The following is a 141,552-nucleotide window of genomic DNA, read 5'->3' on the forward strand; positions in this document are numbered from 1 at the left end:
TATGTCCTCAAAACCTTGAGGAGCGCCTGGGTGGCTCAGTCAGTTAAGCATCTGACTCTTGATTTCAGCTCAGGTCATAATCTCAGGGTCATGATCTCAGGGCCATGAGACTGAGCCCTGCCTCAGGTTCCTTGCTGGGCCTGGAACCTGCTTAAGATTCTCTCTTTCCCTCTCCCTCTGCCTCTCCCTCCCACCTCGAGCTCTCTCTCTCTCTTAAAACAAAAAAAGAACAACAACAAAAAAAAAAACACAAAAAAATACCTTGACTCCTCCATCCAGGTAATGCCCTTGAGCTTTATCAGACCTATTCTCCTAACCTGAAGTAGAATCACTCCTTTACTCCTCCCCTAGTGTTTCCTGAGTACCAACTAGGTGCAAGGCTCTGTGTTAAGTTTGGTGAATCAGAGATGCCTGAGGTCCTTGGAGTATTCAGCCAACCAGGAATGATACGGATGATTAATAATCATGATGCAATGGGAAGAGCTCCCCCACCCTCAAACTAGACCTGCTCTTCTAGGGTGAGATCTTGCCAGACCAGATCTCAGGGGAGAAGCAAGAGGAGGCCAGGTTTCTCTGGGGGCCGCCACCCCACCACCAGGAGCATTCTTGCCAGGAAGACATCACCTGCCCTTTCTACCTCCAGCAGCAGGCAGCTAGTAGATATTCATTCCCACTTGGTGGCAGGAGTGGCATGCTTAGGAATGGCATGACAAGTGTTTATCATCAAGCATCTACCATGCATGAAATGTAGAGGTACCAAAGAAAGGGGGATCAAAAAAAAATTCAACTGCCAGTTTCTGCCATCCCAAAGCTAAAAATCTGGTTATAAGCCATAAGAATGGGAGGAATGTGAAAAGAGCATGGGTTTCAGAGTTCAGACCCTTGGGTCTTGGTCCCTCCTGTGTAACCTTGAGCATGACATCACCCCTCTGTGGTTCAGTTTGTTCATCTGTAAATGGGGGACAGGGCCAAAGCATGCCCAGGGATTGCAGGATTGGTGCTGACTGATGAGTGTGTGTTTGATTTGTTTGTCCCTTCAAGTTTGGGCTTTCTTTTCTTCTAGGTTTGATTTAAGGTCTGAGTTAGGCTTGTGGGAAGGAGGAGAAATAAAGAGAGGATCAGGCGGGAAGCTGGGCAATCAGAGAGGCCAGAGGGAAATGATGCCTTTCAGGAGGAAATGGGATGGGACCGAGATGAAGAGGGCATGCAGAAGAGGAGGCTGTCAGAAGGGCCACCCTCTGTGGGGGTTAGAAACACGGACTCTTCCTGGTGCCACTGAACAGACCTAGAGAGGGGAAGGAATGGGCGCTAAGTTCTAAGGCCACCTAGCCATTCAAGCCACCAACATGATGGTTATTCAGAGCTGCTCAAAGTGGGTCACCTCCTAGCAGGTCATAGGGGGCTGGCCCCCAGCAGCCGGTGGCCTCGGATGAGCCAGCAGGAGCAGGAAAGGCCCCAGCTGACAATAAAGCCAGATTTAGATGTGGCCATGTGCAGGAAAACCTGGTGCCCGGGGTCCAGAGTGCCCTGACCCCACGGCCTCCTGGCCCTCCAGGGAGCCCGGAGTCGTTTCCCACGTGTCAGACGTGGCTCCCAGGTGCCCGGGGTGTACACACTTCTCACTCTGTCGTGCATCACTTGCCAGCAGATGCGAGGACCACTGATGCGTACCACTTGGAGGAAAGGGTTCTGCTTATTATATTATTAAATCCTGCTAGAAATGAGGGCAACTTGCTCCTAATAGAACTTTTATGTTTCTCGTGATCCTTGGTGGACTCCCATGAGGTTTTTCCATCTCCAGTGTGGTGCCAGGGGTGGGTCCTACCAGCCGGTTCTCTCTCCTTTCAAGAGCAGGGCCCTTAAAAGCAGCTCTGTCGGGCGCCTGGGTGGCTCAGTTGGTTAAGCGACTGCCTTCGGCTCAGGTCATGATCCTGGAGTCCCGGGATCGAGTCCTGCATCGGGCTCCCTGCTTGGCAGGGAGTCTGCTTCTCCCCCTGACCCTCCTCCTTCTCATGCTCTCTGTCTCTCATTCTCTCTGTCTCAAATAAATAAATAAAATCTTAAAAAAAAAAAAAAAGCAGCTCTGTCTCTGGGAGGGAATTGTGCTTTCTCAGTCTAACAGAAGCTTTCTAATTTGTCTAAAATCTGTTCTGCTGACTCTGGGGGCAGTGAGTGGGAGGTTTGCTTTAGGGAGGAGCATGCAAGTGCGTGGAGCGGGTGTTCTCTGCAACTGTTAAGTGTTGAGAATGTCTGTAATACTACTGTTTATTTTATACTGTCCTACCTTTCCCTCGCTCCCCATCAACACACACCACAAATGGTACAAGCGAACGTGGGAGGATGTTTTTGCGGTTGATGAAACGCCCCCTCCGTGGACTCGCGCTGCCACTGGCAAGACCTCTCTTGCCGCCGGAAGTCACTTCATTTTTCACGCAGTCAATGGTGCATTGTTGGACCCAGAGTATTACTTAGGCTGGGGAAGAATGTGGAAAGTGTCTCACTGCATTTAAAGTACCATCAGGTTACGCAAAGGAGAAACATGAACCTCACCTCGCAAGAAGGAAAAACTAGACGTGATGAGTAAACCAGACCTCAGGTGCTCCCTGGAAGGTGTGTTTCATCTAAGTACTTAGTTTTGCTTTGGGCACACCACTCTTATCCCTCCGAATGTCAGGAGCAAATTAGTGTTCAGTATTTGTTTTTTTCTCATTCAAACTTCTCTTTTTACACTAGTGATATCATCCCTGGAAGACTGAGATGTAAGAAGAGGTGAATCATGTATCACCTTCGCATCTCTTCTAGAATTACATCAGCCGGAGGGCTATGGGGTGCAGTGGGGATAAAAGCCAAAAAGTAGAGGGGAGGAAGGAGGAAAGGGGAGGGCACCAGGAGTGAGGGAGGGAACTGGTCCTTTTGCAGTCTGCTTATTTTCTTCTTCCTCCCTCCTCAACCCCTAAGCCCCCCTTCCCTATTTATAAATCAGATAACTGGAAAAATCAGACTTTAAAGAGACAGTTGCCTTACATTTATTGATGGTGTTGGTTTAAATGTCATTTGTCTGAACTTTCTGACCAATCATCACACCCCCATCAGTCACAGAGAAAAGCCAACTTTGGCATTGTCACTAGACCATTAACTGGTTAAGAATGAAGACACATAGGGGCAACTAGGTGGTTCAGTCGGTTAAGTGCCCAGCTCTTGATTTCAGCTCACATCATGATCTCAGGGCCGTGAGATCGAGTCCTGCATCAGGCTCCGCGCTCAGTGGGGAGTCTGCTTGAGATTCTCTCTCCCTCTCCGTCTGCCCCTCCCCCACACACACACACTCTCTCTCTCTCTCAAATAAACCTTTAAAAAAAAAAAAAGAATGAAGACACAGGGACCCTGCCCCACCACCAAGTATTAACCATGTAATTTTCACCCTCTTCAATGCTCTTATCAGGGGCGCCTGGGTGGCTCAGTCATTAAGCGTCTGCCTTCAGCTTGGGTCATGATCCCAGGGTCCTGGGATGGAGCCCCGCATCGGGCTCCCTGCTCGGCAGGAAGCCTGCTTCTCCCTCTCCCACTCCTCCTGCTTGTGTTCCCTCTCTCGCTGTGTCTCTCTCTGTCAAATAAATAAATAAAATCCTTAAAAAAATAATAATGTTCTTATCAGTTTCAAAGAGCAGAGGAACTTGGCAATGTGTGAAAATAATTTCAAGTGTGAAATCCAGTCACGTAAGATAGTGATGGGCCACACAGCCGGCTGCCAGTCCAGTGAGAGCTCTATGGAAGGCATGTAGTGTGAGTATCTGGGGAGGGGAGGATCTGACTCTCCTGACCTCTCTCTACCTAGGGGTTTTAAATTTCATGCAATGATGTGTATCTGAGGTATTTGGAGAGAGGGGTAGGGACTCTCAACCAAACCAAAACAGATATATATAACAGATTCAAAGGCCTGGACCTTGTGCTAATGCCCTTAAGAAGCGATCCTGAGGGGCGCTTGGGTGGCTCAGTCATTAAGCGTCTGCCTTCGGCTCAGGTCATGATCTCAGGGTCCTGGGATCGAGCCCCACATCGGGCTCCCTGCTCGGCGGGAAGCCTGCTTCTCCTTCTCCCACTCCCCCTGCTTGTGTTCCCTCTCTCGCTGTGTCTCTCTCTGGCAAATAAATAAATAAAATCTTAAAAAAAAAAAGTGGTTCTGAGTATTTTTTAGTTATTTCCCATCCACCCTTTGCTTTTTGTTTCTAAAGCTAATCTTATGCCCAAACCACTCCTGTTGATTAGGAAAAAAATCTTTCACCCTCCCTCTATGGTTCCAACAAATTCCAGACTCCTCAGGATCTGTGGGTCTAGCTGCCCAAAACATAATTATGATGAAAACAAAGCAGAGTGGCCTCAGGACAGCAGGGAAGGCCAGAAGTGGGATCATTTCTGCAACACAGGAAATGGAGCCCAAAGGGGCAAAGGGAAAAAAATAATTTGAGGAAGGCACAGTTTTGGCAACGTCTTATTACAACTTCCAGCTGATCGGGTGTAGCCAAACCAGAGACATCTGTTTGGAGTTTACAACAGAAACAAGCTCACAGAAAGCCTGAAAACCCTGAGACAAACACACACACACACACACACACACACACACAGACCAAGCTCTAACAATTCTCATCTGCCTTGACCTCCAAACCATTCCCCCACTGGGTCACTCTGGGTTGTAGAAGGGAAGGAAATAGGTTCTTCCGCTGGCCTCCCCACCCGCCCCACCTGCGCCATGACTCATTCAGGCCATGATCAGAACTTACCAACCTTCCTCTCTCCTTGATTTTCCTCCAGGAAAAACAGAGATGGCCCCACTACTCACAGAGCCCCAGGTACACTTTCTTTAGGTCTCTGGTTGATCTTTAAAGCCCTTTGAGCTGTTTGTAAGGGAAAAGGTGAACCCCACAGAAGAAGGTGGTAAAACCCCAGAAGACCTTGAAAGTCATTCCTCCCTAAATCACCTCACAAGTCTGGGAGTGAGGAACAAACCTCAGCCTGTATCTCCAAGAATTAACTCTGAGAGACCAGAAAAAGTCCACACCCCCACAGTTTACTGCAGGAAGAATATGGGAGGATACACTCAAAGAGAAGCTGAGCGCTGGCCCCAGCCATGGCGACAAAAGCCCCAGACTATGCAGAGCGGGTTCTCCTGGAATCACCTGCGAGCACTGCAAAGGCCGAACCCTGTCCTACCGCACCCTCACACCGATGGCCAGGCCCTCTTCCAGCCCCATGGCCCCCAGCATTTTCAGCAGCACTTCCAGACGCTCACCTGTTCCGTGAATTGTCCTCTTTATTCTCTCCCCACTGGCGTACAAACAGAACCAGAGCAGTGCTACTCTTAGAAAATAACAAAATGTTTTATACACATTTCTGTATGTACAACTGAACAACATTTTACATGTCCCTTTTGCACAGCAAAAGATAAAAACATTTAACTCCGAGAACACAGTTATGTACAAAAAAAAATGTCAAAAATACTTCACAACAGTGCAAATACGTTACACAGTATCATGGAGGGAGATCGTTTGAGCAGGAGGGAGGTGTGTGTGTTTTTAAAGGAAAACTCCTTTTTTAAAGATACTAGATGTCTTTAACTGTAAACAAAATGCAACTTTTTTTCATTTCCCCCCCACCACCACCACCACCCCCAAACAGTTATTTGAGGAATTTGGCAGAATTTCAAGGGTCTGAGTCTGAGGTAAACAACCCAAGCTCTCGCACCAAAAAGACTGGGGGCAAGGAGGTGGCATTTCAGCCTCGAACGTTGTGAGAGCAGGAAAAAAAAAATGTTTTTTAATGACAAGTCAGTGACAGCGCTAGGCGGCTCCCTGTTATTGGGTCTGTCAGGGGAGGAAATTAACCCCTCCTCCTCAGGCCCCAGCTGCCCCACAAACAGGAAACTGGCCGGCAGACAGGCATCCCTGGCCGGTAGGACTTGGCTAACCAGCGGGCCCTTCCCTCACCACCCCCACCCCCGGCCCCCAGGGCCCTGCCTCTCTCTCCCTCCGTGCACTTTGCCCCCTCGCACATCTCCACGCGCAACCTGAGCCCCGCTTCTAACAGAGCCAAATGTGCTGCAGGAGAGGGCCAGGGTAACTCTGGGCCTCAAGTGTCCCGTTTCCCCTTTCCTGGGGGCGGGCGGGGAAGGCAGGAGAAGGGGGCTGTCCAAAAGACGGGTGGGGAGTCACGGCGGGGCGCCAGGGGCGCGCGCAGGGGGCTGCTGAGGTCTCAACCCGAGTGGGGCTCCTCTGGGTTGGCGCCGTCAGTAGGGCCCGACCGGTCCCCGGCGGTGGCAGAGGTGGCGTCCGGGCCCCCGCCTTCGATGGAGCTCTCGCTGCCGGTGCTCTCGCCGGACAGCAGGCGCGTCACCCGCAGGTCGGCCTGCAGGCTGCGCACGTCGTTGCCGAAGCTGAGCTCTCCCAGGTCGTTAATAAGCTGGGACAGCTCGGCCTTCATGTCGGAGGCGCTGCCCAGCAGCAGAGGCGACGGCCCAGCCCCAGGGCCCAGGGAGACCCCGCCGCCCCCTAGCGCCTCCTCGCGGCCACTCTCCAGCGTGTCCAGCAAGTCCCCGCATTCCAAGTGCATAGCCACCACCAGCGCCCGCTGCGCCTTGGCCTCTTCCACTGCCGGGTGTCCGTCCTCAGCACCGTCCTCGTCCTCCTCCTCCTCCTCCTCCTCGTCCTCCTCCTCCTCCTCCTCCTCCAGGCAGCCCTCCGTGTGCTCCTCTTCCTCTTCCTCCTGCAGCTCCTGCTCCTGCTGTTCGCCGAGCAAGTCCTCGGTGATGGAGCCCAGCTTGGGCGCGCTGCGGCTGCGTTCCACCGGTGGCTTGTAGCAGCAGGGTCCGTGCAGGAGCAGCTTGCGCAGCGGCACTAGCGGGATGGTGTGCGCGCCCACCAGCTCCTGCTGCTGGTGACGCGCATCGTCCCTCCGCTTGAGCCGTTTAAATTCCGCCAGTGCGTTGGCCGACGTCTGGTACAACAGCAGGGCCATGGCCTGCGCTTTCTCGGGCTTGGACACCAGCACCGCGTGGCAGCGCAGCATTACCGCCTTGTGCTTGAGCTCGTGCCGGTATACCCAGGCGAAGACCTTGGGCAGCCGCGCGTCTGCCACGCAATAGGTAACGCGGTGCAGCAGGTAGAGGTGGCCCGGGCGGCGCAGCGCGCGCTCCTCGGCGTGCACCATGCGGATACCCTGCGCACTCACAGTCAGCTTCATCTTGGTGCCCTGACGACCCGCCTCGCTCTTGCTCCAGATCTTGCCCACCGCTAGGTCAGTGCAGCCGTCGCCGCGCGCCTGGATGGTGGTGGCATTGCCCAAGTAGAGCACGGTGTAAGTGGGGTCCTCGCTGGTGATGTGCAGCTTCTTGCGCTTGGAGCGGAACATGCTGCCCACCCGGCTGAGCGCGCCTTCGGGGCACGCCCGCGCCAGCGAGCTGAGCGCCGAGTAGTGCAGGCTCACCGCGTAGCCCTTGGGCTTGGACGCCTGCCGTGGCGGCGCCTCGGCCAGCAGCTCGAACTTGTGCTTCTTCCACGGCAGCATCTCCGGAGGGCGCCCCCGCGCAGCTGGGCGGCGGCGGCGGAGCGCGGGGTACAAGACCCGCTGAGCCACCCGCCCCGGCCGGGCTCGGCCCGGGCAAGGCAGAAAAATAAAACTCTGCTGGGAGTGGCCCAGTGGTAGAGAGGGGGTTAGGGAGTATCGTGCTCAGGGACCCCGCCGAAGGGGGTACGGGTACAAATTTTAAAAGAGACGAAAATATTCAGCTGCGAGGGGGCGGAGGGAGGAGGAAAGCGCGCACAGATTTACCCCAGCCAGGACAAGGACGAGGGCAAAGAGTCTTAGGCAAACAAAATGAGAGAAAGACGAAATCAGAGTGGAACGTTAAAAAGAGATGCGCGCGCGCAAACAGAGGGTGCCCCAGCCAAAGCAGCCGGGACGGGGCGAGAATATGCAGGAACTCCTCGGTGAACCTGGAAAGGCCCACCGCCCTCGCTCTCTCTCTCTCACACACACACACAAACACACACTCCCCAGGACTGGGACCAGAAACCGCGGAAACTCGATAGCGAGTGTGCCCAGCGGCCAGTACTCCCCGCCCCCAAGGGGTGTTGGAGCCCGAGAGCCCCTCGGCTGGGCTGGTCCCAGAATGCGCGGCTTGCCGGGAGTGCAGTCAGATGCTGCCCCGGCTGGCCGCGGCGGGCCCGGCGCAGCACTCCGCCTGTGGCTCACTGCATCTTCGCCCCGGCCCGACGCGGGGACTCAGGCTCGGCGGGCTCACTGTCCCGGCTGGCTCGGCCGGGGCAGCGCGGGGCGCCGAGGGTGGGGCGCGCGCATGGTTGGCTCCGGGACGGTCGCTACCTCATTTCTTCCCTCCGGGGGTGTCCGACTCCGCTCCCGAGGTCCCCGAGGTCTGCTGCGGGCCCTGGCGGCGCGCCCGTCCCGTGCTGCGAGCGGTAACTGGCTCGCCAGCCTCACATCCTTGCGGTCCGGGAGCAAGATCTCGGGTAAATATAGGCCGGCGCGAACCATTCGCTGCTCGGGGACAGGGGAGGAGCCGAGAAGAGGATGCGTTTCGGGCTCGGACGCCCGGCGGGTCCCTGGTCTCTTAAAGGGACCTAGTTGCAGCCATTTGTCGAGGGAAAGGGGAAACTAGTCCAATCCCGCAATTACATCTCAAATTTACCAGCATCTCATTTATCTACAGGTATCGCCAAGACCCGGGGTTACCCCTTGGGAAAAGCAACTTGAATTCTGACACTCCACCCTCGGGCTGAATTGCAACTCACTAAATAAATGTACGTCTACATCGGAACTTCTGGGGAAGTGGTAGAACGTGGGATTTAGACTAATTTACTGTGTAAAAAGGTTGGGGAAATAGTGGTTCTTTCCATGTGTGACAGATCTCTGAGAATGACTGGGTGCTGTTTAAATTTTTTTTTTCACAGTTGTTTTTTTTTTTTTTTTTTTTTTTTTTTCATTAAAGGTAATAGAAGCAAGGAAAACAGCGAGACTTCTCTTTTAGGATCTGGGAGCCCTTTCTCCACAGACAAGCAGATAGTGAGAAGTGAGATGAACATAATGCGGTGATTGGAGTGAACAATATGGTATATAGCCCATAAATAAAGTGCTTCCTGCGCCTAATCCCTAGCAGTAGCCCCTCCTGCTCTCAGGCCTCAGAGAAGAGTTTTCTGAGACCCATACAATTTCTAAGTAACGCTTATGTGTGGTTAGAACTCATTTTATTTTGGCAGGTCAGTCATTCAGTTTTATTACATCATTGACACATTTTGGATAAGAATTCCTAGTAAAAATCCAAATGACCTTTTTTTATTTCACTGTCTAATAATGCTCAGCCACCATCCACTAGGAATGACAATCACATTATTATGCTTTTCGCCTATGCTGACTGACTGAACAGTGTAGCTTCAGTCATCTGACCAGCTTGACCCTTGGCTGATAACTCATTTCTGGACCCTCAAAACAACCTGCTTGCCTCTATGGTCTGCTCAGTCAAAGCAAAAAAAAACCTTCAAGCTGGAATGTGTGATAAATGTCCAGATGATCCTGCATCAAACTCCCAAGTTCATCCTGGAGGAGGAGAGTGGACCCCTTTACTCCACAGGCCCCATCCACTGGGGATCTTGGGTATCTTTGGCTTCCATGCCAAAACCACTGATTTCAGAACCACCACCGTAGCCCCTCCTGGAAATTCTCTGGAGAACTACCTTTGCTAACTTTTAACCTTTCTCTGAAATTTAAATAACCTTTTCTGAATTCTAACCCAATTTTCTCAGACTCGTTGGTGCTGAGTTTCAATGTAACTTTTCTGAGTACTTTTTGGTGCCAGGCCCTGAGCCAGGAGCAGACCCAGTTCCTATCTCCAAGGAGCTCCCAGTCCAATGAAGGATGTAAATTGCACCCAGCTCTGGGCTTCCACTGAAACTAGGAGAGCACCCTGTGTCCCCCAGTGCCTGGTACACAAATAGACACCACTTGATTGTTGAATTAATGAATGAGACATGCATGTGAATGGGAAGACAGAGCTACGTGCCCTGAGAAAGACCCAAAGTACTATGAGAAGCTGGAAGAAGAGAAGGTTCGTTTTGAGTAGGAAAATCAGAAAAGGCTCCACAGAAGGTGATGTCTGAAGAATGAGCAGGCTTTCTCCAAGCAGGGAAGAACTAAAGGGCTTTCAGGACATAGAGGACAGCAGAATTATAGGACACGAAAATGCATGCACACGTGCAGATTGGGATGGAGTTTAATGATTATAACAATGAGAGTAGAAAGTTTCCCGATGGTGCTTTTTGGGCCCCCCTAGTATCTGAGAGAAGGAATGGCCTTTTTACGGCTGACTCTTGCCCCAGGGTTTCATTAGACCAGAGCTGTGATGCCTTACCCCCCAGCTGCACTAATGGGCTAAAGGAGGGATATCAGGCCTTGTGCTGGAATGAACTAGTCAGGACTATAATAAGCCATTTAAGCCAAAGTGAACTCCTCTTCTGCTCAACTTTCTGGAAAATCTTGTGGTGGCAATCAGGTAGACTGTATTGCTCCAAACCGAAAAGTCTGGTAAAAAAACATACCAGATTAACCTGTGTTAAGTGACCATTAGCTGGTCCATAATCTCGAAGTCTAAACTCTACAATAGTAGATGTCATGTTCAAGCAGGTACCATTTCCAAGTTGCTTGGAGGTCCAAGGCTCAGAAGGGTTTGGGGAAGACAAGGAAGGACCAGTGGTGGGAGCCAAGGCTGGTCTCAGCTTCTGCAAGGGCACCGCCTCGGGCATCACACGGTAGGTAGCAGGGAGAGCCGTAGACCACAATGGCAGGGAGGAGTCCACTGGCAGGCCCAGCTTCTCCGAGGCAGCGAGGGCATCAGTTCTGGGTGCGGAGGCCCATAGAGCTGCTCCTGTGGAATGGTCTCCGCCACGCCTGGACTACCTTCTCCATAATTTGTTTTCAACCTCGGGAGGACAGAAAGGTTCTAGGCAAATGTGAGCACTCTGACGTGTGAGTCAGTATCTGCGCTGGTGCTCACAGACCCAGGAGGAGGAGGACCAGGCTGTCTCTTGCCAGCCTGGACCTGGGGCCTGGAGCTGGGCCTGGGCCTGGGCTGGCCTCTGGGGCCGGCCTCACCTCGTCACAGCTGAGGCTGAGTTTCTTCAGCCGGGAAAACTGGTGGCACCATTTATGAGCCCACACCACGGACCTGAGACACAGGGCAGTTCCGGAACAACATGAGCCAAGGCAGTTGGGGACCAGGTCAGAAACTGCATCAGACCGTAGGCTTTTTCGTGTGATGCTGCCCCATCTACTGGTGGCATGCAGAAGTGCCATTCGGTGGGCTGGTTTCCCAGAACAGCGTAAGGCAGTGGTTGAATCCACACACAGCCAGGACACAGCGGGCAAGAAACCCGGCCTCTGACTTCACATCTGAGAGTCAGCCTCTGAGCTCACAGAAAGCGTCCAGGCCGGCTTTCCCCCACCTTATTTCTTGCATCATGATCCTCCCTCTCGGGCCTCCTCCCCCAACACTCCACGGAATGCGTGTTAGCTTCAGAGACAACCAATGACTAATCTGGGATCCTCAAAGTCATTCGATAAACATTTGCTGTGAGTCTATGGTGGATGTGATGTAGTTGCTGGGGATACGATATTAAAGCAGACAGACAGGTCTTTGCCCTCATGGGATTTATATCCTACAGGGAGGCAGAGAATAAGCAAACAAATAATAAAATCTCAAATAGTGGGAAGTCTCAACACACACACAAAAGCAGGGCTAAGAGCAGAAGGTGGGTGGTCAGGGAAGGTGTCTCTGAGCAGAGATCTCAAGGAGGTGGAGTCAGGCATGCAGGAACATTCTAGCCTGTGCTGACCAGTAAGGAAGTCACAAGCCACGTGTCACTGTTGAGCACTTGAAATCTAGTTGGTCCAAACCAAGGTGTGATGCAGGTGTGAAATACACACTGGATTTCCAGGACTTTGAAAAAGAAGAATGAAAATATCTCAATCGGGGCGCCTGGGTGGCTCAGTTGGTTAAGCAACTGCCTTCCGCTCAGGTCATGATCCTGGAGTCCCTGGATCGAGTCCCGCATCGGGCTCCCTGCTCGGCAGGGAGTCTGCTTCTCCCTCTGACCCTCCCCCCTCTCATGTGCTCTCTCTCATTCTCTCTCTCTCTCAAATAAATAAATAAAATCTTTAAAAAAAAAAAAAGAAAATATCTCAATCATCTTATAATAATTATATATGGAATGATAATATTTTGGCTATGTTGAGTTAAGTAGACTATATTATTAAAATTAATTTGGCCACATTTCTTAAATGTGGGTACTAGAACACTCACAATTATAGGTCTGGATAGCACTGTGCGAGGCTAACATGCAGGCCTGAAGGTGGGAATGAGCTCAGGGGGTTCAAGGACTCTCCAGCTTAAAAAATCCTACTGTGGGGCGCCTGGGTGGCTCAGTTGGTTGGGCGACTGCCTTCGGCTCAGGTCATGATCCTGGAGTCCCGGGATCGAGTCCCACATCGGGCTCCCTGCTCAGCAGGGAGTCTGCTTCTCCTTCTGACCCTCCTTTCTCTCATGCTCTCTGTCTCTCATTCTCTCTCTCTCAAATAAATAAAAAGAAAAAAAATCCTACTGTGTGATGACAGCCTCTGGCTCTTTAGCCCTCCTCATTTCTAACTCCTATTATATCAACTCTTTCACCTCCTCAAGACCTCCAGGATTGACATCAACATCCGTCACAGAGTGAACTCACCCACTGGCTGCAGCAGGAGCCCCTGGGCCAATTTCTGGATCCCTTAAATCAGGATCTCCGCTGAAACTCCTCCGTGGTTGAATACATCCTGAAGTTCGGGGAGCCCTGCCCTGGCCCACTTCATTCCTCCCACTATCAATTCCTTCCTAGCCTCTTATCCTTCCCCTCTACCCCTCCCAAGGCTCCTTCAAAGTGGGGGTGGGGGCCTCAAAAACAGTATGCTAAGTGAGAGAAGCCAAACATAAAAGGTCACATGTCATTGGCGTCCATTCATATGAACTATAAGGAATAGGTGAATATGAAGTTACAGAGCACAGATGGGTGGTTATCAGGGGTTGGAGAGAGAGAAGAATGGGGACCAACTGCTTAATGGATATGGGGCTTCCTTTTTTTTTTTTTTAAGATTTTTATTTATTTATTTGAGACAGAGAGAATGAGAGACAGAGAGCATGAGAGGGAGGAGGGTCAGAGGGAGAAGCAGACTCCCCGCCGAGCAGGGAGCCCGACGCGGGACTCGATCCAGGGACTCCAGGATCATGACCTGAGCCGAAGGCAGTCGCTTAACCAACTGAGCCACCCAGGCGCCCCCATATGGGGCTTCCTTTTGGGGTGATGAAAATGCTTTGGAACTACATAGAAGTGGTTGTTGCACAACATTGTGAACACACTAAATATCGCTTCATTGTTGACCTCAAAATGGTTAATTTTATGGTATATGCATCTCAACTCGACTTTTTTTTTTTAAGTGGAAGAAGGAGGCAGAGAGAGGGTCAGAGTGATGTGATGTGAGAGGGACCCAACCCTCCCCTGATGGCTTTGGAGATGGAGGGAGGGGCTACACACCAAAGAATGCAGGCAGCCTCTAGAAACTGGAAAAAGCCAGGACAAATTCTCCCACAGAGTGTCCACGAAGGAGATCCCGTGACACCTCAATTCTGGCCCGGTGAGACCTGTGTTGGACTTCTAGCCTGCAGAACTGTAAGTTTCTGTTGACTTATGACCAAGTTTATGGTAATTTCTTACAGCAGCAGAACACCTTCCAGCCAGCCATCTCCTCTCTTCTGATTCCATTTCCTCACCCACTCGCCTCAGTGAGAACCCGCAGTCCTCACCACTCTTCCAAAGCTGCCCATTCCCCAGCAGAGCCAAGCACAGGACCTAGAGCTTCCTCAAGAAAACCAAGGCAGTCAGAGCAATGTTAACTGTGTGCAAACCCCCAACGAACCCACTCACTCAGTCACATCTATACCTTCTCCCACTCCTTTCCTCCAGGTACCCTGGGGCACATGGGTGGCTCATTCGGTTGAGCGACCAGTTCTTGGTTTGAGCTCAGGTTTTGATCTCAGGGTCGTGAGATGGAGCCCCATGTGGGGCTCCATGCTCAGCACCAGGTCTGCTGAAGATTCTTGCCCCCTCCCTCTCCCTCCCCCTCTGCTCTTCACCCCCTTCTCAAGTAAGTATATAAAATCTTTTTTAAAAAGAAGTCTCTTTTCCTTTGAACCTGTTCCCCTCAAACCCACCCCCCACACTGATACCAAACCACAGATGTGACCTTGTAACCCTCCCCATTATAACCACTCAGTGGGTTCCTACCAATCACGGGCTGCAGCCTCAGCTTCTGAGCATAACACATGGGGATTTACAGGTCTGGCACCTGCCTACCCCTCCAGCCTCATTCGCCACTTCTCCTGGCCTCCTAAGTCCTGTTCCAGCTATGGAGAATATGCTTCTCACCATGCGCCTGAGACTGTTTTTTGTCTTCATGTCATTGCTTAAGTGATTCTGTCTAACTGGAATGACCTCCTCCTGCCACTTCCCCTGGCTGATCCCTACTCATTTTTAAAAAGCCAGCTCAGGGACCATCTCGTCCAGAAAAGGGGCCCAGGCCTCCCTAACTCCTTCTCCATGCTCCTTGCATCTCTACCTCTGAACTTCCTTATTGTAATGTTATTGTCTTTAACTCTGCCTCCCTCACTGGACTGTGAGGTCTTGGAGAGCAGCAACTATATTGAATTCATCTTTTTGTCCTCAGCTCCTAGCATAATGCCTGCCACCAAGTCAGTATACAATAAACATTGGATAATGAACAAATATTAACCCCGTGTTTATTTTCACAGCAGTTGGACTATCATAAGCACAGGCAGTCAGAACTGGAAGGGCCCTTCAGGACAATCTTTTTTTTTTTTTTTAAGATTTTATTTATCTATTTATTTGAGAGAGTCAGGGGAGGGAGAGGGACAAGCAGACTCCGTGCTGAGCATGGAGCCCGACACAGGGCTCGACCTTGCTACCCTGAGATCAGAACCTGAGCCAAAATCAAGGTTCGGATGCTCAACCGACTGAGCCACCCAAGTGACCCCCTTCAGGACAAGCTAGTCACCCCCCCCTTTCCTGATTCCACAGATGAGGAAACTGAGGTCCCAAGAGTGCACATGCATGGGTATATCGTTATTTAACAGTCAAGGCCAGATTAGGACCCAGGTGGCCTGAATCTCATTTCAAGGCTCTCTTCCTTCAGCTAAACATAAAGCCAGAGACTTTTTTTTTTTAATTTTTTTAAAATTTATTTATTTGACAGAGAGAGACAGCTAGAGAGAGAACACAAGCAGGGGGAGTGGGAGAGGGAGAAACAGGCTCCTGGCCAAGCAGGGAGCCCAATGCGGGACTCAATCCCAGGAACCTGGGATCATGACCTGAGCCGAAGGCAGACACTTAAGGACTGAGCCACCCAGGCGCCCCAAGCCAGAGACTTCAAATACACAAATATGCAGGCGCATGTCACGCTCCCTCTTCCCTCTATGAAGGGCTATGTTTGGGGGGTTCATGGCTTCATTTGGTAGACTGGGCGGGCTCAGCCCTCATCAACCAAACACTTCCCCTCACAATCTGAGCTGCCACTCACTGGGCCCCTTAATGGAAAGTCCCCTTATTACTGGCTGTCACTGCCACCAAAGAGGTCAGAGTCAAGCATGACTGTCATGAGATTTACGCAGTGAGACTTCGGTCTCTTAGCGGTCAAGATCACGCCCAGGTCCATGAGAGTCTGGTGGCCCACTGGGCTCCTCCGCTCTGCCCCGTGACCTTTAATCTCTCTGGGGCTTTCACTTCAAAAACAATGAGAGTTGTAGCAGTTCTTATTTTACAGGAAATAGCATAAAGAAGTAGCAATGAAAGTAAATGTGCCTGGTAAATGCTTGGAGGTTTTCACATTGAGAAAGGATATTATGCAACTCGTGTTTTTGTTTGTCTCTTGTTTTGGAACTTCTCTCTGGGCATGTGGGCCTGGCACATCTTCAGTGAGCCTATGCAAATCACAAATGTTAAGGGCAGTGGCCTCTCCCCACTAGGTGCTGGGGAGATGCACATGGTCTCGCCTTTAAGGAGGTTATAATCCAGAATCCGTTGATTCAGAAAGAACTCGAGGAGGTACTTCTGGTGTGCCGTAGGGGGTAATATAGGTGCAAATAAGTGTGATCTGAGCTAACACAGGCTGAGCTTTACACAAAGCACTGGGGGCTCACAGGGAAAAATAACTTCTGGTCAAACAGTGAAGATACCAGGGCACTCATCAGGGAGGGGGTAGGCTTCATGCTCCACTGAACGACAAGCAGGTTGCTATGGACAGAGACAGGAGAGAGAAGTCCAGAGGGAGAAAATGGCCCATGTACATAGTGCTTAGTGTTGAACACTAAACAACTGGGCCAAAAGCAGGGAATTCAAGCATACTGAGCACCTACTAGGTGTCAGCCACTGTGTTAAATGCTTTGGATCCTTCCAGATGTTTCATCCTCAGAAGAGTGTGGTGAGGTCCGTGATGTTCTCTTCACTAGAGGGAGAAGACTGAGGCTTGGAGGAGTTAAGAAACTGGCCTAACACTGCCATAGCCTAGCTCTTTGTGTGTGAGTCAGGTTGGGGACTGACTTTCGGGGGCCTTAAATGCCAGGTAGAGGCATTTCCCAAGCTGTGGTGAGTCATTGGGCATTTGAGCAGGGTCTTGCCGTGATCAGAGCCAGAGCTCAGACACCCACATCCCTATCCTGACTCACTGAGGGTCCCAGATGTTGCCCCTCTCTGGGCCCTGGCCTCCCAGTTTGTGAGCTGAGCAAATTCCCTGCCAGTCCTGAGATTGCAGGAGGCTGTATTGGTTTCCTAGGGCGACCACAACAAATTACCATAAACAGGTGGCTTACAACAACAGAAATTTTTCTCTCACAATTCTGGAGGCCAAAATAAAGCATCCTTCCTTGCCTCTTAGCCTCGGGCACTAGCCAGCAATCCCTGCATTCCTTAACTTATAGAATCTCTGCCTCTGTCCTCACATGATGCTCCCCACCCCCCCGCCCCGTGTTTTTTCTGTTTGTGTCCAAATTTGTATCTTATAAAAACACATGTTATTGCATTAGGACCCACCCGAATTCAGTATGACTTCATCTTCACTTGATTACACCTGTAAAGACCCTCTTCCCAAATAAGGCCACACCCACAAGAACCTAGGGTTAGGACTATATCTTTTTGAGATACACCATTCAACTCAAACAGGTCATAACAGGAAATTGCAGGAATGAGAGAGGAACAATAAACAAGTCAGACACCTACAAACTCCCGAGGTCACCCTTTGGCCCATGCTGGCCCTGACGCCCCTCCTTTCACAGACTGCTTGTCTACAGTGTCTATCACCCACACAGCACCCAGGCAGAAAAGCAAAGGCATGAGAAAGAAGTCAAAAGAAGCGAAACCTTGAGCCTTACAAGGGAGCCTTTCTCATCGGTGCTCCCAGAGGCAGGAACCAGACTGGTTTGTCCCCTCTGAAGTTGGATGGAGGAGAAATCACCAGCCCCTGCATGGTCAGCTTTAAAACAAAAACCTAGCCCCTTAACATTTTCGCTTGTGATATTATCATTTGTAACTAATGATGACTGAATTTGCTAGAGGGTGGTTCACGTGCCCTCAGCCTTCACATGACAAGCAGGGCAGGATGTCATCTCCTCCCCAAGCTACATGGTGAAGGCACTGCCCTGTGACTGCCAACCTGAGCACCCTTTCTGAGGCCATCGCTGTTGCCCTGTTATGTCAAATACTGGGGTGATGTAGAGTAGTGCGAAGAGGACGGGAACCTCTCAGGGTAAGAAATCCATTAAGCACCTTAGTGATCATCCATTCCAACCCCCACTTTGGAGAATGAACCTGCTTTAGAACATCCTGACACTTGGTTATGGAGCCTTTGCTTGAACACCCCTGGTGGCAGGGAGCTCACTCTCTTATAAAGCTGTCCACTCCATCTTTGAACCACTCTGATTGTAAGAAGGTTCAAACAAATTAAAACTAAAATTGTGACTGTAGCTTCAACCCATGTGTTCTAGTTCTGCTTGCCTTGTGTCTACTCAGAGCAATCTTCTCTCCCTTCCCTATAACAGTCCTTCACATAATTAGAAATAGCCCCCATATACCCTTGGAGTCCCTACTCCCGAAGCTAGTCACACTTCCTTCACCTTTTTCTCATTCCCTCACCATCTAAGTTGATATGCTAACACTTGTTAGTGTATTTATTAGAGTGATTTAAGGGGAGTGGTTAGAAGGCCATTCTGGGAAAGTAGGGTCTAACTGGCGGTGTGGTTCATGGCTCCACCGCTGACCTGAGCTATTTAACCTTGGATGAGTCCCTCTGCAGGCTGACAACCACTAAAATTTAAGCTCATAGGGGCGGGGTGTTTGTCCAATGCTGAATCCCTGGAGCCTGGCGATGAACGAGTGAATGAATGAACGAATGAATGGGAAAAACCTGGCACTTTCTAGCTGCAGATTTTAGAGTTGGTCATTATTAATTCTATGTCTACTCTCCTTTACTTTGCTTCACTTTGTTGCAATTTTTTTCTGCAAGTAATTTCTGCACTAAATTTCTGCAACTAAATGTTCAGAAAAATAAGGGCACCTGGGTGGCTCAGTTGGTTAAGTGTCTGATTCTTGATTTTGGCTCAGATCCTGATCTCAGGATTGTGAGATGGAGCCCCGAGTTGGGCTCTTCCCTAAGCGTGGAGCCTGCTTAGGATCTTCCCTCTCTCTGCCCCCCCGCAAAAAAGAAAAACAAATGCATAAGGTGGGGATGGGGAGTTACTGTTTAATGGGTTCAGAAAAATAAAAGTTCCCTTTCTCATTTGACTACCATGAGGAAAAAAATAATTACAAAGTCATCTGTAGGTAAAAGACCCTGGATATTCCATATAAAACTACAAGAGTTGCGGGGAGCGCCTGGGTGACTCAGTCAGTTGAGTGTCTGACTCTTGATTTTGGCTCAGGTCATGATCTCAGGGTCGTGGGATCAAGCCCCGTGTTGGGCTCCATGCTTAGCAGAGTCTGCTTGTTCCTCTCCCTCTGCTCCTCCCCCTGCTCCCCTGCTCTCTCTCTCTCAAATAAATAAATAAAATCTTAAAAAAGAAAACTATAAGAGTTTGGGGGGAAATGCATAGGTTCTAATATAATATATATAAAATCTTGTAGCCTTTATCACCAAAGCAAAAGGTCTTTTACACTTTTCATTGCACACAGAACGACTTGCACCAGCAGGCAATCAATGTTTGATTGAAGTGATTTAAGTTAGTCACTTACAATAACCACAAATAAAGGGCTGCTAAATTATTGACACTCACTCATGTGTGAGAATCCACCCATTTTCAACAGGGATAAATTGAGAATGGCAGATAATCGAAGGGAGTTTTCCTTACTGCTTGAGTGACTGCAGAGACTGCCAGACTTCTATTTTCACAACCCTCAACCTCACACAAACTGCTTTACTGTCCTGATGGAACAAGGTGCTGTAGAGAATGGGTGAGAGAGAGGAGCAGGGCTGCAAGCTTGCCTTGGAACAGGGTTTCTGCCACTGACCTGTTTTGGGCCAAGGGGTGAAAAGAAAAAACAGAAATTCACCCACTCTCCCTTCTCTCTCCCCAGGCAGATATGGAGCCCAGGGAGGCACAGCAGTGTGGAGACAGAGAGCAGAAAGCCACTCCAAAATTTGTTCCTGGGTGTGGGTTTCAGGGTTTGCAACTACATTTGTTTAGCCACGGTAAATCAAGTATTATGCAACACCATCAACGAGGAACACTCATTGGATCAAGTATACATGTGGATTTTCACCTGCATCATCCAGTTGTCTGGGAAAGAAACTGCTCAGCTGTGAAAATTGGTACCCCATGAATTACTAGGCAATGATCTTTCAGCATTATCTCATTTGCTACCTCTGCAGGACAGGGATTATTATTATCCCATTAAACAAATAAGAAAACTGAGGCTCGGATAGTTCTTTTTCAGTGATAGATTTGAGAAATGTCTTGAGGGAAATATTAGAATTATTTATGTCTTATTTGTCAGCTAAGAATAGTTGCTGCTATCATAATCTTACAATGTCAGTGTCTGTTTGGCTCTCTACTAGTCTCGATTAAATTATCACTTTATTTGGTTAAGATTTTTTGGAGCCCATGGAAGAATGACAATAGAAACCCGAAGGGCTTGCTCTCTCTAAATCTCTGGAGATGACAAAATCTGGAAAAGGAAACGAGGGTGCAATCCCAAGTTCCTGACTGAGCTCTAGGAATGAGATGGCAGGTTTCTTTATAGCATCTACTGTTGTTTAGTAGAATGTAAAACCCATGTAATCTTAGTTTATGAGTTAGTTTTATTTTTAACCACTCAGCTTCAAGAGAATTCCAGGAACTGTCAACTTACTCTCTTCCATGGATCTTTCCCATATCTTACTATGGAGATTTTGCAGTATTTAAAGATACACCCTTTCTATGTTGGGAAATGGGAGAAACACATTCTGATTCATTCCTTCACTGATCTGCAGTCGCTGACTTCCGGAAGCCTTGCCAACTACAACATGGCTTTTCAGCAATCCCTTGGTTGTTTCCTGAAGTTCACTCCAACTCAATAAGAGTCAGCAGTGAGGTGTAGCCCACCGTGGGCTGGGCAGGGAATCCAGAGATGGGTGGGTGATATAGTCCCAGCTGGTTATGCTCCTAACTCGCTGTGATTGACTTTTTAGCCAGTCGAGTGCCTTCCTCTGCACCAAAGGGAGCGCGCTCCTCTTGCTACTCAAAATGTGGCCCTTGGACCAGACCATTTGCATCGGCGTCACCCGGAAGCTTGTTAGAAGTACAGAGTCCCCGGCCCCATCCCAGACCTTATTAATCAGAATCTGCACGTTGACGCGATTCCATGGAGGATTTACAGGCATGATCAAGTTCGAGAAGCGCTGGGTTCTGAAACGCGTGCTAACAACCCTCATGCTTCTCTTTTCCCAGGAACATGTAAGATAGTTGATGAGATCTGGGGTTTGATACCTGACACCATACATATTCCATCTATGACGTGAGCAAGCTTCTTCCTCTCTGAACACGCTAACACTGAGGTGGTTCTCACGATTAATGAAATGTCAGCAAAACGCCCAGCACCCACACAACTCTCACCCAGCATTCCATCTGCCCGTCGCTGGAAATTAACGATGGAGTGAACACCAAAAGCTAGGCCACAGAGTGGAGCCGGCTCACCGTTTTCACTTTAATTATAGGAAATATTAATGCAATTCTAAGTAGAATTTTTATGTTTTTTAAATAAAGCATTTAAGTCAGATCCTGTTGGCTTTCCTTGCAACCTTGCCAAGCTCTGGAAACATTGCTCACGCTTCCATTCCGAACGCCCATCCAGGCCGGGACTTTTCTCCCCAGTTCGCAGCTAGGAAAGACTAAGTAAACAAAAACTATTTAGATTCCGGGCTTGAAGGCGTTAGGACCACACCTTGAGAAGCACGCCAAAAACCGGCGCCAGGAAGCAACGCCACTTGGCGTGGCAGAAATATCCCTCACCCGTGTCTCCGCCTCTTGGCGACAAAAACAGCTGGGAGGCGGGGCTAGGACCTGGACTACGCACGGCCATGCTTTTCAGGTCTCCCAGTTCCTAACCGGACGTTAAAGATCGACGCACGAATCTGGAAGGTACCATTGTTTTGATTCAATAATTCTGTGCAAATTTGAGATTTTCTTAGAGATAGCCATAGAAATTAAGTTCTCGGGCCATTTTCATATTTGTATTCTGTAATAGTGGCAATGAGAGATATATGAAGGGCAGTTTGGAGCAAGTTATTCCTCCTTGTCTTCAACTCGGGCCTCCGCTACTTGGGCTCGCTTATACGTCACTTCCGGGGATCGAGCTCTTGAATACCGGAACACGCGTGTGCCGTGCCGTGCCGTGCCGTGCCGTGCCGTGCCGGGAGGGTTCGCGCGAGGGCGGTGCTGCGATGGGCCGCCGGAGAGCGCCAGGTCCTGGGGCCCTCGGCCGGGCTCTTATCCGCCAGAATACCCAGCGGAGCCGTAACCACCGTCACAGCGACTCCTGGGTAAGACAGCTTGTCGTGTTTCTCAGCCTTTCTTTCCGGCTATGAGAGAGAGTCTGAATGCTGGAAGCCTGGGGTCAAAAGTCACAGGAAAATTTTGTAGGAGAAGTGACGCCTAAGTAGAGTTTGGAGAGAGCAGCATGTTTAAGTTCCTGTCAGGCCGATACGCAGGCCCTCCTTCTAGCAAGGCACAGAGGTAGAGGTTGGAAAGGAGGGCTAGTGTGACGATGAGGCTATTGGGAGAGCTTGAAGAATCTCGAATGTAGGGAGCGTTTGAAAGTTTCCGAGCAGAAAAAAACATAAAAGCTATTTCTTTTGGTATTGTTCAAAGAATGAATCCTCCAAGAGTGGCTGGTTGCCACCAGAAATACAAAATAACTCGAATGCTTGCTGCATCCTTATTATTCCCTAACGGTTTCGCTGGAAGATGAACAGTGCATCTCCAAACTGTGGTGAGCTGGCCTAATACTTCCCTGGACCTAGGGATGAACATAATTTCAGGATCCTTGAAAAATGACGAAGTAGTTTGACTTTTGTTTGTTATTCTGACATACCTCTAAGTATTTGAGATTTACTGAGTTCTCAATAAGAACCTGTGCTCTCTGTGTGTGCCACTGTAATACCATCTGATTTCCAGCCATTTTATACGCAGAGTAAACGGCATACAGGGCTCTTCTATAGTCAGCAAGTCCAAGTTACTCTAGACATTAGATTACTGATCATTTTAATTGATTTTTGAGGGAACTTGTTAAAATACAGCCTTTGGGAAGTGGTAAGAAGATTGAATATGAATCCTTAAGAATTGTATTCTAATCCTTACTCTGAATTTTTTTTTTCTGACCTGTGGCCTTGGACCAACCACCTACTCTTTTAAGCTTCAATTTTTTTTTTTTATTTATTTGTACTGTAGTGAGCATGTAGCCAGCCTAGTGTTTATCAAACTCTGGATTGTGCCTGGGAATTAGTTAACTAGGTCCCAACCAGTGGTTTTTTTTAACCCAACAGGATAGAATTCAAAATATCAGAGTGTATTAGGTGTGATAAGGTAACTTTGTTTCAGCATTCTTTTCCCCCCCCCATATTATTCTACTGAGTGGCACAGAATTGTATCATTGTGTGTATCACAGCATTTGAGTCATATGTAACGTGTATTTTTTACTGTGGGTCTCCATCAAAAATTTTCAGCTATGTCTGTCAGGATCAGAGAATCTGGATTTAAATTTATCTGTAACGGTCATTAGCAGCAACTATAAGGAAGTTATTTTTATCTATTCAGGACTGTTTCCTCGTCAGCAAAATAGAGATACAGTAAGATTTATTTCAAAAATTTCAAAAAAAATTAAATGAAATAATGAATGGAAGTGCCTATCGTGTTTAAGTGTTCACTAGTTAAATGTTAACTCGTATTAGCATTGACTCTAAAGGGGCTGACACCACCCTCAAGATCACAGAACAGTTCCTGGGGAGGTTAAGAGTTTGTTCAGATGTCAGAACCAGAAGAGAACAGCTGTATTATTACCCTGTGTTTTACTCATAGTTGCACACAAGTGAGCTCAATGATGGCTACGATTGGGGTCGTCTTAATCTTCAGTCAGTGACTGAACAGAGCTCCCTCGATGACTTCCTTGCAACTGCAGAACTTGCAGGAACAGAGTTTGTAGCTGGTAAGTTGTTTATTCCTGAGTACACACGACACTGGTCACCCTTCCATCTTTGCTGACTAGATGTAAATTTCTCTATTTGGAAGTGTTTTGTGGACCCTAATAAACTCATAAATGGGCTGTCTTTAACCCAAAGGCAGATATCCCAGAAGAGTGTGGGAAAGTCTGATCAAGTAGAATCAAGCTGTGAAGTTCAGAATGTGCCACAGTTTTAAAATTAAGCTCTAAAAAACCTTCAGATTATACATTGTATCAAGTTCAAGAAACTCAGTCTCTTGTAGGAAAAAGACCAGTCAGCATTATGTCGGGCAATACCAGAATTTTCCAGAAAATGTTTTCTGATATCATTGTTAGAAGCCAACTCCCTGGGCCTGCTGCTGTTATGTAGGCAATTTGAATTGTATTTTAAAGCACTTGTTGACACAGTATAGTGAATTTTCCATGCATGTAATTTGTTTTAGTCACTGCTCTCCCATGTTTCTTGGTATGTGTCTTCTGAGCACTTAGAAAAGTAGCTGACACAGGTAGCATTATAAACTACTTTTATTGCTCTTTTATTATAAATGTTATTGTGCTGTTTAGCAAATTCATTCATTTATTTAAATGCTTTTATTGGGCCCCAGCTACTCTCAGGGATTATATTGGCTACTGAGAGTACAGTGTTGAGTAAGATAACTTTGTTTCTGCAAAATTTTGTTTTAGGTGCTATGAAAGAAGTCTGTAGCAAGCAATGGAAACATAAGAGATGTAGTTAGTATTCATTCTGTCTGAAGGATGACCAGGGCCAGTCAAGGAAAGCTTTATGCTGGGGCTGAGTCTGAAAGGATGAGTAGCTGTTAGGTGAGGTGACACGGGATGATATACACAGGTGGAGGAGTCAAGCTAACATGTGAGTAGCAGCTTACTTTGTTCAGAAAATGGTTATAAGTTGGCCTCACGGGTGCTTGAAGTACACAGTGACAGAATGTGATGAGCAAACACTAGGGAGGTGGGCAGGGGTTAGAGCCTGGAGAAAATGAGGGCTTTAAAGGAATCTTTCAAGAGGTTTAAGCAGGTGTCAAACGTGATTTTAGATTTCATTGTTTTGAAAGATCACTGATGGATTTTGAGCAGGAATGACCAGTTACATTAGTCCAGCAAGAGAAGCAGGCAAGACTTAAATAGTAGTAATAGAAGAATGGTACAAAGAATCAGAACAAGATTAATAGGGAGATGGAATAAACCAGGCCTTGTGGAAGGGGGTGGAATAAGTGCAGAAGAGTGAGGAGTGTTAGAGCTTGTTCTATTCTTTTGAGAATTGTATTCTTTTAAGATATTTGACTATGGCAGGAAGAGGTGTGTGTGTGCATGTGTGCCTATGTGTGTAATCAAGGTTAATACCAGCCATGTGTGTAGGTTATGGGGTGAAAGCTAGCACAGAGGGAGAGGTTGAAAATAAAACATTTGGTTTCACAGTCTCAAAAATTTAAAGTGCATGTTTTATGACCTGGTGTTTCCACTTTTTAATACCTACACTAGAGCAGTGGTTCTCAAATTTTAGTAAGCATCAGAATTACCTGGAAAACAGATTCCTGGGCCCCTCCTCTGGAGATTCAGTATGTGTGGGTTGAGCCTGAGAATTTGCATTTGTCATATTTTAATAATGAACACTTGGAAACAACCTAAATGTTCAATAGGTGGAAAAATGGCTAAACTGTGGCATAGACATGCTATGAAATACTATATGGCAGTTAAAAAGAATGAGGTAAATTTGTGGATACTAAAGCGAAGGATGTCCATGACCTGTTACCACATGAAAAGGCAAGCTGTGGAATAGTGCATATGTATGGTACCATTTGCATTAAGAAAATAATCCGACCGGCGTGCCTGGGTGGTTCAGTTGGTTAAGCATCTGACTCTTGATTTCAGCCCAGGTCATGATCTCAGGGTCTTGAGATTGAGCCCCACATCAGGTCCTGCGCTTATCAGGGAGTCTGCTCTAGATTCTCTCCCTCTCCCCGGGAGGAAAAAAATAATAATCCAACCAATCCCTATATCTACATGTATATTAGGAAAAAACTTGGAGGCCTACACATTTAATCAATAATCTCCAGGGAGGGAAGTGAGATTGCATAGGTAGGCAGAAGATTGGGAGTTGGTCAAAGAGAAGGTATGCCTTTACTGTTGAATTTTTTTTAAAAGGAGTGTTTACGTATTGTGTAATTAAAATTTTTTTAATTTTTAGAAACATGACGGAAAATAGAGATTAATGAGGAAATGGAACAAAGTTTGAGTCTGGAAGGAGATGAGAATAGAATGGGGTCAGAAGGAAGCTGGGATAACATCAGCCCCTCCAAAAACACGCATTCTCTCTCTCTCTCTCTCTTTCTCTCTCTTTCTCTCTCTCTCACACACACACAAGTAAATTTGGCATGCGATCTGTAGGGTTCACAGAGGTCTCTGTAGTTTGTACATGGACTTGGCTTTTTTTTTTTATTCCTTTGAATTGTTATATAGCATTAATTGTGGGCATTCATCATAAACATCCTACATAAATGATGGCCGTGTAGTAGTTCACCAGTTTTAACTGGAGGGAGTCTCTTTGCTGAATCTTTGCTTCCCCACCCATTCCCATTGGATGATAATTATTCCCCATATGTAAAATGAGATTGGTTGTACTGAATCTTTACAATCCTTCTCACTCTGTTTCTGTTTCCTTGAAATGCATTCAGCATTTTATAAAATTAGTATTTGAAAAAATGATTGGCCTTTTGAAAGCTTTAGTAAAGATTTTTTTTCTTTCATTCCTTTTTTGGTAGATAACTTCACTTGGAAATTATTTATCCAAGGCTGGAGGCATCTACATCAAGAAAGCTCAAATTCTGTTTTAGATGCTGCATTTTTCATTTTCCAAGTAATGACCAATATCCACTCTCTAGATTGCCACATCAGTTACAGTACTTTCTTTTCTCTAAACAGAGAAACTTAATATCAAGTTTGTGCATCCTGAGGCTAGAGCTGGACTACTGTCTTTTGAGGAGAGCCAGAGAATTAAGAAACTCCATGAAGAAAACAAACAGTTCTTGAGTGTACCACGGAGGTGAGTTGAGCAAGAATGTAGGACATTACAAGGCATAACAAGACTCCTGAGTATAAAATTTTTCATTTGGTGTTCTCTCTTTTCCTGTTTCCTTTTATCGCTGCCATTATTAAATCCAAATCTCCTGTTTTATTTTGGTAACTCACATGGAATTTTTTTTCCTCTATGATTGTTTCAGACCAAAGTGGGACAAAAACACTAGTCCAGAAGAACTCAAACAGGCAGAGAAAGATAACTTTCTAGAATGGAGACGTCAGCTTGTCCGGTGAGTGTTAGAATATATGAAGATTTGTCTTGAAATTCTGAGCCTGGCATTTTGGTGTGTTTGCATTGCTATTTGCATTTTGAAGGCTTGATTCTTTTAAAAAGGAAATGGTAGATTTCTTCTTTCAAGTGCAAATTCTGTGTGTAACCGGCATTACTGGGTACATGTGCATCTTTGCACAAAGTAAATTGATTACTACACTCCATTCCTGGCCTTCTCTCCTTCAAACCTTTCTCTAGCCATTAGTCATCCTGGAGTTGATCACTGCTCTCTTGCGCATCCTTCCAGAAGGAGGTGTGTGGGAGAAATGTCATTTTGTGGGATGAATGTCTAGGGCTTAAGTAGATTAAGTATAAAATTTCAAATTTGATTTTCATAATGACTCAGCAGAATGTAATAAAAACAGTTTGATAGTTGATATTTGTGTACTTATTTTTTAATGCCGTGAATTTGAGTGTTTCTACTACTTGAAACCTTTGATTATAATCTGGCAAAGATAAAAACTTTTCATTCTAAAGCCAGGCTAGAAGAGGAACAAAAATTGCTATTGACTCCATTTGAAAGAAATTTGGACTTTTGGCGCCAGCTCTGGAGGGTGATTGAGAGAAGGTAAGTTACCATTTTCCTTTGGTGTAAGGAAGACATTAGTGGTGTTGGATTAGATTCGGATGTTGATGAATGCTCATAGACCCCGGGGGCCGGGGTGCTCAGGGATTAAGCTATGCAAATGGCTATTGAGGATTATTATAAAAACTGAAAGTGTAATGCTATATTTCTTTCAAAGTGTACATTTTTTTGTTGTTGTTATTATTAGGTGAACATGTTGATAAGCATGTAAGAATGGTGAACGTTTTCTGTAAGATGAGTTCTGAAGTACCTACAGTTATTTTAGCAAATGTCTGTTGATTCCTATTGGAAATATGGAAAATACGGGTGCTTCACACATCAAAAATATTCAAAATACGGGGGGTAGATGTCTGCTTGCAAAGAGAAAATACGTTGTAGGGGAGGCATTAGGGGCACAGGAATGAAGCACAGTCTTTGCACTCAGATGATCAGTACTTGGTAAATCCAGAGTGTGATTCCTGCTGCGTGACAGATAGAAAGGCAGTGGGCCAAGTTATAACAGAAAGGAGCAGCTGATGAGGATTGGGGGAATCAAGGAGTGATTTGTTTTAATTGGAATTAGTGGTAATGGTTGCACAACTTTGCAAATATACTAAGAACTACTGAATTGTAAACTTTTAAAAGGGTTAATTTTATGATATGTGGATTATATCTCAATTTTTTTTTTAAGTCACATACCTTCCCCATCCAGCTCTGGCAGGGGCAGAGAAAAGGCTATTGGGCTGGGATATGGGGAGGTCAGGGTAACAAGGCAAATCTCTAAGCCTGAAAAATGTAGAAGCTTGCTGCTGATTCCCAGACTCTGTGCAGGCCCCTTTGATTCAGTTAGGCTTGAATGAGGCTTGGGAAGACCCATTGATTCTCCTGGGGAACTTCTGTGGAGCACAGTGGATCTCTTCTTCAGGGCCTCTTGAGCAGTTGAAGATGTGCACTGCTGCCTCCAAAGAGAAATGGTAACAAGGTTTAACATATTGAAACCTGGCCTTGGAATGCCCCCATCTGCATATTTAACAGTATTGTTTTGTTTTTCTGTTTGTTTTTTTGATTTTAGGTTTTCTCCTTCCTATATGGTCTGTCTGTCCTCTCTGTTCCTTTTTTTTCTATTTATTCTGGTTTCTGACTTTTATTTTTTTTTAAGATTCTTATTTATTTATTGAGAGAGATAGTGATAGAGAGAGAGCATGAGAGGGGGAGAGTCAGAGGGAGAAGCAGACTCCCCGCTGAGCAGGGAACCCGATGCGGGACTCGATCCCGGGACTCCAGGATCATGACCTGAGCTGAAGGCAGTCGCTTAAACAACTGAGCCACCCAGGCGCCCTGGTTTCTGACTTTTATATAAGAGGCCTTCCTCAGATATCAAGTGATGTTTGTTGTCTGTTCATACATTTTTAAAGATTTTTATTTATTTATTTGAGAGAGAGAGCGAGCCCACAAGCAAGGGGGAAGGGCAGAGGAAGAGGGAGAAGCGGGCTCCCCACTGAGCAGGGAGCCCGATGCAGGGCTTGATCCCAGGACTCTGGGATCATGTATGACCTGAGCTGAAGGCAGATGCTTAACTGAGCCATCCAGGCACCCAAGTGTGGTCATATTTAAGAATGAAGCATTATAAAGTTGATTGACAGGACCACCTGTTTCGGTGCAATTTGCCAACTGGTGGACTTCACTGTAGAGGACCAAGTAGGGATCAATTTCATTTTGTTGGAATACCCCAAGATGTTAGGATCTGTAGGGGTTTTCCCTGGAGCCAGTCAGTTTCTTAAAGAGAAGTATGGTCTTCTGCCAAGAACATGGCTAAAGGTGGTGGTATAATGCAAAGGGGTTGTGCATTTTCACCATTTGGTATGTAGACTTGTTTAATCCCCGCTTTTTCACCTTTTCCCCCACCTTCTTTTGTGCTTGAGGTCCTAATTCTTCAGCCTCTCAGGTTCATTTTCTCCATTATAAACCCTAGCCTTCTGCCATTGGGATAGGAGATTGAGGGGGTGTAGTTGCCTGCCTGGATGGAACAGGGGAGCGGAACTAAGAGCTCCTCATTCAGATTGATTTCAGTCCTACACTTCACCCTTGCCTAGAGGCCTTTCATCTGACGCTTCTAATCTGCTCCCTCAGGGCTGTGGAGCATGAACAGGCTTGCTTCTTGACTGGGCTACCATGTCTCAGTTGCTGCTATTCCTTCTCTTTGTCCTAATGAGCTTCAGAGTTACTTTCATTTTTATAGGTTTTGAGAGGGAAGCATATGTGTTCATTCTTTCACATTTGACAGAATGGCCCTTTACATATTTCTGTGTCCCTAAATAAGCAGCTGGTTTCCCCAGAGGAAGCCTGTACTTGGAACTCTTCACTTCAATTAGTTTACAGTATTACTTGCTCTGTTACTTTTATTATGAGGTATTTCTCTGTTTGTAACTTAAGGTATATAGTTTATATCACATGGAAGTGGATCTGAATTACATAGAAATATTATTAATAAAGTGACTACTGCCAAATTTTTTAGCAGGAAATATTTATCGATGTGTTCGGTACAGCAGATGTCTCCTGTTTGGTAACAGGCTAGCTAAGCCATCTGCCTCTTTAATTTCAAGCATAGTTATTGGAAAAGATTTGATGTATACCCTGTCATTTGAAATGCAGGAAGCTGCTGGGGCACTGAGGGCAGAACACCATATTCCAGGAAGATAAGCCTTTCCTGGTACGCGGTCAGCACTGTGCTCTGCTGCCTCGGGCAGCACACGAAGCAAGCGGTCTTAAGTTTGTCTTTTCTTACTGGGGTCTACTTGTTTGCGGGTAGACCTGATGTTTGTGGACCTTGCAATTTTTTCATTGGGCTTTGTCTGCGTTTTGCAGTCATTGTTGCGTTTACTGTTAAATCCTTACAGTTTGAGGGGCGCCTGGGTGGCTCAGTTGTTAAGCATCTGCCTTCAGCTCAGGTCATGATCCCAGGACCCTGGGATCGAGCCCCACATCGGGCTCCCTGCTCCGCGGGAGCCTGCTTCTCCCTCTCCCACTCCCCCTGCTTGTGTTCCCTCTCTCGCTGTGTGTCTCTCTCTCTGTCAAATAAATAAAATCTTTAAAAAAAAAAAATCCTTACAGTTTGAAAGCGGTAGATATTACCTTAAGGCAGAAATACCAGGACCCACTTAATTAGAGAACTTAACAATTTGTCATTAATTAGGAAGTCTGTGAGTTCCTTTGAATCACGATATTATGCTGGAAATTTAACTATTCTGAAAGAAAATGCACTTTGATTGTCAAAGCCCTGCCTTAAATAGTAAGCTTGATTTAATACATTTCCTCTGTCTCCAGCCTAGTTGCATAAGCCTTACTTCAGAACGGGCTAACCAGACGCGGCTTTTTAGGAGACTGCTGTGAGCATGTCTGCAGCTTATTTCCTTCCAGTGGCAGCTGACCCTTAGAGCATCTCTTCTAGCCATGGGGACAGAATGAAAGGAGGATCCTCCCAGAGAAGTGGGAGATTTATTCTTGAAGCGCTCCGCTTCTCTAGTCCCCCCTACATTTGTGAAGCCTCTGAGGAGCTTGTATCGGCTGCAGAAAGTTTTCTTATTGCTGCATCTTCTGTGTGACGAAGGAAGTTAGACTCCTCCTTCCTGCTTCGATGTGGCATCTTAAGTTGATACATTCCTGTTTCATATTTTAGCCATTTAAACGCATTGTTGGAACTGGTGGATGATGATTTGCTAGATGTATGCTTTGTCTCATCAGCCCTGGGTTTAACTAAGATACAGGCTTTGATAGTGGCAACTGTCAGCAAGTGATTCATTCGTTTTCCTTTGAGGCCTGAACACCAGCGTAGATTAGGTCCTGAGTATACAGTAGACCTCACCTTGGATTAAAGTATTTGGAATAGTCTTTTTGCCTCACCAGGAGAGTTTACTAGAAGATACAGCTGAAGTTTTAGCAGTGAAACATCAGGGGCTCTCTAGGACATGCAACAGCAAGATAATGTTACAATTACAAGCATGTCCTCTGGTCCAGACTGACTTCCCATTCCAGCTCCATCACTTAGCAACTGGTGACTTTGGACAAGTGACTTCACTGTCCTAAGCTTCTAAGCTTCAGTTTCCTCATATATAAACTGGGGATAATTGTACCTTAAAACGTTAAGGGGCGGGGCGCCTGGGTGGCTCAGTCTTTGGGCGTCTGCCTTCGGCTCAGGTCATGATCCCAGTGTCCTGGGATCGAGCCCCGCATCGGGCCCCCTGCTCTGCGGGAAGCCTGCTTCTCCCTCTCCCACTCTTCCTGCTTGTGTTCCCTCTCTGGCTGTCTCTCTCTCTCTCTCTGTCAAATAAATAAAAAATCTTAAAAACAAAAAAACATTGAGGGGCGCCTGGGTGGCTCAGTCGTTAAGTGTCTGCCTTCGGCTCAGTCATGATCCCAGGGTCCTGGGATCAAGCCCCGCATCGGGCTCCCTGCTCAGCAGGAGGCCTGCTTCTCCCTCTCCCACTGCCCCTGCTTGTATTCCCTCTCTCTCTGTGTCTCTTTCTGTCAAATAAATAAATAAAATTATTTTTTTAAAAAATTGTACCTTAAAACGTTAAATGTGTCAAATGCTTAATATGTGGAAAGTGTTTGCTGGTGTTATATGGTCATTGTTTCACTTCACAGTGATTGGAGTATCTCACCTTTCTTTTTCAGTGATATCGTGGTCCAGATAGTAGATGCTCGAAACCCACTCCTGTTTAGATGTGAGGATTTGGTAAGTGAAGTGCAACGGAATTCAAATGCGCAGTCCCTGGAGCCGCAGCGGGACGACGGCATCACTGGTAGCCGTCGCTGCGGGCAAGCGTTTGGTCCTCTCCTCTAGCTGTGTTTAAGGAGACCCCCCTCTCCTCCCAGGGGCAGGTGCACGCATACTGCCACTGTTTAGACAGGGGACTTCCTTCGAAAACAAGTATTTCCAGCTGTAGGAAGGGCAAACACATGAATTTTCTAGCTTTTAGTTTAGAAGCCAGTTTGTTAATAGACATTTGCCAGTGTTTCTCATTTTTTAAGAGACATCTCTTGAAACAGTGTTGTGCTTATTAGTCACATCTTACCCATACTGTTAAGTTCTCTCTCCTCACACCTTAGTTATTATCTCCTGTGATACTTTACAAGCGAACTAAGTTTGTAAAACACCAGAGGGACTAACAATTAAGGAGTGAAGACTACATGAAATAATGTAATACAGGTTTAAATTAATAAAACACTGTACACGTGTGAAGTATTCCTATTAGTGTTTGAGTCCATAGTAGTAATAGTACAGAATATTTTTTTAAAGATTTTATTTATTTATTTGATAGTGCACAAGCAGGGGGAAGCGGCAGGCAGAGAGGGAAACAGGCTCCCCACCGAGCAGAGAGCCCAACGTGGGGCTCAATCTCAGGACCTCAAGATTATGACCCGAGCTGAAGGCAGACGCCCAGCCAACTGAGCCACCCAGGCACCCTAGTGCAGAATTTTTTTTTTTTTTTTAAGATTTTATTTATTTATTTGACAGAGACACAGCGAGAGAGGGAACACAAGCAGGAGGAATGGGGGAGGGAGAAGTAGGCTTCCCGCAGAGCAGGGAGCCCGATGCAGGGCTTGATCCCAGGACCCTGAGATCATGACCTGAACCAAAGGCAGATGCCTAACGACTCAGCCACCCAGGTGCCCCTGAGTATTTTTAAATCCACTGGTGAGGAACAGTCTTAGTACTGAAACTCTTACGAAGTCGGCTTTTATACCTCGGGTGTGTTTCCTAATGAAGAGCTGTGGCTGGGAATTAATTTCAATTACTGGGTCTTGTTTTTCTTTTAGACTTCAAAAAGTATTTTTTATGTGAAAAGATGAGATTTTTTTTTTTTTTTTAACACTTACTTATTTACTTATTTGACAGAGAGACACAGTGAGAGAGGGAACACAAGCAGGGGGAGTGGGAGAGGGAGAAGCAGGCTTCCCACGGAGCAGGGAGCCTGATGTGGGGCTCGATCCCAGGACACTGGGATCATGACCCGAGCCGAAGGCAGACACTTAACAACTGAGCCATCCAGGCGCCCCAAAAGATGAGATTATTATTGGCTATCATCACTTGTCTGAAAAATAGTCCCTGCTGGCTGACAAATCTCCTAGTTTTGCAGTTCTTAAACTTTTGTGTAAAACAATTCACTATGAAAGAGAGGAACTACATTATTTAAAATCTATTATACTTCGACAGGGTAGGAGAGCATTTCCTTTTACCCTTTCCAATTCCTTATGTCGAGAGTATTTCTAGGTATATGTGATCTGACTTTTTCAGAGCTTGTTGAGAGGGTCAGTAGAATGTACCAGGATAAAAAATCTTTAAATTAGGATTGACTTAAAACTGAGCGCAGCAAAAACTTTTAGTACTATTTGGGGGCTTTCAATATAATTAGCCCAATTTTTACTTGTTTGAAGGCCTGTCTAAATACCTTTGTCTTGCCTAGGAATGTTACGTGAAAGAAATAGATGATAATAAGGAAAACGTCATTCTGATAAATAAGGCAGATTTGTTGACTGCTGAGCAGCGGAGTTCCTGGGCCACATACTTTGAAAAAGAAAATGTGAAGATTATCTTCTGGTCAGCTTTGGCTGAAGCCATTCAACTGATTGGTGACTCTAAGGTAACCTCTGGGGGACTTTGTCAGGTTGAGTTTTGGGGAGGAGGATTTCAGTTTCTGGTTAGTAAGCTTTGTTTTTTTTTTATTGAAGAGTTATAGGAATCCAGGGGTTTTGTTTGTTCCCTAAATGCTCTGATAGTAGGATGACCCATAGAAAAATGAGTCACAAGGTACTTTCTCTGGTTGTCAAATAATCTGACATCTCTGGGGCTCTGTGGTACATACACACTGATACTAGCTATAATTTTTAATTTTTTTAGATTTTCAGCAGGAAATTGTATAGGAGGTTTCGTAATGACTTTATAATTGTTTTTTTTTTTAAAGATTTTATTTATTTATTTGACAGAGAGAGAGATAGCGAGAGCAGGAACACAAGCAGGGGGAGTGGGAAGGGGAGAAGCAGGCTTCCCACCGAGCAGGGAGCCCGATGTGGGACTCGATCCCAGGACCCTGGGATCATGACCTGAGCCGAAGACAGACGCTTAACGACTGAGCCACCCAGGCGCCCAACTTTATAATTGTTTTTAACAGGAGGCAGGTACAACCGAAGCATTTACCTCTACCTCTCAGACTTGGTTAGAATCTCTTTTGACATTGTTTTCAAAACAAATGAAGTAACCCTAAAGATATATATATATATACCATGTTATCTTGGTTTGGTTTTTTTTTTGTTTTTTTTTTTTAAGATTCTACTTTATTTTTTGAGAGAGAAAGAGTGAGCGAGAGAGCACGAGCATGGGGAGGGGGAGAGGGAGAGAGAGGAGAAGCAGACTCCCCACTGAGCAGGGAGCCCAATGTGGGGCTCCATCCCAGGACCCTGGGATCATGACCTGTGCCAAAGGTAGACACTTACTTGAGCCACCCAGGCGCCCGGTACCGTGTTACTTTTTAGCCTAAATTTTACAGAAACAGTTTGGGGTTCCTTTTTTTTTTTTTTAAAGTAATCTCTGCTTCCAATGTGAGGCTTGAGCTCACAACCCCAAGATCAAGAGTCACATGCACCATCCACTGAGCCAGCCAGGCACCCCTGGGGTTTATTTTCGAATAAAAAGTATAACTGTTAGCTAGTAATAACTATGAAGTGAAATTGCTAGTAGAATCTTAGAGCTGAAAGAGACTTAAAGTAATACCTTTTTTCCTAGCCTTTTCCTTTCCTTTTCTCTTACCTCTGTCAACCATCTATAGAGTATTTTGTATGTTGAGCTGAGTGCCAGTGAATACAATGCCCTCCCCTTGATGAGCTCACAGGTTAGCTCTAACTATGAATTCCTTCCCTCACCTTCAGGGCAGACAGTCATATAATCTCTCTGTTATTTATCCACGTTAAGTGATAGAGACCAGGTAGCTCACTCTTTCTATCTACATTTAGAAAGTTCTTCAGTTCAGTGAAGCTAAGTCTGCCTCCCTAGCCTTTGATCTAAGGACTCTTCCTTTGTCCCCTTAGTTCTCTCTGTGTATATTTTCTGGTGTCCTAGTCATCATGTACAGAATATCTGGGATACTCTTCATCTCAAGTGCTTGTCTGCCTATGTCAGGAAACACAATTGGTGGTACTTAATTTATACGTTATATATTCAGAGGGATGATTATTTCTTGTGATCAGAATACTCCCAGTAATTCAGTTGTTGGTTTGTTTTTTAAGATTTTATTTATTTATTTGACAGAGACACAGCGAGAGAGGGAACACAAGCAGGAGGAGTGGGGGAGGGAGAAGCAGGCTTCCTGCGGAGCAGGGAGTCCGATGCGGGGCTCGATCCCAGGACCCTGGGATCATGACCTGAGCCGAAGGCAGACGCTTAACAACTGAGCCACCCAGGCGCCCCATAATTCAGTTTTTGTTAATTCACCCCATTTCAGAGGAGCTGTGTTACGCTCTTGGCTCATTTAACCTGTGAACAATGAAATCCCTCAAATATTTTTTAAAAAAGAAAAGACTTCTGCAAATCTAATCCCATATTTACAATGGAAAAAGTTTTTCATTTTGTATTTGCCTCAATTTAGGACATACAGTTAGTTACTCTGAAATATTGTTAGCGATTTGGGGCTAAGATAGGGAATTCATTTTGGTTGTACAGTTTGCTTTTCTCTCCTAGCTTTGAATCTGCCAATTTTGTGTGTTTGTCCTTCTCTATATTCTTTCCAGTCATTGATAACATTGTTAAACAGATTAGGACCAAGGGGAGAGCTCGATAACCTTTTGTGAACTTATGAAGCCCTCTGTACCAAGCATTTTGATGTGATGAATACAGATGTGTTCACGAGGATACAACAATAAGAATTGTTCCATTGTTACTACTGTTAATAAAAACTAACCCATAGAAAGCTTATTCTGTGCCAGGCACCACTGTCCTAAGCACTTTATACATTGTATTCATTTAATCATCTCAGCAGTAAGTATAAATGCTTATATTATCCTCAGGTAGTCTGGCTTCATGGCTTGTCTTCTTAACCATTATTTCTGTTGTTTCAACTCTTTCCTGGAAACCAGTGTTTTACTGAAGTTTATTTAATAAATATTTATCACTGTATTACTTAGCCCTGATGTACCAACCCAGTAACTATCAAAATGGGGAAAAGATTAGTTTCTACATCTGTGGTATTCCCTGAACTGTTAACCAAGTAGTACATGGATGACTGTCTTTCTGGGGCTCACCAGCTATCTTGTAGACTTGCTCCCATACCCAAGTCTGAGTTCACAGGGAGTGGTTATGGAAGATACTGTTTCTCCCTTTTTAAGTTAGCCATCATTTACTTCTCCCAAGTCTTCTGAAGTGTCTGCCATTTCTCATGATTTCCCAAGACCAATAACCAGCTACTGTTGTGATATCATAGCTGGAATCACATCTGTCATTTGAGTATCAAACATGAATTTATTAGAAATAGTTTGATAGTTACTGTTTTCTCACCTACCTGAAATTTGGTTTTTCCTTTTACAGTTGTTTGATCCCTTCTTATTTGGGGGGGGGAGGGGAAATGACAGTTTTCAAGCTGAATACTTTGGTTTTCTCTTAGCCATCTGTTACACTGTGTTTCCTCAAGGGATTGATTTTTCCTTTCTTTTTATTTTTAATATAACTGGCACAAAGTCCTTTTGTTGTCTTTAACATTTTTACTGAACCTGAAGTGCTTCTAATTTTATTAGTTTTTTTAATACACATCCACATTCAGTTCACATTATTGTTTTCTATTTCTTTCATATTTTGAAATGATCCAGAAGAGCTCACAGTGAAGACACACCGTCTTCTTTACATTTATTGCTCATTTCTCATAGAAATTGCTTCCAGTTCTGTGGTTCTGTTGTAAGGCATGCTGCCATGTTTCTTTTTGACCTGCCAGGTTTGATCATGAAATCATGTCTATCTTCCCTGACATTTTCTTTATATCTCTACTTTCCTAAAATTTAGGTTACTTGTTTAACTGAGTTCATTGTGTCCTATTCTGTGACGGTTACTCATTCTAACACTAGGTAATTTAGAAATGATACAAGGGGGCGCCTGGGTGGCTCAGTTGGTTAAGCGACTGCCTTCGGCTCAGGTCATGATCCTGGAGTCCCGGGATCGAGTCCCGCATCGGGCTCCCTGCTCGGCAAGGAGTCTGCTTCTCCCTCTGGCCCTCCCCCCTCTCATGTGCTCTCTCTCTCATTCTCTCTGTCTCAAATAAATAAATAAAATCTTTAAAAAAAAAAAAAAAAAAGAAATGATACAAGGTTTGCATCACTTCTAAATCCAAACCCACTCACTCTTGTTAATTCAGATTAGTAATACTGTAAATTGTCTTATTTTTGCTTTATTATCAGTAGGAATTCAGAAGAATTAACACATCCTTGAAGAGTAAATGATCTTTATCTTTTTCTTTGCATATGTGAATAATTTTCACATGTGGAGTTGTTTTGTTGCTTCTGCATTTCATCCAGAGGGAGCTATGCTCCACAGTGCTCTGATTTTATTAAAGGCAATTATAAAGGAATAGCAGTTTCCTTAAACATGCAAATCACGGTCTTTAAAAATGCAAATGTGAAAAGAAACAAATTATAAACCATGCCCTTCTTGCTTTGTGCAAAGAAGAGAATGTTAAATATTTTATCGTTAATGAGAAATGCTTTGTTCTCCAGCCTAGTGCAAAATAATGTACTGCCAAAGAATTCAGCTTGACATGGGCTTTTTTAAATGCTTGCTTTTTTTTAAAGATGTATCTGTTACAAACGTAATGCATATTTTGTACAGGGTCCAAATAATACAGAAACGTCTAAAGTGAGGTCCGCTGTTCCTCTCGTCCCCAGAGGGCACCACTGTTGATAGTTTGTTGTGTCCTTTCACCGAAAGGCTTACCTTCTCTCCCTGTTTTCACTTTTTCTGGTCTTGTCACTTATCTTGTCCTCTGTTCATCTGTGGCAGCCAACTCTGAGTACATTCACTAGAGTGAAAGGTGCCGTTGTTGTACACTTCTGAGCTTTTGTGGTTTCCGTCCTCTCTTCAGGAACAGGCGAACGGGGGTGCTGGAGAAGCCAACACAGCCAAGTCTGAAAAGGCCCGTTGTGAGGAGGCTGCGGTCCCACACAGTGAGCCCGGACATCTCCCAGACTGCGGTTCCCTCGCACTTAGCGACCTTGCCCCTAGCGATGAGGACTCCAGTGAGTACGAGGACTGTCCGGAGGAGGAGGAGGAGGTGTGGCAGACATGCTCGGAAGAGGACAACAACCCTGACGAAGAGGCCTCTGGCCAGGACTGGCAGAGAAGCTGCACTGCGGATTCTGAGGCTCAGGGTAGGAAACCCCTGCAGAAGGAGCGCACACACAACTTTAGCCACCTCGTATCAAGGCAGGAGTTGTTGGAGATCTTTAAGCAGCTGCACAATGGGAAGAAGGTGAAAGACGGACAACTTACGGTTGGACTGGTAAGATGAAATAGGTCCTAAGATTGTTACCACGTGGGTACCTTTTTTTTTTTTTTTTTTTTTTTAAGATGTATTTATTTGAGGGACGCCTGGGTGGCTCAGTCGGTTAAACATCTTCCTTCAGCTCAGGTCATGATCCCAGGGTCTTGGGATCGAGACCCACATCGGGTTCCTTGCTCATCGGGGAGCCTGCTTCTCCCTCTCCCTCTGCCGGCAGCTCCCCTGCTTGTGCTGTCTCTCCCCAACCCCCAACAAATAAATAAATAAAATATTTTTAAAAAGATTTTTTTATTGGAGAGAGAGCACAAGCTAGGGGGTGGGGGGCAGAGGGAGAGAGAATCCCAAGCAGACTGCACTGAGCATGGAGCCCAGTGCAGGGCTCGATCTCAAGACCCTGAAATCATGACCTGAGCCGAAATCAGGAGTCGGACGCCCAACGACTGCACCCCCCCGGCGCCCTACCACATGGGTACTTTTATTTATTTATTTATTTTTTAAGATTTTATTTATTTATCTGACAGAGAGACAGCGAGAGCAGGAACACAAGCAGGGGAGTGGGAGAGGGAGAAGCAGGCTTCCCGCCGAGCAGGGAGCCCGATGTGGGACTCGATCCCAGGACCCTGGGATCATGACCTGAGCTGAAGGCAGACCCTTAACGACTGAGCCACCCAGGCGCCCGGTACCTTTATTTCTAATCCATTGGTAGTTACACTGGCACCCAAGGGACCAGCCAAGCTTCTGGCATCATAGGGAACATTATTGCCCTCTTGTTTCCCACTGGCCTTGTGGGGGTAGGTGAAGCCCAACTCAAAAGAGTGAACTCTCTAAAAGCTTATATTGGTTACACCCGTATTCATATTAATTATCTTCTCCTATCTTCCAATTCAGCCCTACTGGTCCTGTGACTTACCGAGAGGTAGCAGAATGAGAGCGCCTTTAAGGGTGTCTTCACACTTCCAGTTCAATAATCTTACCTTCTTCTATAGGCTTTTGGTGTCATGTGATCCTTGCCAACTTGTACTCTAAATGTTCCAGGTGCATTTTAGGGTGAATCCCAACATCTTCGGGCCAAGCAAAACATGACTGGTGCTTTAGTTGCAGAAAAACAAGGGAAAGGAGATCACATCCCTAGCTACATATATGCTAATTCTAGAGGTGGCTGTGAGAAGTGCTCAGACCTCAGAGACATACAGCACAGCTCCAGAGGCCCCATCTTGAGCTAAGGAAATGTAAGATATTAGAGAAGGTATTTTAAAGGTCTCTCACCCAGGAGAACAAAACTGTGAGGGTAAGTAGATCATGGCAGGTTTAAAATCTTCTAGCTCCTAAGTTACATGCCAAGTATAGCTAATCCTAATTGTTTTGAAGCGCTCCCCCGCCCCAAGCCTACTTACAGTGATTGTAGCAGATCAACATTTCACTTCAGAGTGCTAATTAAAGGAATTGCCCCTGGAGCCAGGCAGACCTAGTATACCCCCCAGTGCTACAGTGGGATGGATTCACTTGCTGTGAACCTTGGAGAACTTATGTCATTTCTCTCAGCTTCACAGCTTTAGCTTCTTTTCTTTATATGATTGCTAAAAATCCATCTCCTGCATGCTGCCAGAAAGTCCAGCTTCCCTAAAAGCTAGTTTCTTTCTTTCTCACATTTATGGAAATGTGAAACAGCCTCTCCACTTCCTGAACGTTTTACTCTAGAAATCCTGAGAATAGGTTAATTTACTCATTCTACGAACATTTATTGATCACGTGCCACAGGCCACACGTCCTGCTGGTCCGTAGCAGTGTATCAGGGGACCAGACAGACATAGTCCCCACCCTCCCAGCGCTTGGTGTCGTGAGTGCAAGAGGACATCCAGCGGCCTGTGGGAGTGTATAGTGAGGGAGCCTGATCTGCAGAAGGTGGGGGAGATGACAGCAACAAAAGTGCCCTCCCCCCAACAAATGACATCTAAACAAATAGTAACATGTCATGTAATCAAGGTATAAATAAACACAAAACACAAAATATTGAGAATAATGAGCAGTTATCTGCAATCTTTATGTAAGAGGTTGCACCTTAAAGTATCATGTGAGTTTTTGACAAAGTGACAGTAGAAGGGCCTTCCAGGCAAACAGAAGGTAAATGTTTAAGCAAAGCCCCAGGAATGGAAATATGTTCACGGAATAGCAGATAACAGTATGGCTAAGTGTGGAGAGGAGTGAGCGAAGACTAAAACAGTGGATGTTGTCTGTTATGAGGCCTGGAATAGAGGTGGAAGGTTTGGGGTTTTATGTTCGATGGAATCGGTATTTATAATCTTCCAGTCACACTGATAGAGGATTCTTAGAAGTAAGAGGGAATTGGATTTAGAGGCAGAGGGGCAAGCCTGAGAAAAAGCCTTGAGCAAGGCTGCCATGATTTGAGCACTTATTTGAGAACCTTTATATGATCCTGCTAAGAGTAATTGAAGAGCTTTAGTGGCTTACTAACCCACATCAAGTAAATGTGCCACTTAAAATTTTTAACCAACAAGACAGAAGCTTCCTAACAGGTTATTAAAAATTAAAGATTAATTGCTTGTGGTGATGATTAAAAATGTCTATCTGATGCTCGACTTCACCCACAGTGTGAAAAATACAGCGGAAACAGTGAAATGCCTGTAAGATGGGACATTGTGGGGAGAGCTGGGAACAGGGGGCTGAGGTTTACTGCAACATCTGCTGTTACAGCAAGACCTATAAAAATAAAATGTACTTAGCTTGACTGTTCATCACTGGAAACAAGTCTGAATAAATACACCCATACCACAGGGGAGAAAATTGTCAACAAACAGCATCTATTTCAAATAATCTTTTGAAGGCACCGAACACTTATGCTCCTGTTGCACTATGTTTGTATTATCTTTGGGTTCGGCAGATAGAGTGTTTGACTCTTCAGTAACTTAGGTGTCTCTCGCAGGTAGGCTACCCGAATGTTGGTAAGAGTTCCACAATCAACACCATCGTGGGCGACAAGAAAGTGTCTGTGTCTGCCACACCTGGCCACACCAAGCATTTCCAGGTATTTCTGCAGCATCAGCTTCTGGATTTCCTTCTCAGCCAGTTCCTCCCTCTGGGTGTTTCTGTGACGTTCTTTGCCACTTGTGTGCTGGTCTTGTCCCTTCCTCTGCTGTGTGCCCAACATAAACTTCTCACTTGTCTTTCAGACCCTCTATGTGGAACCTGGCCTCTGCTTATGTGACTGCCCCGGCTTGGTCATGCCATCCTTCGTCTCTACCAAGGCAGAGATGATTTGCAATGGAATCCTCCCAATTGACCAAATGAGAGACCACGTCCCCCCTGTGTCACTAATATCCTTCCTGCTTTGCAAAAATTGGCTATTGTGTGTATATTAGGGCTTCAGGTTTGTTTGGGACATTGCTTTATTACATTGGATGTATTCACGCCTGCTATTGAACGGAAAAACCTGAAATACTGACTAGTGATCTGCCCAAGTTTGTGCAGGGAGGTAGCATCAGGACTGCGGGAGTAGAAGCTCATGTCCTGATGGTGGCAGTGTCGCCTGGTGTCAGTGGGAGAGCACAGGCTTTGGATCGCGGCCCCCAGTTGAATCCTGACACTGGTGTTTTGACTCCTTGTGTGACCTTGGTAAGCTTGCTTATTAGCCTTCCAGAAACATTCCTTTTCTGAAAAATTCCAAAAAGCTACTTCACAGTTGATGGTGAGAATTTAATCGTTAATGCCAACATTTATTGCATGCTTACTGTGTGCTTCGCACAACACTTACCAAGTAATCTCATTTAATTCTTAAAGCAACCCTTGACATGGGTACTGCTATTATTCCAATTTTTTCAAGCTTGAGGAAAGTCAGGCACAGAGAAGTTAAATAATTTGCCAAGATCTAACAGCTAGTAGGTAGCTAATTAGGAACTCTGCCACCTCCCAGCATAATGAGTTACCTTACGTGAAGCGTCTAGAATAGCGTCTGATGTGAAAAAAGTACTCAAAGATAGATCTGTTAAGAATCAAGTGTCTTTTTTTTTTTTTTTAAGATTTTATTTATTTATTTGAAAAGAGAGAGACACAGCAAGAGAGGGAACACAAGCAGGGGGAGTGGGAGAGGGAGAAGCAGGCTTCCCGCCGAGCAGGGAGCCGGATGCGGGGCTCGATCCTAGGACCCTAGGATCATGACCTGAGCCGAAGGTAGATGCTTAACGACTGAGCCACCCAGGCGCCCCAAGAACCAAGTGTCTTTAAGATTTTACCCTCCTTACAAGCCAATGAATTAGTCTGTTACTGTTCCGTGGGTACTGGTGGAAGACAGGAGACTCCCTGAGACTGGCATACTGATTTTGTTAGTTTGTAAGTACACTAAACTACAGTTCTTGACAAGATCCTTGCCACAGCTTTTCATGCACCCCAATTTAATTTCTCTTTCTGTAAGAAATAATGAAGAATTCATTTACCAGGATAGGTAAAATATAGTGTATCGCTAAAATAGAATAGTATACAGTAGTTAAAAATACTGCAGTAAGGGGTGCCTGGGTGGCTCAGATGGTTAAGCATCTGCCTTCGGCTCAGGTCATGATCCCAGGGTTCTGGGATCGAGCCCCACATTGGGCTCCTGGCTCAGTGGGGAGCCTGCTTCTCCCTCTCCCACTGCCTCTCCCCCTGCTCATGCTCTCTCTCTCTCTTTCTCTACCTCTGTGTCTCGAATACATAAAATCTTAAAAAAAAAAAAAAAAAAAAACTGCACTAAACGTACCTATAGTGACTTGGGTAAATCTCAAAACATTACATATACGGTATGACACCATTTCTGTAAAAAGTGTCATCTCGCAGAACCGTACTTTGTTTTAATAGATACTCAAGAATGTGAAAGTCTGCAAAGTGGCCTGGCGGCTATACCATCAACTCCACTTACCTCCAGGTGGCAGGAGGGGCTGGTATAGTGTTCCAAAGGTTTCCATTTTCAGTGCATTTTTTTAATAGATGACATTGTCACTACCTCCTGATAGTTGGGAACACAGATGTCACGTTACTGAATGCTTCTCTATATATTTTCAACTTCTCTGTGAATTAGTAATCAGGTGTGTACTGAGCATTTATTACAAGCCAGGTTAGGTTGGGTTCTGTGGAGGCTAGAGGCATGAATCAGCCATGGATCCTGCCCTTGTCGGATTCACTCTGGAGGGCAGATGGGGCATGTGCATGAGTAACTGGTACAAGGTAGCATGGTGTTTAAAGAGAAAAAAGAGTATTCAAAAATTAATGAATAACTACCCTTTTTTTCTGGAGAGGTGAAAAAGCTTCTGTCTTAGAAGTGCTGAATTAGGGGCGCCTGAGTGGCTCAGTCGTTAAGCGTCTGTCTTCGGCTCAGGTCATGATCCCAGGGTCCTGGGATCGAGCCCTGCATCGGGCTCCCCGCTCTGCGAGAAGCCTGCTTCTCCCTCTCCCACTCCCTCTGCTTGTGTTCCTGCTCTCGCTATCTCTGTCTCTGTCAAATAAATAAATAAAATCTTTTAAAAAAAAAAAGTGCTGAATTAGGGGCATCTTTGTGGCTCAGTCGTTAAGCGTCTGCCTTCAGCTCAGGTCATAGTCCCAGGGAGCTGGGATCGAGCCCCGCATCGGGCTCCCTGCTCGGCGGGAAGCCTGCTTCTCCCTCTCCCACTCCCTCTGCTTGTGTTTCCTCTCTCGCTATGTCTCTGTCAAATAAAATAAAATCTTTAAAAAAAAAAAAGTGCTGAATTAGGAAGCATGTGTCAGAAGCTGTAGTGGGGTGGGGTTAAGTTCAAGGGAATGGATTCCTTGACAAGCTTATGTTTGCCAGAATATTCCGAGACATGTCTTAGAAGCTACCTATGGCATTAATATCATAAAGCCTAGAGAGGATGAAGATCCCTGTCGACTTCCAACATCAGAAGAACTGTTGACGGCTTATGGATGTGAGTTGTGATTTATTTTAAAACATGAACAAAAAAAGTAACAGCATAGTTAATGAGAGAACTACTCCTGCAAAGATACAAATTCACATTTTTCCTTAGCATTTGTCATGTCATCTTCCAGCGTTGACACTTTTGTTGTCTCTGTGGGCCTTGCCCACAAGCTGTTCTGGTGGTGGGTTCAGAGTGCAACAGTGAGGGAGAGCTGACTGCTGCCTGAGTAGTTAGTGTGTGTTAAGCGCTTTCTAGAGTTAGAGAAGGAGATGATTTGAGTCCCTGGCCTCTTCCGGTCTGCCCTTTGTGGACCTTCACGGTTGCAATCAGTCCCGTTCCCCGGGCACATGTCTTCCCATGCTCTCCTGGTCTCGGGCCCCTCCCTGTCGGAGGCCTACATGCGGACCGGGTTGAAAGCTCCCACAGGGCGCACAGGGCGAGCCAGCTGCTGTCACGTGCTTGGAAGACAAGGCCCTTAGGGCACTCACTGTTTCGTTGGTACTCAGGTGTAGATATGGATTCTGACTGAGGCCGTGTTGGCTTTTTCTGGAGTCTTCTCCCTTCTCTCCGGTTTGTTGGGAAGAAAATGAATATGCTGTCATAGCAGGATAGGAGAGTTGTGAGGGCAGCATGGGAAAGGAAAGCCTTCAGAGATTGGGACAGAGTGGAGCGTGGTCAGGATGGGAACACAAAACAGCCTTCCTCGCCTTCCATCAGTCCCTTGGAAACCTTGTTTGACATTAAAATGAGTCCACTGCTCTCCCACCTCTATGTCTTACCCCAGTTCTATGTGGGAGCTATCTGCCTATCGTTCTTCAACTGATTGTGATTTATTTACCTTAAATACAAACTTTAAAGGTGGTCTGGAGGAACCTACGTCTACCTAAAGAAATAACAATGTTAGAAACATTTCCATACATCTGTGGCATGCCTTTAAAGGAACTGCCACCAACAGGGAAGGAGTTCAGGTTATTGAGTGATTTGATACGAAGAGAAAAAACTTGTATCTTTCTCGCAGAGAAAGGTGATTTGATATGAAACACACTTAAACCAGAACTTGAACCTAGTTTAGTTGGGAGACTTTAAAGAGGATAAATACTAAGCAGTTTGGATGAGACTGGTATAGTCACAAAATCACAGAACTAGAAAAGACCTTAAAAATCATGCCACCTTTCGCCTCCTTTTTTTTTAAGACAATCTGAAATCAGAGCATGAAATGACTTATCCACGGTGGTGTCTGGTCAGTGGTGTAGCCTGGATGAGAACCCATTTCATAATCCAGACATCTCTCTGGTGCCAGCGCCTGAAAGATGGGGAAAGGTGGACTTCCACCAGACTTCCCATTTAGTTTGACTTCCAGATAAGATAAAATGAAAAGTAATTGAGTTTGAGTTTTTTAAGATTTGTCATCTAAATCTGATAAAATCAGAATAAAAATGGATGACCACATATGTACAGTTTCTAGGATCATCTGCAGGTCTGTAAAGCATAGTTTCTGACAGTTCATTTTAAAAGATGTTGCTAACTAACCTAATTTGCATATCTTTAAGTACTAGTGAAATGGGACATCTGTCCATACGTTAGCCATTTCTGTTTCTTCTGGGAATCACCATTTGCTATGCATCTTTTGTTGTCTTAATGATTTGTAGGAGTCCTTTGTGGTTTCTTTAACCCTGTAGACATTACCAATTTTAATAGCCTTTTTTTTTTTTTCCTTTTTGGCTTGATGAGGTTTGGTGTTTTACTTGGGGAGGGCCTTCCCTATCTCAGAAGGACAAAATTGTTTCCCTCTAATATCTTTTTTTTTTTAATCTTTAGATTTTTAATCTGCCTAAATGTGTTTTTGTGTATTATGTGAACTAAGATTCTCACCATTTCCTTCTAAACATGACAGAGCCTACTACACAGCTACTAGGTGAGGAAGCTGAGTTTTGAACCCCACCTGTCTGCCAAAGCCCATATTCTTAACCACTGTGCTCTGCTACTCCCTCTAACTGAGTCAGTATTAGAGGGGTCTGTATAGTATGTTGGAGAAACTGGAAAAAGCATAGATACATCACTAAACAAAAAGAGGCTTACTGTATTGCTTTTGGTTTTGCTAATAATAGTGACAACATAGCATTCTACAGGTAGCCTCCGTGATTAAATGTTTTTAAAATCAAGAGATGAAAGAAATAACTGGAGTAGAGAGAAATTGAACGTTACCGCTTGGTGCTAGGGTATCAGAACAATATCGTCTGTTTACCTGGATTCTCAGATGTCTTTATGGTGCTAACCAGATTATCTTCTACCATGATAGTTGCTTTTTTAAAGCATCTGGGTGGCTCAGATGGTTAAGTGTCTGCCTTCAGCTCAGGTTGTGATCTCCAGGTCCTGGGAGTGAGCCCCATGTTGGACTCCCGACTCAGCAGGGAGTCTGCTTCTCCCTCTGCCTCTCCCCTCTGCTCATGCTCTCCCCCCACCCTCAAAGGAATGAATAAAATCTTTTAAAAAAATTTTTAAAAACTAGCAATTCAGCATGCATAGTTAGACTAAACTTCCGTCACGTCGGTTGTCTTTGTTGTGACGTTCTGGCTTCTCACTTGGGTTTTGCACCACTATTTCTCCTCACAGACATGCGAGGATTCATGACTGCGCATGGGCAGCCAGACCAGCCGCGGTCTGCTCGCTATATCCTGAAGGACTACGTCAGCGTAAGTGAGCCCGGCTCCTTGTTGCTCTGGAGTAAACAGGCCTTCGTCCTCATGGTGTGCTTTTAGATGCCGGCAACCTGTTGAGTTAGAGAGGAGATGCTTCCTCACTGAGGTGGTAGTGTCATCAGTGAGAGGCAGCATTGGCAAGGTTTGAGCGGCTCTTCTGGGGGAGGGGACCCGCCGCCTTGGCCAGGCATTCTTGATCCAGGGGAGCTAGCATCGTCTGAACCCTACATGTAACCAACAGCGTAACACGAGGGAGAGGGCTCTACGCATGTCCTCAGTGAAAGTGAGAAAATGTTTTTCCATCTCCCGAAGCCCTTGCTGGTTCCTGTGACAGCTGTGTCCCCACCCTCCCTGCAGCGTAGCTGGTCATCTGCCCTTCTCCCTGCACTTCCCCTCGTGACAACAGCACTCCCAGCGAGCCCAGCTAAGGGCAGTGCAAAATGTTCTCCGTGTTGTCACCTCGTTAAAAATACACAAGTCCATGAGGTGGTCATTCTCGTATTACAAATGAACACATGCTAAGTTTGGGGTTTTCCTTATCAGTAAAATAGGAATTAATAGTACCTATCTCATGAGATTGTTATGGGAAGTAAATGAGAAAAATCTATGTATGTGGAGACACACACACCACTAAGCTCAGTGCCTGACGCATAATTAACCCCCAATAGTTGTTAAGTATTAAGCTTAATTCTTTTCACAAACAAGCCTTCCGGGTCTCCAGTAATAACTGGTTATGAGGATTTGGCTTTGTTCCCCCTCCTCAGTGCCACATCAGGAGAGCTCTGGGAAGCACAGGAGTCAAATTGGGCAGCACAATCTTGCCTTCAGTTCAGGAAGAAAGAAGTTAATGGAATATTTGTATGGATAAATTATTTATTCATTTACCACTTGTAAAACCATGGAAGATGAGAAGATGAGTTAAAACCAACCACAGTTTATAGAGCGCTTACAGCAGGAAGCAGAAAATTTGCGCCCAGTGAGCAACCACGGCCAGCCCAACATCCCCATAGTATCATCCTGCTGTCTAGTTGTGTCCTGGTTTTTGTTTTGGAAAATATTTATCCTAAGTACAGTCATGTCAGCGTACTGAAGGACACTTTAGTAGAAATGCAAACAAGGTAAAAAGCACAGAGGAGAAAGATTTCTTTCTGGTGTGGGGGCTGTGGGCCGGCGAGGCCTCCCGAACACGTTAAGGAGCACGGTCGGTGTCTTCGTTAGGGCTCTCCAGTTGTAGGTGACAGAACTCCGCTCAGCTCACATCAGAAAGCAGGAAGCTTGTCAGGGCGCCTGGCGGAGAGGTCTTCTCGGAGGACTTTTTCTTCTCGATAACACACATGGCACCTGTGATGTGCTGTTCCGCTTCTTGTTGGCTTCGTAGGGTCAACTTCTGTACTGTCATCCTCCTCCTGGAAGAGACCCTGTGACCTTTCAGCAGCAACACCAGCGACTCCTAGAGAGCCAAACAAACGGTGGCGAACTGAAAGTACATCCAGGCAGAAATAAAAAAGCAACACAGATTGAAAATATAGTTGATAAAACTTTTTTCCATCAAGTAAGTTTTAAAGTTTTCCCTTACCCTCTGATCCAACACATTTTATATAGCAGTTTTGTTGAAATACCCCTTCACATAGCATAAAATTCACCCTTTTAAAGTGCAGTTCAATAATTTGTAGTATATTCAGAGTTGTGCAACTATCACCATAATTTTAGAACATTTTTTCACTCTAGAAAGAAACATTGTAGCCATTAGCAGTGACTCACTATTCCCCTCTTCCCTCCAACCCCCGCCAACCACTCGTCTACTTTGTCCTGGATAGATTGGCCTGTCCCAGACGTTTCCTATAAATAGAATCGCCCACTCTGTGGCCTTTGGTGACTGGCTTCTTTAACTTGGCATCGTGACTTCAAGGTTCATCCATGTATTATCCACACTTTTTTTTATTGCCAAATAGTATTCCATTGAATGGATAGACCACATTTTGTTTATTTATCAGTAGGTGGAATTTAGTTGTTCTTGGAGTTCTCCATAAATAATCCTGTGCTTACACCTCAAATAATGCTGTCTTACTTCCTAGGAAAATGTGAGAGCTTTGACCAAAGGAGTGCAGGCTGTGATGGGCTACAAGCCTGGGAGTGGCATGGTGACCGCAGCTACTGTGAGCGCTGAGAGCAGGGCTGGGAAGGCCTGGAAAAAACATGGCAACAGAAATAAAAAAGAGAAAAGTCGTCGACTGTATAAGCACCTGGATACATGAACTTGGGCTGCAACAGAAATGGCTTCTGCACTGTGCATCTGGAATAGAACAGGAGCTGCTCTGGCCTGTGATTGCACAGAATGGACGCTGCTCTCGTGGCACGCAGCCACACCAAACACCAGTATCCAGACGGGGGGCTCCTTGGAGCAGCGAACAACACAGTCATCTTGGAGCCCCAGAAACCTCGTCCTGTAGAAGGCTGAACCTAAGATGAGGGAACACATGGTTGTGTGTGTGTGTGAACAAATACGCAGATGCATACTAATTTGTAAGTTGGAGTTTGGTTTTTTTTTTTTTAAGATACTAAAATTAAATTGCCACTGACAGATGTTTTCCTGGTTTATGTAGATACATTGCCATTTGGACATTTCACGTTCTTTAAACAGTTTGAGTTTTAGATGGCTTCTTTAGAGAACATTAGTTACGTTAATGACTCTCAACCTCACACAGACCCAGTACACCCCTGGTATGGCAGAAGGCATATCAGATCTTGGAATGGGGGACTGGCGTGTGTAGTTTTCAAAAGCTTCTGGAGAGCACGGCCTTCTTGGAAAATCACCATCAACATGAGCCGCTATTACAGAGGGAAGCATGCGGTCTTCTGTAGCTAACTACAGGGATTTTTGGGTTTTTGTTTTAGGCATAGGGATCCCTGATCTCCTTGGTACTTACAACCATCAAGAATGACAAAGGCAGTTTACCTTTTATAGCGCCATTGTTTGTAATAAATACACAATGGCTGTTTTAGCTTCTCACTTTACTTTTGTCTCCCTTTTTCTGTGAGCCTCATTATTCCCTTAACTCAGTTCCTTACCTTGTTTTGTGTGATAGGTATTTTTGGAAATCTAATGGAAGTTATGGATGCTTTCTCCAGAAAAGTGCCCATTCCCATAAGAAACACAGACCCTCAAAGTTCATCTATGAATTCACAGTTAAGCCTTGCCCTATGTGGCCATGATAAATTTAAGATATATTTGAAAATGTTTTCCACCTGGAGAATAAAAAAAGTACACTTGTTCATTTAACAAACCCCACCTCCTGTGTGGCGGGAAAGGGCACTGGAAAATGGCCACAGCAGGAGTAGGGCCTGAAGCAGGAAGGACGTTAGCAGGAGCCGCCACATGGGGCCTTTGAGCGTGTGGGGAGGATTCTGGATGTTTTCTCTAAAGTACTGGATAAGCCAAGGAAGGGTTTATAAATAGGTAAGGGGCTAGTGTTCTAATTCTTTAAATACTGAGTGAAAGGTTACTCCAGACCAAGGCTGAGGCAAATTGAGAGGAGGCAAAGCTAAGGAGGTTCTAAAATGGTGTTGATCCCATCTGCAACAATCTACTTCTAGTCATTCCCTTTTATCTGAGAAAAATGAGACCGTCTCGGTAAAAAAAAAAGCTCATTGGTAGAGGAACAGCATTGGCATGTTAAAATATACTTTGTTCCATTTACTGAAGAACAGGCACAGTTGTGTGGGAGAAACTTCCATACTGAATGAACAAAGCATGTACTGATTTAGAATAAGTTTTGCTTTAATGATAGTGTAATAGCTAAAACATGAGACTTTACAGAAAAAGTAGGTACATATGTTTCCATGCTCTTGATTATTTTTGTAACAGTTTTATTGAGATTCATATACCGTGCAAAATCACCAATTTAAAGTATACAGTGCAATGGTTCTTAGTATATTCAGAGTTGTGTAACTATCACTGTAATGAATTCTACATTACTGTCACAAAAAGAGGCCCAGGACCCTTTAGCTATTGGCTCCCAATCCTCTCACCCCCCTAGCCCCAAGCAACCACTAATCTGCTTTATATATGGACTTGCCTCTTCTTTACATTCAAATAAATGGAATCATAAGCTGTGTGACCTGTGACTGGCTTTCACTTAGCCTGATGTCTTCAAGGTTCGTGTATTCTAACATCTCTCCATACTTCATTGCTTTTTATTACCAAATAATACATTCCATCGAATGTATATACCACATTTTGTTTATTCCATTTATCAGTTAAAAGACATTTGGGTTTCCAGGGGCACCTGGGTGGCTCAGTCAGTTAAACATCTGACTTCAGCTCAGCTCAGCTCATGATCCTGGGGTCCTGGGGTCCTGGGGTCCTAGGGTCCTGCGATCCAGCTCCACCTCGTGCTCCGCGCTCAGCAGGGAGTCTGCTTCTCCCTCTCCCTCTGCAGCTACCCCCACTTGTGCGCTTTCAAATAAAATCATTTAAAAAGACATTTGGGTTTCCACTTTATATTATAAATAATGCTGCTCTGAACATTTGTGTGCAAGTTTTTGTGTGGACACAGGTTTTTTAATCAGGTATATAGGAGTGGAACTGCAATATATTTAACCTTTTGAGCAGCTACTAGACTTTTTCAGAATGGCTGCACCATTTTACATTTCCCATCAACAGGTTCTAATTTCTCCATATCCTTTTTTTTTTTTTTTTAAGATTTTATTTATTTGAGAGAGAGCACAAGTGGGAGCAGCAGAGGGAGAGGAAGAAGCAGGCTCCCCGCTGAGCAAGGAGCCCGATGCGGGGCTCCATCCCAGGACCCTGGGATCATGACCTGAGCCAAAGGTAGATGCTTAACCGACTGAGCCACCCAGGCGCCCCCCATTTCTCCATATCCTTGTCAACACTTGTTACTACCTGTCTTTTTATGTCTTGGCCATCCCAGTGGGTACAAAGTGGTATCTCATGGTTTTGACTTGCATTCCCTTAACAACGAATGATGTTGATTGAGCATCTTCTCATATGCTTACTGGCCACTTGTATATCATCTTTGGAAGAATGTCAATTAAGAGATCCTTTGCCTATTCTTTAATTGAGTTATCTTGTTACTGAGTTACAAAGGTCCTTTGTACATTGTATGTACAAGTCCCTTATCAGATCTGTCATTTGCCATTCAGTGGGGTGTCTTCATTTTCTTACAGTGTCCCTTGGAGCAGTTTTAATTTTGATGAAGTCCAAATGTATCCATTTTTTCTTTGGTTGCTTGTGTTTTTGGTGTTAAATTTAAGAAACTATTCACAAATCCAAGGTTACTAAGATTTACCCCCTATGTTCTTACTAAGAGTTTTATAGTTTTAGCTCATAGATTTACGTCTGTGGTCCATTTTGGGTTACTGTATATGGTGTGAGGTAGTTGGACCAACTTCATTCTTTACATATGGTATCCAGTAGTCCCAACACCATTTGTTGAAAAAACTAGTGTTTACCCATTGAATTGTTTTGGCACCCTTGCCAAGAATTGAACATAAATGTGTGAGGGCTTATTTCTGGATGTATACCTTTGGTATTTAATTTTTGTGAATGTGGAACAATTGTGAAGAGCATCTAACTCAATTTTCTAGCAAGTATTACTAGTAAGAGATGTCTTTGTGGATGCCCCACACCACTCCATATCCCTTAGCCCACTATGAGTTCACCTGCAGCCCCAGTGGACAGTTCCTGTGCAAGTCTTTCCACCACCAAAGCCCTGTATTCCTTTCTCCTGCCCCACAGGAGCCTGCTCAGCCTGCACACAGGGCAATCTAGAAGGGCTGGGGATGTAACACCCCCAGAGCAACCGCCAACTGGTAAAGAACGGGCTGGTTGGTAAGTGCCCCGGCTTCCCTATCACTCGGTGCGTACATTGTACATGTGCCTCACTGCACCCTCAGAGGGATTGAGCCCCACTTGCCCACAGTGAACAGGGTGCTGGGTGGCTCAGTCAGTTAAGCGTCCAACTCTCGATCTCAGCTCAAGTTGTGAGCTCAAGCCCCATGTTGGGCTCCACTTTAAGTCTGGAGCCTACTTAAGAAAATTAACTAAACCTAAGTCCTCTGCTTAGAGTCTGAAAAACCAAAACTAGGACACCCTGAAAGGGGGCTTTCTAGTTTCACCTTTGCTTCTGCCCAGAATGGGTGTCTTGTGAAGCATCCTTTCAATTTTTGTAGGTATCCTCACCCTTGTAGCAGTTAGTACTTTAGACTAAATAAATTCCAGTCATTAGCATTATCACTTTATGGTTTTGAATTTTTTCCCAGCATTTTATTACAAGAAATATACTGTCCTTTTAAAGTAGAACCTGGTACACATCTGTCATCTGTTTACTTTTTGGGAAACTAGAAGGAAGTTAAGGTTTTGGTCAAGATATCAGTAGCAACATATGCTTTCTTCGTAGGTAAACTGGAAAATATGGCAGCAAGCCAGAAATCTGTTTAATGCCATACCTCTAACGTCTTTGTGGAGAAGTGAGGAAAAATCATTCAAAATATCCACCCTTAACCATTTGTTGTCTGTCGTGTTCATCATACTATTGACCAGTTGAGGGTGAAGAGGGCCCTAGAGAAAGGAAAGATTTTGCTTTCAAAAGACTCTGATATGAAGGGAAACCAATTTTGAGCAATCTCAAAGTGAAAGGCATTATGTAAGTGAAAAGTGCCCAGTACACAGTAGACTCTGAATACATCTTTTAAATGTTATATTGAAGTGTGATATGTATACAGAAAGCACACAATCGTAAGAGTATAGATAGCTGACTTTTCACAAACAACACATTGATGCAACCAGCACCTTGATTAAGACACAGAAGGGTCAGGGCACCTGGGTGGCTCAGTTGGTTAAGTGTCTGCCTTCGGCTCAGGTCTATGGTTCCAGGGTCCTGGGATCGAGCCCCACAAGCCTGCTTCTCCCGCTCCCACTCCCCCTGCTTGTGTTCTCTCTGTCAAATAAATAAAATCTTTAAAAAAAAGACACAGAAGGGTCAACATTCCGTGCTTCCTTTCAGCCACAAACAGATCTTCCCAAGAGTAACCGCTATTCTGACCTTTTCACCAGATTTTGTATGATACATACACAGTCTACATTGTGTACTCATGTATCTGGCTTCTTTAATCCAACATCGTGAGATTCGTCCATAGTCTTACATATGATAAATAATAAATTGTCATTGCTCTAGGGTAGTTTATGGTTCTATTATTGATGGACATGTAGATGTTTTTGCAGGGTTTTTTTTTAATTTTTAATTAACTATTTTCTAGAACAGTGTTTGGCTCGCAGCAATATTAAGCAGTTAAGTACAGAGTTCCCATATTCGCCAGTCCCCACATATGCACAGCCTCCCCCACCCTGAACACCCCGCACCACAGTGGTGCATCTGTTAACAGTGAACCTACACAGATACATCATTATTTTCCAAAGGGTTTTGATTTCTAAAAGTTGTGCTGCTATAGATGTTGTAATATGGGGGTCGTCAAATAGAACTTTCTGGCTACAGTGCAAATAAATGTTCTATAATCTGTGCTATCCTATAGGTAACTACAGCCAGATGTGACTATTAGGCACTTAAACTGTGACTAGTAACAACTTCAGAAGTTAATTGATAACAGTAATGACTTTTAACTCTTGCCTGACCCAACAATCAAAGGTTTCAGAATTTTTTCAGGAGAGTGGGGGAAGAAAGGGGTGGGTTTCATATTTATAATTTGTACATCTTGGCTACTTGTAAAGTAGGTAAGTAACTAAGAGTTGCAAATATTCAAGTACTGAATTCTATTTAGTTGGCTCTTTAAAAGGTGAGTAACCGGGGCGCCTGGGTGGCTCAGTCATTAAGCGTCTGCCTTCGGCTCAGGTCATGATCCCAGGGTCCTGGGATCGAGCCCCGCATCGGACTCCCTGCTCGGCGGGAAGCCTGCTTCTCCCTCTCCCACTCCCCCTGCTTGTGTTCCCTCTCTAGCTAGCTGTCTCTGTCAAATAAATAAGTAAAATCTTTAGAAAAATAAATAAATAAATTGATTAATTAATTAGTTAAATAAAAGGTGAGTAACCTGGGGCCCCTGGCTGGCTCAGTCGGTAGAGCATGCGACTTGATTCTCAGTGCGTGAGTTTGAGCCCTACGCTGGGGGTAGAGATTACTTAAAAAATTTCCTTAATGTAATGTTTCAACATCTATGAGTTCCATTAGCCCTTGCCTAGCTTCTGAGCATTGTGAAGTAAGTGACTTTCAGCAAAAGGGTGTTATTAATGAAGAACTTGAGGGGGAACCAAAAGTAGAATTTTCACAAGACCAAACAGTGAGTTGACGGTGGAGGTTAAAGAACCAAGGACCCTGACAGTCCTACCACCTGCTTCTCTCATGACAGTCCAGCATGTCCACAGTGGGCCTGATTCAGATTTGGAAATGCCATTATTTCAAAAGGCATCCTCTGAGAATTGATTGCTATGTTGCTAGCAGGTAAATCCAACTGGCAGAGAGCCTTTTTTAATGTTGCTGTTTGAGTAGCAGCCACGAGCCCTTCCTCTAAATAAAACATCCTACAGGGACACTGGCAGGGGGCAGCAGGTCCTCAGAAGGGAAGCGACTGAGCTGCCGGCCTGTCCCCCCAAGGAGACTGGCACTTCCAGCTGCGCCGGCCGCCGGCTCCTGCAGGACAGTCCTGGCTGCCACAGCCCTTCCTTGTCCAGGACAAAGCCTGTGGGCTCAGTGCCCCTGCCAACAGGAAATGCCGCAGAGGGAGGACCTGTGTGACGGTCCTCTTGTTAGCTTTTCTTTTCGGCAAACTCTGGACCGTGGCCAAAGGAACATTAGCTTTAGCTTCTGGGTGGGGCAGCTGCCGGGCCTCCAGGAGCCTGGTGAAGGAACTGATTCACTTCCTGAGGGCCGACTGTGTGAAAGGCCCTGTGGAAGGTCCTGGCAGAATTCGGGAGAGGTCCTCACAGCAGGAAGGGCGTAGGTTCACCTATATAACCCTGTGTTCCCGACCGGATGAAGTCCCGCTTCCCTGATGACTGGGTGGCGCGGCCTGCTCTCCTGCCCGTCTCCTCCCTTGCTGCAGGACCTCGCCTGCTGGGCTTCGGCTTTTGCTCGTGCCACCCTAGTGCCAAAAGCAAGCTTACCCGCCCAAGCCCCGCTTGTGGGTTTCTTAAAAGCCCTTCCAACACACCCGCACGCACGATGGTGGGGGCACTGAAGCATCGTAAACATGCTCTTACTACAGTACATATCACGTCGGTCCAGGGCGCCTGCGTGGCTCAGTCGTTGGGCGTCTGCCTTCGGCTCAGGTCATGATCCAGGGGTCCTGGCATCGAGCCCCGCATCGGGCTCCCTGCTCGGCGGGAAGCCTGCTTCTCCCTCTCCTGCTGCGGCTTCCCCTACTTGTGCTCTCTCCCCCTTTCTCTTGCTCTGTCAAATAAATAAAATCTTTAATAATTAAATATCAACTGACTGGGTGGTGCAGTCAGTTGAGCATACAACTCTTGGTTTCAGCTCAGGTCATGATCTTGGGGTCCTGGGATTGAGCCCCAAACTGGGCTATGCACTCACTGGGGAGTCTGCTTGAGACTCTCCCTCTCTTTCTGCCCCTCCCACTCGTGTTTCTCTCTCTTTCTCTATAAAATAGATAAATCTTTTTTTTTAAAATACATTCATGGGGCACCTGAGTGGCTCAGTCAGTTAAGCGCCTGCCTTCGGCTCAGGTCATGATCCCAGGGTCCTGGGGTCGAGCCCCGCATCAGGCTCCCTGCTCAGCAGCGAGTCTGCTTCTCCCTCTGCCTACCGCTCTGCCTATCTGTGCTCTCTCTCTCTCTCTCTGTCAAATAAATAAATAAAATCTTAAAAAAAAAAAATCATTCGTTCAGCAACTATTTTCCTTATTACGTGCTAGGCACTGAGTCAGGTGCTGGGGATACAGATAGGAACTAGACAGCCCTGGCTGAAGATGCTCCCAGCCTGGCAGAAAGACAGCACTCATCCCGCTCGGAAGGGTGTGCTTGTTGAGGAGGAGTATAGGCCCAGTGCCCCTCCAGGACCAGGACACAGAGCAGCCTGGGCAGGGAGGACCGCTTCAGAAGGCTCCAAAGCCCACATTCTTCCCATTGCATTTTCCTATGAGCCAACGTGTCCAGGGGCTGAGCTCCCCACAACCGGTCCGCCCCCATTGAGGGCCATCTCCACAAGCCCGCATTTCTCATAAGAATCGCACAGGAAGCTTGTGGGAAGGCAGTGTTGTAGGCTGACTAATGGCCCCCCAAAATACCAGCTCATAATCCCTGGAACCTTATATGGGAAACGAGTCCACACATGTGATTTGGTTAAGGGTCTTGAGATGGGGGGTGTAACGTGGATGATCTGAGCAGGTCACAAATGCAATCTTTATAGGAAAGAGACAGGGAGATCGGACACAAGACGAGGCCAGCGTGAGCACGGAGGGAGAGACGGAGTTAAGTGATGAGGCCTCAAGCAAGGAGCGCTGGCAGCCCCCAGACAGGGGATGAAGCGAGACAATGAATGGATTCCCCTTCTAGAGTCCCCTTGATTGTGGTCCAGGGAACCTGCTTTCAGAACCGGGAGGGAATATATTTCTGCTATTTTAAGCCACTAAGTTTATGCTCATCTGTTAGAGCAGCCACAGGAAATGATGGATCGGTGCAGATTCCAAGCACACGTGCCCAGAGAGCTGGATTCAGCAGGGACGCTTTCTGACAGGCCGGCTGAGTGATCCCCACACCTCCGTCTATGCGCCGCACTGCCGCCAGTGCTTTGGGAGGGGACTCAGGGCTTAACCCCTTAAATGAGGGTTTTGTGTTTTTTTTAAGATTTTAAGATTTTATTTGTTTATTTGAGACAGAGCGAGAGTGAGAGAGAGAGAGCACAAGCAGGGGGAAGCAGGCTTTCCACTGAGCAGGGAGTGCAATACTTGACCCCAGGACCCTGGGATCATGACCCGAGTGGAAGGCAGACGCTTAACCGAATGAGCCACCCAAGTGCCCCTTACATGAGGGGTTTTTTGTCTGGGTTCTCGACTTCCACAAAATCTATAGTTGCATTTCAGGACTTCCACAAATTCCTTAAGATTATATGAACAACTGCGTGGGTGTGCACACATGTTCCTAATTTTTAGGGTTGAGGTTTTCTCCAAATTCTCAAAGAGTTCACTGGAAAGGCTGAGAACTAGCCACTCTAAGGAAAAACTGCTGAGGTGTGTAAACCTGGTCCAGGGTGGGGTGGGGAGGAATGAAGCAATTTGTTCAACTGGGCCCAGCCTCCAAGGGCTTATACTGAGCCTGAGGGACAGGGAAGTCCTAATAAGAAGCAAATCAAATTAAATTCTGGCGTCTTCAAGCCTCAACAAAGCAGAGCATAAGGTAGCTGTGCCCTGCGGGAACCTTGTGAGAGGACACAGGCAGGGTTTGTCCTCGTTTTAGCAACATAGTTCTTGGAATGGATTCTCTTTTGGGAACAGTAGGTAGGCCATGTCACCAGAGGAACCCAGGATCCAAGGAATCACAGGTCAGTATCCACAGGTGTGCCCGAAGAACCCACAAAGAACCATCAGGCAGGGCCATCAGACTGTGGGTATTTGTTTATGTCTATGAGAAACCTGGCTACTATATTTTTTCCTTTTATTTATTTTTTTAAGATTTTATGTATTTGAGAAAAAGTGAGAGAGATTTTTTCCTTTTAATTTAACCTTTTAATCTTGCCTTAGTTGGTGTTCATTTTATATCACTTTATCTTAATCATTTCCATATTTTAATTTTGGCCCCTTCTTTTGAATAACATATTTTCATTTTGCTTTTGCTTGTTCTATTGCTTGTTTGATGTCTCTCTCTCCTACTGGACCGTAAGCTCCATGAACGTAGAGACTTGTCCGTTTTTCTCAAAAACATGTCCTCAGAGGCGCCTGGGTGGCCAGTTAGTTAAGCACCTGCCTTCGGCACAGGTCATGATCTCAGGGTCCTGGGGTGGAGCCTGGTGTCTGGCTCCCTGCTCAGGGGGAGTCTGCTTCTCCCTCTGCCCCTCCCCACTCCCCCCCAAACCCGCTCATGCCCTCTCTCACACTCTTTCTCTCTCAAATAAATAAAATAAAATCTTTTAAAACAACAACAAAAAAACCCCGTCCTCAGCTCCTAGCCTGAAAATGTCTGACAAATGGTGTTTCATTTCTCCTGTGAGTGGTCATAACTTTAAATATAAAGTAATGTAGCCACTTTGGAAAACAGTCTGGCAGTTCCTCAAAACCTCAAACACAGTTACCAGGAGCCCCAGCAATTCCACTCCTAGGGACATGCCCAAGAGAACTGAAAACCTCTGTCCACACAAAACCTTTTACACAAATGTTCACAGCAGCATTATTCATAAGAACCAAAACGTGCAAACAACCCAAGTGTCCGCCAACTGATGAATGGAGAAATAAAATGTGATATATCCACACAATGGAATATTATTCAGCCATAAAAAGAAAGGAAGTTCTGACACACTCTACAGCATGGATGAACCTTAAAAACACTATGCTGAGTGAAAGAAGTCACAAAAAGCTCACTTATTGGATGGGACTGCCTTTAGATAGAATTTCCAGAAGAGGAATGCCTGGGTGGCTCAGTCGGTTAAGCATCTGTCTTCGGCTCAGGTCACCATCCCAGACTCCTGGGATCGAGCCCCGCATCCGGCTTCTTGCTCAGCCGGGAGCCTGCTTCTCCCTCTGCCTGCCCCTCCCCTGGCTTGTGTGCTCTCTCTGTCACAAATAAATAAATAAAATCTTTAAATAAATAAATAATAGAATTTCCAGAACAGACAAACCCTTAGAGACAGCAGGTAGATTTGGGGTTGCCTAAGGCTGCCAGTGTGGAGGGGAAAGTAATTGCTAATGAGTACTGGCTTCCTGGCAAGTGAGGAAAATGTTGTTAAATTAGATAGTGGTGGTGGTTGCACGACTATGTGGATACACTAACAACCACTGAATTGTACACTTTAGCAGGTGAATTTTATGGTATAGGAATGAGATCTCCATAAAGCTGCTATTTTTGAAAACGAAAAAACCAAAGTGATACGGTCACCTGTTCTTTAAGCAAACTTACTAAAATCAACAAGGAAATTTTAAAATGGTAATAGCTTGTTTTCAAGAGGAGCTCTGTGTACCAGCATTGTGTGGCAATGTGGCAGGATGGGACAGCAGGCTGGCCAAGACCACCCGCCTCCTCGGCTCACTGGGCACCTTCTAGGGTGACTTCTGGAAGTCTGGCTTGGGCGACTCCGTTGGGGGTAGGGGTGGGGAGTCGCTGACGGCTTCTGACAATGGAGACAAGATGCGGGGGTGGCGGGGGGGGGGATGAGGGGGGTTGTGTCCTCCTGCCCGGCCTCCCACCGCAGCCTTTCTTTTGCACCCTCAGAAGGCTCAGACCGCCCGCTCACCCCCAGGATCCCCAGCACCCAAGGGCTGCGCCAGGCACGAAGTAGGTGTATCGCTCGGTTCAGAAAATGGGGTGCTTAATGAGCGAAGTGCCTTGTACCGTACCCCCCGGTTCACGGTATTCGGCTCTGGCCGCCAGGTCGCGGGGTGGGGGACCGCAAGGGGTCCGCGAGCGGCGCCGCCGCGGCTGTCGGGGGGCGGGGGCCGCAGCCTTTGTGCGGAGGCCGCTGCCCGCTCCCGCCGCTGGGGGGCGGCCTCTGGCCCGCCGACCCCCGACAATAGCGCGCCGGGTGGGGAGACGCGCGGTGCCGGAAACTTTTCCCTCGCGCCGCCGCCGCTGCCCGCGCCCATCTCCGGGCCGCGGCCGTGCGCTCTGCCGGGGCCGCCGCCGCCGCGGGGGCACCGGGCCGGGGGAAGGGGGCGCGGGGCGGCAGCGCGGGCGGGCGGCGCCCGGGCCCCGCCACGCGGGAGGCTGGGGCCCGGGCCGGGCGGAGCCGGAGAGCCATGGGGGAGGCTGCCAGCCCCGCGCCCGCGCCCGCGCCCGCGCTCTGGGACTGGGACTACCTGGACCGCTGCTTCGCCCGCCACCGCGTCTGCATCTCCTTCGGCCTGTGGATCTGCGCCTCCTCCTGCTGGATCGCCGCCCACACGCTGTAATGGGGTCGGGACCGGGCGGCGCGGGGTGGGGGCCGGATCGGCCGCGGGGGGCGCGGGGCTAGCGGGGCGCGGGGCGCTAACCCCACACCCCCGCCGCCAACTCCCTCCTGGAAACCTGGGAGGAAGGGGGCAGAGAGGGAGGAGGCAGGAGGCAGCTCAGCTCCGCGATCGAAAGGAGCCTTCGGCTGCGGACTGAAGTCGGGACTTCTTTGCGGATTCCGCGCACGGGAGGCTGGCTGGGGGCCAGCAGGAGGAGGCCGGGTGGTGCAGTGGCGTGGGGCCGGGGACGGCAGCCGCCAGTCCTGCCTGGGTTCTATTGTCAGCCCTTCCCCGCCGACTGGCGGTGTGAGCTGGGCAAGCTGAAAACCTCTGAGCCTCATTTTCCTCACCTAGATGGGGATGGTAACTCATGGGTCGGATGGCAGGATTAACTGAGTTAGTCCCTGTAAAGCTCTTAGTGTGTGCTCATTAAACATCCTTATTATTGTTCCCGCGCCACCACCACCATCTGGCAGAGGGCAAGGACCGAGGACAAGGCTCTCGGTGTTTCTGGCCTCCCTTTACCCAAGGCCCTGTGATCAGCCATGGGGACTGGCGATGATCCGACTCTGGCCACAGTGGTCACCGTCACCTGGGTCCTAAGCTGGCTGAAGCCTGGTTAAAGACGGCCTCCAGGTCTTCGGCCACCCTGTCCCAAGCTGGTGCAACACAAGTATTCCCTGGCAGAGGAGAAAGGATCAGCAACCCCCGGGGGAGGGTGGGGGCTGGCACTGGCTCATCGTAGGCACTCCGTGGACATTGCACTCCCTCGTGTGATATTGCTGCAGACATTTGGCAGCCCCGGTACTCAGTCACTGGAATGCAAATAAAAAGACCCTTAGAACATTTACTGTGGGCCCAGTGTTGCATTTATTAACTCATTTCATCCCTGCCACAGCCCCATGAGGGAGGGACTGTTACTACTCCCATGTACTCATGAGGAAGCTGGAGGTTCTGACAGGTGAACTAACTTGCCTGAGTGAATGGAAAGAACTGAACCCCCAGACCCTGATAGAAAGGGGCAGACTTGTGAGGACTAAACTGTCCAGTGGACACTAAGGAGGCACTCTACGTGCGTTATTAGGCATTTCCTGACCTGGAAACTCGAGTTGGGAGAGGTTGGGTAAGTCCCCCGAGAATGCCCAGCTGGTCAGTCCGAGGGCAGAGGCTCTGCTTTTTCAGCCCACCTCAGGTCTGCACACCCATTGTTTTCAGGACCTTGCCCTCCTTGAGCCCCTCCCCACCTTGTCTTCAGGGAATGTATGTCCTCCAAGCTGTGTGTGGCCTGGGGTAGGGTCAGCCCAGGATCCCCCTCCCCTGAGGGCTGGGGAGCAAAGCCTCCACATGCAAAGCCAGAGGGTCTGCCATGAACTCACCTAGTCACCATAGGCCTCACTTTTCTCGGCTCTCCAGTGTGAGGGTTGAAATCAACTATTTCTAATCTGAGTCCAGAGAGTCTCTAGAGTCTTCGCTCTTAGGCTTTGAATTGGTGTCAGGAGCCCAGGGCCCAAATGAAAGGTTTCTGTTCTCACTGTGAGCTTGGGGCTTCATCTGGCAGATCAGGAAATGTGGGAACCCAGCAGCCTTCCCCCCTCCTCCATTGTGCCCCAGGGTGGGCCCTCAGAACCAGCCAAACAGTCCTAACGACGACATGGAGTGAGTACCACCTTGTGGTTGAAGAAAATGAAACAAGAGCTGCAACGGTGCCTCAGTTTCTCCATAAAATGTAGCACGGAAACATCTAGAACAAAGTGTTTCTAAGAGATCTCTGAGCCCTTCCAGGCTGTTGTGCCTTTCTGTGCTTGTTCCAGGGGAGTGGGGCAGGGCAGGAGAAGGGGAATGAGGGAGGGAAGTCAGGCCCCTCCCCAGGGGCCTGTAGGGAGAGGTCAGCCCAAAGTGCCATGGCATCTTTGAGAAGTCTTGCTCGCTGTGTGTGTGTAAAGAACATGCTTAATCTGGGCAAGGGCTGGTAGAAGCCAGGCCACCCCCCTGCACGTACAGCTTTGAAGGATTTCACGTGAATTTGAAAGAATCAAGTTGCCTTTTTCATTTAGGCAATTATTTTTATAACCCGCACGTTTCATTTCAATAATCAAACCTGACAGCTAGTTTGCCAGCACTGAGTAGTAGGTCATGAACTTGAGTTGGCCTGATTTGTGGGAGGGAAGAAATTCCTCTTCATTAGAGAGGCAGGTCTGGCTCGTGCCGTGGGCTCGTGCTGCGGTCTTTGATCCTTGATTTTCCCATCTGTAAACCAAGTTCAAAAATACCCGCCGAATCCCTGGGGGGAGAGAGTGCTTCACAGGGACACAAAGTCACAATTGCCCTTTTCAGACACCTGCTCTGGGAACCCCCTCATGGCTCTGGTGTTCTGTCCATACCCACCAAGCCCCCTGTCTGTCACCACAGGCTTCTCTACCTGAGATGTGCAAAGAGATGCGGACGGGACCAGTCAGTGCTGTGTGCTGCGTGCTGCCTCCTGACCAGCCTCTGTGACACCATCGGGGCCATTCTGGCCAGACAGCTCACCATCCAGGTGCGTCGGGCCCACGGGTGATGGTGGCTTCTGTCCGGTTCCATCACCATCAAGGTGCGGTTTCGCCTCGTGTCTGTGCTCTTGTTGGTGCTTCTGCCCCCGTCCGGTGCTCCTGCCCTGAGAGCCCCATGGCTCACTTCTCATCTCCTTCGGGGCTTTGCTCACAAGTCAGCTTCTCGGTGAGGCCTCCCCTGAGCACTCACGTGAAGCCGTGCCCCACCTCTACCGCAGGGGCTCCAGACCCCTTCACCCTGCTCTGTTTTTTCCCATAGCTGATGCCCCTGATACACCGTCTGTTTTCCTTACTTATGCTATTGCTTCTGGTCTTTTAACCCCTACTAGAGGCTCAGCTCCCCAGGGGCAAGACTTTGTATTCACTACCTTATCCCCATGACTTCAAACAGCAGCTGGGACAGAGTAGATGCTCAATAAATGGTGATGGTTGTGGTGATTGTTTTTAGAGCCTGGAGGCCAGCCCCAGCTCAACAGGGCTGGCTGAATGCTTTCCCAAGTGGTGATGCAGGCTCTGGGGCAAATGAGAAACAGTGTTAAGCTTTCCCAAGGTCTAGGCCCTCAAACCTGTGGAGAAGGGGCCTATCCCAAGGGCGTATGCACTGCAAAGGCACCTCGTGGGGCAGCCCCACCCAGGTGGGTGTGACACACACTGGGAGAGTTCGAGACCCTTCTTTGAATAACACTGTCTCACAAACAAACCCCCTTTCATTTTGGGTGCCCATTCTCATTAGCTGATGGAATATAGTGACACCCAGCTCCATCCCGGTAATAATAGTTGATGTTTATTAAATACTTCACTGTGGGGGCACTTGGGTGGCTCAGTCGTTAAGCGCCTGCCTTCCACTCAGGTCATGATCTCAGGGTCTTGGGATCGAGCCCTGCATCGGGCTTCCCGCTCAGTGGAGAGTCTGCTTCTCCCTCTGCCCCTCCCCGCAACTCATGTGCACCCTCTCTCTCTCAAATAAATAAATAAAATATTATTTTAAAAATAAATAAATAAATACTTCACTATGTACTTGGCACTGAGGGCTTGTCTCATATGAATTCCTTTAATACTCGAATTATCTTATGACCTAGGCTCTCTCTTTATCCCTGTTTTACACACGTGGACACTCGGGCTTAGAGGTTGAATAACTTTTTTTTTTTAAAGATTTCATTTATTTATTTATTTGACAGAGAGAGAGAGAGAGCACAAGCAGGGGGAGCGTCAGGCAGAGGGAGAGGGAGAATAGGCTCCCTGCTGAGCAGGGAGCCCAATGTGGGGCTCGATGACAGGACCCTGGGATCATGACCTGAACCGAAGGCAGATGCTTTTTTTTTAAAATATTTTATTTATTTATTCGACAGAGAGAGAGACAGCAAGAGGGAACACAAGCAGGGGGAGTGGGAGAGGGAGAAGCAGGCTTCCCGCCGAGCAGGGAGCCCGATGCGGGGCTCGATACCAGGACCCTGGGATCATGACCTGAGCCGAAGGCAGACACTTAACGACTGAGCCACCCAGGGGCCCCCGAAGGCAGATGCTTAACCGACTGAGCCACTGAGGCGCCCTTATAACTTTTATAAGGTCCAGTAAGCAGCAGTGCCAGGAATCAAACTGCTCTTTTTTTTTTTTAATTTTATTTATTTTGAGAGAGAACATGCTCATGAGCTGGCGGGGAGGGGGATTGGAGTGGGGGCATGTGGGCAGGGCAAAGGGAGAGAAAGAGGGAAAAAATCCCAAGCAGACTCCACGCTGAACATGGAGCCCCACTCGGGACTCGATCTCATGACCCTAAGGTCAGGACCTGAGCCGAAATCAAGAGTCGGACCCTTAACTAACTGAGCCACCCAGGCGCCCCTCCAGAGACTGCTGTTGACCAGTGACTCGCCTGGCATAGTAGCTGGTGCTCTGGTAGGTAGGAGCCTTGTCCGTTCCTCCAGGTGCTGGTTTGAGCACTTTCCATGTATCGGTTCATGCAATCGGCTTAGAGGAGGGAGGCGCTGTTACTATCCCTGTTCTACGGAGGAGGAAAGTGAGGCCCAGAAAAGGTCAGTGGTTGGGCCAAAGTCACACAGAAGAGGCTGGCCGTGCACTGGGAAGAGTGCGGAGTGAGAAGTGGAGGGCTGGTTCTGCTGGTGGGCCTCTGCCTAAGGGATCGGTCATTCAGGCGCCCCACCTCCTCGTCAGTCAAACGGAGTTGATAACCAGCCTTTCCTGGGGCCAGCAGGCAGCTTTGCCGGGAGCACAACATCAGTGGGAGAGGAGACCCAGGATGAGAGGTGCTGTGGTCACTGGAGAACGCTCAAACACCAAGACTCTATCTCCTTTGCTCCCAGGTATTCACGGGTGCCTACCTAGCGGCTGTTGACTTGGTGAACTTTGTCTTCATCCTCTTCCCCATCTGTGGCTGCAGACTGAAGTCTCACGTGGGTGAGTGTGTGGCCTTCTGTTCCTGTGTGCATTCACCCACTCTTTCATCAGCGTGCTCAGTGCCTGCTCCTTGTCGCGCCTGAGCCGGGCCCCTGCCGGGTGCAGACAAAGGAATTGGCTCCCTGACCCCAGCCAGAGAAGAGAGGCAGGGCCCTAAAGAGTCATCTGTTCTGCTAGTGAAGCGGTGCACGCACACCATGCGCAACCAGAGGGAAGGATGTGACCGTGGAATGGGGACCGCAGGGAAGGGTACTCCAGGTGAAAAGAACAGTGTGAGCAAAGGCCAGGAGGTGGGGTAGTACGGGCTGTGCGAAGGAACAGTGATATCTCAGTGTGCGAGTCCAGGATGGCCAAACAAAGCCCCGTAACTTCTGGAAATGGATGCCAGAAGTGGGCGTGGGCCACCTCGGGCAGAGAGTCCCTGAGCTGGGATGGGTCACCCTGACTCTGTGGGACCGGGCCTTCCTGAGAAGGGTCAGCAGTGTGCCCAGACCCTTGTCCAGAAAGGAAGTGCTTGCACCAGTGGGGTAAGGTAAGATGCCCCCAGCTGCTCAGCACTGCCCAGAGGAGCCATGTTCTTACTAGAATTTTCAGAGGATTATCTGTCTTATATTTCAAGGAGACTTCCAAGACCGTGCTCCTTTTTTTGCTCACGGTTTCGGGCCCCAGCACAAACACATTGATGCATTCCCCAAGGTCGCGCCGGCTCTGCTCTGTGCCAGGCTCTGCGGAGCTTACAGAAGCTGCCGGGCCGTGCTGCCTGCCCTCGGGGGGCTCCGCTCTCGCAGAGGCTACTCTGTGCACAGATACATGAGAAACACAAAACGCTATCAGAGGGCCGAGGAAGGAGAAGAGCCCCAGTGTGAGGGGGGATGGGATGGGGTGATGGGGAGGAAGGACTTCTCCAAAGACGAGGCACAGCCACGGGGCCTTGAGGGGTGGGGAGGATGTGGCCTGTAGAACAACTTGGGAACTGGTTCTGGCATCAGGGCTGGGTTGACAGCTGGTTTTCACAGGCCGTGGTCCGTCAAGTTCTAGATCCCAGAAGACTGTGGCATTGTGGTGTTTGTTGCAGGTCGGGGCTCCCGGGAGAGGAAGAGGGGGCGGCGGCTCAGGGCCAGTGTATTTGCTCTGGCCCTGCCGCTGAGCCTGGGGCCAGGCTGGGCGCTCTGGGCCGCCGTCCCAAAGGCTTCAGGCCCCATCCGAGGGCCCCAGCGGAGGCTGCTGGAAAGCCTGCTGCAGGTGAGGCTGAGCCCAGGAGGATGTGGGGGGTGTGCATGTCCCTTCCCCCCTCACGGTCCCAGCAAATGCCCTGGGTAGGGGATAGGGTTCGGGCTTGCCATGGTTGGGAGGAAACTACTAAAATTGGGAAAGGATGGGTGTGGGATGCCTGGGCTCTCTCCTCAGGGCCCTGAGCGTGTCACCTACTCCCGCAGGACAATACTGAGATCCTCGGCTACCTGTTGGGTGGCATCGCTGCCTTTGGCTCCTGGGCTTCCCGGATCCCCCCGCTCTCCAGAATCGTGAGGCTGGGTCGGGGCTGGGACTGTGGGTCACCATGGCAGGTCTTAGGGCACCCAGGAGCATCTTCCAAGCTCCGGGTCCTGGGGTGGAGAGTTGTGTCACACGTGTATCACGTTTGTGTGCGCGCGCGCACAGGGCTGGGCAGCCAACGCATGGGAGCTCATGGGGCCTGCTAGAGCCTTTCCCGGGACAGCCCATTGTGTTCTCTCCATAGCAAAGAAAAGCAGGCTCTCAGGAAAAAGGCCCTGGGGTTCAGTAAACGAACATCCCACCAGGAAGTGAGACGGTTTCAGAGGAGAGCATCTCCTCTGACCGCGGCCGGGCTTCTGTGTATTCGGGAGCACCTCCCCACAGAAACTTCCCTGGCATCCAGGCTGAGGGAAGCCCTGTGTTGGCTGGTTCCAGAGGGGACGCAGCCGTGACTTGAGATGCTGTGCTTGCCCTTGGGAAACTCACAGTCTCCTGGAAAGACACGGAAATGCAAAGCAGGATATTTTAATGCTCTGAGAAGGATAGAATCAGATGTCTGGGGTTTCGGAGGAGGGAGAAGAGGGTTCTAAGCTATTCAAATGAGTGAGGGTGAAATCATCACACCGCCAGGCAGGGGGAGGCCGCTCAGCTTGGCTCCGAAGGGATGGTGGGCCTGGAGGAGGCAGAGGTGAGGGGAAGCGGGGAGCCCCCGGGAAAAGCCACCGAGGCCGGAGAGCCGCTGTGGAAGAGCAGGATATCGTGGGCGTGCAAACCCGCTCTGCTGTGCCTGGCGGGCCTCGCTGGCAGGAATAACGGCCAGGCCTAACACCGGAAACGTGACGGGCTCCTCGCTGGGGCTAAAAAAAACATCACTTGCCCCAGAGCATCATTTCATAGCAGTTCCAGGAGAACAGATTCGGGGACGGCAGCTGCTTCATTGGTCATTTGTGGGAAGTGGAAGCCTGTGCCGTGCTGGCCGGGAACCCCCCTGGGCATGCTGCCCCCAGACCGAGCGAGGGGAGCGTGGGGAGCCCCTGGGACGTGGGGCTCGAAGACCTTCAGAGGGACTGGTGCAGTGCCTGGCTCTATTAGTTCCCTGGGGCTGCCATAAGAAAGGTTCACAAACTTGGGACAACAGAAACGGATTGTCTGAAAGTACTAGAGGCCGGCAGACCAGTACCAAGGTGTCAGCCGGGCCATGCTCCCCCTGAAGGCACTAGGGAAGGAGCTCTTTCAGGCCTCTTTCCCAGTTCCTGGAAGTTCCTTGGCCGATGGCTACGTAACTCCAGGGTTCACACGGCGTTCTTTCTCCGTGTGTGTGTCCTCATGCGGCCTTCCTTCTGTACGTGTCCAGGCCTAGCTTTCCCTTTTATAAAGACACGGTCATATTGGGTGAGGGTCCACCCTAATGACCTCATCTTAATGAGGTCATTTGCAAGGACCCTGTTTCCAGAGAAGGCCACATTCACCGGCTCTGGAGGCTGGGACTTCAGCATCTTTTGTGAGAGGGGAAAACAAGTCAGCCCCTAACGCCACGCACCTAACATAGCCCCATGACTGTGTCCTTCCTTCCGCTTCGTTTTATTCACAGCGTTTGTCACAGCCTGAAACTAGCTCCTTCAGTTATTGACCAAGTTGTTGGTCCCCAGTAGAACGTGAGCGCCCTGAGGGCAGTGGTCTCGTCTGTTCTGTTCCCCTCTGTATTGCAGGTGCTTGGAGCCTGCCCATGGCAGGTGCCAGCAGACACTTTTTAAAGACTTAATCTGGTCTGGGACAAAGGAAGCTCATGGATGCAGGAATTAGAAGGGCTTTCTCGGGGCAGAAAGAGCAGCCCTGTTCTCTGTGGTCTAGGGGAAGAGAACCAAAACCAAGACTGGAAAGAGGTTATGGGGGGGGGGGCGCCACCTCCCATTTATAGGTTAGATGTTTTGCATAGTTTCTGGAATGTCGAAAGCGATCAGTATTGTTATTCCTGTCTTAGGAGGTAGTGGGCTCCCCATCACTAAAGGCATTCAAGCCTGATGGCCCCTTGGCAGGCAGATAGAGTTAGATCATGTTAGGGATTACATTGGGCAATCTCTGAGGTGCTGTCTCTGGTCCCATGAAGAAGAGCCCAGAGCTAGGATCCCCTTACTAGGGAGAAACTCAGCAGGGTTTGGGGTGTTCTGGGAAGCCTAGCCAGCACTGCTGTGAAGCCTAGATACCCGCGCAGAAGCTACTTCTAATTTACCCCTGGTGGGGGCGCTGCGGAGCAGAATGGTTGGGTGGCTTTGGTGGAAGAAGTCCCCGTTCTTCCAGGAGGGACGCGCCCGCTGACCAGGAGGGCCTAGGCTGGCAGCACTGGGATGGAGTGCTGTTGCAGAAGCTGAGGCACGGCTTGCTTCCAGCCCCCAGCGCAGATTTGCCAGGCAGCCTCCTGGCTGAACATCCCCCCCTGGGTTCTGTGTGACCAGCCAGACGAAGCCCGCATGTGCTGGACCTGCCTTATCTCGAGTCACTGAGCCAACCCCAGCCTATAGCAGTTGCTCAGCACCTACGGTGTGTCCAGTGTGCAGGCAAATAGAGCCCCATAGGCCCTAGTACTGACCCTGAAGGGAGATTGAGTTTTAAAGTCAGTGCGCATCGGGAATGGGTTGGTACGTGAGTGACAGCACAGAGCTCACCCAGGTTGAGCTGATCCAGAGCAACTGCAGGTGCAAATTCAAGAGGCAGAAGGCAGGTCCCAGCCCTGGCCCTGCAAGTCACCTCCCCTCTCGGGCCATCAGTGTCCACAGTAAATGGGGGTGGGCAGGCTGGGGGATCCCCGAGGATTTCCCATCACAGCAGTGCTGGCTGGGACAGAGCTCCTTCCTGGGCTGAGTCAGGTGCGGCCGGCAGGTCAGGGACCACCCTCCCCAGCCCAGGTGCTGGGTGTCTTTATGAACCATTCTTCAGGGCATGGCCAAGAACAAAACAGGGAGCCCTGGGAACAAAACTTGAAGACATGCAGAGGGAAACAAAACACTCCCAAGGACTCTTTTTAAGAGTTAAAATAAAAATGGGGAAAATCAACCAAACCTTGCTTTTTCCTCTGAATTTTTTTCATTCTCTAGCCAAGGCCTGTATATCTCTAAATATAATTATTTAATAAGTAAAATGAATTACATATAATTTATATTTATATCAATTTAAATATGCCGTGTGATTATATATAATTGAAAATATATAGTATTTGTGTATATACATATAAATATATACATAAAGTGACATCACACCTGTAAAGGGTACTTGACATATAAATATTGAAAGTGGGTTTTTTGGCTTTTGTTTGGTTTTGGTTTTGTTTTTTTTAACCAGTATTGTCATTATTCATTCTCCAAAAATATCCCCTGGCTTCAAAACTTCCAGAATGTTATCTCTAATGTTCTTGACCTTTCCCGGCTGGCCAGATTCAGCATTGGTGGTCCCAGGAAGAGAAGTCCTTGGCTTCTTGGCTGTTCCTGGCTGTTCATAATTTGTCCTAATTCCCTCCCGTTCTCCCAGCTGACATTCATGTGCCCCTACCCAGTGCGCGGTGTCAGGGATGCTGAGATGGGGAGGACGCTCTCAGGAGCACTCTGTCTGCTGGGATGTGTCATGTGTCCTGGGGCCTGGAAGTGGGAGTGACTCGCCCCTGTTTGGGTGGAGATGGTATGGGAGGTTTCTCAGAGCTGAGTTTAAGCCAGGTTCTGAGGCATGAATAGGCAAAAGAAGCAGTTTAAGCAAAAGCCGAAGCAGTACCTTTGGGGACTGGCCATGGGCAAAGAGAGGGCTTGCCCTCCAGCCTGCATGCCACCAAGAGCCTAGGTCTTAGAATCCAGCTCTGAGGAAGCTGGGGGAGGGCAGTGCTCCTCCCTGCCCAGCTCCCTCCTCTCTCTCTGTCCAGTGCCAGGGTAAGGCGTTTCCCTCCATCCACCTGTGGACCCGGCTCCTGTCGGCTCTGGCTGGCCTCCTCTATGCCTCGGCCATTGTGGCCCATGACCGGCGGCCTGAGTACCTGCTTCGGGCCACGCCCTGGTTCCTGACCTCCCTGGGCCGAGCTGCACTGGACCTCTCTGTATCCACCTGGGGCCTAGGGGGCTTGACTGCTTGTGTCTCATGTCCTCCCTGCCCCTGTGGTGCCCTCCCTCCCTCTTGCTAGATGGAGCTGTCTCCCAGGGGCCAGGGCCAAGGTTTGAGGCCTGGGGCCGACAGATGCAATTGAGTTATTTGCAATTTTGTATTTTGTTTCCTTTATGTACATATAAAAGAAAGAATGATCTCTTGGCTGGACCTCTGTGGAGCAGCAGGGGGGAGTGTGCAGGTTCCTGGCCCTGGGAGCAGGAGACCCGGGCACCAGTCTCACTGCTGCTTCTCCCCTGGGCCGGCCCCCACCCTCCCGGGAACCTATTGCCGTCATCTTTGCCCTGTCTTTCTCACAAGGCTAGGAACGGGCTTTGCAAGCCGACCTGCCATGCAGGGCTAAGCATCCCCGTTCTCCTGTCTTTGGCACTGGAGCCTGGGCTGGGGACACAGATAAAAGCTGACAAGGGCTGCCCTTTGTCAGTGACTGCTGAGCGCCTTTCCGGTTCCCCAGTGGGTGTTGCCTGATGCGCGGACACCCCAGTGACCTTGACATGAGAGCCTCAAGGGCAAGCTAAGCTCAGACAGTGGGTAATTTGTGTATGAAAAACCTGTGGATTTATCAAAAATAGTTTAGAAATAGTTAAAAACGGTGGTTTTTCTCATTAGCTGCCATATTAAGTTACCAGAAGTAGGTGGCTTGAGACAAAAGAAATGTATTCTCACAGTTCCACGGGCTACAAGTCCAAAGTCCACGCAGGGCCACACTCTCCTGGAGGCTCTGGGGGAGAACCCTCCCTTGTCTCTTCCAGCTTCTGATGGCCCCTTGTGCTCCTTGGCTCTGGTAGCGTAATTTTATCTCCTGCCTCAGTCTTCACAAAACCTCTTCCCTTCGTGGGGCGCCTGGGTGGCTCAGTCGGTTAAGCGACTGCCTTCGGCTCAGGTCATGATCCTGGAGTCCCGGGATCGAGTCCGGCATCGGGCTCCCTGCTCGGCGGGGAACCTGCTTCTCCCTCTGACCCTCCCCCTCTCATGCTCTCTGTCTCCCATTCTCTCTCTCAGATAAATAAATAAAACCTTAAAAAAAAAAAAAAACACCTCTTCCCTTCGTGTATCTCTGCCCATCCTCTGCTCTTATAAGGACTCCAGTCATGGGATTAAGGGTCCATCCTAATCCACATGACCTCATCTTAACTATATCAGCACAGACCCTTTAAAGAAAAAAAAAGATTTTATTTTTAAGTCATCTCTACACCCAACGTGGGGCTTGAACTCACACTTGATCTTAGCCAAAAGGCCGAGAAGCGATGGGGCTTGAACTCACAATCCCCAGATCAAGAGTTGTTTGCTCCACCGACTGAGCCAGCCACGGGCTCCAAGACCCTGTTTTTAAATAAAGTCACTTTCTGAGCTTCCAGATAGATAGGAATTTGGGTGGGGGTGGAGGGGCACTATTCAACCCACTCCGTGTACTGTCCCTGTGAGCCAAGCGCTTCAAGGAAGATGTTTTTCAAAATGCTTTTGTTTAACAAGTATTTACTAAGTATTTACTAAATTCTTAGAGGCAGGGTCTTGCTGGCTGCTGGGCCCTTGTGGGGGAAATGTCAGACCCGGTTCCGTTCTTAAATGAACATGTCTGTTCTGGGGCCAACCCAGGCAGGATCATCCGCGGGAGGGAGAGAGCCCAGTCGGGGGGCCCTCGGGGTGTAGAGGTGAAGGTAGCCGTGGGTGGCCGAAATGCTCTGCTTCCTTGGACCTTAACTCTCCCTCTCAGATCATATTCCTCTCCTGGGTAATGAAGAGCAAGATGAGACGGGACTTGGGATTTGCCCCTGAAGCCGGAGAGAGCCCTGACACCCAAGCCCTCTTGACCTGCGTGGAGAAAGAGGAAGAAAGCCAGGAGGCAAGGTCTCGCCGGCTGGAAAACTGCTGGTCCCACGGGGGGCTGCGTGCGGAACCCTGGGGCTCCCTTGAACTAGGACAGTTGGTCACTTTAAAAAACTGTTTATGGAAAAAAAGAAAAAAATGAACGTTTTTGCCCAATACCAAGCATACCTGGAATAAATAGGATCCTCTACTTTTCCAATTACAATGTATTTTTTTAAGTTTTTTTGATCTTTTAATAAACTTTAATATATTTTTAGCAACATAGATGGAAGAGTCAAATGTCCATGTATGCTCTTTAGCAATTTACCTCCTCATATATATATGTGTGTGTGTATATATATATATATATGTTCCCGTACTACATAAATTAATAGGTTAATTTAGAAATAATATGATTTTGCCCACATAGTTTAGGAAAACATGTATTCCCACTTTCACGTGCATCTGTGACGTCCGCATCATGGCCATCACTAACACAGCCTTTTTTCAGTTGATACAGCTAAAAGCTGGTCTTTCAAGGTTTGTTTGTGTAGTGTCCACCATTTACAGTTCCGTCCTGCCAGCACGCGTGTTTGTCTCCTTTTACTGACTTGAGGAGGTGACCCCTGTGAGTAAGCAGAGCTTCTCCTAACTGAGGCAGTTTACCTTTGTCAAAAGTCCTCGGTTCCCAGTAATTGAGAAATTACTTCATAATACAACAGTGCTTATCAGGACTAGAACATAAAGCAGGTCCCTCTTTTCTAAGATAATTTCTTGAGGAAAAAAATCTCGCCTATTGCCTGGGCTCCTCACTGTCCTCGTTTTTCTCTCAGAGAGCATGAGTGAGACTCTGTGAGCAAGCTGGTCCACTCCTTCCAACGTTCTCGTTTGATACAGTGGAATCTGACTGAGTCAATGAAACAGAAGATAGTGGTGGACATGGCCAAGGGAGAGGGGTTTACGCAAGTGCTTGGACCAGAGCTCCATGTTCCCATCAAGGCTCTAATGGGAGGTTATTTTCATTCTATTCCAGAAACTTAGGAAATTAGGTCCCCACAGGGAGCTAAAGTATTTAAAGAGAGGCTTGTGTGTCTTGGTGTTCTGAAGAGAGGAAGGGGAGCCTTTGCAATGTCTTCCACAGGGCTTTTTTTTTCTTAAGATTTTATTTATATATTTAAGAACGAGAGAGAGAGAGAGCATGAGCAGGGGGAGGGGCAGAGGGAGAAGCAGACTCCCCACCAAGCAGGGAACACAAGCAGGGGGAGTGGGAGAGGGAGAAGCAGGCTTCCCGCTGAGCAGAGAGCCCAATGTGGGGCTCGATGCCAGGGCCCTGGGATCATGACCTGAACCAAAGGCAGACGCTTCACCGACTGAGCCACCCAGGTGCCCCTCTTCCATAGTTCTTTACAGCGATGGTTCTCAGTGTGTGGTCCCTGGACCAGCATCGGCCGCAAACTTATTGGGGATGCAATTCTGGGGTTCCACCAGCTCTACCAACTCTGAAGCTGAGGGTGTTCTAATAAGTCCATTGGGTGCTTCTGATGCACACTAACATCTGAGAACGATTGCTTTACAAAAGCATTTATTTAGTGCCTACTGCAGTGGTTCCCAGACTTTGCCATGCTTTAGAATCATCTGGGGGGCTTTGAAACTCCAGGTCACATCCCTACCAGTGAATCAGAATGTCTGCTAGGGGGTGGTGGGCAAAGCTAAGCATCAGGGTTTTGTTTTGTTTTGTTTTTAACATGCCGGGTGACTCCACTATGCAGCAAAATTTGGGAACCACTGGCCTACTGTGACCTCAAAGAGATAAGAGGGGCACCTGGGTGGCTCAGTCAGTTAAGCATCTGCTTTCAGCTCAGGTCATGATCCTGGGGTTCTGGGATCGAGCGCCGCATCGGGCTCCCTGCTCAGCAGGGAGTCTGCTTGTCCCTCTGACCCTCTCCCCTGTTGTGCTCTCTCCTCCTTCACTCTCTCAAACAAATAAATCTTAAAAAGAGAGAGAGAGAGAGATAACATAGGAAGCAGAAAGTGAAATGTACCATGAAACAACAGAAAAAAATAATTAGGGATTCTTTTGAAGAAAATGGGACTTTGTTTTTGAAAACTGTCTCCTGACTAAGAATTCTGTTTTTGTCTCCCCATCTCTGCTTGAAAGAATTCAGATTGGGTGCCTCTCACTACACTACCACCCTGCAAATCACTCAGGACAATGGCAGCCATCAGTCACTACTTGGAGCTGACCATCGAGCCGGTGCAGCAGGTAAGTGGTGGTGGGCTACAGCCAAGGGTCCAGAAGGGTGGGAAGTAGTCATGGAAGGCTTCCTGGAGGAGGTGACACTTTAGCTGCAGGATGGGCAAGATGAGGCAAGAAAGCATGTAAAAGGAGGAAGGAGCTGTCCAAGGCCTCAGTGGGGGACGGGTGAAAGGCTGGAGAGGAGGCAAGGGAGAGATCGTCCCGCTGTGGAGCCTATCCTCCTGAGGGGCAGGAGTCCAGGAGGCATCAGGACTAGAGACTCAGGGGCAGATGTGCCTTTTAGAGGCGTCACTCAGGCAGTGTTGGAGGGCAGAGGAGGCAAGAGGAGATAGAAGCAAGGCAGTCAGTGAGGGACAGCTATAAGTCCAGGAGAGAGGTGGTGTGGCCTGAACCAAGGCTGGGGCAGGGGGAGAGGCGGAGACTGAGTGGAGGCTTGGGAGGCTGAGGGAGGCTGAGCGCTCCCCATGACTCCCGAGGTCCTAAGCCTGTGCACAGAGGGTCCCCAGGAGGAAGAGGTTTAGAAAAGAGATGGGAAGAGGTGACAGGAAGTCCACCCCCTCATCCCACACCCACTAAGACTTCCAGCGACCTCCAAGTCCGTAAATCCTGGGTCGGCCCTCTCCTTGTTGGGATTGAACACACTTGGCCACTGGCTGCTTCGGATTTATGGAGCGCCGGCGCTCCCAGCTTCTCTGCACCTTGTGCAGGCCCCTGAGGGCGGGCTGGCCCCCGAGGCTGCAGCACCCCAGCTCTGTCCCTGCAGGGCTCCCTCCTCTTGGCATGCTTGCCCGCCCGGGCCCGCAGTCCCAGAGCGCTCGGGGCCAGCTCCCCTCCCGGCGGGGTCACCACACGGCACCCCACCCTTGCCGTGACGGAACAGAACTTGGGATTGCCATGCCCTCCCCATCCCCCATCCTCAAATTCTTCTCTCCCCCTCACTGCACGTCCACTCCAGCTGTGAGTCTCCTACATACTGCTTTTACAATAGAGCCAGCAGCCTCCTACCTCATTCCCTCATCCCCTTCTCGGGAGTTAACCTTGCCCCCCCCTCCACCTGCAGCCAGCAGCCAGAAGGGGCAACTACATCGTGTTCCTCCTTGGTGTGAAGCCCCCTGGCTTCCCATCTCATACAGAAAAAAATCTAAAGTTCCACAGACTTGCGAGACCCCAGAGCCCAGCACTCGCTCCCTCCCCGCTTCTCTCCCCTATTCTCTTCCCTCTTCACTCCTCCCAGCTGCCTGGGATTTCTCTCTCCATTCCTGTGCCTAGAATGCTCTTCCTCCTAATTGCTTTTATATGGCTGCCTCCTTCCAGTCTTCCGGACTTCAGTTTAAACGTCACCTTCTCTGGGTGGCTCAGTCAGTTAAGCATCTGCCTTCGGCTCAGGTCATGATCCCAGAGTCCCTGGATCAAACCACCCCATGACCTCCCTGCTCAGCGGGGAGTCTGCTTCTCCCTCTACCCCTCCCCCCTGCTCTTGATCTTTTTCTCCCTCTCCCCCCAAAATAAATAAAATCTTAATAAAATAAATGTCACCTTCTCAAAGGCCATCCCTGACTACACACTCAAAAGTAGCCTCTACCTTTCTATCATATTTCTCTATTTTACTGCCTTTTTAAATACTCTACAAAGCACTTCTCACTATCTTTTACTTTGGTTGTCTGTCTCCTGCTGGGATGTAAACTTTGCCTCCTTCTCTCCTGTTTGCCTAGACCCTGGTGTGTGAGGCCCTCGGTAAAGGCTGTTTGGATGTTTGGAGCGTGGCGCGGAGCTCAGTGGTAGCAGCCCTGTTCAGCTGCCCAAGAGACGGGCTGGTGCTCAGAGTTTGGGCCTGAAAGATAGGTTTTACTCTTTGTTGTGGTTCCCTGGAAAGGAGGCACAAGTAACCCCAGGATGTCAGTGGCATTCAGAGAGATTGAGAGCACGCTTTCACAGCTAAGAGCCCACTTGGGCCATGAAACCCTTGTTAGAATGGGAAGTCTGGGGAGAGAGCACAGGGAACCCCAGCAGCATCTGGCAACATTTTGCACTAGAAATTTTTAAATCATAGGACTTCTGAAAAATACTAGTGCAAAACTTGCATTCACTCTAACCCTCCCAGTACCTGAATCTTGAGTGGATTCATGCTGCGGAACTGACTCCGGGAAAGAAAAGTGTGTCCCTCCTTCATTCTCTTCCATGGAGGCCGCCTGCAGCACATTTTTGAGCAAATAGTCCCATTTGGCTTCTTCCTTCTGTGTCCACCAGAGGGCAGTGGTGTCGCTGAGACAGCTCCCAGCAGCCAGCCTGCAGCCCCGGTCCCTGCGGGGCAGGAAGCCGCTTCTCTGGGCTCCAGGGCCACCACTCCCACCACTCCCACAGTAGTGTGTTTGTTGAGGGCTAACTACTTGCCAGTTTTTGAGACAGTAATAACAGCCATCGCTTCCGTGATGCTTCTTACGCTGGTCACAGATGGTGCTTAGAGTACTGGACTAAGTGCTTTGTAACCAACCATAGAAATGCTCCCTCTGGGCTAAGCGCTTTGTGTACATGAACTCATGTAAACCCCACAGCCGACCCCTAATCTCATTTTACAGATAAGGAATTCGGGGCACAGAGAGATTAAGCAACTTGCTCAAGGTCACACAGCTTGTCAGTGGCAGAACCAGGATTCAGACCGGTCTCTACCCGAGTCTGTGCACTTGACCACTAGGCAACACTGCCTCTTACTTGGCATAATGTCTGACACCAAGTAAGCACTTGATAAATGGTTGGCTTTTAAATTATTCTTAATGTAAATTCTCATAAGTATTATTATTTCTATTGTTATTGAATAATTACCCATTGTATTATGATTTTAAATTGAGGCGCAGGGAGGGTTAAGTAGCTTGCCCAAGATCTCATAGTTAGAAAAGCACAGGAATGTGTTTCAAATGAAGCCTGTCTGATCCTGGGACCTGAGCTCTATTTTTTATTTATTTATTTATTTATTTGACAGAGAGAGAGAGACCGTGAGAGAGGGATCATAGCAGGGGGAGTTGGAGAGAGAGAAGCAGGCTCTCCGCTAAGCAGGGAACCCAATTCCGGACTCAATCCCACGACCCTGGGATCATGACCTGAGCCGAAGGCAGATGCTTAACGACTGAGCCACCCAGGCGCCCCCGAGCTTTTTTTAAAGAGAACATGTTCTCTGTGTTCATTTCATGCCTGATCAGTTAGCCAATTTTTTCTGTTTTTCATGGCAATGTCCCAGGGGACAAGGTTGTGGTGAAATAGGTCCCCTGCTGCCATGTGCATCGCTGTGTGTCCTGTCTGCCCAGCCACCTGGAAGTAGACAAGAGGGGCCACAGGGATGCTCACTTGTCTTTCAAGCAGTCCCTCCTGGGCGCTGGTCCTAAGGAGAGGTTTTTCAGGAGACGCACCCGGTTCAGGCTAAACTCAGAGGCTGAGGGCCATGGGGTTATGGGGATCATGGCTTGGAGCATTTGAGGACTCTATTGTTGTTGCCTGGGGACCTGTGTCCCCCACCCCCCAGCCTATCTAGCCAGCTCTCGCGTGAAACCCTGCGCCTGATGCACCCAGGGCTGGAGCCTGCGTGATTTGGGGTCCAGTACGAGTAGCCATTCTCATGTGTCCGGGACATTTACACCTGAGCCCTCTGACCCCCTTCAAAGGAGGCAAGGCAGGGACTACTACCCCCTTTGCTAGATTAGGAAACTGAGACTCAAGGAAGATGCATTTCTTGCCGAGGTGTGCGGTTTGTTGTGGAAGATGCGGCTCTAGAAGGCAGGCTGTTCCCCTGTGGTGTGTCAGTGGAAGGACCAAAATCCTGCCTGGTTCTGAAGCCCTGGCCAGCAGGGCTTCAGGATCTCTGGGGAAGCTCTCTTCTGAGACGGATGGATGGATGGGTGGGTGGATGGATGGATGAATGGATGGATGGATGGGTGGATGGGTGGATGGGTGGGTGGGTGGGTGGATGGATGGATGGATGGATGGATGGATGGATGGATGGATGGATGGGTGGGTGGGTGGATGGGTGGGTGGGTGGGTGGGTGGATGGATGGATGGATGAAAATCTTGCAAGTTTCTTCCTCCCTTTACCCTCCCGAGCTGCTGGTGGGTATGAGGCCATGCAGTACATTTTGGCAGAAGCTCTCCAAATTACAAATTACAAATTTACATACCCTCTGATCCAGCAATTCCGCTTCTAGAAATGTATCCTTTAAGTACCCTGAAACCTTGGATGTACAGTAGAATTTCCTGCAGCCAGTGTTGTAAAAGCAATAGACTGGGAACGCCCTCAACGTCCGTCAGTAGAGGATAGGTTTTGCAGATCGGGAACACCTACACGATGCCACGAAAGGAACAGAAAGAGCAACAAAGCCTCTGCTATAGAACTATCTCCAGAACATATTGTGAAGTGAGAAAAAGCAAGGTGCCTAGGAGAGTGTAGATGTGCTGCCACCGTGTATGGAACTAGGGGAGCTGTATATTTGCATTTGACTGGATATGGATGGACTATCTGGATGGATACACAGGAACCTGAGCCCTGGCTGCCCCTGGGGAGACCTGGGTGGCTGCGGGATTTGGGTGGGGGCTGACTTTGCATTCTACACCCTTTTGTACCTTTAAAAAAAAAATTATTTATTTGAGAGAGAGAGAGCATGAGTGGGGGGAAGGGCAGAGGGAAAAGCAGACTCCCGGCTGATTAGGGAGCCCCATGTGGGGTTCGACCCCAGGACCCTGAGATCATGACCTGAGCTGAAGGCGGATCTTAACCAACTGAGCCACCCAGACGCCCCTTGTACCCTTTCAATACTGGAGTATTTGAATGCTTTGACAATTCAAAAATAAAGCAAGCTAAGTCTCCCTGCCTGCCCTTCCCCACACACCTTGCAGGCAAGTTGCAGCACCACCAGGCTGCCCGGCGATGGACAGATGAGCCCTGGAGACGCCACGCTGCAGGAGCCCCCCTCGTACCCTCCCGTTCAGGTCATCCGGGCCCGCGTGTCTTCCAGCAGCTCCTGCGAGGTCTCCTCCATCAACTCGGACCTCGAGGTACACGCTGCCGCCTGCCAGGTGCATGGCTGTCACTCACTGCCGCTTGCCGGTGCCTCCGCGGCGCTTGCACAGCTGTGCTCCCGGCTGCCCACGCTAAGCTCACGCCCGCCGGGCGGTAAACGAGCATGCATGATGCTCCCGCTCCCGGAGGTGCGCACGCCCGCTGGTCGGTGATGGAGCATGCGTGGGGCTCCCGCCCCGAGAGGCGCGCACGCCCGCTGGACGGTGAACGAGCATGCGTGGTGCTCCCGCCCCCGGAGGCGCGCACGCCAGCCGGGCGGTGAACGACCATGCATGGTACTCCCGCCCCCGGAGGCGCGCACGCCCGCTGGGCGGTGAACGAGCATGCGTGGTGCTCCCGCCCCCGGAGGCGCGCACGCCCGCTGGGCGGTGAACGAGCATGCGTGGTGCTCCCGCCCCCGGAGGCGCGCACGCGGGGTGGGGCTGAGAAGAGCTTCCCATGGTCAAATGAGTCAGGGCCACAGGGCATGGTTCGGTGCCCTCTTAGAGTCACTTGCATGTTCAAGCCTTACAGAATTAAATGCATGCGTGCGTGATTAACTGTCACAGTCGGAGTGTTCCCCGAACCCATTTGACCGTGGAGCATCTCTCCTCCGGGAGGAGCACCAGCTACCGGCCTGGAGCTCTCAGGGTCTCGTACCCAGGAGCCCTGTGCTGGGCACCGTGCACGGCACTTCGGCAGACTCCACCTCAGATCTGTGAAGAAAACACAGGTCGTATTTTGGATGCCACAACGGGCTCTAACTCTCGGGTCGAGCTGTTAGGTCACTGTCACTCCCCCCACTGTGGCTCCCGGCCCGGTTCTAGGAGGAAGTTTCCCTTTGCCTGTGGACAGTGACAACAAGGACAGTGTTGTGGGTGTGTGGTGGCAACAGGAGAGTGTCCGCTGTCTCTGGCAGGGCTTGGGTGGGGAAAGGAGGACTCTCCTTCCCCCTGGGTTTGTTTTCTACACTCTTGGAGTTAAAATGCCCTTTTATAAAATGATAATAGCAAGTGGTAGTTGGTGTTGAGTTTTTGGTTTTGGCTTTTGTAATGGCCTTATCTAGCAAAATAGTCCGTCAGCCATCTTGGATGAGTCGAACTTGTGAACTCCAAAATCCGAAAGACTCAGAGCCACTGATCTGTGGGATACAGTCCAGATTCTTCAGTGTGACGTTCTAGACCTTTCACCGCTACCTTAGCCTCATGGGATCGCCCCCCACCCTTATTACCTCTATGTCCACCTTGGCAATGGACTGTTCCCTGTACCCAGGGCCTCTGGGCCTTTCTCCCTGGGGTTCTCCCTGGCCCGTGTGTCAGAATCCTACCCAGATGCCACCTGCTGGGTGGCGTTACTTTCATGCCGACAACACACACACACACACGAGATTAATGGCTCCTTCCCTTGGGTGCCAGAACATACACCTCGCTTACACAACTTCCATTGTTCGCCGTGTCATCTGATGAGCTGTAGGGGCGTGTCTCCCCACCAGGATGGGCATGAACCTTTTAGGAGTAGGGCCTGAGCCACTTTTACCTTTCTCTGCTCCTTGATTCCAGAACACAGAGGCCATTGAAAGCTGGGTTTTGAGTGAAGGATTCTGCACCAGACCAAGGACCATTTGGGGCCCATGTATCCCCATGTCATTTGGTGTTGTTTATTTCCTGGATCCAGTCTCAGAATTTGTAGGACACCCACAGCACATGGCTTGGCAGCCTGCATCCAGCAGTCTTGGCAGAAATCTAAGGCTCCGGGGGAGGGTACAGAATGAGCCTGATGGCCAAGTGGGTTCAGTGAGGAGGAAAGACAGTTAAGTCAATGAGTCAGGGAGGAGCTGGGGAGACCCAGGAGCAGTATTTGCTCTGTGGAAACAGGGGCAGCCAGAGTTGAGGTAAGGATTGGACAGTGACCTTGAAAAATTGAGACATTTGTTTCCGTGGCAGGTTTGGGCTATTCTGTGATTTGTGGTCCTTGTCCTTCCCCCCATTCTTTACAACCTCTGTCTTTCTAGACATTGATTTTTTAAAACTAAGTACAAAGGGGACAGGGTCACACTTTTAAATTAGGCAAACGGAAGGCATTGCCCATGTTGAAAGGAATACAGTTTTTGAGGCTCACCTGCCCCAGCCCGGCCCATGGCACAGTCCTCCGGCTTCGCTCCCAAAAGCACACACACCACAAATGACAAGCTACTGAGACCTGCAAAGAAATAACTTAGACTTCCGCTAGATATGAACGCTAACGCATCAAACGGAATTGGAAAACTCCCACTACAGATGGCTCAGTGGATGAGCAGGAGACAGCGGAGCTTTTGTCCGCTGGGGGATCCGCTGGGCCTGCTGGTTGTCTGCATGTTCTGCTCTTAAAAGTAATACATGTTTGTTGTGGAACATTTGGAAACATTTGGAAAACGCAAAGAACAAAATTGAAATTACCCCACAAGCCTACCAACCAGCGGCTGCCTCTGGGTGGTGGGACTGTCCAAGCTTGACAGTGTCCCCTGGTGTTTGAAGCAATATTCACTAAAGATCCCAGTTCATTAATGGCAGAATATGAGCAAGAAGGTGTCTCTTGGCAGGTGAGTAACGTAGCACTTCACCTGCCCGTTTGGTCACTTACTTGGCACCCATTTTCTGAGCATGGGAATTGGAAAGAAAAATGCCTGAAGGCTGGCCTGAGCCCACCTCACAGGGTGGCAGGCACCTGGTAACTTGGTAACTTGGTCACAGATGAGAGTGTTACTCCCCCAGACCACACTCCCGAGGGACTGAAGCCTGGGGACCGATGAAGCCTGAGGACCGATGGTCAGAGAGCCTCAGTCCGGCACTGCCTCTGGCTTATGACTTCTTGCTCTGAGGCTTGCACAGTTCAAATCTTTGCTGGCGTTAGGCTGAGACAGCGTGGCATCTGTCCCCACTCTCGGGCTGCGCCACCCTGCCTGTTTCCTCTGGACTCCCCTGAGGTGGCCTTGGCTGTCTGTCTTGACGGCTTCTGCTTGTCCCCTCAGACCCCTAAGTGAATGCATTCCAGCTCCCCCCCCCCCCAGGCCCGTGGAGGCCTGGGATCCCCTCTGCGTCATTGAGGTGATGTGTTTCTCTCTCCTGTGGTCTTTTATGATGTTGTAACTCTCAGATGGTGGCTTTATGTCCGTGTGCTGGGCACACAGCAACTGGGGTGAATACTGCTTCCTGCAGTGCTGGGGAGGAGGGGAGTGGCGGGGAGGGTCCCCGCAGCACCTAGTTCACTCCGTGCCTGCACATCCATCAGTCAGGATGATGGTTGTCATCGCTGACACATGCCAGACACTGCATGCTCTGTACTTTACAAACGGTGCTCCGTGTAATCCTCCCAACAGCCCCGAGGCAGGTACCTTTGTTATTCTTTTTTTTTTTTAAGATTTTATTTCTTTATTTGAGAGAAAAAACACATGAGAGAGAGCTTGTGGAGGAGGGGCAGAGGCAGAGGGAGAAGCAGGCTTCCCGCCAAGCAGGGAGCCCGATGCGGGGCTTGATCCCAGGACCCTGGGATCATGACCTGAGCCGAAGGCAGATGCTTAACCGACTGAGCCACCCAGGCACCCCTACCTTTGTTATTCTTGTTTTCCTGAAGAGGGGACTAGAACTCAGTGAGGTTAAGTAACTTGCCCAAGAAAACGTTAATAATAATAGTAGTAATAATAATAATAATAGGGGGCAGACGTGGGGTTTGACCCCAACTCTGTCTGGCTCTGAAAGCCCTGTTGTTAACCGCTGCACCGCACTGCCTTGGCAGGGACTCCTACCCAGGGAGGTATGCAGGCCCAGGCTTATCCTGCATTCCCATTTTACAGATGAGAAACCCGACTCTCTGTCCAGGACTCTTGCCGCCCCCCTGTACTCCCCTGGGTGGTCAGGGCATGCCCTAATAGGAGAAAACACTGGGGTTTGCAAGTAAATGCACTGACGGCAGAACAGGAGAAGGGCCGAGACAGAGACCGAGGAGGCCAGGTGACCTCACCTGGAGGGAGACTTTGGATTATTTTCACCTTTCCTCAAGTGTGCAGGGCTGGGTTGGTCAGGGCACCAGATGAATGATGCCAGAGCCTTCAGTGTGACCTGTGACCCTGTAGGGAGGCCATGTGTTTGGACTGTGTGGGATTCTGGACGTCTGCACAGGAGACGGCACGCTCCACAGAGACAGGATGCACTCGTTTATTCGCTCACTCATTCACCCACTCAGCACAAGGCAGCCCCGCTCCTGCAGAGCCACCTGAGGGCAGACTGAGCGGATGCTGAGTGTCCACAGTGGGGGCCGCGGCCCAGAAGGACAGGGCTTTCGGGAGTGCCCTTTTCCCTTTCTGGGGCAGCCAGCCCCTGACTTTCCTCCAGTGTTGAAACTGTTCCTGTGCCTTTTAAAGCCCTTCCCTTCCTTTCCCTCCCCTCCCCTCCCCTTCCCTTCCCTTTCCTCTTTTCTTTGCCTTTTTCTTTTCTTTTTCCTTTCCTTTCCTTTCCTCTCCTCTTTTCTTTTCCCTTTCCTTTCCTTTCCTCTTCCTTTTCCCTTTCCTTTTTTCTTTTTCCTTTCCTTTCCTTTCTTTTCCTTTTCTCCAATCCCCCCCACCGGAATGCAAGAAAAGATTTAAGTCCAGCTTTGTGATGAAAGAGTATTTAGTCATTTTTCCCTCTGTGCTCCCTCAAAATGCCATAGACCTGGTGGAAGAAGCTTTGTAGAAATTTTCCAAAGAGGCTGTTTCTGTCATTGGAACAAAGTCTCTTGTGTGTACATGTGTGGGGCATAAGAACAGGACCGAACACCAGATTGCTCTATTTGAAGAGGATCAGGTCCCTGTATGTCCCTGCTAATTCTGTGCCTAAGCCTGTTGACAACCAAGACTGCTTGTTCCCTCTCTAAACCCTGCTTCCAGCACCAGCAGACCAGGACAGATTCCTTTGGATGTTTGCCATTCTTAAGGCCAAATCATTCTTTCAAGGAAAAAAATTACATGTATGTGTGTATATATATATATATATACACACATATATATAACAAAACATGTTTAAGTTTTTTATAAAATTAAATGTAGATTTATTATATATAAATTTATATTTGTGTATAAATTTATTACATATATTTTTAAAATATATATTTATATTAATAGGCTATAAAAGTGCTAATTTTAGAAGAAAATCATATAAGTATAAAGAAGGAGGCCAGAACATTCCAATAAGTCCAAAGGTCAAAATCAAGTTCAGGACATGGATTCTGCCCTCCACGGATCTGTGTCCTTCCCAGACAGCTGGCGCCACTTGCAGTGAGACCATGAGAAAGAATACTTCCTGAAATGTGTGTTCAGTCAGCTGGTTCCCCCGGGGTGAGCAGAGAGGCTCCCCTGGGCCCCAGAGGGAAATGCGCCATGCAGGACACAGCACAGACTCGGGCTTCTCTGGGCTCTCGCTGACCTGCCAGGCAACCTCGGGCCCCCACTGGACTTCTTGAATTTTAGCTTCTCCTTCTGTACATAGGAATCTTGAGAGTTGTGCTATACCTGTATTACAGGGTGACTGGGAGGATCAGGTAGGGGCAGCTGGTGTGTTGCACATAGGGTCATGGAAAGCAGGCTGGAGGTGGGCTTGGATACGCACTCTGGGCCTTCTGGCCATGGTATCAGTCGGGCTGCACTCATCCTTTCTCTGGACCTGCTCTGAAAGTGGAGACGATGATTTCAGGGAGGGCGGTGAGGCTCCGCCAAGGTCGGGATGTGAAGAGCACTGTTCCCACAGATGCTCACTCTGAAACCCCAGCTTTGGACTGGGCTGCCTTTAAGGTCCGGCCTAACACCATGACCTTAAGTGTAAAAGTGTATTGTGGAGTTCGGGCAGGCGGAGAGGAGGAAGGAGTGCGTGGGGAGATGAAAGCTTGCTCCGTCTAGGGTAAGTGCTATAGAATAGCTTAATGAACTAGAGAAATAGAAAGGGTGCCATTTGGAAGCATATGGTATAATTTTTTAAAGTCTGTAAGGCTCCAGGTAAAGGAAATCTACTTAATGAATTCTGGGAGAGAATCATAGCTGGTCTGTACCTGGCCAGTCTTGAACACTTTATAATTAGAAGAAACAAAAAACTCTGTAATTGGTCCTGAGTCCAATACTGTGTCACCTCCCCAGTATTGGGAAAAGTCGCTTCTCCCTAAATGTAAGAGGACGAAATCTAAAATGTAAGCCTGGAAAGTGACCCTGTTTCCTCAATGGCTAGGACATACCTCAAAAGCCTTCAGAAAAAAAGGAAAAGTTACCCCATGCTTTGTAGACGGGAAGCTACATGTTGCTTCTTTGATTTCAGAAGCACAAAGAAGTGTGCTTTTAGAAAGGAGCTGAACTGACATATTACATGCTGTGGTACATGTCGGTGACAGAATCATGGTCCTAAAGACAATTTCAAGATACGAGGTAATGGGGCACCTGGGTGGCTCAGCCATTAAGCGTCTGCCTTCGGCTCAGGCCCTGATCCCAGGGTCCTGGGATCGAGCCCCACATCGGGCTCCCTGCTCGGCGGGAAGCCTGCTTCTCCCTCTCCCACTCCCCCTGCTTGTGTTCCCCTCTCTCGCCGTGTCTCTCTCTGTCAAATAAATAAAATCTTTAAAAAAAAAAAAAGACACGAGGTAATGCTCACAGATGTTAAGGGAGAAAAGCCATTTGCACATTGTGGTTTGTGTGTGTGTGTTTATGTGTATTTCAGAGGGCTATTCAGTAACTGTTCATGGAGGCTCTTTCTTGGAGGAGAATTATGGGATAGAATTTATTTTGTTTTTGAAAAAATTTCTGCACAGAAATTAACACATTTTGCTCTTGAAATAGGGAAAGCCGAAGGCAGATGCTTTCCTCCAGTGTTGAAACTGTTCCTGTGCCTTTTGAAGCCCAGAAAAGCACCAGAAAATGTTATTTATTTTCACTTTTGGGGACATGGAGAGAGATCTCAGAGACATTTGGGTTCATTGCACTCCTTGGGCACATTGTCATTTTTGGCTTAAGAAGTAACTTTAAAAAGAAATCCTGACTACTACTGCCACTAGAGGGCACTCTTCTTAAATTTTAGACTGTGATGTTGAAGATTGAGAAAGGAAGTTTCAAGCTTTCTTATCAATCCAGTTGGAGGACTCTTGGGCCTGTTTGTTTGCTCGGTTTTAAATAAACTTTTTAAATTTTGGAATAATTTGAGATTTACAGAAAAGTTGCAAAAGTAGTACAGAAAGTTCCTGTGTGCCTTTGCCCAGTTTCTTGTAATGTTAACATCTTACACGAGAATGCTTCTGGCAAAACTGAGAAATTAACACTAGTACATTACTATTAACTAAACTATAGACTTTATTTGGATGTCACCAGTTTTTCCATTAATATTCTTTTTCTCTTCCAGTATGTCACACTGCATTTAATAATTTTTTTTAACAAATACAGCCACTCACTGTGGTAACATCAGATTACTACTGCTATTTTGCATGACCATCTGTATTTTCTAAAGAAAGGTAAAATTTAAGCAACTTTTCTTTCATCTCTCTTTTTATTTCTGTTTCATTTGTAAAAGTTGTTTCACTTTTCAACCCCTACGTCCTCCCAACATCTCTGTCATTTGCAGTGTGTAGAACTATCATTTCAGTAATTTCATATCTTTTCCAATTAATCCTGTTTTTATTTTCAATTCTGTGGGTTTTTTTTTTCCAGTTTATGTCTCCCTCCCACAGCAGGATGTCATTAAAAGATGAATACTATGGAATTATCACTAATTTTGTTGGGTCTAATAATGCACTGTTCTTAGTTGGGTTTTTTTTTTAATGCCCTTATTTATGAGAGGCGTGCTGAAATATTTACAGATGAGATTATTTATTTTAAAATATTTAAACAAATAAAAAAATTGAGGGAGCTAGATCAAATAAAACAGGGGGGCGCCTGGGTGGCTCAGTTGGTTGGGCAGCTGCCTTCAGCTCAGGTCATGATCCTGGAGTCCCGAGATCGAGTCCCGCATCGGGCTCCCTGCTCGGCAAGGAGTCTGCTTCTCCCTCTGACCCTCCCCCCCTCATGCTCTCTCTCATTCTCTCTCTCAATAAATAAAATCTTAAAAAATAAATAAATAAATAAAACAGGGTGTGTCCATGGGTGTTCATTAGATGTTCTTTTATTGGTGTATGGTTGAAAATCTACAATTAAAAAGTTGTTTAAAATGGAAATTTAAGGGGCGCCTGGCTGGCTCAGTCAATAGAGCACACAACTCTTGATCTCCGAGTTGTGAGTTGGAGCCCCGCATTGGGCATAGAGATTACTTTTTTAAAAAGCGTAGGACCTTTAATTTAAAAAATAATAATTTTAAAAATAATTTAAATTAAAAAAAATTTTTTTAAGATTTTATTTGTCAGAGAGAGAGAGAGCACAAGCGGGGGGAGCGGCAGGCAGAGGGAGAAGCAGGTTCCCCCGCTGAGCAGGGAGCCCGATGCGGGGCTCGATCCCAGGACCCTGGGATCATGACCTGAGCTGAAGACAGACACTTAACGACTGAGCCACCCAGTCACCCCTAAAAAGTTTTTTTTAATGGAAATTTAAAAGAATTGAACAGTAGAGGCTTTGTTCTAATGTGACAACACCAAATCCTGTGGACTGTGTGGATCAGCAGTTATTCAATTCGACAGACCCTGACAGATCAGTGTACCAGACATCTGTAGATTCACAGCTCTATGTCAGAAACACACATCTCCCAGGCACTGCGTGAGCTGCCAAACAAACAAGAGCAGACCATCATGCACCCTTCAAGAACCTGAATCAGACATATTTGAGCCTTAGGGTGGAACCACCCATGCAGTAAAGGCTAATTAAAAATGAATCTTGGCTGGTAGCAAATACCCTGTATTTTCAAGGGGATTTTATTTGCATCTCTCCTAGTTTTATGGGTTTGAGTTGACTCATCTCAGCCATGTGGTTAATAAATGGAAGATTTATTATTATGCCTGATAATAATAATAATAATTTCTGATAATAGTAATTTTAAAATCTTGCATAGATTGTAATTTTTCCAAAGACCTGCAGCCTTTCCTAATTATCACAATTATCCTATTGATCATTTAGCTAAATTGTAGCCACCAGTGGCTGCTGCCTTTCTGCTTGCCGAAGTCAGCTTCTCCTCTGCCCCCAGATCACTGAAGGGCCCTGCCGCCTCGCTCACTGGGCTGGTGCTAAGCTCTGCTCCGCTCTGCTCTGTGATGCCGGCAAAATCTAGCCAACACTTGTTTCCATCTCTCTTTTTATTCTGCAGCAGAAGTATTGGGAAGCCCTAAACTCGGAGCAGGTATGGACAATCATACTCTCTCTATTCCAGAAGGGACGTCCCTGTGGCTTGATTCCATTTGCTGTTTTTGTGAGCCCTCCTTGGATGGCCGGGCCCATGCTATGTTCCTTTCGGTAAAAAAAAAAAAGAATGAAAATGAGAGGGGAGTCTGAGGCTCGGGATTTTCCACCCTCTCTCAGTTCAGAGTTCTTTCTGCTCTGCCCAACCATCTGGTAGGGACTCAGAAGATGTGTAACCCAAGGAGAAGCATGGTTTGGAGCAAAAGCCCAGGGACAAGCCAAGTAGCTGCAGGTTGGCGGTGGTGATGGTGCTGGGGGTAGCTGTATCCCCCCACACTGTTATTCTGGGACCCTGGGCCACTGGCCTGCAGGGGAGAGCTGAGCTTGCTTTATGCCAACCACCTGTGCCTGTCATCTCCCAGGATTCTTTCTGGTAAGAGCGGAGATCATCTTTTGCTCAGATTTACTTTATGCCTGGATTCCAGCAATGTTTTTGTTGCTTAAGATGAGGTTTCAAAACGCAGTATTCTGGGGATTCAGAAGGAAGAGATTTAAAATGTTTTCATAAGCTTAACCCACTTCAAAGAGCGCACTCGATCGAAGATGCCGGCTGTTTGGCAGCAGCTGAGTTGGTCAGGAGTAGCAAGAACAACTCTTAAGAAGCGCTTTCGGGAGCTGGAGCAGTGATTCTGAAATATCGCGGCGGCTAGAAATCACCCTAGGCGCTTGTTAAAATGTCAAACCTTAGGTTCCCAAACCAGAGAGGGTCGAGGGTGGGTGCTCGGCATCCGTCTTTTTTTTTTTTTCTTCAAAGATTTTATTTATTTATTTGAGACAGAATGAGAGACAGAGAACATGAGAGGGAGGAGGGTCAGAGGGAGAAGCAGACTCCCTGCCGAGCAGGGAGCCCGATGCGGGACTCGATCCCGGGACTCCAGGATCATGACCCGAGCCGAAGGCAGTCGCCTAACCAACTGAGCCACCCAGGCACCCGGCATCCGTCTTTTTTAATGAGCACCTTGGGCGCTTTGGGTGAGGTTGATCCACAGCCCACTCTGAGAGCTGTGATCTGGAACATGGGCCTCAGCCTGAAATCAGCATTCATCGAAAAGTATACTGTCCATCCTCAAAAAATGGAACAGGCCCCTACTTCCACTACTGGGCAGCTGGGCCATGGAGGCTGAAGGGCCGGGGAGCTCTTTGACTGGGGCTTTGCTTGTTATCCCCGCCAAGTCTGCAACCACATGTAGATAAGTTAGCATCGGAAGGGGCTGCCACAGCCCCCAAAAGGTGCGGGGGGCCAAGCTGCACCAACCGGATCAGCTTAGTCCCTGGCCTGCAGGGTTACTGGGGAGGGGGTGGCATTTTTAACATGACGCTCTTTTTAGTCACCAAGTAGTAGAACTCCATTATCGGTAAATCACTAATTGAATTGGGCTCTTCCTTTCTATTCAAAACAAAGCCACATTTTGTATTTTATAACTGGCATGGTGTGGGCATTTCTCTCAGTGGCTCAGGGAGCCCTGCAGACCTTATCTGGAACCCCTAAGACTGGACTGTTGGATTGAGCTTAAGTTTGAGCCGCCAGCGGCGTGTTTTTGTTGGAGTTCATACCACGACTGCCTGTCTCCTTGCCTGGATAGGTCATCTGGCCCAGGTGGACACGTCTTTTCCTGTTATTTCCTGGGTCTCTTGATACTGTTAAATGTGACCTTGTCATCCGAGTTATCAGTCATAGAAACTCAGAATTTAAAGAGGTCATATTTAGTTGCTGATCCAACACCCTAGCTTACCCCTGGAGAAACTGAGGGCCAAAGAAGAGAAAGCAAGTTAGTGGCAGAAGGAGGACTTGAGTCCAACCCCCACTTGCCTCCGTGGCTGGACTCACCAAGAAGTCCCTGCTCTTGGCCATGTGCAAAGTTCTCTCTCTCATTGGTCATATGAGAACAATAGGAGGGCTTCGCAAATGGTGTCATCAATGCGTATGTGACTGCTTCTCTTTTTTCAACCTTTTACACCTAACCTTTCCCATACTTGTATGAGTCAGAATAATAAAATATTCACTGCAGTGACCACCATTCTCAATTAAGTTTTAACTGTTTGTTTTGGACAAGTCTGCTGTGCCTCGAGTTTAGAGGAAATGGCATGGTGGGGAGGAGGGGCAGGCCAGTGCCCTGCTCTTAAGGAGCTCAGTGTCTACCTGAAAGGACAAGGCGGTGCCCATGTTCAGCTGTAAATGAATGGTATGGGCAGAACAAAGAAAGAAGGGTGTGAGAGCTCAATGAGTGAAAGCAGTCAGAGTAGGCTTCCTGGAAGAGGAGGTACTTACCTGGGCCATAAAGAATGGGTTGAATTTGCCTGGTCTATTCCAGGAATGACTTAGGCATGGAGGTGGGCATTCTCGGGATAAAATGACTCGTTCTCACTAGAGTAAAGATGGAAAAGGGGGGAAGTGGGGCTGGTCCGTTCCAGGTCGTTGTCCATTAACTCCTTGCTCTAAAGTTAAACATGTCTCATGAGGTCCTAGAAATGCAGGCCTGATTAACCTGCCCTTACTGTTTCTCTTGGTCTGTGCCTGGGTCATGAGAACCAGGACTGGAAGCTGTTGTTAGCGGCGGGGAGGGGAGGGGTGGCTTTGTAAGAGATGGGAAGTGTCTGTTCCATCCAGGTACCATTTGTGTCTTTTCTCCACAGTGGGACCCTGAAGACATAAACCTTGAAGGGAACAAAGACAACATGGAGATGCTCAGATCCCAGGTGCATAGGAGCTCCATGGGCCCAGTGGCCCTGACGTCTGATGAGGAACACCTCAGAGCCCCCAGTCGAGCATTTGTCAGGCACTGAGCAGGGAACATCCTGCAGTGACATGCATGGCAGGAATCTCAGCTGCCGCAGGGGCGGCGCATGAAAGTGAGGAACCAGGTGCTGTCACTGAGCTTGGCTGCTCTGCATCGTGGCTCAGAACGGAGTGAAGACTCTGGGTCCCGTGGACAGACCTGGACATGCGCAGAGTTTATTCTGATCAGAAGTTCCCAGAGCACTCTTGAAGTAGAAACCTTCATCTAAAGGGCATTGGGCCCTCTCTTCCTTTTCCCTTCAGATTCAACCATACCCTGAATATCTGCTAGGTGCCAGGAAGGAATTTGTCTAACAAGTAGCTCATGTGTTTGGATCTCCGTAGAGCCCCATTCTGCAAGACCTGGATAAGCCCAGGAGATGAGAGGGGTGGGCCCATATGCGGGAGATACAGGACACGGTCACCAGTACTCATGGGACCTGGCTCCTGCCCTCCCAGTCAGCCACTTGAGTTTTCTGCTAGAAGTTGGAGGTGGGACTGCTTGGTCAACCAGAAATTTGTGAGATCACAGGTGTTGAAAGGGCAAGAAAAGTTAATTGCTCTAGGTATCAGGACTTGCTCCAACCCGCCAGGGTATGTGCTGGGCAGGATTTGCAGGTGACGGGGACAGTCTGCTTCAGGAGCTAACATGAAAGCAGGCAGAGGGTAAGAGGCACCGTGGGAGGTGTTAAGTTCAAGCACAGCCATCTCATTTTAGGATTATTTTGATACTGTGATCACGGGAGAGGGGAAGGGTGGAGGGAATGGGGCCGAGGTGGGAGGAACACTGGAGTGAATAAATCATGATTGAGTTGAAGCATCTCACTGTGGAGCAGAGATGTCTGAATCCCAGCACAGCCACAAAAGCCAGCCCTGAGGGCAACTGAGAGACATGAGGACACACAGCTCTGCTCCTGGCTGGCCGCTTGGAGCCTGTGTGACTCAGTTGCAATTGCCCAGTTTCTCCAAAGGGGTAGTGCAAATCCCAGCAGCATGAAGAAGGGGGAGCCTCAGGGAAGCAGGTGGGTTCCACAGATCTCTGTGGAGATCTTAATCTTTTGAGTGCCTCTGAGCTAGAAGTGAACTTAAAGCCACCCTATTTATCCCCTTTATCCAATTGCTTTGATCCCTGGGTGTCTTGTAATGGAGTTTGCTAAAGTCAGTTTTGCTTTTTTTTTTTAAAGATTTTATTTATTTATTTGACAGAGAGAGACACACAGTGGGAGAGGGAGAAGCAGGCTTCCCGTGGAGCAGGGAGTCTGATGCCGGGCTCGATCCCAGGACCCTGGGACCATGACCTGAGCCGAAGGCAGACGCTTAATGACTGAGCCACCCAGGCGCCCCAAGCCAGTTTTGCTTTGTGATCTTAACCACGGAAGCTGTTCTTAGAGAAAAGATGAAGAGTTGAGTGGGGGATGGGGTAGAGAGCACATTCCAGATGAAATCATACAGAGGATTGGACACAGGGAAGGATGGAATCCAGTCCAGGAAGGAGGAGTCTGATGTGGCCGGGATGGATGGTGCAGTCTGGGCTAGACGGTAAAGAGGCTGGCAAAGCATCAGACCGTGGAGGCAAGGGAGTGGGCACTTAATACTTGGTAGCCATGACCGATACCAGAGTAGGAAGGTGACTGACATGACTCTGGTAGGCCATGGCTTTTCAGGAAGCAGAAATGTAGTCATGGGCGCAGTATGAATATGGAGAACGTATTTAATTGGAGTGATAACGGCAGGGCAGGAGGGCTCATCTTTAGAAAGGCAAGAAGGCACTAGGATAGGATACCATCTCTGGAGTTTACCTTTTGCATATCCTCCCTCTCTCAAGGGGAGGCTGGCCCATGCTCCCGAGGGCACCAGAAATTGGCTGGGTCCTGATGGAAATGGCCATTGACCCAAGAACATCAAACAGTCTCACTGATTTGAGCAGCACAAACTACCTGAGTCCCAGAGGTTGTCTGACTCCCTAGTTCCCATCGTCCCAGCCTTCCTTCACAAACCAGTTCCCCATGTTGTGGTCCAGTCTTGTCTCAAAGCTGAATCCCAGTCTCTTCAGCCAGAGTGAACTATTAAACTGAAAATTCTGGAAGCCAACTTTGGCCTCCTTGTTCAATAAGAATCTGCCTGTTATGCAAAGCTCTGGAACGCTGGAGCCTTTGTAAAGAGGTGCCAATCAAAATGCCTTTCTCCTAGTCGGAGAGTCCCTGTCCTGGGCCTCCACTGCAGCTTCATCCCTGTCAGACCAGGAGGATAACGGGAGTTACTAGCCCTGAAGAGTCACGGTGAAGGGGGTACCTATAAGGGGAGAGGCTGGGAAACAAACTGTAACCATCTCCTGCCTGCTCATCTGGATGTGAGTGACGGCATACTAGGGCCTCAGTTGTGCTGCCTATTATCTGCATGGCTTGGAGCATGTTACCTAACCTTTATGAACCGAGGTAAATAGAATCCCTATCTACAGAGCTTGTTGTGAAGACTAAGTAAATCAACAGCCATGAACTGCATAACACACAACGCCTGACTCTCAAAGTAGACCTTGAAAGGGATTTAGTTTCCTTTCTCTCTATACTTCCTGGCCGCTTATGTGCTGAAAGGCTGTTAGTAACCAAAAATATCAGACCCACAAATAGAACGGTCTTCAGAGGTTTGAATCCCCTCGACAATCCTTATAAATGATTAGCCCCCACTTAAGCTCTTCCAAAAAAAAAAAAAAAAAAAAAGATTTCACTCTTTTATATTCCAAAGTCTGTATCCTTTAGGGAGAGTTCTGATCACTAAGACTTTCTTAAAATCCTGTCTAGATCCAAAAGAACCACGATCTCCGTATCTCCTGCCAGCACTTCAGTATGCTGAAGAGATCTGTGAGCAGCACCTGATGCCACACTCAACATCATGTTTGTTACCATGGGGTATGAGCTCCTACAGAGTAAGAAGAGGTACTCAGCCAAGGCGCATGGCTGGGCTCTAGCTCCCAGATCTGATTCAGTGTGATCCTTGTCAAGTCATTTTGCTTTCCGGGTCACAGTTTCCTCATCTGTAAAATGAAAGTTAGGCCAGATTTCTTTCTTCCCTTTTATGAATGTGCCGGTGAATTTGTTTCCCAGAGAAGACAGACATCTTTATAAACTCTATTAAGACATTTCAGATTTACTTTGAAAATAGGATTCAATATATCATATATACTTCTGTTTGGATTTTGCTATCCAATTAAGATAAAATTTGTCTTTGTAACAAGAAGGGATCATAGCATTTGACCTTTAAAAATTTTGCAGATTCCTTCCAGTACTGAAAAACCAAAAACTATACACCACCTTCTTTCCAAACTTGGGCATTTTGGTGAATTCATTTAGTTTATTAAGAGGCTCTATTATTGGCAGTTTATTTTGGTCAAGTCTCATTCTTGCTTAACCATCTCTTATATTGAAGGATACATGAAAAATATTTTCCACAGTGCGAGAAAAAGGATCTGTATCGACTGAGGAAAAGGATAGAGATGTCCTAGGAGTGTCTCAAGACTGACTTCAGAATACTTTCAAGATTGTCTCCACTTCTTTTTCTGTGCCTACTTGATCATTCTCCGCATTTTCCAACTATGCGGGCATTGCTCTACTCTCTCCGACTTTACATTGCTTTTTTTCCCCCAACGTTCAGGTCGATGCTTTGGCAGAGCAGGCTCTGCCCTGAAACAAGCCAAGATACAGCGCAATGCTGACAAAGATCTCTTCAAGTTTACACTCCTATCTGGTATTGATCCAAAGGTCACCATCAGGTGAGAGGGGCGTTCTTAAACAAGAAAGAAGTTCAAGAAATGGTGCTAAATCGAATGATTTGGAGAACATCTGCTTTGCTTTTTCCTTACCAAACTCATAAAGCCAAACAAGGCACCAGGCATCCTGGGCTGCTGCTTCTGGGTTGGACACCTCAACAGCGCGTTAACTTTTAAGTGCCTTCAGATTCACTCCAAACTAATCTGTTGCTTGGAGCACGCGTCATACTCTCCCGATTCCACCGGAAATTTTCACCAGCCGCCGGCACTGGCGGCAGAGGGCCCTGCTCTTCTCTCCCGGGGTCCTCAGGGTCTGCAGCTGCGATTGCAGCAGGGCTCAGTCCCTGTGGGGGTCAGGGGCGCTTGCCCCCCTTCAAGCCCTGCTGGCCCGATCAGAACTGAATCCGGCCGACCTCTTTCCCGAGAAGCTGCCGAGCCCCGCAGTCCCGCGGTCCGCTCAAACCGCCGCCCGGACACTTCCGGGAAGAGCGGCACCGCGCGGCTCAGCGCGTGCGCACTCCACAGCCACCGCCTCCCGCGAGTCCCGCCGCGCGCGCGTTCCCGCCTCGCCGCGGGCGCGCGGGGGTCAGGAGAGCGGCCGAGCCGGGGCTGCTGGTGTGCCGCGGGGGTCGTGCTGAGATGATGTTCCCTTGCCTGACATGGTTAGACCACTTGACCTCCTCTGTGGTGTACTGTAAATCACTCTCGTCTTTGCTTTTAAATACACATTTTTAAAAAATAAAGATAGTGAGGGTAATGGTTTGTTTTTTGGGTTTTTTAGGAATCAGGTTGTAGCAAAACGTTTATGAAGAAAAACAGCAGTGCCCTGCTCCTCCCCTCCGCCCTCAACAGCCCTGCTTCTCAAGCAACCATCCTTTTTTTCTCTCTCTTCTTTTTCCTTCTCTCCTCTCTCTCTTTCTCTCCCTCCCCCCTTCCTTCCTCTTTCTACCAGTTTTAACTTGCTTGTTCTAGTAGTTTTCTCACTAGGTTTGATTTCAAACATGCTTTTTGGCTCTCAAGTTCTAAGAGTATACTTTTTTCTCTTAGCTGGACTATCTCCAGCTTCCCTAAAGTACGGGCTAATGAGGCAGAGCAGCTCCACCTGTGTGTTGAGAACTATGTATTAAGAACTGTCTTCACGGGGCGCCTGGGTGGCTCAGTCGTTAAGCGTCTGTCTTTGGCTCAGGTCATGATCCCAGGGTCCTGGGATCGAGCCCCGCATTGGGCTCCCTGCTCAGCGGAGAGCCTGCTTCTCCCTTTCCCTCTGCCTGCCTCTCTGCCTGCTTGTACTCTCTCTCTGTCAAATAAATAAATAAAATCTTAAAAAAAAAAAAAAACTGTCTTCACATCCTGCAGGTTGCTGTGGGATCCTCCAGTGCCAGAGCCCTGTTGGTTACATGGTGATTCCTAAACTAGCTTGCAGCTTCTGAATCCAGCCTGGTCCAATTCACATATTCCTTCAAGGCAGCCTGGCAAGTTCCACTCCTCTACTCTGGACTTGACCTTACCCTTCATCCTGTTAACCTTTTTTTTTTAAGATTTTTTTATTTATTTGTTTGACAGAGAGCACAAGCACAAGCAGGGGGAGCGGCAGGCAGAGTGAGAGGGAGAAGCAGGTTCCCCACTGAGCAGGGAGCCGAGGTGGGACTTGATCCCAGGGCCCTGGGATCATGACCTGAGCTGAAGGCAGACACTTAACCGAGTGAGCCACCCAGGCGCCCCTGTTAACCTTTCTTCCTGCAGGTGTCTTAGTACTTGGAGCATCTCCAGTGCAAGTTTGAGGGATTTTGGACACCCACAACTGGACAAAGGGCCCTCATCCACTGCAGCCTTTACCAGAGATAGCCTGGCCATAAAAGAGCTATTCCATAGGCCTTTCCCTCTGACTAGTAATTGCACTTTGTGAATATGTCTATCCCAAAGCTCTGATTTGTGTGATACCTGTTCAAATATAGGCTCTTGGGCTCGACCCCTCGGTGATTTCCTAGATCTGGGCAAGGCCTAGCAATCTTTACCAAGCTCCTCAAGTGATTGATTCTGTTACAGATGACCCAGGACCACCCTTTGAGAAACACTGCCCTAAGGAAATTGCTTTAAAACTGATCTATCTGGGCTCCTGGGTGGCTCAGTGGGTTAAGTGACTGCCTTCGGCTCAGGTCATGATCCCAGGGTCCTGGGATCGAGTCCCACATCGGGCTCCTGGCTCAGCAGGGAGCCTGCTTCTCCCTCTGACCCTCTCCCCTCTCATGCTGTTTCTCTCTCTCTCTCAAATAAATAAATAAAATCTTAAAAAAAAAAAAAAGACAATCAGAGCCTTAAAAAAAAAAAACAACTGATCTATCTGCATGAGGTGTTCTCATAAAACTTTTTAGAACAGGAAAAAAAAAAATGTGGTTAAGTCCCCATACCCCACTGTTGGGAAAGATTAGACATTATACTTTAAGGAAGCAATGATATTTTACCATTAAATCTAAAAGATTTTAAAAAAAAAAAACCTAAAAGATTATAGAACCATAGCTGGAGTATTAGACCTGAATTACCTTGAAATCATCTAGTTCAGTGGCTTGCTCATTCTCACAACATGAATTCCCAGTTCTAACATGGTTTAAAAAAATCTACAAAAGACAATTTCAAGTAACAAAAGTAGAACACCAGAGAGTGTGCCACTATTAGTGATGATTTCATTTTATTTTATTAGCAATTATTTTAAGAACATTGTTTACTAATAGGATCAGAAGAGCCTTATCAGTCATTCTGTCTTTCCGTTATAAAGGGATTATGTGGATTCAAGTAGTAGCTACTTGACTGTGGAAGCTGTTAAATACATCCCCCCAACTAAAAAATATCTCCCCCTAAATTCCCTTTCCTTTGAAGTTTGCAGCATAAACACCTTTGTTTCAAGAGAAACCCCATGGCTCAAGCAGATGATGCAGTTCCAGTACATTGCCAAGTACGTCCTCCAAGACCAGATAAAGGTAATGGGAGACCAGATAATAACGACTCCCAAACGGGGAAAATAAGCAGGAGAGAGCCCCTGGGAGAATATGACAGCCACGTTGTTATTTAAAAGCAGGACAGGAAAATTAAAAGGACAGAACGTTTTTAGAGTTCTTAATATAAATAAGAAAAGAGGCATATGAAAAAAAAAAAAGTAGGGATGCCTGGGTGGCTCAGCCTGTTAAGCGGCTGCCTTTGGCTCAGGTCATGATCCCGGGGTCCTGGGATTGAGTCCCTGCATCGGGCTCCTTGCTCAGCAGGGAGCCTGCTTCTCCTTCTATCTGCCGCTCCCCTTGCTTGTGCTCTCTCTGTCTGATAAATGAATAAAATCTTTTAAAAAAATGTATAAGTAACCTTGTCATGGGTATGTTTATGAATTTTATACTTTTAATGCTTTCTACACTTTTTCAGTTAGTATATATCTATTATATAATTAGACAAAGTAAAGAAAGTTATAAATACTTATCTGCTCCCCCAAATAAATTCTGCATAAACATTAGAAAAGGAGGAAATTCATACGTAACTGCACTGTGTATTGTGCATGCGTTTTTATCTTGCTCTCTGTGTGTATGTAGAAATTCTATTTCCTTTTTACTTTTCAGTATTTTATGCCTTTTCTATAGTGAGTATGTTTGGTTTTTTTTTTTATTTAGGTAAAAACAAAGTGATCCACCATAATAATAATTGTTAGGCAAGGACTTCAATAGTTGCTAAAAGCACCGGGTTGAAGGTTATTGGGAATATTCACAGGGTCTCAAATATCACCCCCCAAATTACTTTGTTAATTACAAACGGAAATGGGTTTCTTTACAATAGTGAAATCTGGAGGATATCGCCTTGACAGAATAATCACATTCACATCACCAGAATGAGACAAATTGACATCACGTCCCTCCTGATGTAATATCCTGAGCAGGATACAACACCACCTATAAAATATTCTTGCCAAATATTGTGATTGGAATCTACTTTTGAGGAAACAATTGGACAAATCCCAATTGTGGGGCATGCTACAAAACAACTAGCTTGGATTTTTTGAAATGTCAGCGTCATGAAAGACAAAAAAATAAACACTAGAGAACTGTTCTGGTATGAAGGAATCTAAAGGGAGGGATAGGCTGCGATGTGGCATTATTGGGATAATTGAAATTTCAATGTGTACGGGATATTAACTAACATTGTTTCATTTTTTGAGAGGGATAATACCATTCTGGTTGTATAGGAGAATGCCCTAGTCTTAGGATATACATGCCAAACTCTTTAGGAGAGAAGCATCATGATTCAGCAACTTTTCAATGGCTTGAGGGGGCTGAGGAGTATTTATTTTTAAGGTGTACATGTATATGGAAAGAAAGAGCTAAAGTAAATGAGACAAAATGAACAACGAGTGAATAGAGGTGAACAGTATGTATGTTCGTTGTATGATTTTTTCAACTTTTCTGTAGGTTTGAAGTCTTCCCGCATCAAAAGTTGGGCGGGTGTTGGGGAGGACACAGGAGTAAAGCCTCTCACGGTCACCCCCACCAAGAGACGGCTGTCCGGCTGTCCAGCTGTCCGGCCCACTTGCCAGTGGAGGATCCTGAAGCCTCAAGGCTTTTCGAAGCAACCAACCAGATTACTAGGGACTGCTTTTCAAGCAGCTTCCCGGTGTGGCTAGAGTCAGAGCCGGCCAACTGTGGGATGATGTCAGGACACAAAGGATGGACAGATTCCAGTTTGTCTGGTCCTGAGAAAAAAATAGGTCCTGTATCTTCGACAGCCCTGATAAGGCGCCTCCAGGGATATGAGTAATGGTCAGCCCCAGGGGATGAACCGGGGCTAAGAAAGCTGGACAATGGAAAGCCCTGAGCACCGTGACGAGGAAATTCTTCCCCTGAATTGCCTTTTCCTATTGAGATAAGATAGTACACAATAAAGGGCCAGGCTCAGAAGTGCTGCCACGGCTCCCAGCGGGAGCAGCCTGCTCGAGGTCCTGAGCGCCCGGCGCTGGCGGCGCCTGGGAGGTCGCCAAGAGGGCTCGCCCTGGCCTGCCACGGGGCAAAGTCATTGACCTTGGACGCAGAAGGCCTGCGGGCACGTCCTGGTCCCACCACTCCCCAGCTGTGAGACTGATTCCCGATTTTCTTGTCCCTAAGAAAGTTCACTCCTCTCCCACCTGCCTCATGGGTGGGCTGCCAACACTGAAAACCAACCGTGAATGGCCTTTTCAGCCCCTCCGGGCCAGTGAAGTATCCGTTATCATCATGACTTTGTAGGCGTGAAGCAATTTGTTTTGTAGCTCTCCCCCCTTTCCGGGTCCAACTCACCTGGATGTCTTTTAAGCCTTGACTGCATTTTTATTGTGAGATTGTATGAGTAAAGCACCTTTAAACTGCTGAGGAGGCCGAATTGAGATACTTTGAGATGCTCCCTCTCTCCTGAGCAAACCAAGAATGGCAGAAGATGTCACCCCTTTGATACACCTTCACCAGAAAATAGATCCCCACAGACAAGTGTTGTGCCAAGTGAGGAGCAAGAGAGCCTCGGAGCTGACACTGGGTCGGGGTGCTGCCCGGGAGGGCAAGCGGGGCCTCCTCTCAGTCCGAGATGTGGGCTTTGGCTTCTCAGGTGCGGTAGGGCAGAACTGGGAGAGCGGAAGGGGAACAGTGCCTCGGACTGGTCTTCAGGGGGGAGAGGACTGAGCTGAGTGAGGAGGTGTATGCGCCGAGCTCCCGGACACCGGAGTGACTCCAGCCCAGCTCCACCACCCCGCTCTCGAAGAGGCTTTGGGCAAGAAAGATCAGGTGATAAGCCAGGGTTCTTCCAAACTTCAGAATCTGAGCTACTTTTGTCTAGCAATGAATTTGCATTAACTTGTCCTCTGCTCACTAGCCATGCGACCTTGGACATGTTTCTTAGCTCTTCTCAGCTGTAAAGTGACATTATTAACATTTACCCTACTTACCGCATAGAGTTGTTATAAGCATCCACAGACGTAGGATGAGATTCCTGGTGAAATCATAAATGTACTCCCCTCTGTCTGTGTACTCTGTTCCCAGTTCTGGGGTGACCAGGTAAGTGCCTGGAGTGGCTGTCCCATGGGTCAGAGCAAAGGTCACATGTGCTCAAGGGATCAGCACTATATCAGATTTCACTAGCTGTCGTTCCTACATGGTGACCCCTATGGCTCTTTTAGTCTTCCCTATCTCCTGTCTTTACTCTGCCCTTCTTCCTTCCCTTGTGTTCCCTCAGCTAGCACTTTCTGAGAGGTTCTATGTCCCAGATAACCTGCTGGGCTGGGGGGAGTGCTCGAATTCCATGCACTGGAGACTGGGTGTCCTGCCTGGTGCTGGAGAACCTAGAGCCGGGACAGGATGAGGTGAGCAGGGGTCTCAGGGAGGTTTGTGCTGTGGGCTCACAGGGTGGCAGTCCTTTGGCCGGGGCAAGGCTGGAAGAGTGGAGGCCAGACAGGGGAAGTGTTCACCAAGAATCAGACATTTGAGCCTGTGTTTGAAGGACACATAATGATTTTCCACACAGAGAAGACAAGGGGTAAACATGAACAAGCGTGTGGATGCATCTCGAGCACCATGGACTTTGCTTCCCTGCTCCCCAGGCCTTCACCAGCTCCTTCCTCTGGTCTGCTTCTACAGGCAGCTTTTTTCTAAGCAAGACGATCTGAAAGCTGGCAACAGGTCTTGGAATCACTGGTGGCTGTTCCTGGGGGCTGTAAAATATTACTATGAAATCAAGGCAGGAATTCTCAACCCTGGCCATGCACCAGAATCACCTGGGGTTTGGTTTTGGTTTTTTTAATTCAGGTTTCCTGGCCCCACCTTTCATATCTTCCGATTCAGGCCCCCTGGGATTGGTACGGTCCGCTCTCACAAATCTGAGGTGGAAATACTGTCACACCCACTTTGTTTTTCCAGTCTCTCCCTGAAGACTGCACACGTTTTCTTGCGGGAAGCCCAGCAAACCTTAGGAAAGATTTCCACCTCGCTTGGGGTTGCTGAGAACCCCGAAGCCTTCGCTGGTCCAAAAAGTGAAGGGGCTGTGATGGGGTCAGGGGGCACTAGTCCGGCCTCCATTCCTGGAGGGGAGAGGATGGGCGATGAACTGTCCACTACTTATCTTCCCTATGCCTCACTTTCCTCATCTGTGAAATGGGAATAAAAACAGTTCTTCCCTCATAAGCTAGGCTAAAGGAGCTCAGAGAACGTAAGAAGCACACGGTGAGTGCTCAGTGATGATCGCTGCCCTGCAGTTAGGGCAGTGGGCTCTGGAGCCAGATTCTCTGGTTGGCAGCCTGGCAGCTACTCTCCGTAGAACCACCGTGCCTCAGTTTCTTTCTCTGTACAATAGGGGTGGTCGTGACTCCCTCCCGGAACTGTTACTGGATATTATTAAATGAATGAATAAGCGCAAGCCTCTGAGATCAACGCGGGGCAAACACCACCAAAGAAACGTTAGCAGTTACCGTGACTTCTGCCGTGACCTCTCGCAGCCTCGTGGTGTCACTGTTGGACACCGATCCTCTCACTTCTCAGCCGGTGCTCGCCCCCCCCCCCCCCCCCCCCCCGCCGGACTCCCAGCAGCCTTTCAGGTCCAACTGTGGCCCTTCAAGGGGGGACAGCTGCCTCCCCCTCTGCTGCCCGTGGCTGAGGGTACCCTGACTTGGTCTCCCAGTGTAGCAGTTCACCACATAGCCTCCTCCCAGGAGACCGGCTGGCTGCGCAGAGCCGAGTCAGACCCGGATCCAGCCCCTCCAGCTGGCGAAACCAGATTCCCCATTCTCCCACCCTCTTCCCCGCGGGGACCCACCCTGCACCCATAGCTTTCCTGTGACCCACCTGGACTCTAACGGTCTGAGCCTATCCCCTTCCCCAATGAGGCTACTCTTTTTTTCTTGTTTTGTTTTGTTTTTTTAAAGATTTATTTAGGGGCACCTGGGTGGCTCAGTTGGCTGGGCGTCTACCTTCAGCTCAGGTCATGATCCCAGGGTCCTAGGATCGAGCCCCGCATCGGGCTCCCTGCTAAGCAGGGAGCCTGTTCTCCCTCTGCCTGAGGCTCCCCCCTGCTTGTGCTCTCTCTCCCTCTCTCTCCAACAAGTAAATAAAATAAAATCTTTAAAATATATATAAAGATTTATTTATTTATTAGAGAGAGAGCACGAGCACGAGGGGCAGAGGGAGAGAATCTCAAGCAGACTCCATGCTGAGCGTGGAGCCCAACGTGGGGCTTGATCTCATCGCCCTGAGATCACGACCTGAGCTGAAATCAAGAGTCTGTTGCTTAACTGACTGTGCCACCCAGGTGCCTCGAGGCTACTCTTTCAAAGGAAGTTATCCGGGGGAGTCCTGGGGTCCCCACACCCCATTTTGTTCAGAAGGCTGTCTGTTCTCTGTGGCACCAAGCAATTCACCCTCATTAGGGAGATTCCCCAAGAGATCACCAGGTGTCCAACAGGTACCTTTCTGCTGGAGATACTGCCAGGGAGCCTAAGACACTATTTTGCTTCTTAAAGAGGCAAAAATCTCTGCTTCGAAATCATGTCATGTTTAAAAAAGAAAAAAAGAAATCACATCATGTGTAATTTTTAAAAACCCCACGATTCTAATATGTGATTCTAATATGCAGCCAAGGTAGAGAATCACTGAAATAGGAAGACCGACACCTGATGGTTATTAAAACTCATCTGTGCTCATGGCGGTGTGCTTATTCCCTGGAGGCTGCCATTCCTCAGAACACTTTGATCCTAAAATATTGGAGCTAAATCCATCCTTGGAGATCAGCCGACTCACTGATCGCCAAACTCCGTGCACAGCAGAATCATCTGGGGGTGGGGGTTCTGCTTACCATACACATTCTCACGTCCTGCTGCCTCAGTGGGTCTGGGAGTGGCAGAGTATTGAGATGCCACTCACACCCGTGAGGAGGGTGTGGACAAAGTGGGTGGAAGGCTGCCTACTCAGTCGTGCCTGAGCAGGAAGTTGTGCGAGGCCCAGGTGGCATCCCAGGGAGAATCCAGCAGTGAGGATGTGGGCATCAGAAGCTGGAAACAAGAGTGGGATTCTCAAAGTTCAATTTTAAATCGCTTGCCAAATAATATATCCCCTATCTGGCTTTTGGAGCGTATTCTCAGATGGAAGAAATATGTATGTCCAAAGCAGGAACCCCAGTATCAGAACCCTCCATGGGAGCGGAGGTGAGCCCCTGGGAACGCAAGCTGGGAGGACAATTGCTGCCAACCGTCAGCGAGGAAAGCCTCAGGCTCCGATGACCTCATGGCTCTTTTCTGTGGCCGGTGACCGGACACTCCCTTCCCGTCTGCCCACCTCCACCCACAGGCATATCAAACAGATGACCACATGAGCGCAGGGGAAAAGTGTTCCCCATCGATAACACACATCGTCACGCGCTACTGCCTCATCTCCTGAAAGTCCCGTGATGTCAGGCTGAGCAAGCCCGAGTGAGGTCCGCGGGAACCCTCTCTCCCTGGACACACAGGAATTGTTTGGAAAGTCGTGCAAGGGCAAATGCCTGGTCAGGCCTTGAACTCTCTGTGTGAAACCTTTATAGCTCCGACAGCTCAAGTCACATTTGCTCCTTGCCTTGCTGGGCATGGTTTTGTTTTTCTGAGCAGGGTTCGTTGTGAGAGGTAAAAGAATATACCTCGGAAGGGGTCTCCCCCACCCCACCTCTCTGCCTTCAGGCAGTGACCCTAAGTGACCTTCCAAAGAACTCAGGTAGTGAGAAGGAACTCAAGCTGTGGGACCAGAGCCTCCTGGGTATCATCATTCCCAACATAATGCCAGAGGATCACCAAAATCAGTCTTTTCCCCACGTGATCAGGCTCTCAAGCCTCTGACCGCTCCCCAACCTTCCCGGGCTCCTGTTTGGCTAAATATCTGGGAGCTGAGACAATGCCTCACTGAAGCGGTGGTGGGCAAGTGCTGGAAAGTCACGTGATTGTCCACAGCGAACCAATTTTTCAAAGACCATTTTCCTCTCACTCATCACCTCCCCCACACCCCACGATAAGATAGGGTCCCCAGAGCACAATAATCCTTTCCTGAGATACAATGTAGAGGCCCCTGAGAAAAGAAACAAAAGTGAGGCTAATTTTGGCTTTTCTGGGACTAAAGAAAAGGAGGCAGGCAGGCCCCATCCAGCTCAAGGAAGCCGGGGTGGGCCTGGTTTCATTGCTCCAGGGTATCTGCTCAGATCACCAGGGGATTTGGAGAACAATGCAAGGGGGGGGGTGGGGACGATGGGAACAGAGTCTTGGCCTGGGCCACGGAGCCGGAAGTCTGGTCCAGGCTCCGAAGAGGTCTCTAAAATGACAATCCATGACTTCAGACTTGAGTTTTTTTAACTGCAAACTCCTCACCATGGCTCCCCAACTAAATTATTAATGAATTAAGATTCAGGGATTCCTTACAGACCAGCAGCAGTCCTCTTGCTCTTCGGGGCTCTGCAACTCCCCTGAAGTTGTAGGCGACTGTTGGTATGCATCAGCACTTTTTTCAGGGGTGAGGGTCCTTGACTTTCCTCTGATTCTCAAAGGGATCTACCATCCAAAACAGATGTGCACCTCTAGGAGGAGTGTGACGGCCAGGCAGAGCTCCTGTCCTTTACGGCAAATGCTGGTCAGATTTCAGTGGCGTTAGAACTGGCTGGGTATCAGGTTAAAACACAGACTCTGATTCAGTAGGTCTGGGCGGGGCTCACAGTGTGCATTTCTGACCATCTCTACGTGACTCAGAGTCTGCTGGCCCCCGGACCACATGACTGAGTAGCAAGGCCTGAGGGCCAGCACTGAGTCTCTCCCTCCAAGCCCGGATCATGGCCACAGCCTCCTAACTGATCTCTTGTCCACCCTCCCGATGGCCACCAGAGTGACACAGTTCTAATCTCATTCTTCCTCCTTCTGTTCCCCCCACCCGAGCTTCTATGTTAAATAATGGCCCCCGAGAACCCATAAACAAAACGTTCCATGATTTATCTTCATCCTATCTTTGTTCGGAGCAATTCATTCAATTCGCACTGGATTACAGAAGAGCAAGGACTGGGGGGAGTCAGACCAGTCTGAATGCACATGTGCAATGGGAATAAAAATACCTTCCTCGTGGAGTAACCGTGAGGAGCAAATGAGGTAGTGTAGGCAGAGCATTTAGCCCAGCACTTACACAGCAAATGCTCGCTAAGCAGGAGCCCTTGTGGCTTCATCATACGTGCCCTAGAGTTTCCATTTGACACGTGATTCCCTGCTTGGATTGTTCTCCCAGTTCCCCTTGTCTGCCTGCATCAAATGCCACCTCCTCCTCCAATCCTTTCTGATCCCCCAGGTACCATCCTGTCTTTCACTCCAATTGTCACACTGTGGGTGATTTCTTTCTCTATCCTACCCGCAGCCGTGGCCAGCATGGTTCGAGGCACATATTAATAATTGTCACTAGTGGGACTCCTGGGTGGCTCAGTCGGTTAAGCGTCTGCCTTCAGCTCAGGTTATGATCCCAGGGTCCTGGGATCAAGCCCCACATCAGGCTCCTTGCTCAGCGGGTAGCCGGCTTCTCCCTCTGCCTGCCGCTCCCCCTGCTTGTGCTCTCTCTTTCTCTCTGACAAATAAATAAATAAAATCTTTAAAAAAAAAATCATTGTCACTAGTAAAGTCTTATGCAATTGAATCATGTTCTTATTTCTTTTGGTTGTGCATGTGTAATACATGCCTGTAATACCTACTCCTTAGCCACAATACATATATATGTATTATCCTATAATTGGAGAGGTTTGCTTAGTTATTTCTTTTTTCCCCCCGATTAATTTAATCCTCAGTAATATCTATTACTTCTGCCCTGACAAGCTGCAGATCTCAAGAGAGTATTGGATTAGCATGGGCATTACCTTATATTGGAATCAGTTCACTCAATGAATATGTGTGGGCATCTTCCACGTACCAGGCGCAATAAATGATAGTGGTGAAGACCATCACATTTGCTTAGCAACAACACAGGCATGTGTAGCCTTCCTTTTGGAGGCATGGGCCCTAGGCCAGCTTCTCCCACTCAGGAGAGAACATGGCCTGTGCTGGGCCTCCCTCTGTCAGCCCCATGGTGTGCCCTCAGGGAGCCCTAAATACCAGGGATGATCTGCCCTAGACCTAAACAAGGATCCCCTGAAGCCATTTTCCAACTGCAGAGTTGTTTGGGCAGATTAGCGTAATTCTCTGCAAAATCAGTCCTTCTGAGTATTTGTGCTCCCATCCAAGGCTCAATTCCCCCCAAAATAAAGGCTCCCACCCAACCAGTCTTCACAACTTAAAGATGTTGCTGATCTTTGTCTTGATTCTGAGAGGTAAGCAGGGCAGAGTTCTAGATCCCCCCCTTTTTTTTTTTTAGTATTTTAATTTATTTATTTGACAGAGAGAGAACACAAGCAGGGGGAGTGGGGGAGGGAGAAGCAGGCTTCCCGCCGAGCGGGGAACCCGATGCGGGGCTCGATCCCAGGACCCCGGGATCATGACCTGAGCCGAAGGCAGCCGCTTAACCGACTGAGCCACCCAGGCGCCCCTCCCCATTTTTTTTAAAGATTATTTATTTACTTATCTATTTATTTGAGAGAGAGAGAGGGCACGCACAGCGGGGAAGAGCAGAGGGGAGGAGCAGAGAGAGAGGGAGAAGCAGACTCCCCGCTGAGCAGGAAGCCCACCGCGGAGCTTGATCCCAGGACCCCAGGATCATGACCTGAGGCCCTGAGCCAAAGGCAGACGCTTAACCAACTGAGCCACCTCGGCGTCCCTAGATCCCTATTTTTAAGTTGCGGTGCCACAAGTTCAGAGGAATGAAGGGGTCAACCCAAGGTCTTGTAGCAAGTAAAGCAAACACTCAAAACCCAAAACCAGGGCACCTGGGTGGCTCAGTTGGTTAAGCGACTGCCTTCGGCTCAGGTCATGATCCTGGAGTCCCGGGATCGAGTCCCGCATCGGGCTCCCTGCTCAGCAGGGAGTCTGCTTCACCCTCTGACCCTCCTCCCTCTCATGCTCTCTCTCATTCTCTCTCTCGCAAATAAATAAAATCTTAAAAAAAAAAAAAAAATTAAAACCCAAAACCAGACCTGCTGACTGTAGGTCCAGCGGTTCTTTCTGTTGTGACAGGATCCTGGGCCTCTTAGCTAGGAAAAGTTGAAGCAGGCTATCAAAACCACCCCTCTGCTCTGTATTCCTGAAAGGGAGGAGGGGCCCAGGTGAGGTCTCACAGCTGTGGGAGGTGTGGTGCTGGAGGCAGGGTGGCCCTTCCATGTGTCGATTAGCCGGAGAAGAAGCTTGAATGTAGAGGATGGGCCTTAACACTGCCTGCTGGCCTTTTGGGACGCCTGGGTGGCTCAGTCGGTTAAGCGTCTGCCTTCGGCTCAGGTCATGATCCCAGGGTCCTGGAATTGAGTCCCGCATCGGGCTCCCTGCTCCGCGGGGAGCCTGCTTCTCCCTCTGCCTCTGTCTCTCTGTCTCTCATGAATAAATAAATAAAATCTTAAAAAAAAAAAACACTGCCTGCTGGCCTTTCTCTCTGATTCTGAGCTCCACCAGCTGCCCAGGGCCTCAGGAACTTGTTGGTCCTCCACCTGCACCTAAAGCAGGGAGGCAAGCAACCTCCCTCTCAGAAGGCAAGTGTGCGGAAGCAGGAGCAGATTTTCTTAATAGATACGACTTCTCGTGGCTGATTCCTATCAGCTGTCCCTCAGCTTTTAGCCAGGCCGTATTTAGCTGGGAATCAGGGGTCCTCTGTCCAGCGTGATAGTAGCACCTGTGATTAGTGAGATCACCAAAGGTAAGGTGACTCTCAGAAAATAAGTCCAGCTGCCCTCCCCCTGGGAAGATGTCCCTCCGTCGCTACCTTTAGGATTAGCGATTTTTGTTGAGGAAACCCAAGTTTCCGTATATGGGGAATATAAAAATTTCCATCAATCACTTCTCGGTACTTTTCAAGGATTGGGGTTCACAAGCTTCGAGCTCCAGTCCCAGCTCTGCTGCCAACAGGCCAGAGCCGGGAACTGGGCCTCCCTGCTGAGGGCTGTCGTCATGCAGGGTTAAGTGGTTTCGGGCTCCAGTGCACATTCAAATCACCTGGGGAAATTTTTTAAACAATACCTAAGCAGGGACCTCACCCTCGGATTCTTTTTTTTTTTTTTTTTTTTTTCAGATTTTATTTATTTGACAGAGAGAGACACAGTGAGAGACGGAACACAAGCAGGGGGAGTGGGAGAGGGAGAAGCAGGCTTCCTGCCTAGCAGGGAGCCCGATGTGGGGCTCGAACCCAGGACCCCGGGATTATCACCTGGGCTGAAGGCAGACACTTAATGACTGAGACACCCAGGCACCCCTCACCCTCAGATTCTTAATCAGTTGGGCCGCATGGGGCTGAGGAGTGGTGTGGTTTACAAGATCTCCCAGGAGATCTAGTGTATAGTCAAGAAGCAGGATGGGTTCATCTCTGAGCTCTTCTGAAGAACTGAGTAAAAACTCAGGTGTCCATCTGGTCCACATTCCGCAATGCAGCCTGTGGCCACTCCAGCCTTTAGAGCAGACGCACTACACGGGGGGGGGGGGGGGGGGGGGGGGGCACTGGTCAAGTCCCTTATATTAAAGGGCAGAGGCCCTGGGGAGCAATGGGTCCAGGCACACAGCCAGGCCGAGCAAGCAGGTGTCCAGGCGTCCAGCCCCAAGCCAGTGGCCCTGTCTTAATGCCACACGATGCTGGAGGAAGCCAGGGGTATCACTTTCAAAGTAACACTTTTGCCCACAGACTTCTGCACTTAATAAGTGTGTTTCCAAGCCCCAGAGAAGCTGGTTGTTCCCATCACAGAGGAAGAAGCTACAAGGGGAAGGCCGACTTGGTCACACGGCACCATGATGACAAAGGCTGTGTACATGAAACAGAAGCCCTTGCTTCCCTTCCTTTTCACCTTGACTTAGCTGTTGAGAAGCAGCAGGGCTCAGGTGCAGCGAGCTCCACTGAGAACAGGGGCATGCCTGTGTGGGGTGCTCCCACCCCCTGGATGTCCCAGGAAGAAGAGAGAGCGCCCCCTAGGCACCGCGTCTCTGGCAGGGCAGCTCTGCGGCAGCGCTTTGGGTACCCCGGTATCTCTCACATGTTACCAAACCCTTTCCCATGTTCGCCGGTTTCCCCTGCCCTGTGTTCAGACCCGAGCTATCTCGGCTGCCCCCAACCACATCATTCCATCTGGAAAGGCGAGATGGCAGGGAAGCTACCCCTGGCGGGGCAGGGGGCCTGCGTAGGAGGGGATGAGCAGGAAAACTGTAAGGCTTTCCGTTGTCCTCTGGGTCAGCAGAACAGCTGCGAGGTGCCCTGGCATTAAACTGTAGCCTGCCAATGTGCAAAGTCTTGCTGGCTCCTGCGGAGTGCTGCACATCACCACACATGCATATTTGTGGCTGTTTACAAAGAGGGAGAAGACTATTTCCATCCCAGTCCATGAAGCCATGTAGATTTCTTTTCAGCTTTGCTCAGTGGAGGAGTCATTGTTGAAGCCCTGCTGTTATTTCACTACCCCTTCCCACTCAGCTCAAAATCCATTTAAAGTCACAGAGTACCTCCGGCAACTGTGCATGCCATAGACATGTAGCAAGCAAAGAGTCTGGCCAGCCCGGCGAAGTGGCTTTGTAGCTCTCAGCTGATGCTTCCCTTTCAGGAAACGACAAAATCTCCACCAGTGCAAGGTTATTTGGGCTGATGAAAAATCTGATAGACCAAGAACACTATCTATAGATGCTTTGGCTGCAAGAGCCAGGACACTGAAACACCTGTCAGTCTGGGTCCCTGTCAGCTGTCTTCGCTCTAGCATTCTGCCATACGACTCTGGTCTGGCTTTGACTGACCTCTGCCATACCGTGCATGGCAGCCAGTCTCCAAGATGGCCCCTAATGATCCTCATCGCTTGGTATTGACTCCCTCAGTGGTCCCCTTGAATAATGAAGAGGGCTGATCCATGTCACCAATAGGGTATTGCAGACCTGAGGGTGTATCAGGTCTACCTTCCGAGGCGAGGTCATTAACAAAAATTGCAGCTTCCATCTTGGGCCATTGAATTTCTCACTTGGGGAAGACAGCCGCCACATTGTGAGGATGTTCAAACAACACTGTGGAGAGACCATGTCAGGAGGAATCGACTTCCGGCATGAGCTTGCCGGGTGCATGAATGAGCTATGTCTGGAAGTGGACCCTCCAGTCTCAGTGAGGTCTTCAGACAATGCTCGGTCCTCAGTGTTTGAGTCTTCAGCTGAGTCTCCAGACAGCATGGAACAGAATTCAGCTGATCACATTTTGCCCTGTCTGAACTCCTGACCCACAAATATAATGGGATGATAAGTTTGTTGTTTTCTGCCATTAATTTGCAGGGATGATTTGTAAGGCAAGAGGAGATGACTCCAGCCTAATTGTGTATGGATACGGGCCATCACAAAACTGTATCTGCAAAACCCGGCCCACTTTATAAAGGAATCATTTAAAGTTGGATTCTTAAAAACCTACCTTCTAAATCGTATTATATAGTCTTACATATTCATAATAGAGGTGGGTCCTCCACCTACAAGTACCAAGGAAGGCTCAAATGCACTTTGCTGGTGGAGGGACAATATGAGTCCGCTAAAGGAGCCCTCACTTGAATGAGCAATCAACACTCACCACTCCTCCCAATAAACCTGTCTTAGCCCCTGGGAGTCTCACCTTGGTCTCTACCACTCCCTTGGAGTCATCCTCTCCTCAGTCATCAAGGGCCTCCTCATCTACAACTCCAAGAGCCCAAGTTCTAATTCTCCTGTACCTTCTTGGTCTACCCCCACTTTGACTTCCCTGATACCAACCACCCTTTGTTCCTCTTTGGTCTACCTACTCCTTCCTCTATTTTACTGACGAATCTTCCCCCTCAAACCTTTTTCATCATGGACTTCTCTCAAGAATCAGCCATTTTCTCTTTCTGACTAAAGAGACATGGGCTGCCTTGGGATGCAGTGAGCTTCCTGCCCCTGAAGGTGTTAGTAGATACAGGTGACCATCTAGCAGGGATGCTATGGGAAGAATTCCAGCAGGGGTCTCTGAGGTGCTACTCGACAATATGTGTAATTACTGAAAGACCTAGATACCAAGATACCTTTAAAGATATTTGGAACCAGGACTATTATTCCCAGAATTCAAACTCATCCTAAAGAGTCAAAGCTGGACAGGATCTTTGAAAGCATCTACAATGGTCTCATTCAATCTAAAATTTCAACTCTCTCTAAAGAGCTAAATCCCATTGTTTTTTCATGACTAGGCCTATTTTCCAAGAGCTAGTTCCAAGTTTGATCCAGGAAACTATACAGCTGCCCTTAGATATAGCCCAAGTCTCTCAAACTTAGGCTGGCTAAATCAAATACACTCTCATTTACTCCAAACCTACTCATCCTCTTGACTTCCTTATCTCAATTAAGCACACTACCCTCTGGTTGGGTCTCCAAGGTAAAACCTTAGAATCATTCTTGTCTCTTTTCCCTGTCCTTCAAATCTATATTTTATCAGTTGCCAAGACTTATCTCTTCTTTCTCCTTCATGTTCTTCTCTTTCTTCCCCTCTGTATTAGTCAGGGTTCTTGAGAGAAACAGAAATATACATATAGTTGACCTTTGAACATTGTGGGGCTTAGGGGCACCAACCTCCCACATAGCCAAAAATCACATATAACTTTTGACTCTCCCAAAACTTAACTGCTAATAGCCTACTGTTGACTGAAGTCTTATCAATAACATAAAACATTGATAAACACATATTTTGTATTTGATATGTACTATATACAGTATTCTTATAATAAAGTAAGCCAGAGAACAGGAAATGGTATGAAGAAAATCCTGAGGAATACATTTACAATTACAGTACTGTAGTGTATTTATTGAAAAAAAAAAACCCGCATAGAAGTGAACCTGCACGGTTCAAACCTGTGTTTGTTCAAGAGTCAGTTATTGAGATATATAATTTGTTTTAAGGATTTGGTGCACGGGGCGCCTGGGTGGCTCAGTCGGCTAAGCGTTTGCCTTCAGCTCAGGTCATGATCTGCTTTCTTTCCTTGTGGCTTTAGGCTCCGCTGGTCTAGACATCTTAGTTCCAAAAAGAGGAATGCTTTTACCAGGAAACACAATGATTCCATTGAACTGGATGTTTAAACTGCCACCCAGCCACTTTGGGCTCCTCATGCCTCTTTATTAACAGGGAAAAAAGGGGGTTACTGTCCTAGGCAAAGGATGTGAACACATCTAAAGAAACTTAATACATACAGGCACATTTTCTATCCATTCTTCTTATAAGAAATAGAAAAAGGAAAGAAGCACATATATGGAACGAGCCACTTTTGAAGTTCCAATATAGGTATTGAGGATTGTGTCCACTTCGCTAGACTACAGTCCCCAGTTTTTCAATCAAACACTAATCTAGATAGGGCACCTGGCTGGCTCAGTCAGTATCATGCGACTCTCAACCTCAGGGTTGTGAGTTCAAGCCGCACGTTGGGCATGGAGCCCACTTAAAAAAAAACAAAAACAAAAAACAAAACCATTAATCTAGATGTTGTGTGTGAAGGTATTTTGTAGATATGATTAAAGTCTTTAATTAATTGACTTATGTAAGGGACATTATCCTAGATAATCAGTTGGTTTAATCAGTTGAAAGGTCTTAAGAGCAGAGCTGAGGCTTCCCTGGAGAAGAAATTCACCTGAGAGTTCCAGCCCACCTTTCCTGATGGTTTGCCCTATAATTTCAGGCTTACCTAGTCAACCCCCACAATTGCATAAACCAATTCCTTGCAATGAATGTCTTAATATATTCATATATATCTCTTACTTGTTCTTCTCTAGTTGAATCCTGACTGATAGAGACATTAGAAACCCTTCTCCAAAGCCCCTCCCTTTTCCCACCTTCCCATCCAGCAGAGAAACCCAAGAGTTAGGGAGCATGCAGGCAATATTTTCTGAAGTTAATGGAAAAGCACCTTGTATTGAAACTCTAGGATTTGAAAAGCGGAGGGACTTCTGTTGCTCTACAAAATGAAAGATTAAAATTATGTTGACAAAAGGAATATGAAGTATTCCCATAACCCATTGAAAGATCGCATTCATCACTGGAGCTTTGAGTAAAGAAGTGTCCACCCTGTTTTGGGTTCTGAGATCTAAAATAGGATGAGGGAGACTCTCCCCTCCAAGATCAGTGTCAAGAATTGGAAACACTTTCATTGAGGCTGCCAAGGGGGAACTGAAGGGAACAAGAGAATAGCGCCTTTTGTACACCCTTTGCAAAGTGACTCAGAGCGTGGAACATGGGGTGGAAATTACAGGGTGACAGATTTACTTCTGCCAAGAAACGTCTTTTATTTTTTATTTTTTATTTTTTTTAAAGATTTTATTTATTTATTTGAGAGAGAGAATGAAATAGAGAGCATGAGAGGGGGGAGGGTCAGGGAGAGAGGCAGACTCCCCGCCGAGCAGGGAGCCCGACGTGGGACTCGATCCCGGGACTCCAGGATCATGACCCGAGCCGAAGGCAGTCGCTCAACCAACTGAGCCACCCAGGCGCCCAAGAAACGTCTTTTAAGTGCTCTTTCTGACTAAAGGGAAAGGGGCTGCCTGGGGAAGAAGTGAGCTTCTTGTCTCTGTAGGTGTTAGTAGGTACGGGGTGCCACCGAGTAGGGGTGGTGCAGGAGGGATTCAAGTGTAGACTCTGAGGCACTATTCAACAACCGAATTTTCTAGTTACTGGGAGACTTAGATACTGAGATAACTTTAAGAATATTTGGGGCCAGGACTATGAGATGCTGTATTATAAACTCAGTGTTAAAACTCATCGTAGAGAGCCAGAGCGGGATAGGATCTTTAAAATCGTCTTGTCTAACTTCCCTCCTCCTCCTCTTTTGTATCAATGAAAAAGGGTTAGGCTCAGAGAGAAGTGACTAGCTCAAGGTCATACAGCTAAAAAGTGGAAGATTTGGGCTGGAACCTGGAGCTTGGAGGCAGTTCCATCTCTCAACATCTTTGCTGGTCTCATCATCAGATCTGCCCAGCAATATCTGGAGACTTACCAGGAAAAAAAAATAATAATGGAAACAATTAAACCTTGACAAATGACAGCTTCTTCAGATATCATTTAAACACAAAGAAATATAAGGAGCTCAACTGCCGAAGCTCCTTGATAACATCAAGGAAAAGGAATCATTTCACATAAATCTCAGAGATTATGTCATCTAAACATACAAGCAGTTAGTGGAAGCTCCAGCTCATTATGAAGGAAATGATTCTTATAAATAGTTTCTATCTAGAGATACTGTTTGGCGTCTTCAAATCATAGATTCCTGAAATAGGAAGACCTACCATAGAGGTCATCTGACCAGGACACGCTGATCCTGCAAATATGGGGCAGGGCAAATGCCACCCTCAACTCCGTTTCCAGGGTACCTCGTACCAGTCGCTGCTCCAGCACTTTGAACGTTACAGTATTCCAAATTGAATGGAAGCTTCTTCTTTAAAACTGAAAGTCGGTTTTTTTCCTATTTATAAAATAAACATGCTCATTGTGAAATTTTAAATAATACAGAGAAGAATAAAAAAAGACTTACCAGAAATCTCACCACCCAGAAATAACCATTGTTAGCATTTTGATGAGTATCATTCAGTTATTTCTCCAGGCACGTCTCTTTACACTTGCACATCTATGGGTTTTTGTAAAATTAGGACGAGAGTCTAAGAATGTGCAGTTTTGTCACATTCTTTTTTCTCACGATCTGTATAGATCTATATTTTCACTTGAATGGTTTCATGATAAACCTTAATATGCTGTATGAATAAACCTTAATACAGTGAGTCAGACCCTGGCTGAGGGATTAGTTCGTTTTTTGCTAACTTGGGGGTTATTTCCTACTTCAGGGAGAGAGGTCATCTTGGTCACCTTGGGAGGGTGAATCATCTCTGGAACCTAAAAGTAGCTTGCTTGCTCTCAAGTGGTGAGGGGAGTGAGTGTGGGGCTAAGGCTCCCTGGAGAGCGAGGGGGTGGTGGGAGGTGCTGCTGTCTCCCCCGGGGAAGGGAGTAGAAAGGGGCCTTTGGTTTGCTGGAGAAGCTGCCGTGCTCCAGGTGGAGGCCTCGAGGAGAAGGCAGTGCCCGAGCCCATCTGACCCTGCAAACCCACCCCCGCCATGGCCAGAGCCACAGCCAGAACCGAGGACCGGGCTCAGCTCAGCCAGGCTAGCTGTTGCTGCATGATCGGGGCTCTGCTCCTGGCCCCAGCAGGGGAGGGGGCTGCCTTGTTCCTTAATTCAGTAAAGGAGGCCAAAGCTTCATTCACTTCTGGGCTTTGGTTACGGATTACGTAAACAACTGCGACTCTGTCACCAGCTATTCCCCTTGCAACTCTAGTACGAGATACCATCCTCTAAGTCCCACGGGTGCTCTGTGAGGCAGGCACTGGGGGGCTCTAGCACCCACCCACACTCTGGGGACAGCGTTGGATACAAGAGTACCACCCCCACCACTTCTTTTTTTTTTTTTTTTTTAAGATTTTATTTATTTGACAGAGAGAGATACAGCGAGAGAGGGAACACAAGCAGGGGGAGTGGGAGAGGGAGAAGCAGGCTTCCCGCGGAGTGGGAAGCCCGATGCGGGGCTCGATCCCAGGACCCTGGGATCATGACCTGAGCCGAAGGCAGATGCTTAACAACTGAGCCACCCAGGCGCCCCACCCCCACCACTTCTAGCTGAGGAAGAAGGCTGATGACAATGCAATTTTTCTGCATATGTCTTTACATGCTCAGCCAGCTCTCTCCTCGGCACCAACTCCTCTAGGTGGCGTTGCCCGGTCTGTGGCAGAATGCTAAACAAATCTTGCAGTAATAGTGGGTGGTGCCTGGGAGGGACCAACTGGCCCACCGCTGAGCACCTTCACGGGGTAGAAACCTGGTGTAGAAGTCGCTGCTGTCCAGGGTCTGGCCTTGAAGGTTCAGAAACTTGATCTCATCAGGGCCCCAAAGTTAATGGGACTCGGAAAGCTGACTCCCTCAGAGGAGACTGGAGGGGATGAAGCAGAATGCCAAATGATTAATTTATAATGGGATGTATAAATGCCAGGTGAAGCGGGCATTTGGGTCAGCCTGACCAGCCTGTTCTTCCTCGCTGTGGGAAGTCAGCTTGCAAAGCCAAGTCGTAATCAGGAGGCTAATGGTGGCCCTAGAATAGAGTAAGGAGAGTTAGTTTAGTGACCTGAATGGGGACCCACTGCAGTCACTCCCTCACCAGGGTGATGAACCCCTTTCAGGTGACAGTGGTTGCAAAGGGAACTCAGGTGAGTCACAAGTACGAAACTGCTCTGTGGCTAAGGTGAACTCCAAGCCATTCTCCTGATAGCCGTCTGTCTTCTATCAGGCAGACTCGAGGCGCTTGGGGACTCACAGCTTTTCTTGCAAACAGAGAGGGTGCAGATGGATCAAATGACAGCACAGGGCCCTGTATTTTTTTAATAGCCTATCCATATCTCACCTTTCTCTTCATCTATTCATTTACTTACTCGTTTAAAAGTGATTGTTCGGTGCTGTTCAGGTCCTGGGGGACAGCAGTGAGCAAAATAGATAAAATTCCTGCTCTCATGGAGTTCACATTCCAGTAGGGGAGGGAAACAATAGACATATAGTCTAATAAATACACAAAAACCAAAACAAATACACCAATAAATAAATAAGACAATCACTAACTGCAAAACCTATATGCAAGATATTAGATGGTGATATTTGCTACTAACAAAAATTAAGTGAGGTAAGGAGTTACAGAATGATGGATGATGGGGGGGAATAATTTCTATAAGGTGATCAGGAAGGTCTTTCTAATAAGGTGACATGTGAGCAAAGACCAAACTACACAGATATCTGGGGGAAATGTATTCCAGGTGGAGGGAATAGCACATGCAAAGGCTCTGAGTCTAGAGCAGACCTGGGACAGCAAAGAGGCCAGTGTGGCTGGAATATATATATATATATATATATATATATATATATATATATATATATATATATATATATATATATATATACAAGGGGAAGATGTGGTAGGAAATGGGGTCAGAGAAGTCATGGAGTGGGGAATCAGATCATCTAGGGCTTTGCAGACTTACATGGCAAAAATTGGATTTTATTCTGAATTATATGGGAAGCAACCAAAGGGTCAAACAAACTTACCTTTTATAAGAAGTTTGGCTGCTGATTGGTGAACAAACTGATTAATGTGTCAGAAACAGAGCCGCTGAACATTAGGAAAAGGATTGAGATCTCTGCTGCTCAAAGTGTGGCCTGCAGGCCAGAAGAACTAGCATCGTTTGGAGCTTGTTAGACGTGAAGAAACCTGGACCTCACCCCAGACTTCCTGGATCAGAATCTGCATTTAAAACAAGATCCCGGGGAGCCTGGGTGGCTCAGTCAGTTAAGCGTCTGCCTTCGGCTCAGGTCATGATCCCAGGGTCCTGGGATAGAGTCCCACATTGGGCTCCTTGTTCAGTGAGCAGGGAGTCTGCTTCTCCCTCTCCCTCTGCCCTCCCCTTGCTTGTGTTCCCTCTCTTGCTGTCTCTCTCTCTCTTTCTGTCAAATAAATAAATAAAATCTTAAAAACAAATAAAACAAGATCCCCAGGCCATCTATGTCCGAAGCACTGGTATAGACCAACCTCCTAATTTTACAAGGTATGACATCAAGTGTCAGTCCGCAGAAGTGACTTGCCCATGGTCACAGGGTTGAGCTCATAACAGGGCCGAGGCTCAGGCCCAGGTCTGTTGACTCTGGCGAGCCTGCTTTCTGTGGCCCTCACATGACCCTGAGGCCAGTGGATACTCGGTCAATAATTCAGTCCCTCCTGCCCTCCCTCATCACTAAGGCACCATCCCATAATCATTTACAATCATCTCGCTAAGGATTTTTACCCTTTTAAGAACTCAAGAGCAAGTCAAGAGAAACTGATAAAAGACTAGACTAATCTAATGTAATTGACCACCTACAATGATTGAAAAAAACCCTATCGTATTACAGGTTTCAGCTGCCCTATTTTTCCCCCCGCCCCATCTCATCATCTGCTGAGATTTGCTGGAAATGCCCAGGATGTTTAGGTGGGGTGCCCCCTGAAATGTTTCTTCCTCCAGAAGGGTGGGAAAAAGCACAAATATCATTGTCTTCTCAGCAGAAAATTCCCCTATGGCCTGAAGCAGTTAAAAAAAAAAATCTCTATGTGGGTACCACCCTAGGATCTTGGAGATTAGACATAGAAACCCAGGTCATGTCCCAAAAGGGAAGAGTGGAGATAGGAAGGACTATTTTAAGGGATTGATACGGTGAATGACTGGAAGTTTCTACAATGGAAAAAAAAAAGGCGGGGTTATCATCTCTGTCACTGCTATTATTGTTGTTGTTATCAAAAACTTGTAAATAGTGCTCTTAAATGATTGTCCCCTTAAAACAATAAAGGAGATAACGGAGCTTCTGTGTGCATTGCAAAGAGAATATTGCTGTTCACCAGCAGCTTTGCTTTAAGAAATTTGGCCCAGAGATGACCATTGGGATCCAGGCAATTCCTGGAGCAAAACTAGGTGTGTTGTTTGAGGACCGAAGAAGGTAGAGGGCCCCATAAAGAAATGGTTCTGGCAGAGTCAAGGGTGCTTCCAAAGGAAGCAAATCACCCTCTAGAAGGCCCTTTGAGCCATCCAGGTGGTAGCAGCAGGGGAGAGGAGAAGCGGGGGAGAGGGCGGCTGGGAGGGAGACACTGCGAGTGAGACTTCCATGAGGGGCAGACAGGAGGGCTTGAAGATGTCTCTCAAAGACCAAGCCTGAGGGATTGAGGGGTTTGTGGGTTCCCGGGAAAGCCATCCAATTTCTGTATTAGCCTCGGCTGTTGACACTAGCTGCCGGCCCCCTCCTCCAGCCCCTCATCTCAATCTTAGGCGCAACAAAGCCTTATTTATTCCCCACTCCTAACAGTAAGATGTGGGTGGCGCTGGTGGGGCAGGGGCTCCCACACAGCTCTCTTCCAGAGACTCGGCATCCTGGCTGGACCCCTCTGCCCACTTCACCATCTTGGAATCCTTTGTTTCCAGCCAGATGGACGGAAGAGAAAGTGCAGCTTTGTCTCCACCACGGCGAATGGCGGTGAGCCATGGCTCGCACTTGCTTCTGTGGGTGAGGATGCGATCCATGGCCCCAGCTTGCCCTGAGAGCAGAGGGGAGATGGTAGGTGTGTCCTCACTCCAGCTCACACCCTGGCGCAACGTCTGGACTGTCCTTGGTTAGGGACAGGCTGGGAGGCCGCCGGGGCCACCGGGGCTCTGGCGGTCCCCTCTTGCAACCAGCAGAGCCCTAACTGTGTTCTTTTTTTTTTTTTTTAAAGATTTTATTTATTTATTTGAGAGAGAGAGAATGAGAGAGAGCAAGCACATGAGACGGGGGAGGGTCAGAGGGAGAAGCAGACTCCCCGCCGAGCAGGGAGCCCGATGCGGGACTCGATCCCGGGACTCCAGGATCATGACCTGAGCCGAAGGCAGTCGCTTAACCAACTGAGCCACCCAGGCGCCCAACTGTGTTGTTTCTTGTGGCTTGGCAAAGTGTTCTGCCTGCTTGGACCTCGGTGAGAGCCAGAGCATGAGCGAGGCCCAGAGCATCCATGGATATGAGAGTGAGTCCGTCAGTCAGGGTCCCCGGAGGCAGCAGGTGGATACTCAGAAGGGCTTAACTGGAGGAGGGGGCGCGGTGGGCTTCATGAAGGAACTGTTTACCAAGGTATGGCTAGAGTGAAGGAACCAACACAGAATGGCAAGGCACCCCAAAACGAGGCCCGGACCCGAAAGACCAGGGAGCAGGTGGCGTGCCCGGAGGCCTTGAGAGCTTCAGCCATGAGAGCAGGGCCTCCCCACAGAAGCCAGCAGAGGACATGACCATTGCTGGAAGAGCGGTAAAGCGGGGAGCAAGGCAGTGTGGATGTGGCGAGACTGAGTGGGGAGGCAATGCGTCAACCTGGAATGTCTTGTCAGTGGCTCCCATTGGTTGAGCCCAACAGGAAGCCAGAGGACCAGGGAGCCCGGTGTGACCGTTATAGAAAGCAGAGGGCACAGAGCAGGGCAGGGAACGGATGGGGAGACACGTGGAGAATAACCAGGACTCCCCGCTCGGGTCTCCCCCAGTCTTTCCCCCCAACAATGTGAGAGGAGTCTGAACGGCCTGCACCGGGTGGCACACTCCCAGGGAAATTCCCAGCCATGTGGGTGACGTCAGCAATAAATATGAAGACGGTGACTTTATCTTGAGTTTATATAACCATGTTCTCCTGAAATAATACCCCGTGACAGGGAGCATCTTTCACAGCATGGGAAGGAACCAGGTCAAATCTTCTCCATCTTGCATTTGAGATTTCCTTTCAACACAGATTTGGACCCTGTTCTGCCTTTTTCCTGAGTGGTGACACTCGCTGCTGTCAGTCCCCTGGGAGCTGGAGGAGGGGGATAAATTTAGACTAGAGGGTTATTATGCTGGAGCCACTTATTTTAAATACTTGATTTTTAACATGACCTTGACCTTTATGGCGTGCATAACTGCATATTCCCTGTCCTCGGCTTGACCAGCTTCTCAGTCTCTTGCCCCCACACTCCTATGTACCTCCCGCCCCCAGCAGCTATGAATAGTCGGTGTGTACAAGGCGACTGGGTGTCGGGCTGAATAATCAGTTCCCACTCTTGTCGGATACCATCACTGTCAAAACGAAGTCAGCTATGTGAACCCCTTGCCGTTCCGCCTGCCTCCTTTTGGAATGCACTGTTCCGACTGCAAATACAAAGCAGCGATTTATAAGTATGAGCTGGTGCAGAAAACAAGACACAAAACCAAGAAAATGAGTATGACACGGCATAGCATGCCATTCAGAACTGTAAACAGACAGGGATGGAAGCAGGAATCAGATGACATTTTGAGATTAGTATACATGAGATCAGAGAGCCAAGACACTAGACCTTAGGTGTTTTCTTAATGGCTTTGCATGGCCACATTGACTATGGAATTACTGTCAGTAGGTAGTTTTCCTACGGCACTTTTAATTTAAAAGTTTTAAAACAAATGTGTTCGTGCATTGGCCATGTCTTTTAGTATTATAAAAATGGGAGAGGGTATAGAAAGGTTTGTTTGTTTGTTTGTTTGTTTTCCACCCTGTAGTATAGAGTACTGTAATTTCCAAACTCTGGGTCAAAACCCAGGAATAGCTCATGGAGTTCATTTAATGGAGTATGGTCAGCATTTTTCATAAAATGGAGTAAGAACGGAATGTGAGCATCAGAGTATATTACACAGTAAAGTTAACTAGTGGATAACACACACAGACAAACGTGTGTGGGCTATCCATGTAGGAATGCCTCTTGGCTGCAGGCCTCAGTTTACTAGAGTTGGCTCTGTGTCAGGGCACTTGGGCCCTTGTTCCAACACAGCTATTAATCTCCTAAGCGGCCTCCTCTAGGCACTTGTCCTCTCTGGCCTTGGTATCTTCATGCGCAAAGTGATCCGTTTGGACCCAATGAACCCCAAGAGCCTTTCCATCCCCCTTCTAATACACATTTACTGAGCACCTACTAGGTGCCAAGCTCTGGGGATTTAGCAGCAAACAAAGACCTCACTCTCACTGAGTTTATATCCTGGGGCTGGGGGTGGGGCTGAGGGGGGTTGGTTGACAGACAGTCAACAAACAAAGGAATAGATAAAATGCTAAGGGATGAAGAGAGGATAAGGATAAAGAGATGTCTGAAGGGCGTGGGTGCCATTCACAAGGAGGCCTCTCTGGTAAGGTGATAAATCAGTGGAGACACTGGGAGGGAAAATGAAGGGATCAAGACCAGCAGCTATCTGCCAAGGCTCAAAAGTGCCTGCCTTGTTCGAGGAAGAGGCCAGAGTGGCTGGAGCGGAGCCAGGGGTAGGGGCCGGCAGGCAGGGCAGAGGCAGAAGGCCCGGGCCAGGGGAACGGAAGCCAGTGGAGTGCTCCCACCTGATCTGACTCATGTTGCAAAAGAATCCCCATAGACTTGAGGAGGTAAGCTCAGAGGCTCCTAGAATCCTCCAGAAGCGAGATAATGACGTCTTGCCCCAGCATGGTAGAGAGGGATAGATATTTTGGAAATAGAGCAAGTTAAGATTGGCTGATGGTTTAGATAGGAAGTGAGGGAGGAAGGGATGTAGGATGAATTTAGGGTAATGAAGAGGCTAGGAGGAAAGGCTTTGAGGAAGGGAGGGCGAGGGAAATGTGAGGGAGGACTTGCTTCTTGGATATGCCCGTGGTGATGGATGTCAGTGGCACTTGGCAGTCTGGATCTGGAGAGAGGCATTTGGGAATAATCAGCACAGGATGAGACAGAAAGCCGGGGGCTGGATCTGCAGCCCTTGGGAGCAGCTACGTGGTGATTAGAAGAGGCCCCCCCCCCCACTGATCCTCAGGGCCCCCCAACTGTAGAGGGGTCCTGAAAAATGAGAAAGAACAGCTAATGTTATTTGACTCTCTGATTCTTTTTAGAAGAGGTTGCTGAATGAGAAGAGGAAAATCTGAAAAATGTGGGTTTTGTTTTGACATAATTAGCATGCTTTTCCTACCCATCCTTGCTAAAATTATCATTCCTGATTACCACGATGATAGCTTCTTGCATAAAGCGAGGCAGAAGATTCCTGGCGGGTTAAGTGGAAATACATAGGGATTGACTCAGAGTTTCTTCTAGTTTCTTGGTGTTGTGAAAAAAGTGGATAAATGGCAACATATTTGCTTTCAGCCATCCACTCAGACCGGATGAAACTGAGCCCCCAGGGGTTGCCCCAGCAGCCCCCTGGCCTGGAGGGCCCCTGCAGACTGGACCCCCCCCCCAACTCTGCTCCAGTCCACATGAGCGCCCTCCTGCAGTATGATTGCAGGGACCGGGTCCCGAGCCTAGGAATTGCTCCTTTCTTACCAGGAAGGCCAGCCTGAAGCCCTCAGCACACACATCTTCACTGGTTTCTCAGGCTTCAGGACTAGCTCTCCAGCCAGGAGCAGAAGGATTTTCAAGTTGAGGAGGATTGACTACAACCCGCGGCTTATGAAAACTTGTCTTCTGGAAAAAAGGATTCCAAACTGCAATGTTCCGCAAAGCGTGTAGGGGTGCAGGGCTTGTCTTTCTCTCCATGCCTGATTTCAACTGCAATTTCGGTTGGTCACCGGGACGCAGCTGCTGGAAGGCTGTGGTGGCCACACCGAGATTAGAGGGGAGAGCAGATGCTATATTAGGAGCAGCCACAAACGGACCTAGTAATTTTTGCACCCCAGGAAAACTTCCTAAACTGCCTCCCCCCACCACCATTATCCTCTGCTGGCTGGACCTCTTTCCTTCCCCTAGCAACCAATTCTCTGCTTCTACGGTGACTTCTCTGGCACCCAAGCCAGGACCTCGTGCATTCCAGAACTGTACCCTGGGCCTTCATCCTCCTTTCTTTACCCCTTTGGCCCTTAGAGCCCCAAACTCCTGAAATCATTAACCCTGGCCCTCAAGACAAGGTGAATTTGGAGGCTCACCACCCAAGAGACTCGGTGTAGTTAAATATTGTCTGAATCAAAAAGGAAGACGTGTTGAATATTCTTCAGCCTTCTGAGAGGTACTTGCGGGGCTGAGGGAAGCGCTCCTCTCCTAACCACCCGGGGGGTGGAGGGAGGGTGGGGCCAACATATAGCCTCACAGAAAGTCAGGTTTTGTTCCTGGCTGTACTACCCTGAACAGAGTACATATTATTTTTAAAAGTCCTTCCTTAGTTTCCTGGTACCTATAGTACAAGGACTAACCTTGTGGTCCTTTGAATGCTCCTCATTCAAAGCCTCATACCATTTAGACCCTTAACAATAGTAAATCATATCCTTTTCACTATTTCCTGTACGGGACTCACACACACACACACACACACACACACACACACTCTAACATTCTATCCACTATGGCCACAAGGTCTTTACCCCAAAGTCTTCCCACATCTCTGGGCCTTTGTCCAAGTCTTGCCCTCGTCTCTTGGCTCTCAAATCCACCTTCCTAAACCCTATATTACCTCGTTCTCCTCTCTGGGCTGTTGGAGGAATTTATAATATGACTTCCCACAGTCTGCATGGCACTCACTAGCTGTGTGGGTTCCTGTCCCAATGTCCTTGTCCCCGTCCCCGTCTCCTCCTCCCCCACCCCCCAGCTTCACACCCATGCACACAATAGGTTGAGCTCTTTGAGGGCAGATTAGCAGCAGTAACAGGCACATGGCAGGGGCTCAGGCACTTTACAGAACCAAAATAAAGGAGACTTTGCTATTTCAAAATGGTACCAGCCTAACAGCTGCCGTTGTACTTTCTGTTAATTTCCTGTATGAGGATTCCAAAAAAAGATGAAACTTGACGTCTTCAAAAACAAAGAAAACCTGGCACATAGCCTGGGACTTGGGCACACCAAATACCTTCCGATTATGGTTCCAAGAAGGTTGTGGCCAGACATTCGATGGAGGCAGCTACCTGAACACAGGCTTAGAAAGGTGAGTGCCTCTTTGACCCAGCAATTATTTTGCTAGGAATTTAGCCTGAGGAATAAAATTTAAACGCAAGGGAAAAATAAGAACAAATTACATGCCCACTAGAACGGATAGGCTGAAAAATGGGGATCTGTGTGAGGATGTATTGTACCTCAATAAAAACTATGTTTTAAAGGTATGTTTACTGATTTGAAAACTGCCCATGACTTATTGTTAGTAAAAAAAAAATTCAGGTTATAAAACAGAATACATTATTTTTACAGAATACAGTTTTTACAGTAAAAACCTACTATAGATAAATGCAGAGGATAAAGGTTGGAAGGGTATATGTGGAAATATTAACAGTGGTTATCTCTGGGTAATAGAGTTATTTTTTTAGCCTATTTGTTTACTTCTACAATGAACATGTGTTTCTTCATTAATACATAGATAGGCATGAAACAGAGGAACCACAGAGAGCCCTGCGTAAGAGCGTTAAGTTCCCTGAGTTGGATTTCATCTACCACTAAGTTGCTGTGTGATCCTATAAGAAGTTCCTTAACTTCTTTTCTTCTGCAAAATGTGTATAACAACAGTATCTAAGGCAATTTTTAGAGAATTGGAGAAATGGGGGAAAAACCAGTCTTTTAAACACATGGTGCTGCAGGGTGCCTGGGTGGCTCAGTCTTCAAGCGTCTGCCTTCAGCTCAGGTCATGATCCCAGGGTCCTGGGATCGAGCCCCACATCGGGCTCCCTGCTCAGCTGGGAGTCTTCTTCTCCCTCTCCCTCTGCCTGCGCTCCCCCTGCTTGTGCTCTCTCTCTCTCTCTGTCAAATAAATAAAATCTTAAAAAAAAAAAAAACACATGATGCTGGACCAACTGGACATCCACATGCAAGAATACAAATTGAGGCACTGACCTTATACCCTTCATAAAAATTAACTCAAAATGAATCATAGACCTCAATGTAAAACACATAACTATAAAACTCTTAGATGGTAACATAAGAGAATATCTAGGTGCTTTGTTTTTATGAAGGGAATGACTGGGACATGTTTAATTAATTAATTTATTTATTTATTAAAGATTTTCTTTATATGTCAGAGAGAGAGCACAAGCAGGGGGAGCAGCAGGCAGAGGGAGAAGCAGGCTCCCCGATGGACAAGGAGCCCAATGTGGGACTCGATCCCAGGACCCTGGGATCATGACCTGAGCTGGAGGCAGATGCTTAACCGACTGAGCCACCCAGGCATCCCAAGACATGTATAATTTAAACACCGATGAGAGAGGATGCTTCCTTCATGCCCATGAGTGACAGGGAAGAGCATGGGTGCAGATGTGGCAGTGGGAGGCTGAGGCAATCCCCAATCCCTGGTAGAGACTTGTCTTTTCTTTGTGCACGAGGGAGCCAGACCATTTGCTAAGACTGGGGAGAATCAGTAGGGACTGGGGAGCTGAGCGAAGTGGAGAAGGTTTGAAATGGTCTCTGTGGAGAGCAGGACGGCCATAGACTAAAAGCTACAGATGGACTGTGAGGTCCTTATACAGGTGGGGGTCCTTCTCCCCCACCTGTAATTCTTCCCCACCTCTAATTCCACAGCCGAGGACACTGAGACCCAGAGAGGGGATGTGATTTGCCCAGAGCGAATGGCAAAGCTTTGGCTGGCATCAGATGGCTGGGCTTCTGGGAGGGCACTTCCATCACAAGGCAGCCGACATTTTCTCAGTTTTCTCTCCGCTCTCTGTCGCGTATAGTTTGTAGTTACGTCAGGCTCTTTGCAAAGGATGGTCTCCTGGGTCTTACTAGATGCTCCGTCACCCCCTCACACAAAATCTTGCATAGAGAAGGAATATTTTCTCAGTAAGTGAATAATAGACAATCAGGCCATCCTTCTTCTGTCTCACTCTACCTTAGAGGGAAGTCTACCTTTTACGTAATTCCCCACTTAACCCTACACCTCTATTTCCGAATAAGCTAAGGATAGAACAGAAAAAGGGCGCCCAATCTCCTTAGCATTTAGAGTAACAGCCATCAATTCCTACAGTAGCTCTTTCCCTAAATTGGGACATGGATAATATATTTATTCATACATACCCCACTTTGTTCTAGAAAGGAATTCATACCTCTAGGGTGTATCAGTCCATTCACTAAAAAGTATAAATCCTTCAGTTTATTGCAGATGTCCCAATGCACCACGTAACGGGATTTGGCTATTACAGATTCCACTAATTAATTCATGGTATTTCCTCAGGGGCTTGGGAACCCATTTATGTATATGAATGCAAAATAGATGGCAAATTAGAATTCCTACCCCGAAAACTTGCCATCTTATGAAGATAGAATCAGGAAGGGGTCGTCACCATTTATGCACTCAACAGGCTAGCTGAGCCGATAAATGGTTTTTGCAGTTACAAAGATGTAACCCTATATAAATGCCAACAGAGGACCCATAACCTTGTCGTGGTGGGTGGCAGGCCCTTGACTATGGGATACTCAGATCGTGGGATCAAAGACGCACAGTGTAATGGCGAGAACAACGAAGATGTGGCTATTAGGAGAACTCTGTTCTAGGCTTCGTCTTACTACTTTATTGCTAAACCACATTTCTTCCGAGTCTGCTTCTTGATGGACTAGATACAAGGAAGGGTTCTAGCAGCTCTGACACAGCAAGAACTTCTGGAATCTAAACTATTTCTGGCTGTGGGCTAGGCCTTACACCGCTTTGCTTGTCCCTTCAGGCACAACCACCAGCTGCTTGTCCCTGGGGCAGCGAGCACTTCTCAGTGAATGTGAGGAGCATGGTCCTGCTGGTCTCATCACTCGTGCCAGACTCGCAAGGGCTGAGTCTGGTCCAGAAACTTCTGGTTTGAGCTTATCTATAGGCCTGACTAGAGGATTATGTATGTGTGGATAAGGCTGGCAGAGACCAGAAAGTGACCTGACTGGGAAAAAAAAATGTGCCTGTGGCTTGAGCTGTTTCTGGAACTCCTAAGCCCTTACTATGAGCAAGAGACTGTCCCAGGGCTGAGTATTCAGGCCCAGGCAGGATGAATGAGAATACAAGGAGCTTGCAGTATGGTGGGTGCTTCCTGTCCTCAGCAGAGGATCAGGCCACCAGGTCCTGGTGATGGAGTTTTTGAATGCTGGTGAGGTCTGGAGCCGACAGCCAAGAAAGAATTCTTGGGATGGGGTTGCCTGGGTGGCTCAGTCGTTAAGCGTCTGCCTTCGGCTCAGGCCCTGATCCCGGGGTCCTGGGATCGAGCCCCACATCGGGCTCCCTGCTCAGCGGGAAGCCTGCTTCTCTCTCTCCCACTCCCCCTGCTTGTGTTCCCTCTCTCGTTGTGTCTCTCTCTGTCAAATAAATAAATAAAATCTTAAAAAAAAAAAAAAGAATTCTGGGGATGTCTTTGCAGAAAAGTGATTTTCTTAAAGCACAGGGACAGGACCTGTAGGCAGAGGGGCGCCTGGGTGGCTCAGTTGGTTAAGCAACTGCCTGGCAGAGTCTGCTTCTCCCTCTGACCCTTCCCCCTCTCATGCTCTCTATCTCATTCTCTCTCAAATAAATAAATAAAGTCTTAAAAAAAAAAAAAAAAAAAGGACCTGTAGGCAGAAAGAGCTGTTGATTATATAGTATGGGGTGGGTGGGGAGAGGTAAGGAAAAAGGGAGGTGTCCAAAAGGACTTTCATATGCTAAAGAAGACCCTCAGGATACTGGAGGCCTTACTATTATCAGGCTAAGGTTGTTTTTCCCCTCTAGCAAAGCATTAAGATAGTAGGAAGTTGGGTGCCTGGGTGGCTCAATCAGTTAAGCCTCTGCCTTCGGCACAGGTTATGATCTCAGAGTCCTGGGATCGAGCCCTGCGACGGGCTCCCTGCGTAGCAGGGTGTCTGCTTCTCCCTCTCCCTCTGCCCTGCTCATGCTCTCTCTCTCAAATAGATAAAGTCTTAAGCAAAAAAGATAGTTGGAAGTTTCCTGAGGAATGTCACACATATCCCATGGGGTGGGGGTGGGGATGGGGGTGGCGGAGGGGGGTTTGCAGGATGTCACCTTGTGCTTTGTCCTCAGCTTGCCTTCTGCTCCCTCACCACTGGGAAGGGAGCTATTCCTCTAGCTGGGAACTGGTTAAAACAAAGATGAGTATTTAAGTGTCCTCCACAAGGCCCGTATGCCCTGGAGCCAGGGGTCTTGGTGAGTCAGTGGTCTGGAAAATGTACATCATGACATCTGCCTGCAAACACACCAAGTCACTCCTTATCATCTATTGTGCTGGAAGGCTCCAAAGAAATCATTAACTCCTTCACCTTTTATGAGGAGGACACACTTTAAGGCACGTGTAAGGCGGGGCTGCAGGTCCCAGCAAAGATAGAGGCAGCAAAAAAGCAGCCCTTCATGGGGTCCCTTCAGTGTCCCTATCTCAAGAACCTCAACACACTTGGACCCCAGCAAGGTGCTGTCCTGCCAGGAGGGCCTGGAAAGCCAGCTGTATTTTGTTTTTTCTCTGCTCGGTCAGTGGACTTTGTTGCAGAAACTGCTTTCGTCTCTAGCCAGGCATAGATTTTTCAGAATGTTGGAAAATAATCGTTTCCTTTTGTACTTAACTTGCTATTGACAGTGACTCTGCATATAGTCACTTGTTGTCTCCAGCTCCCACCCTTAAGGAAAGAAACAATGTCCTGGAAGCACCTCTGCCTCCTTTTACATCATGAAATGCATCACCTTTACAGAAAAGTGTATGCACAGTTCAAAGATAAATAATAAAATAAGCACCTGTTACCCACTAATGTCTGAAGCCCAGATGTGCGCCTCTCCCCAGTCTCTGCTTCTTCTGACCACCCCCATTGTCCTGGGAAGCACTGTCCCGTTGTTTATGTTAATCATTCTAGTTTCCTTTACAGTTCTGCTCCCCAGGTTACATGGCCCTAAACTATCTGTCTCTCAGATCTGAATAACACAAAGCCAGCTGTGTAAGGAACAAGCACGCTTGCCAGTGTGAGATGAGATGGTCCCAGAAAAACAAGCTGAAGAGAGCCATTGGGTTAAGCTGCAGCTTTCCTGAGTTTTCAAAAGCCTCTTCTGGGGAAATAAGAAGGCAAAGTTATGAGTAGAGGCAGATCTAGGATTTGCAGGGCCTAACCATTATGTAACTGGGGGGACTCTTTAAGAACATTATGAGTTCAGGGGCACCTGGCTGGCTCGGTCAGTGGAGCATGCGACTCTTGATCTCAGGGTCATGAGTTCGAGCCCCACGTTGGGTGTGGAGACTACTTAAAAAAAAAGTTACGAGTTCAAAATTACAAGTACTGAACTGGGTACAGGGCCTTGGGTGGGGCAATTATAAGTAAGGAACTTGAGGTTTTTTTTTTTTTTTTTTTAAGATTTTATTTATTTATTTGACAGAGAGAGACACAGTGAGAGCAGGATCACAAGCAGGGGGAGAGGGAGAGGGAGAAACAGGCTTCCCACGGAGCAGGGAGCCTGATGCGGGGCTCGATCCCAGGACCCTGGGATCATGACCTGAGCCGAAGGCAGACGCTTAACGACTGAGCCACCCAGGCGCCCAGGAACTTGAGTTTTTAAGGTAAGTCAGTCTCTAGCAATGAGAGCTCACCTGTCTGGGCCATCTGGGAGATCTGCAGTATGGGCCAGGTGCTGAACACCTTATAGAAATAGAGGCAGAGGGAGAGCGATGCTTTGTATTATCTGCTTCTAAGCGTACCATAGACTATGTGCAGCTCTCAAGGGTAGGTCAAAGCAGAACACTTAAGAAGTGGGAATTTTTCTGAAAATTAATGTTCTCAGCTAATACTAGCAGCGAGGCGTAAGGAGATGGGCAGGAATTTCCTTAATACATGGTGAAGGCATGATAAACACAGATAAACCTGTCCTCACGTTTAAATGAGGGTATAATGTTAGTGGGGATTTTGGTGGTGAGAGTTCCTATAAGATTTGTTTCTTGAGCCACACTTCTCCAAATGGAACTGGTTGCTCTCCACATCTGGTACACAGCTATTATGGGATTTCCCTTCACCATCCTCCTGGGAAATCTCTTTTTCTCTCTCCTGTTTTGGATCTTTCTCCTTGATTTACTTTATTTTTTGTCCAGTAGCTTTTTTTTTTTTAATTTTTTATTCTTATGTTAATCCCCATACATTACATCATTAGTTTTAGATATAGTGTTCCATGATTCATTGTTTGTGCATAACACCCAGTGCTCCATGCAGAATGTGCCCTCCTCAATACCCATCACCAGGCTAACCCATCCTCCCCCCCTCCCCTCTAGAACCCTCAGTTTGTTTTTCAGAGTCCATCGTCTCTCATGATTCGTCTACCCCTCCGATTTCCCCCCCTTCATTCTTCCCCTCCCGCTACCTTCTTCTTCTTCTTCTTTTTTTTTTCTTAACATATATTGCATTATTTGTTTCAGAGGTACAGATCTGAGATTCAACAGTCTTGCACAATTCACAGCGCTTACCAGAGTACATACCCTCCCCAGTGTCTATCACCCAGTCACCCCATCCCTCCCACCCCACCCCCCACTCCAGCAACCCTCAGTTTGTTTCCTGCGATTAAGAATTCCTCATATCAGTGAGGTCATATGATACATGTCTTTCTCTGTTTGACTTATTTCGCTCAACATAATACCCTCCAGTTCCATCCACGTCGTTGCAAATGGCAAGATCTCATTCCTTTTGATGGCTGCATAATATTCCATTGTATATATATACCACATCTTCTTTATCCATTCATCTGTCGATGGACATCTTGGCTCTTTCCACAGTTTGGCTATTGTTATCCAGTAGCTTTTTGAGAAAGGGTGCACAATAGGAAAAATTTGGACTTTATATACCTGAAAATATTGTTTTTTACTCTCATACTTGATTTTTTTTTTCTGTTGCAAATTCAGCCTCATTTTCCTTTCTTTTTTTATTTTTTACAGTTTGGGTAGTATTTTTTTAAAATTTAAATTCAATTCATTAACATATAATATATTATTTGTTTCAGGGGTATAGGTCTGTGATTCATCATTCTTATATAATACCCAGTGCTCATTACAACACATACCCTCCCCAATGTCCATCACCCAGTTACCCCATCCCCCCACTTCCCTCCCCTCCAGCAACCCTCAGTTTGTTTCCTAAGATTAAGAGTCTCTTATGGCTTGTCTCCCTCTCTGGTTTCATCTTGTTTCATTTTTTCCTCTCTTCCCCTATGATCCTCTGCCTTGTTTCTTAAATTCCACATATCAGTGAGATCATACGATAATTGTCTTTCTCTGATTGACTTATTTCGCTTAGCATAATACCCTCTAGTTCCATCCACGTCATTGCAAATGGCAAGATTTCATATTTTTTTGATGATTGCATAGTATTCCAATATATATATATATTGGATGTATATATATATACAATGTATATATATATATACACCACATCTTCTTTACCCATTCATCTGTCGATGGGCATCTGGGCTCTTTCCATAGTTTGGCTATTGTGGACATTGTTGCTATAAACATTGGGGTGCAGTTGCCCCTTCAGATCCCTACTTTTGAATCTTTGGGGTAGATATCCAGTAGTGCAATTGCTGGGTCGTAGGGTAGCTCTACGTAGGGTAGCTCTACTTTCAACTTTTTGAGCAACCTCCATAATGTTTTTCAGAGTAGCTGCACCGGTTTGCATTCCCACCAACAGTGTGGGAGGGTTCCCCTTTCTCTGCACCCTCATCAACAACTGTCATTTCCTAGCTTATTAATTTTAGCCCTTCTGACTTGTGTGAGGTGGTATCTCATTGTGGTTTTGATTTGTATTTCCCTGATGCCAATTGATGTGGAGCAATTTTTCATGTGTCTGTTGGCCATTTGGATGTCTTCTTTGCAGAAATGTCTGTTCATGTCTTCTGCCCATTTCTTGATTGGATTATTTGTTCTTTGGGTGTTGAATTTGATAAGTTCTTCATAGATTTTGGGTACTAGCCCTTTATCTGATATGTCATTTGCAAATATCTTCTCCCATTCTGTTAGTTGTCTTTTGGTTTTGTTGACTTCATACTTGACTGAGAGTGTGGCTGTGTATAGATTTCTAGACTGGAAATGACATCCTTCAGAATTTCAAAGGCTTCATTGTATTTTGGTTTCTAGTGTTGCTGATGAGAAATCAGAAGCCATTCTGGTTCCTAAACTTTGTATACAACCCACTTTTTTTATCCTCTCTGGAAGCAGTGAAATCTCTTGGTCCCTAAAATGGTACTGGCTACTTGGGAGTCCTTCAGTCTGGCAGTCCTTCATTCTGTTTTTGAATTATACCATTGATAGTCCTCCCCCCACCCCTTTTTCCTCTTCTCTCTTTCTGAAAACACTGCAATTTGGATGCAAGACCTTCTAAACTAATACTCCAATTTCTTACCTTTTCTCTCCTATTTTCTACCTCTTGCTCTATTTGCTGGAAAATTTCCCCAATATTATATTCCAACCATTATGTTAGTTTTTTATTTCTACCTAGGCAGATAATATTCCTTTCAAAATCCTTATGGGTTTTTTTTACTGACTACAAAAGTATTATGTGTGCATTATTTAAAAATTAACCATTACAAAAATATTTTCCATAGAAAATACAAGGTTTCTAGAGTTCCATCTAGTAGATCATGGAATAGATTAGAGTCCAGAAATAGACCCATGCATATGCAGCTTAAGCGTTTGTATACGAATCATGTTGTATATCTATTTTTGACAAAGATGCTGTGTCGTAAGAAATGTGGCTTCACAAAAGAGGTCTGGCTTTTGTCCCAGTTCTGGGAACCAACCTCTAAACCCTTGGAATTTTCTGAGCAATAAGGGTGTCTTTGTTATTCATGGCAGCCCCTAGAACTACACCTACTATTTTATGCTAATAAGATGATTTGGAGTAAGGGCTGGCCATGCAAGAAAGGCCAACTATGTGATTAGAGGTTTGGGATTTTGGGTGCTGTGATATCAGGCCAACCTCCAGGGAGGGCAGAGCTAGAGACTGAGTTCAACCACATGGACAATGATTCCATCAATTGTGCCTGCCTAATGAAACCTAACTAAAATCTCTGGATATAAAGCTCAGGTGAGTTTCCGTGGTTGGCAATGCTCTATGCATATCAGTGCCGTATGGTAACACATTCCTGATGATGATAGAAGCTTCATATTTGAAACCTTCCCAGATTTGCCTGTGTGTCTCTTGTTTTGGCTGGTTCTAATTTGTATGCTTTCACTATAATAAATCTGTAATTGTAGGAATAGAGCTTTCCTGAGTTCTGTGAGTCATTTGAGTGAAGTATCAAAACTGAAGATGGTTTTGGGAAACCCCTAAACAAGAAGTTGGCGTCTGAAGTGAATGCAGTAGGGACTGTTCCTATTGGCCGTGCAGTCTGGCAAAGTCCTTAGAGTTTAGAAAATGGCACTCTCCCACAAGCGGTGCTCTAATCATTGATATGCTTACCTCTTATTATATACAAAAATTAACTTGAAGTGGGTCGTAGACCTGAATGTAAGAGCTGGAAATAGAACATTTCTAGAATAAAAAATAAGTGAGAATTTTTGTGACCTTGGGTTGAACCTATATCAATATATTAAATAAACCACAGACAACAGGAAAGAATGATGAATTGTACTTCATCAAAATTAAAAACTTCTCGTCTTCAAAAGACTGTTAAGACAATGAAAAAGTAAGCCACAGACTGGGGTACAATATTGGCAAAACATACATCTGTCAAAGGGCTTGTATCCAGAATATATAAAGAATTCTTTTTTTTTTTAAGATTTTATTTATTTATTTGACAGAGAGAGACACAGCGAGAGAGAGGGAACACAAGCAGGGGGAGTGGGGGAGGGAGAAGCAGGCTTCCCGCTGAGCAGGGAGCCCCATGTGGGGCTTGATCCCAGGACCCCGGGACCATGACCTGAGCCACCCAGGTGCTCCTATATAAAGAATTCTTACAACAACCAGTTACAATATAACCAGTTTAAAAAGTGGGCTGAAGATTTGAATGGACAATTCACCAAAGAAAACATATGGGGGGTAAATAAGCACATGAGAAGATGCTCAACCTCATCAGTCATTAGGGAAATGCAAATTAAAAACACACTGAGATGGGTGCCTGGGTGGCTCAGTCGTTAAGCGTCTGCCTTCGGTTCAGGTCCTGATCCCAGATTCCTGGGATCGAGTCCCACATCAGGCTCCCTGCTCAGCGGGAAGCCTGCTTCTCCCTCTCCCTCTCCCCCTGCTTGTGTTCCCTCTCTCGCTGTGTCTCTCTCTGTCAAATAAATAAAATCTTTAAAAAAATAAAAAATAAATAAATAAAAACACACTGAGATACCACTATGCATCCACTAGAATGGCTGAGTTTTAAAAGACTAGCCATGACAAGTGTTGGCAAGGATGTGGGGCAACTGGAACTTTTGTACTTGGCTGATAGGAATGGGAAATGGTAGTTACCTTGGAAAGCGGTTCAGGAGTTTAAAAAATAATGTTAAGTACACATTTACCATATGATCCAGCAATTTTACTCGGAGATTTTTATCCAAGATAAATGAAAACATATGTCCACACTTTAAAAATCTATACATAAACTATAAAAGGAAAAATGGATAAATTGGACTTCTTTAAAATTAAACAATTTGTTCAGTGAAAGTTGCTGTTAAGAGGATGAAAATACAATCTAACGATGGAAGACTATTTACAAACCACATATCTGACAAAGAATTAGTTTCTAGAACACATGAAGAACTCTCAAAACTCAACTGTTAAAACAATCCAGGGCGCCTGGGTGGCTCAGTTGGTTAAGCGACTGCCTTCGGCTCAGGTCATGATCTTGGAGTCCCAGGATCGAGTCCCGCATCAGGCTTCCTGCTTGGCAGGGAGCTGCTTCGTCCTCTGACCCTATCCCCTCTCAGGTGTTCTCTCTCTCTCATTCTCTCTCTCTCAAATAAATAAATAAAATCTTAAAAAAAAAAAAATCCAATTAGAAAATGGGCAACGACATGAACAGACATCCTAAAGAGGATATACAGATGGTAAATAAGCACATGAAAAATGTCATCATCATTAGCTGTTAGGGAAATACAAATTAAAGTACAATGAGATATCACTACACACGCAGCAGAATGGCCAGAATAAAAATGACAACACCAAATAAATGCTAGAGAGGGTGCAGAGAAACTGAATCACTCATAAGTTGCTGGAGAGAATGTAAAATGGTACAGCCGCTCTGGAAACCAATTTGGCAGTTTCTTTTAAAACTAAACACATGGGGCGACTGCGTGGCTTAGTACGTTAAGCCCCCGACTCTTGGTTTCGGCTAAGGTGATGATCTCGAGGTTGCGGGATCAAGCCCTGTGTCAGGCTCCAAGCTCAGTGCAGAATGTGCATCAGATTCTCTCTCCCGGGGTGCCTGGGTGGCTCAGTCAGTTAAGCGTCTGCCTTCAGCTCAGGTCGTGGTCCCAGAATCCTGGGATTGAGCCCCTCTCTGCTCCCCGGGAAGCCTGCTTCTCCCTATCCCGCTCCCCCTGCTTGTGCTCTCTCTCTCATTCTGTCTCAAATAAATAAATAAAATCTTAAAAAAAAAAGATAAATCTTTTAAAAAATCTTAAAAAAAAGATTTTATTTATTTATTTGAGACAGAATGAAAGAGCACAAGTGGATGGGAGGGGCAGAGGGAGAGGGAGAAGCAGACTCCCATTTGAGCAGAGATCCGGATGCGGGGCTCGATCCCCCCTGAACCAAAGGCAGATGTTTAACCAACTAAGCCACCCAGGCACCCCAATAAGTAAAATCTTAAAAAAAAAGATTCTCTCTCCCTCTCTCTGCGCCCCCATACTCATGCTCTCTCTCAAATAAATAAATAAATAAATAAATCTTAAAAAAAACCTAAACACACACACAAAAACAAACAAAAAACTAAACACACAACTATCATACAACCCAGCAACTGCTCTCTTGGGCACTTATCCCAGAGAAAAGAAAGCTCATGTTCACATAAAAACCTGTACACAAAGATTCATAGCAATGTTATTTATAGTAACCCCAAACTGAAAACAAACCAGATGCCTCTCCACAGGTGAATGGCTGAATACACTGTGGTACACCCACGCCATGGAACACTCCAGTAAATAAAAAGGAACAAACTATTGATATTTGCAAACACTTGAATGGTTCTCCAGAGAATTATGTTGTGTGAAAAGAGTCAATTCCCCCCACATTATATATTATATGATTCTATTATATGACCATATTGAAATGACAAAATTATGGAAATGGAGAAGAAATTAGTGGTTGCCAGGGGCTGGAGAGTGGAAAGGGAAGTAAGTGTGGCTATAACAGAGCAACACAAGAGGCCTTTTATTGTCTGATACCTCAACAAAGTTGACCACCTTAATTGTGTATTATGGACTTCTAGCTTCAGGGCATATAGCTTTACCTTCTTTTCACAATAGTTGCATAGTATTTCATTGTATGGATGCCCATAATCCCACAACGAATTTAATTAGTTCCCTTTTGGTGAGCATTTGGGCTATTTCCAATTTTTTTATTTCACAAATAATGTTGGGATGGCCAACCTTATCATATATCTTTGCATACTTGAGTAAGTGTCTTATTGAATGGATTCCTAAAAGGGATATTGCTTGGTCAAAGGGTATACACACTTAAAATTTTAGTCGTAGGAATCAAATCGCCCTGCAAAATAAGGTTGTGTCAACTTGTACTCTCACCAATGGTGAATAAGAGTCCTGTGGTTGGTCTTTTTAAGCTTATTTATTTGTTCCTTTTCCCACAGCCTTTTCATCCAGTTGATGTTTACCTTTTCACAACTCCCAGAGGATTTCTGTAGCTCTGAGTTTTGATTGTTGATGCTTCGCCAGGGCTGGTGGAGTGACCTAGTTACTTGAGGACCATTCAATCAACAAGGAGCTCATATGCTAGTGGGGAGACCCACATGAAAAGCAATACTGCATAGCATGATAAATGGCATGATACTTATATATAAGTATCGTGTACTAATAATGATGATGAAAGAGAAGATGATGTTAGTGCTAATAATTATAATAATAGCTAAAAATTATCAAGCACTTACTATATTCCAGGAAGTAGTCGTCCCACAGCAACCCTCTGAGGTAGAAACTATTACAACTGTTCCCATTTCATAGATTCCTAGGCTGGGCATTGAAGGATGAATAGGAGTTAACTAGGTGAAGAAAGGTGTGACAGATTCAATGGAATCCAGGCAGAATGAAAAGTGCACACAAAGACCCTGAGGCAGAAGAAAGTGAGGTCTATTCAGGGGTCCTGTGAGTAATTTCAGATGGCTGCCCCCTAAAGGGGACTAGGG

The 141,552-nt window shown here is 47.4% G+C and overlaps 3 protein-coding genes and 3 long non-coding RNA genes across 30 annotated transcripts; 3 read left to right on the forward strand and 3 right to left on the reverse strand.

The window, feature by feature from the left end:
- Window positions 1-5,286: 5,286 nt before the first annotated feature.
- Window positions 5,287-8,512, reverse strand: FAM43A (family with sequence similarity 43 member A). Its single transcript, XM_064578930.1, has 2 exons — window positions 8,374-8,512; window positions 5,287-7,852 (listed from the first exon to the last, which is right to left on the reverse strand). The coding sequence occupies exon 2, from the start codon at window positions 7,555-7,557 to the stop codon at window positions 6,247-6,249; it is 1,311 nt and encodes a 436-aa protein (XP_064435000.1). The 5' UTR covers window positions 7,558-7,852; window positions 8,374-8,512; the 3' UTR covers window positions 5,287-6,246.
- LOC135362634 (uncharacterized) lies at window positions 8,384-9,156 on the forward strand. Its single transcript, XR_010407564.1, has 3 exons — window positions 8,384-8,519; window positions 8,720-8,810; window positions 8,999-9,156. It is a non-coding gene; the product is annotated as an uncharacterized LOC135362634 (long non-coding RNA).
- A 12,838-nt stretch (window positions 9,157-21,994) lies between these two features.
- On the forward strand, window positions 21,995-54,972 carry LSG1 (large 60S subunit nuclear export GTPase 1). 5 transcript variants are annotated; one of them, XR_010407594.1, is made up of 16 exons: window positions 21,996-22,167; window positions 23,702-23,828; window positions 26,784-26,904; window positions 27,083-27,169; window positions 27,692-27,778; window positions 32,450-32,510; window positions 34,243-34,419; window positions 38,893-39,309; window positions 42,251-42,352; window positions 42,498-42,641; window positions 45,113-45,236; window positions 47,841-47,920; window positions 49,305-49,478; window positions 50,002-50,449; window positions 53,685-53,777; window positions 54,346-54,939. XR_010407594.1 is itself a non-coding variant. In XM_045903132.3 (14 exons), exons 1-14 carry the CDS (start codon window positions 22,069-22,071, stop codon window positions 50,179-50,181), a joined length of 1,980 nt encoding a protein of 659 aa, XP_045759088.1. In that variant the 5' UTR covers window positions 21,996-22,068; the 3' UTR covers window positions 50,182-50,511. The 5 variants fall into 5 exon arrangements, 2 of the variants coding, with proteins under 2 accessions (XP_064435193.1, XP_045759088.1); XR_010407576.1 differs by having other exon boundaries at window positions 53,685-54,972; XR_010407585.1 differs by lacking the exons at window positions 53,685-53,777; window positions 54,346-54,939 and adding an exon at window positions 52,629-53,671.
- LOC129045369 (uncharacterized) lies at window positions 46,427-62,058 on the reverse strand. Its single transcript, XR_010407852.1, has 2 exons — window positions 61,916-62,058; window positions 46,427-49,403 (listed from the first exon to the last, which is right to left on the reverse strand). It is a non-coding gene; the product is annotated as an uncharacterized LOC129045369 (long non-coding RNA).
- TMEM44 (transmembrane protein 44) lies at window positions 61,253-98,983 on the forward strand. 21 transcript variants are annotated; one of them, XR_010407618.1, is made up of 13 exons: window positions 61,691-62,004; window positions 64,457-64,583; window positions 66,915-67,008; window positions 68,084-68,250; window positions 68,445-68,531; window positions 72,407-72,577; window positions 74,357-74,485; window positions 76,607-76,711; window positions 81,584-81,742; window positions 91,016-91,048; window positions 93,742-93,804; window positions 96,682-96,816; window positions 97,307-98,983. XR_010407618.1 is itself a non-coding variant. In XM_064579202.1 (13 exons), the coding sequence occupies exons 1-12, from the start codon at window positions 61,856-61,858 to the stop codon at window positions 96,754-96,756; spliced, it is 1,359 nt and encodes a 452-aa protein (XP_064435272.1). In that variant the 5' UTR covers window positions 61,691-61,855; the 3' UTR covers window positions 96,757-96,789; window positions 97,307-98,983. The 21 variants fall into 21 exon arrangements, 19 of the variants coding, with proteins under 19 accessions (XP_045759093.1, XP_045759089.1, XP_064435808.1 ...); XR_010407638.1 differs by having other exon boundaries at window positions 97,532-98,983; XM_064579202.1 differs by having other exon boundaries at window positions 96,682-96,789.
- Window positions 98,984-103,039: 4,056 nt separating this feature from the next.
- LOC135362755 (uncharacterized) lies at window positions 103,040-110,002 on the reverse strand. Its single transcript, XR_010407870.1, has 3 exons — window positions 108,067-110,002; window positions 106,482-106,677; window positions 103,040-104,349 (listed from the first exon to the last, which is right to left on the reverse strand). It is a non-coding gene; the product is annotated as an uncharacterized LOC135362755 (long non-coding RNA).
- Window positions 110,003-141,552: the final 31,550 nt, after the last annotated feature.

The sequence above is a fragment of the Mirounga angustirostris genome, unplaced genomic scaffold (genome assembly GCF_029215605.1).
Source record: "Mirounga angustirostris isolate CCGP_5_RB_7025 unplaced genomic scaffold, mMirAng1.0.hap1 SCAF_1, whole genome shotgun sequence".
NCBI lineage: Eukaryota > Metazoa > Chordata > Mammalia > Carnivora > Phocidae > Mirounga > Mirounga angustirostris.

Coding starts and splice junctions, on each gene's coding strand:
- LSG1 (XM_045903132.3), top strand. CDS start 22,069: ATGGGCCGCCGGAGAGCGCCAGGTCCTGGGGCCCTCGGCCGGGCTCTT. Junction 27,170..27,691: donor TGGAGACGTCAGCTTGTCCG/GTGAGTGTTAGA, acceptor TTCTAAAGCCAG/GCTAGAAGAGGAACAAAAAT. Junction 39,310..42,250: donor GACAACTTACGGTTGGACTG/GTAAGATGAAAT, acceptor TGTCTCTCGCAG/GTAGGCTACCCGAATGTTGG.
- FAM43A (XM_064578930.1), bottom strand. CDS start 7,557: ATGCTGCCGTGGAAGAAGCACAAGTTCGAGCTGCTGGCCGAGGCGCCG.
- TMEM44 (XM_045903133.3), top strand. CDS start 61,856: ATGGGGGAGGCTGCCAGCCCCGCGCCCGCGCCCGCGCCCGCGCTCTGG. Junction 68,251..68,444: donor TGCTGGAAAGCCTGCTGCAG/GTGAGGCTGAGC, acceptor CTACTCCCGCAG/GACAATACTGAGATCCTCGG. Junction 68,532..72,406: donor TCCCCCCGCTCTCCAGAATC/GTGAGGCTGGGT, acceptor CTCTCTGTCCAG/TGCCAGGGTAAGGCGTTTCC.